Consider the following 113,527-nt stretch of genomic DNA (forward strand, 5'->3'; position numbering starts at 1 on the left):
TGGAGACTGTGAAACAAAAAGTCAGGTTATATACATCCAGGCTGGCATGGGAATGCCTATATCCTTCTCCAGGGAGGGGGTTCTTTATGCCTGATGCAACAGGATGAGGCACACGCAGCTTTCTGTGGGTGGGTTCCTGAAAAGAGTCCAGGGCTTCTTGGGGATCCTTGGTGGTGTTGCTGCCCCTCTGTTCATCCTGGCCACTCCTTGACTGCACTTCTGCACTTGTGCTATGCTGTGTGGTCACCATGGATCTGAACAGGAAAATTGGCTCCAAGCTTCTTCCCAGCCTCTGCAGGGCCCTCCTTTCCAGGCATGTCCGGTTCCAGTTGCTGGTCATCAGTGGTCTGAGGCATAACAATGCATGGACTCCATTGTACAAGCTTCTACAAAGCTGGAGGAGTGCCCAGTGCTCATCCCAGCCACCATCCTACTCCATTCCCAGCTGCTGCCATCAAAAATGAGGAGCTTTCCTTGGTATGGAATTGTCAGGGGTTTCTTAAACATGTCCATGGTGAACAGGCTCTAGAGATGCTATTTTGGCTGCCCCAGGCAGTGCCGCAGGATGCAGACAGCCAGCGTGGGTCTCTGCCAGCTGCAGGAGGCAGAGGGTGGAACTCTGGGAGCTCTGCCCAGAAAGAGGTTCCCAAAGCCCAGGGGAGGTTCCAACAGGACAGTTTTCAGGCTGTGCATGGAAACAAAGGGAGTGGTGGGTGAGAACCAAGGCTGGAGCTGTGGTGGGGGCAGTAGGGGCTGCAGTGCCTTGTGCCCACTGGGCTTGGCACTTGCTGGATACACTGTGAGGCTTCCCAGGACACAGCTGGTGCTGGGTCTGCCAACATCTCCCTCTTCCTTGGGTACATCTGTCCCCAGAAATGCTGGACAAGGGACTGAGTAGCTGTCAGGGGCAATGTTGTCACCAGCGGCTTCTCCCGCTGTCAAACTGATCACAGACTGGCACTGTCTCCAACAGCTGCTGGGCCTCCAGGGCAGGTGCCAGGCCTCAATGGCGCTTCAGGGGGCCTCAGGGCCTCAGGATTATGGGGTGATGAGGTCCTTTGAGGCTCAGGAGGTGCCTAACTCCAGTTCTTGCCCAAAGCAAGGTCACCAATGCAGTTTGGAGTGGGCTGCATATCTCCCAGGATGGAGCCTGTGCCACTGCAGGAGCGCCCTCAAGGAGACAAATCTTGGGCCTCGAGGTTTTGGAGTAGCTCTGCTGCGAGGAGGGGGCTCGCTGGGCTCCGTGGTTCCTGTGCTCCGGGCAGGCAGCCGTGTCGGGCTGGGCTGCCCCTCTGCCCGGGCTCACGCCGCTGCTCCGGTCCCGGAGGCTCCAGGCGGTGCCCGCGCTGTGCCCGGCAGCCGTGCCCGCTGAGCGGATCCCGCCGCACCCCAGCCCCGCTCCGTCCCGCTGCCCCCGGGCCCCGAATGTCCCGAGCCCCGAATGTGCCGAGCCCCTGCCCCGGGACCCCGAATGTCCCGAGCCCCTGCCCCGGGGTGTCCCGCGGTGCGGGCTCCGCGCTCGCCGTCCGTCCCTCGGTGCCCGCGGGCAGGGCCGGGGCCGGGGCTCCGCCGCTGCTCGGCCGGGGAGGAGCGGGGCCCGCTCTGCTGGGGCCCCTCTGCCCGGTGACTGCCGGGGCTGCTACACGGAGCTCGGAGACAGGGACGACACAGACTCGGAGATCCACGTTTGCTGATCCATGTAAAAACAGTGTTTTATAGCTCAGACCCTATTTATATAGGGGATTTGGATTTCCCTGGCTAAGACAAGTGACGGGTTGGAATCTTGTCTCCACTCAGCTCCTTTGACAGCTCCACATTCTGGATTGAATATGATCGGCTGAGGTCCCTGCTTGGGTTTGAATCCAACCTGTCCCTGTCTCAGCTGAGGATTTGTTTTACTTCTAGGCTGGTTGAGTTTGGAGGTCTGATATGACCAAATTTCTTTGGCAGCTCCAGGCTAGCTGCAACTGTGACACAACGCCGCCTTCACTCCATCTCTAGCAGGAGTCTCATCCACACCAGTGTGCCAGAAGAGTCCCTATGGCCGGTCCTCATCCCTGTTTGCACCTCTGGGGTATTACAGGGCCATGAAAAGCCAGCTGCCTGGAGAGTGGTCCCTTTTTACACCCTAAATTTCCCTCTGGAATAAATACAGGTGGTATCTATGAGCAAAAGGCTGGAGGGAGCAAAATCCATCCCCTGCCCACTGTGCCAGTACCAGGGAAGTGACCTGAGTGCCAGAGCCAAGCTCTGAACACCAAACTCCCAACATCCACTGCCCAGGAGCCAGTGGGAAGTTGGGAAGAAGCTCCAGGAACTCTTGACAGGCACATGAATGTGGCCTGGGCTCCCCAAACGCAGCAGCTCCTGCCTGTGGCCAGCACACAGAGCAGCCCAGCCTGCAGCCCTCAGGGAGCAATGGGGACACTCAGCGCCCTCCCTGCTGCCCTGGCTCTCAGAGCAGGAGAGCTCTGGTGGAACAAGGGGGAGGTTCCAGGGCTCCCTCTGCACCAGTGCTGCTGTCCCAGGGCCCCTGTGGCCCCGTGGCCAGAGTCTGACAGGAAGAGTTTCTGCACAGCACCACGAATGGGGCCCACCCAACCGCTCCCGGACTCCCACAAGGTGCCAGGAGCATCCACGTGCTCTGGAAGGCTGGAGCAGAGCTTGGGATCACAGGACACATCCCCAACAAGAAGAGCCCCGGGGAAGAGGAGTCTGGGGAGCAGCAGCCCTACATCACACTATCCCCCACCAGAGCCCCACAGCCTTCAGCAGGAGTCCTTGGTGCTCCTGGCCATCCCCAACCCCCTCCCACTTGCCTCTGATAGCTGCTATTAAAATAAATTGACAAAATAAACCTAATTTGGACTGTAACTCTGTTTTCTCAACCTGAAAGGCAGAGTCCTGCAGTCGATCAGCAGCAAGTCCCTACAGGCTCCTGCTGCTGGAGAAGACAGAGAAGACAGTCACTGCACTAATGAGTGAATTAGCTAATGAAAACAGTATTTAAAATAATCACAATATTTCTTTATTTGCATGTAAAGATGACATAATAAAAGATAATTAGCAGCATGTGAAACAGTTCTATTACTCAATTTTCTCAGTTTAGCTAATTAATTATCTTAGTAAAATGCATCATTATGGCTAATTTTAGAAAATCCAGCAGCTGCAAGGTCAGAGTGGGAACAATTTCAATTTGTAATTGGAAGAAACATTAAAGTGAGTCAGATAATCTTTTATTAGATAATAATAATAATAATAATGAATCACACAGGCACGTATATTAAGTACTTTAAGAGACAGAAAATGCACTGAATCATTTAATAATGTCATCAAATGGGCTTTGTTAGGGGCTGCTGCGGGAGCATGAGGGAACTGGGCCCTCAGCCCTGCCTGGAGGAACACAGAGCCCAGTGCTGGCTTGGGGATGCCTCTGTCAGGATGGGGCACCATGGAGGGTCTGCCCTGGGCCCCCCTGGCTCTCTCTGCCCTCAGCTTGTGCCAGCAGCACCCCAGGGCCTGGGCAGGAGGGTCCCAGCAGAGCCCCCTCCCTGTGGACTGGATGGGAGGGCTGGGCAGGGACCCCCAGGGCTCACCAGAGTCTGCAGGGTGGTTGGGGGAGGCTGTGGGACCCTGGCATGGCAGAAGGGCACGTTCTGGCAGACACCGGCTCCTGGTGAGAATTCCCCAGGGATGTGGGCTGTGGGCACATGGCAAGGGTGGCCTGTGCGGGGGAATTCAAACCCAGCTGGGGACAGGGCTGAGGCACAATGGGAGGGAGCCCAGGAGCACTGTGGCACTGACCACCAGCCCCCCATGCTGGCCCCACACCTCCATCCCTCCTGGGACATCCCTGCTGTGCCTGGGCTCTGCCAGAGAAGTCTTTTCCACCCTTTTCCATCCCAGGGTGGCAAAGGTGAGGATGTCAATGGCCATGGATCTTCCTGTCCCAGCAGGACCAGCTCTGGAGACAGCCAGCAATGGGTAGACTGGCCCATCTCTGCCTTTGCAGTGACACCTTTGTAAGGATCCCTGGTGTGAGCCTAGAGCTGCAGTGTCACCCCGAGTGTCACACTCTGCTGGGGTGCCAGGCCCAGCTGGGCCCTGTGTGTAGGGTGGGTGCTGTTGGTAGAGCAGAAATAGAATCAATCTATTGTTTATTAATGTTAATTATAATCTACAAAAATACATATAATAAAAAAGAAAATCTCATGGCTCTTGGAGGAAGGAGAGAACAGATCTAAACCTCACTACACCCAGGTGAGTCTCCACCCAACTCCCATGGCTGCTGCTGTGCCCTGGGTGCTGCCCAGAGGGCATAAGGGGGATCCCCAGAGCAGCATGAAAAGGCTGAAGCCAGGGCTGAGCCCCTGGGATGCTCCTGGTTGCCACAGCAACATGCTGCCTTCCTCCCTGATGCTGGGGTGTCGCCATGGGGATGACCTGGCCCACACCTCTGCCCTGGGGTGCACGGTCAGTGTGGGCAGCAGGCAGCCCATGGCATGTCCCAGTGACACCAGGGACGTGCCAGCAGCACAGGTTGGGCCAGGGACACTGGGGACACCAACATGTGCAGGGACAGCAGCACTGGGCACACCCTGCACTCATCACTGCAGCAACAGCTCACCCCAGCTCCACCTTCAGCCACTCACCTGACAGACATTTGTTCACTGCAAGCAGCCAAACGTTTTCTCAGTTTAAAGCAGTAACTAAATTACATTTCAGCCTGGAAAATTATCTGTACTGCAATTTGGCTTCATTTATGGTGAAAACCAGCTGTGCTACAGTGAGAACAGGCATCTTGGGTGTTGGTGTGCCATACTTGTGCTTCCTCAGGAAGTTTATAGGAACAGCTGATGAAAACAGAGGGCACTAGGGAGGAGTCATCTCCTCTACACTCCCAAGGCAAACCTGCCACCAGCTCCTCTGCTTGACATGGGGTGCTGCCAGCTGATGTGTGCCCCGCAGAGCAGCTCCCCTTCATTAACAAATTAGAAGTTAAATCTCTTTTCTGGCTGTGGCAGAGGGTACAGCCAGGGCTGCTTCACACTGCGGGCACTCCTGCCTCATCCCAGGATTTATTATTCCTGTTCTTGCAGCAATCACCTGGTGGTGCCAGGTCACTCCACTCCCATGGAATGGAGCACCTGAGGGGCATGGGGAACCTTTCACAGAAACCAAGGAGCTGCTTCTGGCTGGGCCCTCCTGCCCTGAGGACCTGGAGGCCACTGAAGTTGCCTCTGAGTTCCTGGGCTCAGAGAGGAAGGTTGTTCCCCACTGTGCACCTGCACAGGCCCCATCTACCAAACACCACCTGCTCCAAAACCTGGCTGATGGAGACCCACCTCCAATCCAAACCCTTAGGTGAGATTTCCAACCTCCCAAAACAGTTGGGAGTATGAATCCCTCCCCAGTAGGAAAGAAAGCATCAGGCTCCACACCAGCCCAGAACGCCCTTCCTGTGCCGGGCCCTGCAATTTGGGACTGCAGAGGCAGATACTCAACTGCTTATCACTCATGTTTGTGATTCTTCAGAGATCACTGTGGGACCTGCCTTAACCTTCTTATCCTGGTTTAGGGCAAATTTGGGAGAGAACCTCTGAAGGGTTCTCTCTGAACCCATCACACCTTCCCTGAAGTATGGTGGTGAGGAGCTTGGGTGGGTGGCACCAGCTGAAGTTACTGAAGATGAAGCCAACAGGAAAACAATATTCATATATCCCACCTTGAGGTTTATGAACAGTCACTTCAGTGTTTTTGTTCTAGTCTTCAGGTTGGGCACCTTGGGCAAAGCACCAGAGCTGCTGCAGAGGTGAAATCCCAGGGACAGCACAGGGCCCCTGCACTGCAGCATCAAAGACCAACACAAACAAGTCCTGCAGCCCTGACCCACACTGGGAACTCATCCCTCCCTTAAGGAGCTCAGAGATGGCCCATGGGGATCTGGCTGGATGGCACCACCCTCTCTCTAACCCACCCGGGTCCCCGGGGCTCGCTGGGTGCATCACCCTGGTGGGACACAGCCCCAGTGCTGCACAGCTCCTCTCCAAACCCAAAGCTGGGGAGTTCTCTCCCTTCTCCCCTCTCTGCCCAGGCAGCAGCACCCTCACAGGACTCTGCACCAGCAGCTCCTCCCTGTCTGGGTGGGTGTCCACACTAAGATGGGAAGCAGCACATGGAGTGACTGGAGAACACTGGCAGGAGCATCAGGCTCCCTTCAAAAGCCACTTTAATGCTTTCACTCCCCAGACTATCGAGATGCAACATGATTTTCTTACCAATGAGCTTCACTGTTCCCAGAGCTACTGGGGTGCAGAGGGTGTGTAATTCTGCACACTCTCTATCTCCTGTTGTCCTGGGAAACATCTCCATTGGAGAATTTCAACCAAGGTTTTGGAAAATACTAAAAATTGACCAGTGCAAAGTTACTAGATAAGAATCTTTAAAATTTATTGGACTAATTGTGTTACATTCAATATTTGATGTGTTTCTTCTGGACAAAGAATTGGCATAAATACAAACAAGCCTTTGTGTGCCTTCCCTAAACAAATAAGAGATAAAGTACTAGAGACAACAGAACATAGTTCACATCTTCATATTTACATTTTACCTTTACTTTACAACTTAGCGCCAGGAATATTTACAGAAAAATACAGTAAGAACAGAACGTTCATGTCTTGGCAACATATAGGAATTCATACAAATTGTCTATGATTGAAGCACATGATATCTGGCATTCTCACTTCTAATTGCTCCTGCTAAATCCATGGGGAAAAGGGCTGTGTTGGCCTTCAAAGGTATCACTCAATTACACAATCAGGAAAATGCATCAAATTTGTCTGAAATTTAGTTTTCTCCTCCTCCTGGGCATGCAGAACCTTGTGAAAAGAAACGCTGTGACCTACAGAGCACCCAGCAGGTATGGCCTGGGCTGCTCCTCCCTCCAGCCTTGCACACTGCTACCCACAGATGCACCAATTCCACAGGCACTGTCCCCCCCTCTCCTCCTTGCTGTAAGGTCCTAATGCCTTCCTAGAAGTACCTTTAAAAGAATGGCTTTTCTTTAAAAGTCTCTATTAAGGTACTAAAAAGTAAATTCAACACTGTGTTTAACAATGTGACAGTGGTCACCTCCTGCTCTGTTTAAACAGAATTATGAACTCAAACTGAAAGGCTGGATGAAAAGTGTCCCCAGGTTAATTACTGTGGAACACTTGCAGGTGGAGGAGTGGGGGGGGGGAAGCTCTCATCTCCTCTGATGGACAGGGATGCTGACCCAAGCCACCCAAGCATCAAGTCAGGAATTCTATGCAGCAGTTTGTGATTAAAAAAAAAAAAAAAAAAAAAAAAAAAAAAAAAATCTAGATTCTTGGATAACTCTTGCAAGTCATCATGGAAATAAACCTCATTTGCTCTGACCCTTCATGGGAAAAGCTCTCAAGACAGTACCCTGGACTAGCTAAAGCCATTGGAATTTGGTCAGATTTTGAGAGGGGATGGATATAATTATCAAACTGGTGGGGTGCATTTTGTTATGAAGCCTGAGACCTCCACACATCCTGGGGAAGGAGTGACAGTCCCTGTAGGCACCCCTGCACAGGCACAGTCTGCCCAGGGTGCCCACTGCTGTGACCAGCACCCAAGCCATGAGGGCTGGCAGCACAATTTTGCATCACATTTTTATACTGAACTGTGATTTTCCCAAAGGCTCAACTTTCCAGAGAGCCAATTCCACCACGTACAGCCATGTCACAGCACTTGTAACCTGCTCACCAGCTGGTTCTACAACTCAACTGATACATAACACATCCATCCCCTGGCACTGGGAGTAGCCACAATGTGCCCAAGTTCCCTTCTTTCCAGACTCCTGCCAAGTCATGTGGCTCTCACAGCTGTTACTGCTCCCATGGGTCTTTAGGTGAACATGGAAACAGACCCAAGACAACCTTTCAGTCAAGCACAGGTCTTTTTAAAGAAAGTAAATCTTCAGGCTGTCTCCTTGACTATCCCTGTCAGAAACCACTCAGGGTTTGCCCCAGGGCCCATCTGCATTTGTGACTACTCCTGACTAGCTGGCAGCTGTGCTGCATCAGCCAGGGCTGGAACACTGAGCCATGGTAGGTGGGGTTGCTTTTACACTATCAGTGTGCAGACACAGGGGTTGCTCAGGATGTTTACTGGTTACACATGCATTGCTCATGCCTTTTAAACCACTGGGCTCAAGTGTGTTTGGCCATTAATTATCTCTCATAGGTACAAACACAGTGAGGGTAAATTCAGTGTTCGTGCATTAAATTGCTCCTGGCAAGAGTTTGGCAGAGGAATGAGGCTGTCCAAGTTCCCTGCACAGCTTGGCCAACATGCCCAAACACTGACCTGGAGCTCCTTCTGCCACGTGCCACCTGGGCAGCACACAGGAATGGGCCAGCCAGCACACATCCTGATACAGGGGTTTTCTTTGGGTGATTTCATTTTTTCACTTTTTATTCATCTGGATCAAATTCCAGAGCTCCTGAACTGACAAGACAGTGCACTTGTTCCCTGCAACAAGCACACATCACCTTGGTTGACCACCTCAGTCCTTTCACGTGTATTTTTAGGGGCCTGTTTCCATGAACTCTGTGAAAAACCACAAGAAAAGCCAGGAGCGAGGTCTGTCCTTGGCAGATAAGCTGTAATGAAACTATTAAGACTGCTTCAGGTCAGAACTGTTGCAAAAAGTAGATCTGAAATATCAAAATCCAATGCCTGACAAGTATTACTGCAATGCAGAGCACTGTTATTAAAACCACTTTGAAAAGAATGTGAAGAGCTCCCCAAATTCCTGCTCACTCATCCTCTTCCATTACCTGGTGCTGGAAGCACGAGGATCCTGCTGCTGTCGTGCTGCAGCTTCCAGCAGTGTCAGCCACAATCACTGCAGCAGCAGCAGCTGGGATGGGCCGGGATCCAGAGGGGCTCCCAGGGCTGCCTGCGCCCACCACACCTCTGAGACCCCAACCCTGGCTGTAAACATCTTTTCCCAGCACATTCTTTGGGTCCTGAACACACCAAAGCCACAGGCTGAAAATGAAAACTCCCGACCTAGGTGGAAGGGAAGCACTGCTGCCGAACATGAGAACATACTGGAGATTCAAAACAATGTGAATTATAACTCCAAAGGGGCTTTCATGGCATTTGAATTAATAGGGAAAAGATGAATTTGTCAATTTTCTTTTTGAGTTGTTTAGTCTGTTTAACAGGAGCTTCTGAAAAGTGTTGTAGAAGCTGCAAAAACTGCTCATGCTATAAATAACAGGGAGGAGGCAGCCCCAAAATCTCAGATTTCAATCCAATGGAAGGAAGGCAAGTGATGTTTATGCTTTTTATGGAAATGGTGAGGAGGTGACACAGACACTTGAAAATAAATTAAGTAGTTGCATTTAAAAAGAGTTAAAAAATAAAAATCAAGCTACTGAAATAAAATGTGACATTTTGCAACAGATCTGAAAGTCATAACCTCGCTTTTATAGAATCAAAAGCTCTATCCAATAATAACTCTTTCTGGAAAGTCAGTTAATTTCAGGTGATGGTGGTTGTCTCGTATGCAGATGGACTCACTTGGAGCCCTGGTGGGAGTGGCCACATACAGCATCTGGGCTTTGGCTTTCAGGGCCTGCTTCTTCCAAGCCATCTTCCTCCTCTGGCTTCTGGTACACAGATGGGTTACACTCAGTGAAGGATTTTCTGTGGAGCACTGAAGGGGGACTCAAAATGTCTTTGAAGTTCTTACAGGGGAAGTTAATGCTCTGGAACAGACTCCTCCTCCAAGGAAAGATCCTGCTCTCCTGCCCTTGGACACGTGGGTGTAGCAAGGCATCTAAGGCAGGTTGGTTTGTATTCTTATTTCCATCCTCATATGCAGAGATGCCTTTACTTTGATTGTTTTCCCCTCAGAGCAAGACACCTACAGTTCCTAATTAGTCGGGAAAGGATGACTGGGTGAAGAGATTATTTTGCTAGCATCCAGGAAGACTAGAATTCAGTAATCTTCTGAGGGTAGGTGAATCAATTCAATATCCCAACTGCAATGTTTCAGATTCATTTCTCATTCCTCCCACGTGGTATCTGCTGACTTGTGCTAGAACATGATTTCCTGAATTCCGGAGGGCTGAGAAAATTTGTTGTTGTAATTTAACTGTTTTCATTCGTGTAGCCACCAACCTCTGATCCAATTGTCCTGGAAGATAATGACCTAGGGGTTGCAGTTCTTGAGCCCAACCTCCTGGAAAAGTGAAGTATAAAACTCTGGCTCCAGCTGCCTGTTCCGGTATTTATTGACAATATCTGCAATTTTCTGTTTTCGGCGGACGTGGGGGGGGTTGTATGAGTCACTTTCCAGCCTCTTTCTCCGACAAATATTTATTACTGTCTGTCTCACTAGAAAACCTGAAAAAGAAACAGCATTTGAATCAAGTTTAAATTCAGTCCTGCACGCCTCTTCTGGCCTCCCAGGCAAAGAATTTTGGGTTCTGTCCCATCTAAACCTAGGGAAGATGTTCGGCACCACCAAGTCAAGAACGTAACTCCATGAACAGTTGATAGCAGACGGCCATGGTCCCCAGGCTTGTAATGACCTTCATTGTAAAGAAGGAAGAGAGGGACTCACTCAGTGGTACCCTAAACTAACCAGAGAAGAAGGAGGAGTATCCTCAGCTTTGCCAAGCCAAGCAGCTGCCTGGAAGAAGCACCCTCGGGACAAGAGCACAAACCCAGGGCAGCCAATACAGGAGTCACAGTACCACAAACCCAGCTGTGCTGCACATCTGGACCTTAGGTGGGCCCTGAGGTAATTCCAGGGGAGCCCTGAGAATGAAAAAAGTACCTGTCAGCACCTTTTTCCAGTAGGAACTGCAGAGCCTTCCCCTTGGAAAGGAGATGAGGAAAGACCTGATGGATTGTGGCTGCAAACAAATTTCTCTTCTCCTCACTGCCTTGTCACTTTTGTCACCCCTCTGTAACTCACACTGCTGGATGCTGATGGAGGAGGAGGCAGGGAATCAAAGTAGTAGCACTCAAAAGCTGGCAGCTAGCTTTATCTTACTTTATTCTTTATCTTACTTTATTCTTTATCTTACTTTATCTTTACTTTATTCTGAAAGGAAATTTCTATGCTTCTAAGGAAGCAAGCATCCCTTACACCCCTTTGCTGTTCTTAAGCTCCTTCTCAAGCTCCTTCTTAAAGACAGAAACATGTAGAGAACCTCACTGCACACAAACTACACCTGCTGAACTTAGAGATGAGAAAAATTTCACTGTACTAACAGTCCTGATGCAGCAGAAAAACAAGCCCAACTCTAGGAAAACATACCTGATAATTTTTCAGTAAAAGCCACTGTCATCAGCTGAATTCATAAATGTTATTCAAGGGCCCAGGTCTGGCTTCAATTTGCCAATCACCGAATTAAGCATTCAAGCCCCAGAATCTGAAAGTCACCTCCAACAGCAGCTATGTACAGGTACCCTAATGTTCATGACTTCATTTGACTCTGTCCTGTGTACTGCTCTCGCTGGGTGGGACTTCCAGGTACTGAAGCTAAATAGCACCAATACCAGGACAGGTCCATGAATCTATCCAGGAACAGAGGAAAAGGCAGAGGGCACACATGGAACCTGTTAACACACACTTTCACGGTATTTTTATTGAACACAAGAAAATCCTCAGTTGCTGTGGTTTTAATCCCTGTCTGGCTTCTAAACCAGAAGGAACACACAGCATGCCAGCAAAGTAACAAATTCCATAGCACCCTCTGGTGCACCTTGGATCTCTGTGCTAAATACCAGGGTCACATTTGGGATCTCTCCTATTTAAACAGGCCCTGTTCCTACTTCCAACACTCCTTCCTGCTATTCTGGCAGCCAAGTGCTGCCCACCTGCTCCCTCTGCTGCTCCTGCTTCCACAGCTGCTGCAAAAAGCATGGCTTTCATTGGTTCAGCAATGCCTAACACTTTTTCCAAAGAAAGATTCCAGACCGTGTACTTTGCAGATATATCATTATTATTAAAAAAGCCAAAAACATGAACATCCCTAAAACCCTTTAGCTTACCAAGAGCTCTCCTACTGACTATCATTCCATCCACCAGTGGGATAACCATGTTGAATTTCCCAGTTGCTCCTTGTAGTTTTATCCTGAATAAGCCAGTGTTTAGAGGATGGATGAAGATCACAGGAACTTCCTTCTCAGGAATGGTAGATCTTAAGGAAAAACGCAATTGTTGAATCAGTTTTAAAGCACTATTTCAATTAATGACCCCTTTAAGTGTTAAAACAAAGTTTTAAAATGCCTCATGGCTAAGGCAGCAGGATCCTGGGGCATGTTCTGAACCCTCAGAAGGGCTCTGTCAGCTGTGCCATGCCTATGATGTCTGTCCCCACAGGACTGGAGAGCCCTGCAGCCAGGCTACAGTGTGTATGCAGCATTAACCACTCACAAGGGAGCCAGTCAGGAGGGAGGCTCACCACAGACTCAGATAATACTGCACATTTTCTGTTCTTTAATTTATATTTTATCTGCAGTGATATGAAGAAGTCTTTCACTTTTTCAACCAAAAACCAGTCCACTGAGAAACCAATAAAAATAATGAAAATAAGAGTGGCCTTACCTCAGGGAAGTGCTACTATTGGCTGTGGTTTCCACACCAGTGCTAGTCTCAGATAGCAGATCAGGGAGGGGGAAGTTTTCTGTAAGAACAGGATGCACCAAATAAAGTTTATCTAACACAGTTTTGCATTTGTTTTCTTTTTGTTTACAAGGTAAAATTATTTATTATCAGTCAAAACCATGCAGTCCTCAAGCATTTATAGCAGTAGTGTTCTCGCACAGCATCTTTGGCTTCCAGTTTCAGCATTCATGGAGGGTACACACACCTCAGCCATCTGCACTCAACAGATGAAGTCCCAAGCCTCAAATTCTCTCAATCCAAAGGTCTAAAATCTCTAGGGGAACCATGAAAGCAGGAAGGGGATGAACTACTTCAACCACAAAAAGATCTTTCCAATTATTGTTCACTACATCTTCACCCATTCACAAGTGACCAGCCTCCAGAATACTGCAAGGAGCATTGAACAATGCCATCCATTCACACCTATGGTTCCCTTGAGCCCTGATCCCACAAACACGATATCCTTCCTCAAATCCAAGCTCTCTGGATCTCTACCATAATCTACAACTCTGCTGCCATGCAAGTGGTAACAAAGACTGAATAATGAACATGAATGAGATAAAAGTAAGAACTTGAGTCCCTTAAGGGGATTTGGCACTTCTCACCACCTTGTTCAGGGGTTAAGAGAAGTTCAGAATTACTCACAAAAGTACAGTTCAGGCAGCAGGAGAGTGCTTCCAGCAGAAGGAGCCTAAGGCCCAAATCCAGATGAGGCCACCAAAGCTGGGATGCTAAGTGCACACAACAGCTGGAGCAAGCAGAGGGAGATCATGGCAAGCCATGGACACACTCTGAGATGGAGCAAGAGGGAGGGCAGGCAGTTGGACCCAGGGTGATAACCTTGACTACAAAGTGACAGCTTTTCAGTGTCCAGACTCAAAGATGTACCAGAAGCATAAGGCCAAAGCCAAGAACATAAGGAGCATATGGCAGAGCCTCTGGGCTAGGAGTCACTTCCAAGAGCTGCCCCCTCCTCCATCCAACTGCCAGGCTTACTGAGGCTCACAAACTCATTTCTGCAGCTTCAGGCCCAGAACTCTGGGAGATTCCTATGGCTGCTGAAAGAAACAGTCAAGCAGTTGTGCCTGTGTAGCACAGCTGGTGTCCCAGCAGTGAAGGGGGTACACTGCCAGCCAAGAACAAAGTGGGTCAAGGACATCAGCTTGGAACACACTCTGGGCCAATGTCTGGACAAAGAAATGATGATGCAGAACTTGCTGTTTGCTTCCTGATCTCAGTAAGGCTCTGAGGGACACGCTGTGGACAAGGTGGTCTTCCTGAGAATTTCTATCTACACTTAACAGGAAGCCTCCTGTTGACTGCTGCTCCCATTCCCTTAGTCTGGGAGGAGCTAAGGCCTTAATTACGGTCCACCCTTACTGCCAGACTGGGAACCAGGATTAGAAATCAAAGACAGAATAAAACAGCAGCTCCTGGCCAGTCTTGCAGACACTGGTGGGCTAGGCCAGTGCACAGAAACTCTCACATAGCACTGAGGCCAGGCCATGGCTTGGAACCAGCACACAAGAAACTCCTGGGGACAAAGAATTCCTCAACGCTGCTCACCATGGCCATGCCATGGCTGTAACAGGATAAGCAAAGCTGGGTCTCTCCCAGAGCAGCAGTAACCTGAGCCAGAGAGGAAACAGCAAACTAAGAAAGTTGCACAAGGAGCCAGAGCTTGCCTAAGCAACACAGCAGAAAGGGAGCATGGAGCAGGCACCCTGAGTGCAGAACAGAGTCCTCCCCTGACGAGAAAATATGGAGTTCCAAAGGTGCCATCACACCAAGGAGGATGATGATCCCTCCAGCACAAAAGCAGGAGGTGTCAGAAGCCATTATTTTAAAGGAAGAAAACCAGATCCACTCCTAGGAGACAACAGCCAAGGAGGACTAAAAAGCAGGGGAACACACCTGCCTTGGGTGCTGAGCTTAAGAAGGTTCATTACAGCATTTAACAGGTACTGCAGTGCTAAAGGAACCTTCAGACCTCCATATGCCACTGACTCAGGTACACCCTTACGCATCACAACTCAGATACTGAAGAACTGATTCAGAATCTTAGTGTTATAGACATTAATAAGGACTTATTTTGATTGTGAGGGTGGTGAGGGCCTGCCATAGGTTGCCCAGAGAAGCTGTGGCTGCCCCATCCCTGGAAGGGTTCAGGCTGGATGGGGCTTAGAGCAACCTGATTTAGTAGAAGGTGACCCTGCACAGGGAAGGGGTTGGGACTAGATGAGCTTTAAGGTCCCTTCCAAATCAAACCAGTCTGTGGTTCCATGGCCTAGCATTTTATTTAATTAAAAAAAAAAAGAAGGGGTTTTCCTCTGGTTCCTACCCCATTGTTACTTTAGTTAGAAGTTGTACATACCTATATCATCATAGCGCTCCACCCAGACCACATACACTTTGGTTTCAGGTCCCATTGGGGGGATGGTCCGGCCCTGAGGCATCCTCTTGGATCTAGCAGTAGGACTGAGCTGTTTCCAACATAAGGGAAGAGTGGCATTTGCAAACACCATAAATCCAATAATGCAGCTAACAAGTATTTCCCAGCTGCTCCTCAGTCATTCATATGTCAGCCAGGTACAACCTCTGCCTGCTATTGAGCAGGGGCAGCTGTGCTGGAACTACTCACTGCAATCTGGGGCACCAAGCTACTAGTATTCAACATAAACTAATATATATATATATATATATATATATATATATATATATATATATATATATATATAATCAACCTTGAATCAGTTATATGTTTTTCTTAATGCTCTTGAAGACCTTAAATGAATAACTAAATATACATTTGGAAGTGAATTCTAAACAAGTAATCAGCAGTAATAAGTCTTTTGCTTACAGCTACAACAGCTCATGGTTTTCTGCTTTGTTAGTGTAGAAAAGCAACTTCTGGTACTTCAGACACAACTGACACTGTAACTAGGTAGGTAAGAAAAGTGTTCATATCTATCCATCCCCAATTTCCAAGCATGGATTTGAGGCTGAATTACTCTGTAAATACTGCATATTCTCTTCCCTGCATGCATTTCAAGATTTCAGGATGCAGAGTATTACCACTTAGCATGTCTAGGTGTTATATTTAAGTAATGTAATCTTGCTATCTCCTACTGTAGAGGCAGGACCAAAGCAGATATCAAAGATTAATGACAAGAAACAAATAGTTCTACACACCAGGAAACCAAATCATAGACGATCAAAAATTCTAAGCATTGCCAGCATGCCTCTTGAAAGAAAAAAAAGATTTGCATTTTTTAATGCAAGTTTTGCCTTACCCGCTGGGAGGGATTAAGATTGTCTGTATGACTGGGGAAGAGTTCAAGTGTCAGAGGCTGCTGCTTCAATATTCCTGGCAGCAGATCCATGTTGGAGTCACTTTCTTGGTCAGAAACACTGCTTTCCAGTGAATCAGCTGTAAGTCAGAAGAAAAAAAGATGGGTTTTGTCTATTCTTCCACCAAAAAAATTAGGCTGCCATCATATATAAGGTTTTGATACTAAAAACTGTAAGGCTTCTGCAACTAGACATGCATAAATGTATGGTCAAGTCAATATAGTCCTCATAAGCAGGAAGATAAGTTAGGAGATAATTGCTTGTTATTCCAGAAACAGACTGCGAATAAAGCACTCCCTATGAGCTTACACACATCCCAGCAATTTCCTATAGAATAGTCTCCTCCTTCCTATGGCTACACCACATTTTATTCCAGGCAACTTTTAGCATGCCAAGAATGCTATGAAAGCTGTTGCTTTTCTACTTAGCAGTGGTACAAACACTCCTGTATGTGCGGCAGGAGCACATCACTGACAGGAAAGGAAAAAAAAATGGCATCACCAGTTAATGGCAAACCACATGTCCAACCTAAAGCACCCTGGCAACAACAGAACTGCTGTGCATACCTGGACATCTACTGAGGTTCAGAGAAAGGTACAGAGCAGATGCCACATCTGGAAGGAGTTTAAGGATTAGAATGCTGTAATTTAAACATCCACACCTTTCTGACAAGGATCTTGCTAAACACGCTACTTAGTTAATTGATTCAGGTTTTGCTTCTGAAAGAGTTCTCAAATAAAAAAAACTGTTGGTTTCATTTTTGTACAGAGCATGTACAGACAGATCTTACTCAGTGATTCCACTGGTGATGGGACAACAAAGGCGATTTCTGTCAGGGCATCTGCATAATACAGCACCTTCTTCTGCCCATTGAAGATACTTGCCCCAACATCTTCTGAGATAGTCAGATCATCTGAAATGGACAGAAAAGGAGAGTTCAGCCAGAAGGAAGCTCTACTTCTTAACACTCTGCATCAGAAATGACCTTGAAATACAAGGTGCAATCAATGAGAAGAAAGCACGCAAATCTCATTTTAAAATGAAAGGAGTCAAATCTCATGGCCAACAACCTTTCTCAGGTAAAAATTTTTACTATCTTGAAGGAAAAGGCGTTTTGGGTTGGGAATGGCTTCATTTTGAACACATTTCCAATGTACTGGATTCTTATTTCCTAGTACTCTAGTAAGCACATCTGCCACAAGAATATATCTACTGTCTATTTCTGAGCATTCCATCCAGCAACATCATGCACTCAGTCATTCAATTTTTATCACTTCAGTCTGATACTATTCTAGAATTCCAAGCCAGCTTCTACAGGCTCTTCTCAGTCTTTTCTCTGTCAAGCAGAGTTAGAAAAAGATCTGTTACCAATCAATGCAAGAAAGGTCCTCATTTTCAGTCCCCACTGATTCCCTCACCACAACTGACCAATACAGGCTGTCAGAGCAGAGAAAGAACTTCCCTCCCCTCTTTTCCTTTCCCATGTCACCTCTAGAAAGACTAGCAAGGACTTTAAAATGAATTGTTTCTCTGATCCAGGTTACAGAAGGGTTCCTGGGATAGCTGTCTCAGCAAAGCCACTGGAGCAGTGAAATTCAGCATACTAACAGAGAAGTGGCCAGAGACATGTTGAAGACTCCAAGCCATTCTTCAGCATCAGGAAAAGATTCCCACATCTCCAGTGCACAGGCTCCCAAGGAGCAGCACCACAACTTGAACCATCTCTTTAGGAATTTCTTTGGTTTTGGGGGATCTGCAGGGAAACATTCCCATGAAATTATTTTAACCACATCTCACCAGAAGCTATTTTAGACTCACAGAATCACTGAGGTTGGAGATCATTGAGGTTGGAGTCCAACTGTTAGCTCAGCACTGCCAAACTCACCACTAACCCATGTCCCCAAGTCCTACACCTGCGCAGCTTTTAAATCCCTCCAGGGATGGTGACTCCACCACTGTCCTGTGCCAGTGCCTGACTACCCCTTCCATAAAGAAATTGTCCCTAACAGCCAATTTAAACCTGCACTGAGGCTATTTCCTCTCATTGTGTCATTCATTTCCTGGGATACTGACCCTGACCTGGCTACAATGCTTGTCAGGGAGTTGTAGAGAGTGAGAAGGTCTCTCCTGAGCTTCCTTTTCTCCAGGCTGAGCCCTCCCAGCTCCCTCAGCTGCTCCTCATTGGACCTGTGCTCCAGCCCATTCACCAGCAGAACCAGATTAGAAGTAACCTACCCTTCCTCCCTTTTATTTCTGAATGCATTTTCTGTTTCCTTCTTCCCTGAGCTGGTTGAATTAATTCAGTTATTTAGTGGTCTGTGTTTTCATTCAAATGGCTGAAAAAATTCAAGCTGAAAAGTCCACATCAAACCAGGTCTCTTGCTAATGCAGGGACCTGCCTTCTGCAGTTGTTCTGACACAACCACTGCAAAGGGAGGTCAGAGGGCTCTGCCTCTGAGAAAGTATAGCCTCACTCTGTCCTTAAAGCAAAATTAAATCCAGACCTGGCCATTCTGTAATCCATCCTGACTTGCTCAGAAAAAGCAATGCCTCTGTACTCTAACCTCTCGTGAACACTTCCAGCCTTCTGTGGTTTGTACTTTTATTCCATAACTAAGGGAGAAGCCTCCAGCTGGCTGCAGATACAGGTGAAGGGCACTCCTAAGACACAGTGAATGGACAGCAGAGCAAATGCTACTTAAGCACTTGCAGCTGTAATAGTGTCACACCTGATGCCAATATCAGGTCCAGGATGGCGAACAAGCTGCACCAGCCTTGCCACTGCCTTTGGGTGCGCAACCAGAGGCTGTGGCTCTGGAGATCAACCAGAACAGGTCTGGGCCTTGGAGCAGTGACACTGAAACCAGCCCAGATACTACCAATTCCCAGAGGATCCAATCAAGTTGTCCAAGGGAGAAGCTAACCCAACCCCCAATTTCCCATCCTGGGATAGCAGCTCACAATCCTGAGGATCATTTTGGTTGACAGAATGGGGAGAGGGTGGTATATGACAAGCTCAGGGTAGGAGTTGCTCTAGTGGAAAAAAGTGGAGCCAAAAAAGCAAAACAGAGAGCCATGTGGGGGTTCCAACACCTCCAGGACCTATAAACAGCAGCTTGAGTCAATATTTCATTTTAATCTACTTAGAGAACAGACAAAAAACCCCCCCCAAAAACAACAACAACAAAAAACAAAACAAAAAACCACAAAACAAACAAACAAAAAAAACAAAAACAAAAAAACCCCACCGCACTGTATTCCAAGCCTATTTGCCAATACACAGAACAATCTGCAACAGATTTCACCTGAATACTAGTTTGGAATAATATATTAAAGACTCTTCAAATCTTAAAAAATATAGCTCAGAGGTATTTCTTTTGCTGAGGCTACTTCCTCCCAACAACATACAGACAATTAGTTTTGCTCACTCTGACTTGAAGCTTCATTTAATATTTACATGTTTCTTTCTAGCAAACATCATTAATCAAAAAAAACCAACCAAACATATACCCCAAAATCAAAGATCAAAAAAAAAAAAAACCCCAAAAAAACCCCCAAAAAACAAAAAACAAAAAAACAAAAAACAAAACAAAAAAAAAAACCAAACCCCCCCAAAAAAAAAAAAAAACCACCAAAAACAAACCAACCACCAAAAAAAAGTGTGCCAGTGTTCAGATAGGTACACAAGAACAAAAAAATTGTCTTCTAAAGGAGCCTAAACATTTTAATTTACTACAAAGGACATTTACTATGTCTTACCTTGTTCAGGTCCCTCTTCATCACTGCAGCTGTTGATTGACCAGCTTGTTGAGACATGACCAGTCCACCCAGGGTGCTTCCCAACATCAACAGACCAGCCAAGAGACAGCAAGAACTCCAGGAAGTGAGGCTGAACAATTCTGGAAGACTCCATGTTCTTCAGGATCTGAAACCACCAGCAGCACCATGTTGGTACAAAAGCAGGAAACAAGTCTCTTCCTCCCCAGCTTTTTAATTCATTTTTTGTCACCAATTTGGCTTTGCCCAAATATAGCTAGACCACAAGCCTGGAACCCCAGACTTTCTACATGGACATTACTCCCTGCTCCTCAGCATCCCCTTACTCTGCTTGGCCTTGTCCTATTCAATCAACTTGGCTTTCTGCCAGCATTTTCAAAGCCTGTAAACCAGTGAATTAAATGGCTAGAAATTTTGAGACTCAAGCACCCATCAGAAAAAACACTGAGTACTCAGTGCAGAACCTGCATTTGCACCAAAGGTAACACAAGAGTTTTCTAGACTGTTTTCACTATTAGACCAAGTTAAAATTTGAGGTGATATTTTCCTCACTACTCACCTGTACATGACACAGACTGCTCTAAAGGGCAGGTATCACAGCCCATTGAAGTATGAAACAGATTTTCCAAAACAATTTTCAGTAGCATTGAGTGTGCACGTCAATCAAACATCACACTTAAAGTTTAATTCTACTTCTGACAGAGATCTGGGATGTTTCCTTGTTAAGGCAATTTTTATCTCATTATGACCAAGTGAGAGTTGAGCCCTTCACCAAACAGCACAAGGACACATGTGATTTGGATACCAGAACCACTGGGGTTGGTGGAACAAACAATCCATTAATTCTTTCCAGGCCATGCAGGAATTTCTTTTGTGGCAGAGGCACCAATCATTTTGGCTTGTGCAGGGGCAGAACACTGGGACACAGTAAGCAGAAATTGCAGGGATGAGTGCTGAAAGGAAAGCTTTCAGGCTGGAGGCTTTGTGTAGCCACATAGTCCTGACACTCCATCCTCGTGCCTCATACAGTGTTCAGCAGTGACTAGACACACTGCATTGAAATATTATTAATCCTCATTACTGAGCACATTGAAACCATAGCTGTGCTTCAGAAAAAGTCAGGGTAAGTGTGGGCTGGAAGACATAAGAGCTCCATAAGAGCATATAAACATTCTGCTAGTTCAGCAAGTGCATGTCTCAACTCAAAGGCAGACCTAGCACATCTTGCTTCATAGCTCACTTTGCAGATGAAAAGATTCTGCACTGGCTACTCTGAATGACAATTTGAACACTCACAGACAGATGATCCTGGTTTCAAGAACTGCCCCCCACATCAAAGTAGAAGGTGCTGCAGTGTTTTGCCAACTGTGCATTCACAGTGACACAAGGAGTTGGCACAATGATTTATTATGGAGGCCACACTTCTACTCTTTACTACAAGAGTTATGAATGGAATGAGAAGGTACTAGAGAAACAGAGAAACATCCTTTCCTAATGAGCCCATTAACCCTCTTAGCATGTTTCTAGGTCATAAAGAAGTCCCAATTTAGATTTGCACAAATTAACCTGATTAACCTAATCGCCTTTGAATCTAAATATTATAGCTTAAAGACTTACAATGCAATAATACTTCCTTACTTGCAGAAAGTTTTTTATTCCTTTAATATTTGTTCAGCATTAGAATGAAACCAAACTACCTTGACACTGCTCATTGCTGGAACAAACTGCAACCTTCCCTGCAAGCTGAGCCAACAAAGCTGAAATGCCTTTCTGATCTGAATCTTTGAACTCTACAAATAAGGACAATAAGGACAGAACAGATAATAAAAATACTATTAATATTATAATACATATCTTATCTATATTTTAAAATACAGTAATTTGTTACAATAATCCTAAGTGTGAGCAACGTACTTGAACCTACAGATGAAGGGAGTATGCAGTGACTTGTAGCTCGCACTGGTTCTGACACTCCACTCTAATCACCAGCACTGATGCTTTACTCACTTGGAAACTAGTAGAAACCAGACAACATAGGCTAGTTGGCACTCTACATTTTCACTTACCTCCTGGCTAGTTTTCTGGCCTGCCTTCATGTAGAAAATGAAAACAGTATCAAAAGGACGACATGGTAACAAATCCAAGTAGCCAAGGTCATCAAAAAACCCAGGAAGAGCAGAGTCAAGTGCAATCAGGTGAGGAGGTAGACGACTGTTAGTAGGTTCCTGCCCAACAGACAGAGTTCAACAGCTTAAAAACCCATCTACTAATTGAAAGGTCTTTATGGCTTCAATGGCAATCCATTAAAATATAAAAAGACAGCCTCCCTTCTCTAAGAGCAAAATTATACAGGGACTTCTGAGGCAATATAATCTTGTCACTGTAAATGAGTAACAGCAAGCATAACAGGTTGACAATTTGTTGCATTCCACTCTCATTAAATAAAAGTGGTACTTTGCCAGTGAGAAACATAATATTTTGCTCAAGAAGAGCACACAACAAAAACAGCAGATGCTTTCTGAATATCACAGCCATGCACACAGTTGCATGTGCAGTTTCAGATTAACTTAAATACCAGTGATGTGTAATATACTGAGCATTTTCAGACATAATTTTTGCTAACGCTCTATAGTCTACTCCTCCTGACAGCTTTCTGGAAGGAAAAACAACAAATACAAGGGAGACTCCATAAGTAAGAGGCAGAATTTCAAATTAAAAATATGGATCTCCTCTAAAAATAATTATTTTAATTTTAAAAACAAACCTCGACATCTACTATGTACCAAGTGTTTATGTATGATTAAACCACCTCAGCATAACCACCTCTGAAGCAAAACTTCTATGGCAGTTACATTTCAGAGAGTCTTCAAGGACCATCCCAAAACCTAGCTCAAGTTGTAATAATGATTTTAAGTGTGAACATCTGAGCATGATGGCTTATAACAAAGATACAGACACCTATTCAGAGCATTATCAGCTTGAGGCCCAGCCTTTCACAACCTTGCTCTGAATCCTGGAATACTGGATTCTATCACTTGATTTGATTAGACTGCAGCTGAACAGCAGTTGGAAGTACATAGATCTTCCACTGACAAAACTTATTTCTCCTTTTGTCAAGCCAGACCACATGGGAACTGGAGGAGCTGCACAACACCAAGAGGTATCAGATCACCTTCAATGCCTCTAATGAGAGGAACCCGAAGTGAGAGAGGAACAGACGCGCTGTCTGGAACTCCTGCGCTGGCGGCGGGGGCTTGCACTCCGTGATGGGATCAGGAAAGCTCTTCTTCCGCCACTCCTCTTCACTCCTCTGATCTATGGAAGTCTCAAAGACAATCTGCTGAGCCATGCCATTCCTCAGCTTCTCATGGCGCTCTTCAAGCTGGAAAACATTGCATGAACTGCTGATGTCACCAAAATTACAAATGTCCAATAAGAAAACAATACATCACTTAGGAAAGCTCTACAGCAGCAGTCCACCACCAGAATGGTTACTAAAACACTTTCAAAAAGACCTTGCAACACTGCAAAGTGAGCACCTTAACACCTGTTGGCATAGGAGAGCTCTGTGAATATCCAGTATCAGCTATGGCTTCTCCTAGTCAAGAGGACAGAAACTAAAACAGATCCTGTGAAACTTTAAAATATGAGACATGCACTCTTTTCTTCCCTCAGAAAGGTCTCAAAAAAGACCCTTCCATTTCCCCAGAAGAAGCAACAAATGCAAGTCATTGTTTCCTACAGTACCAGGATATTAGGATCAGTAATAAAACATGTTGAGCAGTGTCTCCCAAATAACACAACCAAAGCACTGGCATCTTCTTGGAGAAGTGCACAGATATAACCAATTTTCAGAGGTTATTATTCCATTAATATGAAATTGGATAAGCCAAAGAGTAAAACTATTTACGCTAAGACGTAAGTGCACAACTCATGAACAGACCAAAACCCCAAGAACAAAATCAAGTCAGAGACAGTTACTTACTTCCTGATTCACAATTTCATGTAAATCTGGAATGCTCAAGTCAGCTTTCACAAATGGAATCTTGTCCACTTCTTCAGGAAAAGGGCGTTGTTTCACACTGTGTTTCAACCCAACATCATTTTTGGGAACTGGTCTAGGTTCTGGTACAAATGTCTGACAAAAAAAGGTTGTTTTTACATTCAAGGTATTGCATCAATAGACAATATCGTAACAGATGAAAAACATTTTCCCTCCCCACCAAAACTACAATAATCTACTAGTGAGCAGCATTATTAAAAAACATTAAATATTTTAAACTAATAGACTTGTATTGAAAATGTGACTGTAAATTTTAAAAAGACAAAAAGACACAACTGTCCATTTTGAAATCTATGAACTCTGCTAAGCATCTAGCCTGTAAACAGTTGCAAATCACCACCCCCCCCCCCAAAAAAAAGTAAGCTTACATAGCAACCTCTTATTTTCAGCCCATTCTAACTGTATTCAGAGAAAGCTGGCCAGTATTTGAGAAGCTCCATTTGAACCCTCCTGACTGTGATGATCACAACAAGCCAAGGCCTCAAAGACAGCAGCAATGCTGTGGGTCAGGAGATGCACTGCCAGAATAGCTAAAGGACTTGTACGATGGATCATGATGCAATTTTGACATTGCTACTACATCATGTTCTATACTGTCACTACGTAATTCCAAACTTCAAGTTACCAAAGAAAGCAACAAATGATCTAGGTGCAGGTTTAGAGGTGCATCAGCTCCAAGCAAGCAAGACCCTTATGGCATCTTCAGTGCTGTTTCCTAAGTTTACGACTGATTACATTTCAAAAGGCCAAAACCATTAACAATTATGTTATAGAATGCCTTCAAGTTGGAAAAGTTCCCTTAAAACTGGTGAGCAGGCCAGCAGTCAGATCATGGCTTGCCCTTTTAGTGAAGCAGGTAGCACACCTGGACTGAGATTATTTAGCCAAGGGTCTCAGCTCCAGAGACAGCAGAACTCCAAACACATCCTGGATGGTCTTTCCAAAGGCTGCTTTGCAGAGACATTCATCTAAATATGAACATGCCAGTTGAGACTGACAAGCTTCATTTCAGCTACATTAGTGCCTTTCTTTTACAGACGGTCATGAGAAGAGTTTAAAGATTTGGAGAAGTTCACAGACAGAAATTCTCATGACAAGAGTACATGCTCCATTAGACAACTGCAGTAAGAAATTTTACTGTAAAATAAGACAGAGGTATCTCTCCTCCACCATTTCACTCCAGAGCTGTTCCAGAGTTCCTCTAGATAATTTTTTTCACAGCAGGTTTACAGCCATGTTCGCAACATCAGGCCTTGTAGCTTGAAGACCTGTTCTCTCTGCAGCACCACATTCTACACCTCCAGACTTCACTCTGTCTGCTGCATGGGCTTTCTTTGTCTGACACCTGAAGACTAGCCCTGCCTACACAGTAAATACACTGTACCTTATCCCATCACTTCAGAAGATGCTTTCAGGCAAAAAAAAAAGAGAACTCTCTCTCCCTTAAGCAAGTCTGCAAGTCGAGAAAGCAACAGCACTTTCACAGTCTGTAGTTAATATTACTCACAAGTGGTAAAGAGTCACCAGAGATGTGGCACATTACCTACAGCTAAAGGCCCCGTGGCTCAGCCTTAATGCATAATCACCAGCTCGGGGGGCTGTCTCACATTAGTGGAATTTCTGTTGAACACCTCTAATTAAAGATTTCTTTATGGGCTTTGATAGAGACCTTTTGATTTGCTTTAGCTCCTCTTGGTAAAAGACAGAGTTGCTGGGCCCATGCAAATCTTCCAGATGTCCCACGGATCAACACCGTGACAGAGGGGAAAGAGTCATCTGCAAAGCACATGGGTAAAGAGAATAAGACATCATCATATACTGCAAACAGTTCACTGTGTAATCATTGAAGAAGAAGAAAATGCAGGCATGACAGTAGAGGTTTTTCTTTCATAGTTAACTCCTCCCTGACCCTGAAGAAAACTCCTGATGAAAATCAGGCAAATCTCTCTGCAGAAGCTAGTGCTAGTCTATGTCAGTTCAATACTTGCCAGCTCAGTTTCATCATTAAAAGCAACTTTCGTCTAAATTCATGCAGATCACAATTTCTCCAAATACCTCCAAAGAAATCAAAGAAGACACTGCCTGTTTAGGTGAGACAATGATCATATGGAGATACCATTTACATCATGCTTTCATGACCTTCTGCAAAAGTTCCTCACAAATAGCAGCAGTAAGGACAGTGGAAGGACAAAAGATAATGGCAAACAAAGACTCGGAAGATTCTGACTCCACATCACTGAGAATTTTTCCCCACAAGGAACACGGACACAGAGAAGTTGTCCTCTCAGGTTTGCAAGACCCACTTGGGCAACACCAGGTTGTGTTGTCCTGGTCCAAATCCAGTCCTGGCCTTGTCTACAGCAGAAGGTCAGACTACAGAGTCCTGAGTTGCCTTTCTACTGGCACAATGCTGGTTTTAACATTGCAGGAATTTCAGACTTCCTTCAAGATTTAAAAGTCTACCAATATTAGTCACCTTGGATGAGATCATCATACTTCATCATAAGCTTTCCTTCTTGAAGGTATTTGCATTGATCTTTTGTGCACCTAAACCGCACACTGGCACTATCAGGTAATTAGCAGAATTCTATTCCTTCCCCAGTATTCCCTGGGAAGCTCAGGGTGCAGCACAGCCTATGCACACCCTGTACATAAGCACACAAACACAGAGAGAACCCAAACCAGCTCCTCAGTCACTCACTTCTGTGATCTGCCTCAGAACTGGCCTGACGTACTTGTGCATTATTGCAATTCATCTTGTAATTCAAAGGGGATTTGTGAGCAAGTTATACACAGCAAGAAAAGATAATCTAACTTTTGATTCCAACAGCTTTGCAGGATTCCACAGTAACACATTTAGCAAAGGCAGCATGAGGATGAGAATTGCTTAGCAAGCTCTAATCCACTCCAGTCAGAAACACATTTGCTCCAGCACAGACTGGGGGTGGACATGTGGCAATGGTTCCCAACACTGCCACATGTCCACAACTCAACTTCTGGACAACAACTCAACTTCTCAGCACTAGTTCATGCAGTTCTGTGCAATATCTGCTTTCAAGATTAGTTTTTAGGCTCCATCCTATCTACAGATGAGGAAAATGTATTGGGGACAGTACATCAGCTCTAACATAAGTCTTTAACTGAGGTAACATGTTAAAGAATTTTCATCTGTTCTATTAGGCAACACCATGACACGTGAAGACTTGTGGGGGATCAGTTATTCTGTTCAAAGCATCATTTAATACCACATTTTTGTAATAGAAGTTGTTGATGGTCAAAGTCTATGAGGCTGAAATGAGTTAGGCTCAGCTGTGAAAAGCAACACCCTGTGACAAATCTCCTTTACAAGAGGTGTCATTGACAGAACAGGATCAGACACAGGAAAGTTTTAACAACTCCAGAGCAACTAAAAGCACCTCTGCTAGACGCATCCACAGAAATATGCAGTAATAGAAGGTCTAAAGCAAGCAGCAAGGAGACATGGTGCAAGCATAAAGGAGACATACTAACCATATGTTAAGCACTTTTCTCTATCAAGTTTCCTATACTCCTTAGATTTTTATTCTTGTACGAACAAGGATGTTTCAAAGCATAATGCTATTACTTCACCCATTATTTCAATGGCAGTCAGCAGCAAGTATGTGATCTAACTGGTTGAAAGACTTGGAGAGCTGCATAAACAATTTGGGTAGGTCTGTGCACATTTCATTATCACTGGCAATAAAGTTATTCCCAGCACTTCATCCCAGAGCAACACTCTGCTCTGTGTGCCCACTCACAGACAGGAAAGCCCCTGAAATGTGAGAGACACGCTTGAAGTACCTTGTTTTCCAGCTCTGTACAGAAAGTTTTAGCCAGAGAGAGAAGGAAATGGGAAATCTGAACTTACTCTGTTCATTCCCTAGAGGCTGCTCCAACATGGCCAGGATGACACTGTTGTCCAAAACAAAGTAACGGAAGCTGTGCTTGTTTATGGTAGGGAGACAGGAATATTTAATTAACGTGGTTTCATTCACTAAGCTGCAAGGAGAAGCAGGACCACTGGGAGAAGGAAATGCTCCAAGTAACTGCATAATGCTGCAAGTGAGAAAAAAGTTGAGAGTTATGTTAGATTAAGTGAACTGTTCCACCCAAACACAAACTTTCACTCAGATTCTTCATCTGTATCTTGACCTAGCAGTTACATTATCAGGGCACATTTGCCCTCACCTATCAGGTTGTTGTAAGATAACCAGCACCTTCAGAAAAACATGCATGAAAACCTACAAAGAAGGGTACTCTGCCTACAGAATGAGCTTCTTTATAACGTGGGTTATAAAGCTATTAAGACATTCTTTAAAGCATGAAAACCTTCCTTAGCTTTATGTACCCTTCCATAGCTTTATGTTCATATTTAAAACATTATTTCTCCAACCGTACATACTTTAGCCCTTTCATATCAACAAGTAGGACAGACATTGCAGTGCACTAGTTAAAATTGCCTTTGCTTTCTTCAAGTCCAGATTACAGTACTTTAAAACCCTTTAAGGGGTTGACACCCTAAAAGGTCCAGGATCACACAAGCACAACTATCACAGATTGTAATCCTCCCTGGAAGAAAGCCTCCAGGTGGGGTCCAACAGTGCCCACCTCCTTGGAGCCACAGCCTTAGGAGGCCCCTAGAAGCATCGTTTTAAATAATTTGAAGTTGTACAGGGTCTCACTAACACTATTAGAAATTGAAAATTTCTATGGCAGGAACCAGTAATGAGAGTTGTCCAGTGTCGGACTGAAGTTCACACCATCGAGGTGAGGACTTTACCACCCTTAACACCAACACCCAGAGCAAAAGTAAGTCTATTGATTGCCCTCCCCACACACTTTTCCAATGTATTGTGAAAACAGTTTCATCTCTCTATATAAAAATAAGTTTCAGGCAACAGTATGGATTTGTCCACAAATTCCAATGAGTAGTTACTTTTTCTTGGAAATTACACAGTTGTTTTTACTAACAGTAATGTTTATAACAGTTGGATTCTAAAGCAGAGCAAAAAAGAAACCAGCTATTGCTTTTGCAAAGCATATTTATCCTCCCCATCCTCAATCTGTCCTGTCTGCCACTGTGCTGTTCAGCTCATAACACAGTGCTTTCCAACTTCCCTGGAGCAAATCCCAATTTTCCTCTCTGTGTTTCCCTTCTCCAACCCACACATTATCTGTTACTGCATTTCCAGCAGAACCTCTCAAATTTCTTAATCAAGCCCAACGCTGTGGGCAAGAAGCCATCCGATCCTGCTCCAGCATACGTGTGCTGCATGTGCCATTCCCTGCTGTCACAGTGTCTACCAGTTTCCTCACCAGAGGGGGGACAGCATATGCTGTCAGGCTGAGAAGAGGAAATGGGAAGACAGGATCACTGGGGTAAGTGAAAGAGCGAAGGAATTGCTGTCTGCAGAGAGGCCTGGCCAGGAACAGAACACCAGGCTGGAGGAGGGTCTGGGTTTTGCTGTACAAGGAAGAGAAAAGGCAGGAGGGGAAAACAGTGATCAGAGGGATCTGTTTTCTGTAAACACCTGTAAAGGGAGGGGAAGAGACCTAAGGCAGAGCACAGCCCTGCCCAAAGGGCAAAGATAGGGAACTTCTGCCTAATTTCTTAAACACTTTTGTTACATCAGGGACCACCAGCTGCAAACTCCCTGTTAAACACTCTCAGACAAGGTAATACTGAACATTAAAGGTGCTCTGACAAATTACATACCATGTCAATGTAGCTTCAGCAGCATCCTTCACTCGCATGGATGCAGGGTTTGGCTCCTTATCTCCTTTGTACTTGACCTCCTGCTCACTGTTTTTGGATTTACTTCCTGAAATGCCCAGCTCCACAATCTCCAGTACCTCTTTTAAACAATCCTAAAACACAAGAACCACATTGAAGCAGAAGCACTTGTATGAATATATCCAAAACCTCAGGGAAACAGTGATATATCATTAAGTAAAAAAACCACTGCTTGTAATATGAGTTCTTTATTTAAAGGCAGAGGATTACTCCTACACTGTTAAAATATGATCACGTTTGCTATAGAACTGGTATTTTTTCTGTTTATAGATGTGTACTTATATTATCTATTTATATTCTAATGGTAAAAAGTTCTCTGAATGGATAAATACACACAATGTATTTCATTGCACGAGGACTATTATGAATGCAACAGAAAAATGAAAACACACTTTAAGAGATAATACATGTATTTCTAGGACACTCTGCAGAAGTTTTAAGTACTAAGCACATTAGGAATGAACTCATCTGGAAAGCTGCAAGAAATCCTTTTCCAAATTTTTCAATTGCCAACATCATTAGTAAAAATACATTCGTATTTCATTAGTAAAATACATCATGGTATCTAATTCACCAAGAGAAAAATAAGAACATTCTAAAAGCTTCAACAAATCTATTACAGGAGAAGCCAGCACTCAGTAGACCTACAGATATGACACACCAGTGCTGTGCAGAACAAAATCACCCGCTGAAAATATTCAGATTGCTACAACAAAGGTTTGGATATCATGGCTTGAGCTACAGAATAATAAATAAGTGATTAAAACTGAACACAATTGGTCAGATTGTACCACCAGAAACCAGACAGGTTTCTGTGTCTTGGGCTTTGTCCTTCCTTATATTCATTGTTGATACAGAATAAAAGGTGAAGAGAAAAATCAAAGTTCTCTAACACAGTAAAATTAACCAGCATTGAGCTGAAAAGACTGGCCACAAAGAATTGCAGCAGGAGTTTACAGACTAGCAATATAGCATGTGAAATTTAAAGCAACTGTCAGAGCAGGCACCTGGGAAGCTGCATTTTTAATACTTGCAAATGTAGGGAAAGGCTCTCACCTGACTGACTATCATGACTCAGGAATGAGCTACTCAGTGTCCAGTACATAATGCACACAGTATGTAACCCTATCTCCTTATAGTGGTAATTGAAATAAAAAGACCATAATGAAATGGAATAAAGCATAATGCAACTGACTAAACACAACCTATGCCACATCCAGGGAACCTATCCTATCACAGTCACCTACTGCCATGCTAGTACTCCAAAACACGTGCAGCAAGCATCTTTAAATGAAGTTCTGCTTGTGGGTTTTCAATCTTCTTTTTTTAAAATATATACATTTTTATATGTTACAGAATAAACAAAATATATAGATATGTAATGCTCTATCTAAAAAGATAATAAAATATTACATAATACATATATACCTACTATCCATAAAAACACAGAAAGACCACTAAGTTGGCTCTGAAAGAGACTAACAATGAAAATGTGCATTCAATTTTTTTCATTTTTTATTAAACAGCAGGGCAGAAGGCAATTGAAAACATGTCTCTCATTTCCTGCTCTTCTCAAGCTTCCCAAGTAAATTCCACCTTATATTGAGATATGCTTTGCTCAGTTTCCAGAAAATTGGTGAAACAAGCTCTGATTATCAAAATATTAGCATCAAAGGAATTCCATTAAGCCTAGGGGATGCTTTAGTCAGCTAAGAGCTGAGAAATGAGGAGAGTCATGGCTACCTGCAGCAGGTAGCTATGGAATACCCCATTCATTTCTATATTTCTCTTTGGTTTTCTCCAGGTTTCTTTTCTTCTCTCTTTTTCCAGTTTCACAAAGCAAGAAGAAAGACTGAGACATTCCTATAACTATAAAGGTAATTTTAAAGCCAAAAACTGCATCAGCAAATAAAGATCAGGAATTAAAGTTCAGAAGTATTTTGCACAGAAACTATTTTTGAAACTCTCTTAAGAAAGCTAAGAAAGCTAAGCAAAGCATACTGTTTTAAAGTATTGAGAACAGACAGGTTGGGCACAAAAGGCATTTCAGATGCAGCACTCCAAATCTGTCCCTGGGAGCTCTGACCTTCTCATCCAGCATGTCGGGGTGCTCGGTGAGCCAGACGCAGAGGCACTGGAAAGCCGCCACGATCATGGAGTGCAGGTCGCGCGAGTGCAGTGGGGCCGGGCGGCTGCACTGGTACACGATGTAGCTGCACACGGAGCTGATGGCGCGCTTGCGGTCCGCGGGATCCACCGCCACCTTCACCTGCGGCGGCAAGGACAGCAGCGTGAGAGCTCCTCCGCAAACGTCTCAGAGACAAAAACGGCTCTTGAAAACATTCCTAAATGCACTTTCAAGAAATAGCAATAAACTGAGCTCTTTTTGATTACAGCTTAAAACTGCAGGTAAAATTATTTAACAGTGATGGATATGGAAATTAAAAGTAAGGAAATGCTGCACTGAGGTGTGACCACATTGCATAGCTTGGTTTCAAAGAGCAGGAGTGGTACCTGCTCTTGGCTTGGTAAGAAACCAAATGTGCGCTGAATTTGCTTGGTAAGAAACCAAATGTGCGCTGAATTTGCAGTATTGAAATTTTTTCCCTACAAATGCCTCTTCTTCAGCTCTAGCAACCCATTCTGTATCTCCAAGGACCCACTCACTGCTAACTCTCCCTTCCACAGGGCTTCATTCTGCTCAAGTAACTTTCCCCTAGATATATTCCCAGGACAATAACTTTCACCATTGGTAAAAGGAACAAAAAAGCCATCCCTGGACAAGCAGACTAATAAAAACCCCATAACCTCTTCCCCAAAACTCACTGCAAACACCTCTCTCTGCTTCTTTCCCAGCTCAGGGCTGCAGAGAGCAAGGCTCCAGATGAGAAGGTCAGGAAACAGCACAATGAGCCATGAGGACATGAACTGTAAGGCTAAAGAACTTTCTCTCTTATTCATGGCTTATGACTCAGCACAGGAACAGATGGATTTTTCTACCCTGTAGCATCTGACCATGTTTATCCAAGCACAAAGGTGGATGGACTTGCTAGTGCCAGCACTGAAGCCTGGCAGCTGTATACCGCAAATGGGAGTGACAATTCAGTGCCCCAGGATTTAGCTAGGACATCCTTCAGAAGCTCATGATCTAGAGCAGAGTCCCCTCGAGGTAAGCTTATGAAAGGCAGGTTTGTGAACCAACACACCTGCAGGAAACATTTTGATTTTTGACTTTTCTAAGTCCCACTAATAGCTGCTGAACAGACACAAGACAGGGGAACAGCCCCTACCTGAGAAAGGCTTTGGGACCTGTCACCTCCAGAGACACATGCAGAACAAGTCCCCACAGTAGTTCAGTAGGAGGAAGTGATCTATTTTTTCCCACTTTGTTGTAAAGGGGAAATGTATTCCAGGGCAAGAATGACTTCAGTTGCATGAGAATTATACATTGACTACAGTATTTAACATTAACCTGGGAATACATTTGAAAAGATAATATATTTCCACATTCCCATAATCCTGGAAGAAAAAGAACAAACCAAGAAGACCCTGGCTTAACCACACAAGCTGCAGAAAGCCCTGATTCTGTATGGTCCTCTGTAAGATCCAATAACACACATTAATTCATTTCAGAACACCTTCAAGTACATTGTTCAGCTCACGCTACTGCAGTTTGAATAAACACCCAGTCCAATATGGCTCAGTGCTGAATTAATACTCTAAAAACTGCCTGAGACACACATTAAAAGAGATCTGTTGACTTCCTGAGGGACTATGACAGGAAATGCTGAATTGTCACACCAGGTTATAATGGCTGCTCTAAGTACACCTCCTATTAGCAATACACTACATTTTATCCAGCTCTAAAAACTATTTCCAAGATGAGAGGGAAGAGGAAAAATGGTGCAACAGAAGTTTCAGCTAAAAAGCATTCCCACACCACGTCCTGTAAACACAGTGTGTTTACACTGGGAGAAAATTACTTGCAATAGCAGTACTGTTTCCTTTTAATTTCCAAACAGAAGAGTTGCCAACAAACTCAGCCACAGAATCTGTTTTGTGCCATAACTTTCACCCAAGGCAGCAGGACCACAACCACCCTGTGAGAAGGGGCCAGAGCACACCCAGCTGCATGTCTCACCTTTGCCAGTCCAGAGAGCAGCTCCAGGGCAGCCAGGGAGATACTCATGTCCTGCCTCCACTGGGAGTTGAGCCTTTGGGTTACCAGGTGAATGCTGCGGATCAGCAATCCAGCAGCTGTATCTGTATGAAGAGCTAGGATATAACCCCAAAACCACACACCACAGGGAGGGAAAATAACTAAGCATTAGTGACAAAAAGCAAAGCACAGGCACAAGGCAAAGCAGACACAATACAGACATAAAATAAACCCTAACCATCTTGAAACTGGTTGATGCGTTTTGCACAGCCTAACTCGCTCACATATTCTCCAGGCATTATACAAACCCATTCGGACCAGCTAGCTAAATTTAATTTTTTAAAAGACATTTTGAATAATCCCAGAGCTCTGCTGCATTTCAGCAGCAGAACAGCCAGCTTCAGGTTTTGCTATTGTATTTAAATTGTCTGTCATGTTATGTCTTTTAGTCTCTGGAAAATACATGCTTTGGTAATGTATATTAAGCATTAGAAGTTGTACTGAGGAAGTAAGGAGAACATGTCATTTCAGATATCTGTGTCAGAAGTTAACCATTCTATCCACACCTAATGTTTAGCAAAAGCTGCACTAGTTCAATAGACACAGATAATGAAAGAATTAGTGCTAGAGAAACAATTCTTTTTAACCTTCTGTTTTCTTGAACCTTTAACTGAAAATTTATCAGTTAAAGTATCAGTTGCTCTCACTTCAAAACTATGAAACATAAATACTATCCGTATTTGTTAAAACTGAAGTATGCAAATTAATGTCAGAAATAAAAAAATGGTCAATGACTAGTTATAAAGAGACATGAGAACTATGACAGATAAGGCATATGCTTCCCAAAATTTAAATTACCTTATTTAACACTCCAGAACTATGTCCAGTGTCATACCAGGAGCAGATTCAAGAGTTTGCTATGGCTAAACAGTAACAACAGACCACCATGTTTTCAGTTTTCTCTTGTTTGGAGCATCTAGTGGAAACACTAATTCTTTTCATAAGCCCATTACAACCTTACCTTCTGGGCACAGGAAATTTTAAAAATCCAATAAAATGAAAACACTACAAAAATATATTTCAAGTTATGTCATGGTATGAAGACTGCAATTCAAATATTTAGAAGATTTTTTAAATCTTACAAATGGGTATTTTTACAAGCACTCATCAATGAAAACCCACATAAATTAAACATACAATTCAAATGGTGTGCAGAAAACTAGCACTTTGATAACTTCAAACAAGCAAATCCTTGGGAAAAGGGAAAGCACCAACATGTTTATATGAATCCCCAGAATATACTGAAGCCTTTCCTGATAATCTCCCTCCTCTTGCTATTTACAGAACTAGATAAAAAAACCACCAAACATTTTTGGTTGGTGATGATAGAACTGTCACTCTAGGCTACAATATAATAAAGGTGATTTGTTCTCACATTTAATTGGCCAACATCAGTTAAACTCAAGACCAAAGGAGCAAATGAAATTTCAGGATCTTGACAGTCAGCCAGCTTACCACACACAGATTTATAACATGGATTTTACTACAAAGAGTCAAAAATGGACAGAACAAGACATAGCAAACTAAAGTTAATTACTAAATTCTATTGTTACAGCATATGACATACCACAAGCCTCCTGATTACTTGCTCTGTAAAAGTCAGAGTCCCTGGAATGTTCTTAAAATGTGGTTTAAGAAAAGGTGTTGCAGAGGTCAGGTGAGTATTTGGAATGCTATCAAAACTAATGAAGTGATTAATTTAAACTTGATGTACATATATCTTATTCTTGTTGACAGAAATTAAGTATCCTGAAAACTTCAGTTAAAGTTTGCAAACACCTTTTTCATAAGCTTTTACATTCTGATTTTGAAAATGTTTATAGAGTCCTTCAGTAGGGTTAAAACAACCACTGGAAGGGCACATGTGAATGCAGACTTGCAGCACACAGCTGGGCTATCCCGCTGGCTCCAAACACCTGGGCACATTAATCCTTTAGCCAGACCTGTTACAGAAAAACCCAGAACACACCAAGCTGGTACACCATGCCAGGGTTTCCCAAAGAGCTCTCCTTACCATAATCCCTCAGGAGGGCCTGTGCTGGCCGCTCACTGTCGGGTGTCGTGGGCTCTGTGCTGCCACCGCTTGCAGTGCTAATGCCACTGTTGGTGCGACTGTGGCTTTTGAAGAGGTTGTTTTCACCACCATTCTGCAGAGTGAAAGGCAGTTTAGAGAGATGAGAAAACTTCTTAGTTCCCCATGTTCTCACATGCAAAAGACCAAACCTCAAGATGCTACCCGAGCCCCTTCCAGTAACAAGTGACGAATGCATTCTTTCTGAAGAAGTAACTTCATAAACAAAAATACTCACTGTTTCCATCTGACAGCCAATGGCTTCTAGCAGTGCTGAATCCTGAACAATATTTAACATTGCACCTGCAGAATCAGATAGAAGAAGGTAACTATGGACTACAGAAGAATTCACTACTAAAAGTCACCAAGCAGCACAGAAGGTCTAAAGTAGAGGTTTGCAGTCCTGTCTTCTAAAATCTCTTATTAAAACACAGGACTTGCTTTGAGCTTAGCCATTTGAAGTAGATGAAATTTGAGACAGAGTGTAGTTTCAGCTATGTTAAAAACGCCTTGAACAGAATCTAAAAAAGACTGAGAGGGGATCTCGTCATTACACATCAATATCTCAAGGTGGGTGTCCAGAGGATAGTGCCAAACTCTGTTTAGTGGTACCCAGCAACAGGACAAGGAGTAACGCACAAACTAAAATACAAGAAGTTCTACCTTGACATGAGGAAAATGTTCCATCCATGGAGGGTGGCAAAGCACTGGAAGAGGCTGCCCAGGGAGGTCATGGAGGCTCCCTCTCTGAGGACATTCAAAACCCAGCTGGACAGGTTCTTGTGTCACCAGCTCCTGCTGACTCTGCCTTGGCAGAGAGTTAGACTGAATGATATCCAGAGCTCTCCTCCAGCCCCAACTGTTCTGTGATAGGTCTGTCAAATTCCTCAGTTTGGAAGGATTTTGGCTTCACAGAAGGGCTGGAGTGGTTCCTTGTCTCATATCAGACTGTGCTCATTTAAAAACTCAGGTTACCTGCTTGGAAGCATCACCTCCAGATGATGAGGAAAGCAATAAGGACATGGACCTGAAACTGGCTGACACTGGCCCATTTAGTGGCTTCAGTTTAAATTTTCTGCCTCCTTCCCCTGTCTCATCCATCAATGAACATTTAGGAAAACACAACTTACTCTATGAAGGGAAATGACAGGACAAGGGGGAATGTTTTCACACTGAGAGAGGGCAAGGTGAAGTGGGATGATGGCCAGAAATTCTTTCCTGTGTGGGTGGGGAGGCCCTGACACAGGCTGCCCAGAGAAGCTGTAGCTGCCCCATCCCTGGAATGGTCCAAGGCCAGGCTGGACAGGGCTTGGAGCAACCTGGGCTAGTGGAAGGTATCCCTGCCCAGGGAATGAGGGTGGAATGCATGGTGGAACAACAGGAGCTTTAAGGGTTTTTCCCAACCCAAATCACTCTGTGATTCTATGAAATGCACCACTTGCTGCTAAACATTTATTGGCAGATGGAAACAAACCCTGCTTTTTTTGAGAAGCTGGTGGCACATGTGAGAATTTCTGGCTAAAGTGGAGATTCATTAATCCCCTCCAGCTAAATCCAGCAGGAAATAACTTCACATATGGAAAAAGGAGCTTCAGAGAAGGATTACAGGGCAGGTGAACTGGCAGGGACTAGCATGGGAATAATAATTCCCAGGAGAAAAGCCATTCCAGGTAGAGCAGCTATTCAGCTGGCTGCAGACCAACTCAGTGTGAGGGGCATAGGACTACAGGGGTGGGATTTAACAAAGCATCACCCTGAGGTGTCAGACATAGTACTGGAGGTGGGACAACCTCAGGGGCACCAATGCTCTGAGAGTCTCACTTGGCAACCACAGATATTCTCACCCCTTCACAAGCACTGGGTGCAAATTATTCTTTCAAATCACTCTCCTCTAGTCTTCTGCAAGAAAAGAAACTGCTTGAACTATTGGAAGATAACCTTCCAAAAATCTTTGCAGACTTGGATTTGTTTCCTTTCCTTTAGCTATACATCATTTTCTTGCCCTCCCCTGTTAAGCAGGTAAACTATCTGCCTCCCAGAACAAGGTAGACACTCCTATCACACCACAAGACTGTTGCCTTTTTAAACAGACAAAAGGAAAGTGGTAAGGGCAAGAACACCATCATGTTGAAAAAACTACTTCTAAAAAGAGAAGAATAAGGGAGGACAAGTAAGAATAATAGGCATGTACATTTGTACTTATCTGAAAACATACTTAACTTGACAGATTTGCACTATCCAAGTTTTCATCTTCTGCTTCCTTTCTGAGTATTCAGCATAATGTTAATCCACTCACTACTTTGAAGAGCAGTGTGATAAACTGTGCATAGTGCAGCTCCACACTCTATGCCAAAACTTTTGGATTTTGTCTGAGGATTTACACACCACTAAAAAAATGTCATCTGTATTTTGCCAATTTTGCTGGATGACCAGTCACCAAAATGTCAATATGTTTCTTAGGCTTAACCATGCCAAAACCTAAGGTTTTCTCTGAAATCCATTAATCAGGAATCATTCCTAAAATCACTACATTTTTACCTACTTCCATTTCCAGTTATGGCTGACTTTCTGTGCTAGAATGTGCTTCACTCTTGCTTCTACTTTTCAAGTACTACTCCACATAAAAAGGGAGAGATTAACAAAAATGAGAGGCTTTTTAAGATGTTTTCATAGTATGAGGGAGATTACACATATGACAACCTGCCAGGAATTTAAACCTTCTTCTTGCAAAGCAACACATCACTAATAACCCATATTATCCCAGGACAGATTAAGAAAGACATTTCTATAATACAGTTAATAAATCAAAAAGCTGAAATAACCTAGTATCATTTGAGTGTTGTTGGGATCAGTTTCCGTTTGCAAAGCTCCTATAAGGATATTCACAAGCCTCAGCTTCAAGGACAGGAATGTTACTGGTTTATCATATGCTGAGCTTTCATCATTGCTGAATTTCCCTTCCAGGACAACCTGAAGAAAAAATACATTTATTTCAGTATCAATTAAAGATCATGCCAGCAGGGTTTCAAAAGCCAGTGTTCACAGCACACATTGCTACTGACACACTGTAATATGTCTTACTGTTTCACATTCAGTGGAAGAGTTCCAGTGCTAAAGAAAACACTCAATACAACCCACAACCCATTCAAATCCCACTCCCAGGAAAGAAAAATGGAACACAAAACATAGTGATAAATGTCCTACCTCAGACTTTATTGTTCCAAAATGATGAGGGAGAGGCAACAGAGACAGCAAGATGTTAATAGAAGCTCTTCTTAGCTCTGTGGGGTTTACATAGATTTTAAACTTTGAGAGTTCCCTGCAAATCAAAGCATCAGACAGTTAACCAACTTTTCACAAGAATCTGGAGCCAAATGCAACTAAGTTAATATCAAATATACACCCACCCAATGGTCATAAGTAATTTGCAGTATGCAATGTAGCTGTTTCTTTCTAAGACCTATCCAAAAGAAGCAGCAGCTCAGATTTAAGCCCAGGAGATAAAGAATGCTTTTTGTCTAAATGCCTAACATCAAAATGAAACATGGTACCAAGACATAACACATACATTGAAGAAGACATGCAGAGACTACTATTAAGTGCCTAACTTAGCAAAACATTCAGAAATCTATAAAGCTCCGATAAGAACGTACTCCAACTTCATCAGTATAAATTATCAACTTTTCCATTTAATGATGCATAAGACTATTTACTTATTGAATACACTGCAACAACAGCCATTAATGAATATCTTGTGAAAGTCTACTTTAAAATCAATAGGCTTTCAATATATTTTTGACATATTTCAATATATTTTCCTATTCTTAAAGGCACTGCTTTGCATCAATATGCAGCTAACAACTCATATATTTAATTTAAGAACTGTTATGGCTTTAAAGAAAACTGCATTAAAGAAAACTGAACATTTGAGCTCACACAGTGTTGCTATTATTACCATTGAATACACACACACTGTGGGCCCAACATCGCAGAATTCCTTTGGTGAAATTATGCAGGAATGACAAAAGACAAATACCTCTCAACATCTCTGATAATGTTTATGTGGAAATGGCAATTTACCTGTCAGGTAAAATAGTCTCCAGAGCCGAAATGAAGTAGGGAACCACAACATCAATGCCTTTCAGGTCACAGCAGAACAGAGGAGGGGAGTTTAGAATAACACTGGCAAGAACCGGGTGGCAAATGAAATCTGCTATCTGCAAACCCTGAATTAAAAGCATGTAAAATCTGACAAAGAAAGATAAGATTTAATTATTTGCACATAAAATCATCAGAATCCCACATGATTCTGCAGCCACTATTTGATCTTGTCTATATAAAACAAAGTTTCAAAAACAGAGCTAGGAAACGTTCATATAAATCTTCCCCTATGTTACTTAAGCACAGGCAAGCACACCTGACCAGCTTAATAAACCCTCACAAATGACAGGTATTTCATATGAAAAGCTAGTGCAGCACAGTTTTACTGAAATCTTTGACTTGTTGCAACACCCAGACTGGGAGCTGAGGAAGCACAACCAGCTGGTTACTAAGAGTGGATCACCTGCTCTCCACTACTCCCTTCCCATGTAATGGTGGCAAGATCTTGATTTTAACTCCCCAATATAAGAAAAATACTGTGAAACCTTGGGGGAGGCAGTGGACAGAACAATGGACAGAATGTCAGGACAAGACACACTGATCAGCAATTTGGAAATCAAGACTAATCTTAACCATCATAACCACTTCAAATGAAAAAGCAAGGGCAGAAACCCAGCTACCCAGTTAGCTTCTTTTGCAGGTTCTTGTTAGAGAACATGTATGCCCTCTTAATTGTTTCAAAGGTCTTGCAGACACAGAAGAATCCCACTGACTGGCCAAGAGAAATATGAGCTATCTATACAAAAAATACAACATCAAAGAAAAAATATTGTTCAGTCTTCTGGGAAGTTTTAATGCCATCTGGGACAAATATACTTAAAAAGTTTGAGAGAATCATTATTTAAAACTGATTCTCTGCCTCTAGCATTTGCTATTTTACATAACAAAAAATTGTGAAAAAGGTATACGATGACAGGTGATACTGCTTCATTTTCTCAGAAATAAAACTGAACACAGAGGTAATTCAAACACAACTGTTTCAAATAATGGGATATCACTGCATTTCAATACTCAGAGGGTGAAAAAAAAACAACTACAAAAAACCAAACCCAGCCATGTGGGATGTGGTATTTGAAAACACAAGAACCTTTACAGTCTAATAAAGTGTACAAAGTCTTATGCCTGCACACTTATTTTTTCCATCTGATCAATATTCAGTGACAAACTCAACAAAAATAAAATACAGGAGGCAAGAAAGTGCCAAAGAAAATGTTCCTTCCAGCTTAAAGCACTTTAAGGTACTGTCCTTCAACTGAAACTTGAAGAAAACCCAGTGATAAGCAGCATCATGAAAATGTGAGAAGAAAACAGTGCTGGGCTTAGCCAGGAATCCCACCTCCAGCCCCTGTAAGCCAGCTAGATGTTTTTAGACTGGCAACACAAGATTCAGACAGCAAGTGAATGCTATTCACTGGGAATTAGTCTGCATCATAAAGGTACACCAATAAAGCAACTGGAAGATAGGTTAGTACCGGGATAGGTAAGCTGGTAATATTTCCTCCCCAGTCTTCTTGCTACAAAATATCCTACACAGTGTCCCGCATGCCTCTGCCCTTCCTGCTTCATAGTTGTCTGGGAATTCACTTGCATCAAACATGGGGTTGGAAGCCATAGTGTCAGTGGACATTTGGGATCCTTTCCGGCGGAACTCCACACTAGCCTGCGTTGCTATAGCTGGGAAGAGAAAAAACAGCATTTCACTGTGTGTGATAATGTACAGAATAGGCTCATGGGATCCTGGACACAAAGATCAAGTCCAATTTAGTAGTTAATATGAAGCTATTAGTTCACTGCATTTGAGCCAGTGCCTCTGTTTAAGAAATATTTGTGGGTGTACCTAACTTGTTTACTTCATAAGGATGACAACAACTGACCTTCATATCCTAGAGACTGTCCCAGCTTTTTGCTGGGAAGAGAGCACTTATATCCAATACTAGTTTCCTACCCTCTCTCAAAGGGCAAGGATTTGCCTCACCTGGTTCTGGTCTCCACAAAAATGAAATGCCACCTTCCCTTACTCTCTTAAAAAACAAAAAAAAAAAATTTTCAATGGTGCCATTACTGTTGACCTCCAAGGAAGTGCTTCGCTTCCAGCCAGCCAACTCATCTCATGCTGCCCTGAATACCCAGCGGCTTTCATCCAGGTTTGTTGTACAAAGATATTTATTAAAAAATAATCAAAAATTTTAATGCACCGTATGACAAAGAGAAGGTTGTGGAATCCCATTCTCCTAATTTTGTCCTTTTCCTCACATGATCACTAAAACTGCTAAATAAATTACAGAGCCTCCGTAGAGCAGCCACCATGGGCTGGCCATCTCCTGCTCCCTTACCCTACAAGAAGCTCTATGACCCTCTCAGAGGGTCCTGACCTGGTTCTGCCCAGCTCTGTGCTCCCTCCCTGCAGGCCAGTTCTGCCAGTCCACACCACTCCAATCCATGTCTTTCTGCAGAGATTTCTGGTCTCCCTTTCACACATCAGCATTGTGTGGATACAACACTACTTGCTCTGTTGCCTACATCCTGTCTTCCAGGATAGCTACCAAAACAAAATATATACTACACTCAATGTGATTTTTTTGAATTGTTTTTCCTCTTCCTTGGACAGCTTTGCTCTAGGATTACTAACATCTTAAAGCGCGTGTTCTTGTTTTCAGCTAAGACTAGATGGTTTTCCAAAACTTTTATAAACTACAAAAGCAAACAGCAGACAATGTGTATTCCTGACATAATTACACCTATGTGTTTCTACCAGCAAAAGAGAACTTCTCCTGTCTCAGCTCTGGGACACTGGGGAACAGCAGGTTCAGAGTCAGCTTTGCAAACAAAGGCATGTTAACACTTTAGCAGTTGGAATACCAATAATTTACAGATAGGGTGCTTTTTTGTTTTGTTTTAAAGGAAATGTCTTAATGACAAGTGCCTACTCCTAATTTTTTGCTCTGAAATTTATCATTTAACCTATGTTTACCTCATAGATTTTCATTGGCGTTAAGTAGAAAAATAAGTACAAATCTTTATGCATCTTCCCATGAGCCATTTTTTTCCTAAATAAGCTATCCAGCAATATACTGTAGTTGGAAAAAAACACTACATGCACAATGCATACAAATCAAACACTAGGTCTGTAAAATAAGCTTTAAGTAAAAAAAACATGGTTAGTGCAAAGTCCTGAAATTCATGACATGATCACAGACTAAAGTACAGAAAAGATGGGTCTGATTCAGGCAGATTAATTTGCTTTTGCCAACAATCCTCCCCATTCAAAAACACACACAAAAAAAATTACTTGTCTTTTTCAAGTAAAAGTGCAAAAGCTACAAGAGACAATGAGAATGAATTTACAAATAAAATATGGGATTATGGAAAAAGAAAAGCATGACCGCAATTAAGGAAAAGCTACTGGTTCCTACTTACAAGATTTATAAGAAAGAAGAATTTGGATAAAAGATGCTGCAAGATAATAGAAATAAAATGGAAACAAATCAAAGGACAGCAGTAGTTATAAAATACTTTTAAGATGGTGAAATTGTAATATAAGTTAAGAAGCTTTTAGCTTTCTAAAAAATAGATTAAAAGCTTTATGATACAGCAAGCTTGTTAAACACATAGGAAATTGGCATACAGGTCCAAAATTATGGTTTTGAAAGTATCATGCAAAACAATGAACAAAAAGTTACAAAATACTACTAATATTTAGAGCTGTTCATATCAAGATACACCAGTTCTTTAAAAGAAGGTATTAACCCTTGTCAGCTCACAGACCTGTCCCTATGCTGCAGTGCACTGGAGCATACACCAGGCTATCCTAAGGCTCCTCTGAAATGGAGTGTGTCTTGCAGAGGGAAAATTACTTACCTGCAACCTCCTCACAGCAGCACTCCTCCTTCCAAACCAGGAGTTCTCAATGGCAGTACAGCTCCTATTTCCCTAAGCCAAGAAGCTAACAACCAGAATACCTGAGCATGCCTCCCCTGACCACCAGCTTCATTAACAATCTTCCAAAGCAGAAACAAAAGGTAGAACACTCCCAGAAACATTAACATCTCAAACAACGCCCAGAGAAAGAAGAGAGTAAGAACTCCAGCAGCCAGGTACTACCCACCATCTGGGGAGAGCTACTTATTTGAACAGGTAGGGTCAGACCTGTGACCAAGCCCCTCAGCAGCACTCACTGTGATCCCACACAGGTCTGGTTAGAATTTTCTTCTAGAGCCCCAGAAACATTCTGTGGGACATTACTGACAGTAGGGCCAGAAGAGGTGAGGGTAATGATGTACCCCAAAGCTCCACAACTGCAAACAGCCCCAGGGCAATACCAGCAAGCCCTGAGGTGTGTCCTTCAGCTGCTATAAAGTGCAGAGCTGGCACCCTTTAGGTACAAGGACTGAGAATGAGCCCATCAAATTGGAAGATGCAGTTGCTGAAATGCTGGCACAAAGTGCTGGTGAGCTCTCCCCACTCTCAGAGGCTGAGGACAGTAGGGAGCAGTAGCATGCACTGTACAGTCAAGCTTGTCTGAAACACATCCTGCCATTGAACCTGCCCTGACACAGATAGACACACCAAGCTGTCATGCTTGGGTTACCCTCATAGAGGCTCTGTAGCCAATTTCTGATGAAGGTGTTATTTATCATAGGGATGTATTTATCCCACACTATCAGCTACATAAATGCCACACACCCATCTAATTCTAACAACTACACCAGCAGGACCCAGCTGCTTTCAAACCACCTAGGCGTCTTTCAACCAGCCATTTTTACTCTCTCACCACAACACAGTGATGTTTATCAGCTGCCCACCAAAAAACTTCACCAATAAAGTCTGTGCAGAAACTAAAACCTGATAAGGACACTCAAGACCCAAAAGTGTCATGCCAATCATGGCTAGATGATTGCTCTGCTTCAGAATCCAAACAATGACACAGGACTACCTTGAAGGACAGGGCTCAAAGAGCAAAGAGGACAACTGCTTTCCAGGTGATAAGCTCCACCAGCAGCAAACTGTATACAGATGACTTCCAGCTAATCTTAAGAGAGAAAAATTCTCTCTTCCCAAAGACAGACAAAATCAGAATAATCACAAATGTGGAATACCTACAGTTTTCCAGTCAAGAGTTGGTACAAGGAGTTCACCCATGAGATGACAAAAAACTGAAAATCTGTGAAGCAGCAGTTAACCTGATAGAATCAGGAGAGTTGAGGCTGAGGGGGCCTCTGGAGATAGTCAGCTCTCCCCTGCAAAGCAGGGCCAAGTACAGGAAGTTCAGTTACCCTTCTACACATCTAGACAGCTTTTTATCTCAAGACTTACAAAAAGCTTGACATTTTTTCCACCCATCATTTTTCATTACTTCCTTTCTGGAGGTTAAAGAGTTCCAGTGGGAAAAGGTGAGATCTTTGGGCAAGGGAAAAAGGAAGGGTGGAGGGGTAGTCATTCGCATCAGTCTTGATCAAGTGCACTTTATTTCCTAGAGCTCATCAAAAAGGTGTGCAGTAAGATGGGACAAGAAAAATGTTTGTCAGCAGGATTTGTTTAAAACAACCAAACTGAATTCTGAACTAGAGCTTGAGACCACAGCTCACTGACAGGGCCCCTGGAAGGCACTGCACTGAGCTCATAAATCTCTCTGGTAATCACATCACAGAGATTCTCACTGAGACTGTGCCATGTGACAGGAGAAGAGAGAGAAATTCACACTAAAAAATGCAGTGTTCCAGAAGTGCCCCAAGGCACAGAGGTCTCTAAAGGACCAAGGAGCAAGCTGTAATACTTTTTTAAAATGGCTCTCAGTCCTGCAGCCAGTAATGTAACAAAGAAGCCATATCAGTCAGCCAAAAGAGAAAGAATTCTTAACTGCATGGCATTGAAACAAAGTAAATATTAGAAGGGTTTAAAGCTGCTGAGTTCTTACACAGCTGCAGTTCCAGACTTAAAGAAAAATTGTGTGTGTGGGCCAGTGGAAGACAATACTACATGGCAAAGCTGATTTTAAGTGCAGACAATTCCCAATCGAAACATTTGAAGCACCCATAAAAAAAAACAGTGCTTCTTGAAGCTAATGCTAAGAATATCAACCGCAGTGTCAGACATGGGAAGAACATTCCAGGTAGTAGTTGAAGTGTCATGGCTACAAAGGATAGCAGATGGACCAAAACATACAGGAATAGCCAAACTGGAGCTGTAAAGCATCAGATTTATTCTGGACATCTTTCCTAAGAGTAGGGACTGTGGCAGATAACTGTCCCTTCTCTACTGGCCCTCCTCCTCCAAACTGCATCTACATTGGGCAGCAGGAGCAGAGGGATGGGCACAATGTGCAGATCTGATTGTTACTGATGAGTCCCACTTCTGCCATGGGGGGGGCCTTAATACAGACCCCAACTGGCCCACTCATCAGCCAGCACAGCACCTCTTGCCTTATGCTCTTCAGGGAGGAAAAGATTTCACTTGGAGGCATCAGGCATCACAGGTCAGATTCCCAGAATAAAAAGTTTAAGATGTGGATTTAAACCTCTTTCAAAAGACACTGATGCTTCAAGCAGAAACTCCAGGGGCCTGGCCCTTTATGCATCTTACTCATTCTCCCACCTTAAGCAGAGGCTGAGCAAAATAATAAATCAGGCAATCAGAGTTTGGGGCCTCTCTACAGCGTTTCAGAAATAGGGGTCCACACTCAGTTCTCTCTCCTTCAGCCAGCCCATCTTGGCACCACCGTGACCAGTGATCTTACCTAGCAGTAACAACACCCTGCAAGGGCAGCAGACTCTTAACTAAATTCCTGTAAGTTAATTCTGTCTTCCAAATTACTAAAAGAGCAGAACATGACACAGCTAGGTTCCTGGGAGTCCACCAACATCTTGTGTCAGAGCCACTGCTGCTAATACACAGCAGATCATGTGTAAAGATGTGCAAAGACTGGTCTCGCTACAGACAGCTTGGAAGAGCACAGAGGAGGAACAGAATTCACTCAATTCCAAACAGCTGTCTCCAGTTTTCAGAAAGTCAGTAAATATCCCTGTAAGACTAGTAACAAAACAACTTTCTGATTGCTTTTAGGTGATTTTAGACATTGCATATATGAACAGAAGGCCTTGTAACCCCTTCAAGGAAATGAAGCCTTTGGATTACAGACAACTGTGTACTTCTGCCAGCATAACAACATTTCTGTTTAAAGCTGACACTTTTGTATAAGCACCATCTAAGCTGACATCCTTCCTTTACAGGTTAAGCATTTCATTAAAATCGCTCAAAAAACAGGTTATATGTCAAATTTAAAATGATCTAATCAATCTGAAAAGCACTAAATGTAGTAATACATTAAATGCATCTGTAACCCAACACACCCTCAAAGGATGCCTTGCTCCCTCCTAAGCTCAGCTGCTTCCCCAGTCATGAATCACAGGCCTTTTACAAAGAGATTCCGAACTCCTACCACATACACCCACAAAGAACACTTTCAAAAAATGATGTGCTACACACCTAAAAACACCTTTAGAAGGTCCCAAAACCTAAGTATTCACACAGGAATTTGACACAATAAACAAGGAAGATCACCAGTTTAACTGCTGTTGTCAAGTCCCACTACATATCCAACTTGCTATAACAAATGGTTTTCCCCTCTTTTCCTTAGGCCAGTGAGTTACTGACAGATTAATTAAAACATCTCTCAGAAAAGTTAGCAGACATTCAAAATACACAAGGAACAGGAAAACTGCAGCGAGTGAGAAAGATTATTCTTTTCTGAATATTATCACCAAAAGTAAGATAAGAGCTAAAAAGCCTCTCTGAGCAGAGCACTAATTCTGTTATGATATCCCAAAACATCTAACCTCTGCAGCTGAGCAAAGCTGAGAGACAAAAGTTTGGCAGTTAAGGGCTGAAGACAACAAAGATATGAAGACATTAAGGGAAGCACACAGCAATCATAACTGATAGGCAGCAAGTTCACTAGCTATTTTAAGGACTTCTGTTTCCATAACACTCTACAAAACCAAGAAGTACTGCTTTGTGCACTATGTGGAGTAATATAGGACAATTTTTCAAATATTAAAGAGTTGATGTAAATAATTGCTATTAATCATAGATAATCAAGCAGATTTCAAACTAAGAAGTGGACTCCTACCATATGATTTCCTTCACTTAACAGCATTTTCCCCAATATCATAATTGCAAGTGCCATGCTTGTTAGAGCAAAGGAGTATTTCATAGTAAAAAAGTGGACTTTTTTAAACTTTGAAATCCCCAAACAGCTGCTCAGCTGATAGCAGATGCTGGCTCAGCTCAAGGGATTAATTACAACAGAGCACTTCAGATTTTACTTTTTTTTGGATTATGCATGTGTTAATCTTGAAGGTAGGAAATGTCAAGGAAACAAGGAAAAAAGTATACATATATTTTTTTAATATTTACCAGTCATGCTGCTGTCTCTGTTTATTCCATTATGAAGTTTACAGTGAACAAATGCTGCATCAAACAACCATGATCCAAAGAGGTTCAAGATGCTGTTAACCTTTGGCCTGCGAGGAGCTGGCAGCGGCCGAGGCTCAGAGCTTGTCTGGTTTGGGCTAGAGAGTGGAGAAGTAGAAGAGGGTTGGTGCTGCACTTTTGAAGCATGTGCAGTAGTTACCTGTTTGAACAGAAGAACAGATCAGCTCCTAGAATCAAGGAAAGAATCCAAAGGGTCAGCTATTCCAACACAGAGTATGAAATCTTACAGTGCTGGTTTTCATGGTCACTTTGTTGACGGTCACTGCCCGGTGCCGCCGGTTGTGGGGCGGAGTGGTGTTGGTAGCGGTGCTTTGGGGCATGCTCAGCCTGTTCACTGGCGTGGGCGGTGCGCTGTCTGCCCGGGGTCGGGAAATGCCTGCAAGGCCAGGAATAAAGCAGGCTTTCAGCAACAACTCCATGGGCTCACACACAGCAGGCCTTAGTAGGCACAGGAGCCTCTGGTCAATAGCCATGCCTCCCATGTTCCCCAAAACTGCAGCAGCAACAAAACCCCTCTCCCTATTTTACTGTTAGCAGAAATAAATGCATAAGCAAATGGAAACAGTAATTACATCAGATAAGCAATTGATTAAAAAACACCAAAGGACCCATCTGCACCAATGACACATGGGAAGAATCAGACTAGAAAGAGGGAAAGGAGCAAGGTTCATTTGCAAAAGACAATTTCACAGCTCACTTCTGCCAAAATTCAGGTGCCTCTCACCTTTGCCTTTCTTTCCCAATCATAACTCCCACACCTTTTTCTGAGACATCTCTAAGATGTCTGGCCCTTAAAGCCATCTTAGCTCACTAAATTAAGATGAAACCCATCCACCACACAGCTTTCTGCTCAGTTTGAGCTGGACTGGCGGCTGAACAGTCAAATACCAAGGCAGTACACAAGACAGAGTAAGAAAGCACAGCAAACTATAATTTTTCTGGCAGCAGCAGGACATGAGATCAGTTTTTAATCCAGCTTCAGGGAAATTCATGGTGTACAGAGCTCATCCTCATCATAATCAGAAGCAACTCAACATCTTGAAAACTTGAAGTGACAAACACCGTTTTTGCCCATTTTAATGAATTCCAACAACCTTGTGCCCCATTTGAAAAATGAAGTGGGGAACCACAGTGTGCTTGGGAATTTGACACAGATTTTTTTTGACCCTGCTAATTAAAGCACCCAAGTACTTCTCATAACACATTTCAGAACAATTTGCTCCTGCAAAATCATCAGTGTTACAGCCCAGGCAGAGTATGCAATATGAAAACTATTGTTTTGATACATTTGGCTGAAAAAGAGGACGTACTATTTTGCCAAACACATCATGTAGGTACCAGGGAGAGCAAGATAAAACCCAATGTTTTAGCACTTGTGACAGAAGGTAATGAGCTCTCCCATCAGCCTTCTCTGAAGATCTTTCTGCAGCTCTCAAGTCTGCCTGAGCACACCCTCCCAATCCATACCTACAGCCTGAATTTAATTTTCTAAAAGAAATCTCCTGTGCCCCAATGCATTGCAGTCTCCATCTCTGCACTCCAGATAGGCTATTATCACTCTGGGTGCTTTATCTTGCTACAAGATCTTCAGAAGTCTTAAGTGTCTGATTCATAAAACTACAGATTAGTTTGGGTTCAAAGGGACCTTAAAGACCCTCCATTCCATCCCAGTCACAGGCATGGACACCTCCACTAGACCACCTTCTTCCGAGTCCAGTCCAGCCTGGCCTTGGGCACTGCCAGGGATCCAGGGGCAGCCACAGCTCCTCTGGGCAACCTGTGCCAGGGCCTCATGAACCCTCACAGGGAAGAATTTCTTCCCAACATCCAGTCTAACCCTACGCTCTGTGCCCCCAGAGCCTGCTCTTCTCCAGGCTGACAGTCTCATTCCACCAGCAGGTTTTTAATAAAACACATCTTTTCTACTCAGCAGCAGTAGTAAGCCACCAACCGTACACTACGGGGAACTTCAAAAGATCTGAAGATGACAGTCCAAATTCAACACCTTATAAAACAGGCACACAGCAGTTGCCACAAAGATTAGAAACACGGTGGTGAGTGCTCACAACATGCTAAAGCATAGCACTTGCACTTGGTGATTAGATGGAAAGAGAAAAGAAGCCTTGTTTGGGAAAGAGATCCCTGGTTTTATTTTATATTTCTGATTTATTTGTTTTGCATTTGAAACTAAGGCTATCTACAACTTCATGCATTCAAATGTTACTGTTGTGCATACAGATTTTTTTAGAGGTGATCTCAAGTCTCCTCCTCATCAATTCCAGGATATACTTGCAAAAGATTAATTGTTATTCATGTATTTACAGAGAAAACAGATTTAAAGATACTAAAATAATTATTAAATTAATATTTCTAGCAATCCATGGGCAAGACAAAAGCATTACCTAGGAATGCATCCACTAAACAGCTGATTCCACGCATGGCACGAAAGAATATTTGAGGCAGATGTTTAAGGCAGGGGTACTGATTCAGTTCTTGAGTCATCCCACTCACATTCAGAAACTGTTCCTGAAATCTGGGGGTAGAGCTAATAATGGCTGGGTTACTCAAATCCACAGGATTACTGCACAGAAAAAGAGCAAAATATATGTTAGTCAGTTTAAGAACAGCTGTTAAGATTTAAAACCACTTGAAGATGCAGTAGTTTAAGGCATTCAAGTAACACCACAAACCAGCATCCAATATCAGTATGTTTTAGCCTCTCATCACAGGAAGGCAATTGTCTCTTCCTGGGTTGGCAGTATACAGCTGTCTTAATGTCAAACATTACCCAAACATATTGAACAATTATAGTAAAATAAAACAAACCAGACCACACACTTGCCAGACTAATTATTGCAGAAAGAATAATTACTTATGAGGTTTTTTGAGCTCAGTGAAGAGTTGCTTATATTGTTAAAGTTATAAGTGTAAGCAACAAATCAAATACTGTCAAACAGTGACAAGAAGGGAAGTAAATTGTAAAAGTTTGAGCAATTTTTCCTGACTGACTCAAAATCCTGAAACAGCAAATTTGCAAACACCAAATTTGAAGAGTACAGTACTTGTGACATTTGTATTATAAATGAAGAAAGAGGGCTTTTTAGTCAGTTAAGATGTAAATTTCAAACAGCCTAATGTTTATCTAGCTTTAACTACTAAATAGTATTTAGCATAAATTTTTTAATATTCGGGCCATTGAGAGCATTAATGTAATGCTATGTCCAAAAGTCTGTAAAACAAAACACAGCATTTGGTTCAGCTGTGCATTTAAAATTAACATGTATGGTAAATTAAGTGTATAGATTTCTCCATAAAAATAAATATATAAACACTCATTTTAAAAATAAATTGTAAGTTAAATTTAACCTGGAGAATAAATGAAAGTCGTAAGCATCTCCCAGATCTATTGTTCAGCTTTTCCTGTTTGTTATCTCAGAGAAACAAAATTCTATTGAACTCCTGTTTTTCAGATCCTCCAAAATGCCAAATAGCTAAAATAGATTTTAATTAGCTGAACCAGTTTACATTTTGAAAGAGTCAGAATTCAAACCTGAACACCACTCAAGCCTGCCCTGAGCTGCTTCATGGGCACTGGCACAAGTCTCTCATTTAATTCCATTTAGGTGCTTCATCTTGGCAATCTCCAGAGAAATGTTTTGTTTATCATGCAAATGTATGGAGTTGATTCAAGACCAGGAACAATGGATGGCTGTAATTGCAATACCTCAGCATATGTAAAAAGCGAAACCACGTTTGTGCAACGCACTCATTATCCATTTCAAGGGGAATCAGACCAGCATCTTCATCGGGAATTTTGAACGGAGGAAATGAAGGTCCATATGTAAAACGCAGCAACCTAGAACGCAAGTCAGACAGACCTGGCTCAAAAATTGAACATTGCCTTTGCACCCCAAAGGTATCAGCAGCCCACAGGTGAGTCCACAGGCAACAATGCAACACCCCAGGTTTCAAGTTTTCCTAGAGATCCCATTTTATACAATCTCTCAGCCTTGGATAGTGGATAGGAACCTGCCTAAAACTCCAGCCAAACCCAAAAGCTATTAAGGCACAAGACCCCTCAGCAGCTCTCCCATAACTTAGCCAGAGGGGTCATCAGTTGTCACACCCACATGTACATCCGACAGGATGCTACATGTGAAGGAAGAAGGAATTTTTTTTAAAATAAGGAATTGAAGCCCTTATCCTCACATCTCTTTAGCTCAAGCTTTCAATGACACCAGCAAGTCATATTAGGCTGCAGCTCTAAATTCCAGCTCATGACTGATGACCTACACTGTACCTCAGCACCAGGAGCAGTACTCACTGTTGACCTACAAGCAGCACAGGACTTGCAAGCCACAGTTTAGTGAGTTCTTCAAAACAGATGGCACCACATCTGCCAGAGGCTAGGATCTACAGACCAGCAAAGAGCAAAACAGTGATCCAGTACCATAAGGACAATGCTTAGAAGAGCTGTAACTACCCGAAGAATCACCAGTGACCTTCACTGAGGTCCTGCTTCTAATCTGACCCCTGCTTCATACCCAGCTTCACCAAATTACAGTTCAATTTCCCTGATAAACACAATCTTGATGTTTTCTAAAGGAATGGAAGAGATCTGCACTGCACCTTCTCAATATCACAGCATTCCCAGAAACCAGTTTGTCTTTCCCTAAGCTAACTTCCTTGCAATAGTCAGGAAATGTCCCACTCGTCCTTACTTATAAAGTCATATAGCTTTCTAAAGTCATTACAACTAGGAGAAGAGAAGGAGAAAAGCAGTTATGACTGACTCCTAAACCAAGAGTCAAACAGGCTGAACTTCCATCTGCCACTTCTCCCAGCAGTGGGTACTACAGTAACCAGCAGCCAGTTAACACAAGTGTCTGAAATCAGAGCCTATTTACAGTACCTAACCTGGACAGAACAGCAAAAGAGCTTTAGGACATGAGGCCTTCTCCAGATGCAAGGATGATGAGGAATCCATTCAGTGCCAGAGCTGGTGGTGCAGCTGCAGTGACAGCTGCAGACTGAACTCCCTCAAGGGAGGCTGGGAAATGCCAACCCTGTGCATAATAAAGGGCGCTGGATTTGTGGCCCAGCCAGGTGCTCAGACAATGCAAGAGCTGAGGACTAGGGAGGAAGAGCCAAGACTTGCATAAGCTTGGACTGTGAGGGGATAAAAGCCCAGGAGTCCTTTGTTGGGCTGCTCCTTGGAGGCACCAGCTCAAGCTGTTTTTCTGTTACTGTGCTAGGAAAAGGGTTTTATGGAACAAGACATCTGAGACTCCCATGGGAAACCTGGGGTTGAACTGGTGAGAAAGCTGGTGTGCCTGTGAGAGTGGGGAGTGCAGGGCGTCAAGCAGGGCACGCCTCAGCTCACTGGAGCTGCTGCTGCTGCTGCAAAGGGGCTTCAGTGCCAGCAGTTAAAGTCAGTGGTGGTGGAGGAGTGACTGCCAGAGAGTCTTGGGAATGGGTCAGACTGGAAAGTTCCCTTCAAACCAGAAATTCACACATCTATACCAGGCAGGAAATGCTCTCCAGCCCTGTGTCCACCTGTATTTAGTACCCAGAGGCATGACCTCATGGTATAGTTTTGCTGAGGAATTACCTGGCTCTAAAAGACCCAAAAGACCCTGGCCCAATCCCATGCACCATCATGCCTCACACCACTGCCTGGCAACACAGTGCACTGCTTCTTTTCTCCCTATGACTGCAAGAAACCAGTTTTTCAAAGAGCATGACCAAATCTTTAATAACATATGGGACATTTTCAAGAACGATTGAAGACAGAAATAAATTTTAAGTCACACATCCAAGACAGTTAAAATATATTTAAAGCAATCTAGATGGGGTAGAGGTAGTATCTATTAGCATGGCAATACAATTGAAACTCCAGTTTCATCCTGCTAAAAATCATAGCCAGGGACACAAATTAACACTGCTTATGTGTACATATTTTCAAATATAATTTTCCATACGGTTTTAATTTGAAACATTTACTCTCAGCTTATCACTAATAACCTGATTCACAGAACTGTTTACTAAAACATTTTAACTGTTTGAAGCTGGAGCTTCATTGAAAGATTAAAAATTCAGCTAAAAGTACCACTGAACTTAAAGCCAGCCTCAGAAGAGCCTGGGCTTCCATGTATCAGGCATAAACCAACATTACTGAACACAAACATTCCAGAAACCCTGCATACTCCTGTGCACCAACAGAACCAAGACTGTTAGTCAACAGTGGGAGAGGAAGTGTAGGCACAGTGTGTGGTGCAGAACACCAACACATGTTTTGAGACAGAGCTGTTCTTTTCAGATCATTGAATCATAAAGTATTTTCCATTATGTAATGCTACATCTAACAAGCTAAAAATAGCTGAAGAAATAGCGTGGGAAATACACAGAACTTGTATTGCAGCTTTATTTCCCAGGGGTTTAACAAATAGCTGCATAACCTGGAAAAATCTATCCACACTTCACATTTTGACAGGTAATTCAAAGGAAAAGTTTTCAAAGTTATAATAAACCCTTGCAGAAAAAGACATTATTGAATATTTCACAATGCAGCAATTTTAACACATCTTTGAACTTTCACAGAAATAAGTTACTGATATTTCAGGAGAGCTGGAAGGAGACCCAGATGACTCTTACAAGCAATTAATTCAGTTCTTTCCTCCAAGAGTCTGAGATTTGTCCCACAAAGACTTCACACCAAAAAGACCTCAATAGTAAGGGTACTGAAACTCTCCTCACTGTTCAGAACCTTCTATTATAGCCAAAACTCTCCTGCAACCCCCAGATGTGAGCGTTCCTTTGGTCAGTTTGCAGGTGACACTGATGTGGGCAGGAGCCGACCTACTGAAGGACAGGAAGGATCTCTAGAGGGATTTGGGCAGGCTGGATCAAGGGGCTGAAGCCACTCCATAATGTTCAACAAGGCAAAGTGACAGGCCCTTGGGTCACAACAACCCCAAAGCTACAGGTTTATGGCAGAGTGGCTGCAAAATGCACAGCAGGAAAGGCCCTGGGGGTGCTGCTCAACAGCAGCTAAACAAGAGCCTGGTGTGCCCAGGTGGGCAAGGGGCCAATGATACCTGGCCTGCACCAGCCATGGGGTGGCAGCAGGACCAGGGCAGTGACTGTCCCCTGTGCTGGGCACTGCTGAGGCACCTCCAGTCCTGGGGACAGTTTTGGGCCCCTCATGGCAAGAAAGGCACTGAGGGACTGGAGCATTATCTAGAGAAGGGAACAGGGCAGGGGAAGGGGCTGGAGCACCAGGAGCAGCTGAGAGAGCTGGGAGGGCTCAGCCTGGAAAAAAGGAGACTCAGAGGCGACCTTCTCCTTCTCTACAACTACATGAAAGGAGACCAGAGCCACCAAAGGGTTGGTCTTCTCACAGGTAACAAGGGCCAGGACATAGGGAAGTGGCCTCAAGTTGTGCCAGGGGAAGTTCAGATGGGATGGAAAATTTGTCAGGCACTGGCACAGGTTACCCAGGGCAGTGGTGGAGTCACCAAAGGGTTTTAAAAGACCTGTGGATGTGACAATTGGGAACATGGGTTAGTGGTGGGCTTTACAGTGCTGGGTGCATGGTTGGATTTGATGATCTTAGAGGTCATTTTCACCCTAAACAATTCTATCATACATGATCCTCACCGTTCCCATACCCAGCAAGACTCAGGACAGCTCTTCTCCCCTGCTCTCTAGAGCAGAGAGCCTGTGGTCTGCCTCTGGCCCATCACATCCTCACTGCCAGGGAACAAGTGCCAGGCAGCTGTAACACAGTTTCAGCTCCACAGGGTCAAAGCAGAGTCCAAGAGTGACCTCAAACCCAGCAGCATGAGCACTAACAGTCACCTAATAATTTTGATGGTGACACACACACATAATGCCATACTAATACTCTTGAGTCACTCCTCCGGGGATATGATGAAGAGTCACAATCATGAAGACTAATACACACACACGCTGTAAGGTGCCAAATATCACAGAGGTGCTATGCTTACACAAAAACAGAGAATCCAACTCAGATCTCCCCTTGCAGAACAAAGGAACACCCACACAATCCAAGGATACAGCAAGATCTCTCACTTTGTGTTGCTTATTCACTTTTGGATTGCTGCACATTCCACAAATAAGCAACTCCAAAATATGTATAACCATGATTATCCCCATACATGCATTTATTTCCATGGGATTTCTCCTACCTGGAAGTAAGGGCACAAATGACCTTGCTCCACTGCTCAACTACTGCAGGATGATGTCGCCAGTTGGCCACCATCTCTTTGGCAGTTTTCCAGTACGGAGGTGTTGGAAAGCACCGCGTACAAGCCAGTAACCAGACCTCAAACAGCACGCCAATTAATTTTTCAGCCAGATTCTCAGCAATGCCACCTTGCAACAGAAACCAAGCACAACTTCAGTTAGTGTTCCATCTAAACTCCAAATATCTCCCCAAAGAGGTTGTAGTTAAAGTGCATAAAGATTAAGCCCTTTCTTTCATAACTTTTAAGAATGATTCTTGTTTGCTTCCTACAGCAAATTAGCCTTTTTGCAAGACCAAGTACAATAGATAAAGCCCAGCCACATGTGTGTAATAAGGGACTGAAGGAATCCACCAATCTTAGGCAGTCTTCTATTGCATTGTGTCTATACTGAAGTCTTTTTTTAAAATAACTAACACTATTTTTTTGCACCAGGCAGGCTGAACAGCAAAACAAAGGAGGTTCAGTGAAACAAACAGGAAACAACAGTGTCTTAAACTGTTCATGTATAAAGTCACTATCTTTAAATACTTAAAGCAAAAATACTTTCAGGAAAACTCAGCTCCAAATCATTCAGTCTTTTCTGGCAATGCTTTATTTTGGAGTAATGGAGCAGAATTAGGAGTGAGCTATTGCAATTTGGTAGCTCCTAAGAGCTTTTAATAGGTTCCCTCATCCTGCTCACAGATGAATGCGAAGAAGAGACAGAAGTTTTTTAATAATTGAACCAAATGGAAGATGATCATGAACCTTGCACAGTTGGAGCTGCTAGAAGAGTGTCATTGATCTGAAGAAGAAATAATAACAAAACCTCCCAGGTTTCTCTTGCCATAATTGTTGACTCATGCGCCAGCTTCTGGACAGCTTTCAAAACCTGCAAGCACAGTCTGATCTGACTGGATCCCGGGTCTGGCCTGCAAGAGAAGAAAACAATGCCTCAGAAATAGAACTGTTAAGTGATGTATTCAGTAACATGAAATTTCAGCATGTTCAACTTACAAAAGGAAACAACTATTATTGAGTGAAACCCAAGACCATGAGCCAATATGCTTCTGTGCACCCCAACTCTGTCTCTAGGCATCCTAACTCTGCCTTAATGAGCACAAGATGCACCGTAATGCTCTTTTCCACGTGAGACTCAACAGATAGAACAAGCACAATCCATCATCTCATATTTATCTTGGGCCAAACAATGACAATCTAGTTGCAACATCATGAATTATTACATACATAATTCAGAAGTGGCAAATTAGGAGAACATATTGTTAGCAAAATAATTTGAATTCTTCCTAGTTCTCCTGTTGTTTCCAAATCAACTCTTATCGCTTCTACCTTTAGTCTGATGTTCCTATTTAAAGACCCCCTTCTAGATCTTCTGTAAGCAGTCAGAAGTCAGGAAGGAAGAAAGGAAACAGTTTCATATTTCCTAGGTTTTTCCTGTAGTAATAATCAGATCCACACTGGCACTGCCGAATCACTCAACGCAAAGTTGCTCAGAAGGAGCACAAAGCAGCATCACCTCCTCCCATCAGTTGGTCTGGACAATGCAGAACAGGTACAAAACAGCAATGTGACACATTCTGGACAGTATCTGAGGACACTGGTAAAAAACCTTAGGAAGCCCAAATTTTAAAGGGTGAAAGAGGAGATTAGAAATTAGAGTGTGCAGTAAGGCATATTTCAACCTGTGCATCATTTCATGATCCCTCCTACCACCACTGAAGAGATGACAAAAAAACCCATACAAGTATTATGTTCCACTGGACTAGTAAGTAGTATTACCAGATTCCTTCCAAATATTTTCAATGTGGTATAACCCACAAGTCATGTTGCATAGCAAGCACCTCAAAATGTGCTGGTCCGCTAAATACTATCAGCTTTTATCTTGATAGCATAATGTTGTATTACAGTACTGGAGAAAAAGATAATGCCTAATGCATAATTGCACATTACTAGCCACAGTTGAGGACCTCAGTGAGTTGCTTGATATTAGTGCTAGATCATAACCCAGAGTCTCTGTAGAATAACAAACTTTGGGATAAGGGAACCCTGCCTTGCTTACAGCACTATTTTTGCCTGAGCAATAATAGAGCAGATTGCTTCAGTTGAAAGGTATCCTTAAACAATATAGGCTTGAAGCTTCTAAGGCTGCTTCAAGACTTGTCTACCTAATGATTTAGAGAAACTGTAAAAAACCAGGGCTTATATGCAAGCTAACGGGATCCTTCTGTGCTGATCTTGTAAAGGCAACTCAAACATTCCTGTCCATCTATGACTTCCTCTTGTTTACAAAGTTGACCCAGTGGCTTGCACTATTTCTAGACTTCTAGATGTCTAGATTTATACAGACTGTGGCCTTTTGGCCATACTCCTTCAGAAGTACTGTTCCCATGACTTCATATGAGAAGCATATGAAGTTATTACAAAGAAAAGTACTTTGGCAGTCACATGTCTGCTTTTCCCCTTGCCCTCCAGTCATTCAATAGAGATAAATCTTGAACCTCTTGCAACAGTAAACATTAAAGTATATTAACTATATGTCATTCTAACCACAGCAGCAAAAACTCAATTTGCTAGTGAAAAATTACAAGACATTTGGAGAAACACCTTCCTCCTAAGTTTGCAGCACTAGCAGTCCTTTTTGACTTAAGAGTCTCCACACATCATGAGTCCTCTGACAGGTTACCTGCTGAGCATAGCCTGGAATCCCGAACACTCACCTTGGTACAAAGAGATTTTGGAGATGTTTGAGGATGCTTTGAACATAAAGGTTTGGTTCCTTAATAACAGGTAAAGGAATAGAGTCCTTAGGTAACACAAGAGCCATAATCCAATCTGTATACACATCCACACAGTATTTCACAGTATCGCCGTCCAAAGGGAGGGTCAGTCCATAACAAACCACCTCCATAGTCCATTTTACCTAACAAACATAAAGCAAAAGTTATTAAAAATAAATATTGGTAAGTAAGTGCTGGTCAGAGCACATTAGTTCTAACTCAAAAAAAAGAAAGCAACAGTAGTTATGTTGTATGGGCAATTCTGTCCAACATATCCTGCGAGAAAACACCAAATCATTAACTCATATATCATGATATTATGAAGAATATGAATAAATGACAAAACATTCTCTAAATTCTGAATCTCTTAAATCCAAACTGTAGAGATCACTCTTGGGAACACACAAAAGTTGTTAGTGAAAGATTTTCAAATTCTAACAAATACTTGTACTATACAAAGACTTGTTTTTGAAGTCACATACTGTTGCTTCAAAACTGAAGGTAAGTAAAAAGGTTTTGTGTTAAATGCTAAATTCTTTGGGTTTGTTTTGAGGTTTTTTTTTTGTTGGTTTTCTTTAGCCTAAATTTTGTGGTATAGTAGCTCAGGCAAACATTTACTATTAAGACATGAAGTACACTGTTGCGATAATCTAGCTGCTAATAAAAACCCTATGGAGATCACTAAACTAAAAATGTAACACACTTCATAAAACTTGGGACAATAAAGAGAGTAATATAAAAGAGGCCATAAAAACTACTAAACTGTCACTCCAGCATAAAGGAAACTATCATCTCCAAGGAAAGGCACTTACTTCTTTGTCTGTTTTTAGTAAACTCTCACTTCCAACAGATGATGTAATTAAAGCTTGTCCAAGAGGACGCACCACTGCATTTGCCACTTCTCTCCCCACATTCTCAGGATAGCTGTGAAGTACACTGGTATTCCCCTGATCATTTTGAATTACAAGATGCAAGGATCTCCACTCTGAGTACATAGTGCCTCTATGCTACAATCCAAACAACACCTGGGGGGGCAAGGAAGAAAAAGAGACAATTAGTTTAAATGTCTATGACATGAGTTAGCAAAACTGAGGCTATGTATCACAATCCAGACCATTGCAAATTCAAGATGCACATATACATTTCATACATTTCACAATCCAGAAGAGATTCCAACAGCTGTTCTTCAGCCTTAGGATGTTTTTTACACACACAAGCTTTAACATAGGTTGATTACAGAGATTACAGCAAGTTTCAGTTCAGGACTAAATACCTATTTTAGACACTTAAACCTGAGAAGTGACTTGACCTCACACTTCTGCTTACACCATTTTTGCAGGAGAGCTGCTTCCATTCACACAACATCTTCAGGTAAGTAGAAAACAGTTCTACAAGTATTTTGCTCATGAAGCAATGGCTGCAATTCACCCTGTTCCCTTTTTCACCTCAACAGCAGTTAAAAAGAGACCCCAGGAGACTTCCACGAAAACCTTAGTCATCTGAGAAGACAAAAATTCAGCCTCTTTCATATTCATAAGGTATTTCTACTGCAGGTACTACTAAAAACTAGTAGCTGAAAGATGCAATTCAGTGATAATGAAGAGTGCCCTTTATTTGCAGCGAGTTCAGGACTGGCTGAGCCTTCATGCATCACTAGCTTAAACACAGCATCACTTTACAGTTCATTACAGCACATATAGGTTCCAAATCAATGGCATTGGGGTGCGTTTCAAATCCTTGTAAAGTCAATACACACAGAGAGTCACTCCATAAAAATCTACATTTGTCCCACAGATTCCAGAGAGAAAAGCCACTAGGAAATTTCCCAGGCAGTGCTCTCAGAACTAGACACAGCTCTCCTTTCAGTAACAATCCCAGCACAACTGCAGTTACATATATCCCCTCACTGCCATTTGAGATCAGGAAGCCAAGCTGACCATGAACTAACCAGATTTTTGCAGTGAGAGGAGCTTGGGATGGGTATTTTGGCATTGCTGTGAAACCTCAACCAAGAGAGGCAATTAGAAGCAGCAGAGGTTAAGCTGTGCTCCCACAGTCCATCTGCAGTCAGCAGCACTCTTGTGTCCTGAGCAGTGGCTGATGCTGCACCAGCAGCACCACCAACACCTCTGTGCTGGGAGCCCCGGGAACGGGTGAAGAGAGGCAGCACCAGTCATGGGACTGCACTGGGCAGCTCAGAGACACCCACCATGCACAGCCAACTTTGATTCACACATCAAGCACATCCAGAGATCTGATCTGACTCAGATGAGAAACATCTGTGCCAACACAGTTGTTTTGTGAGGAGAGCAGTGAGGACACAGGGCCAGAGGAGTGGCAGGAACATCCCTCTGACAGCAGAGTGCTTTGTACAGGCTCACAACGTTAAACCACTGCTCAAGCAGGTGATACCACAGCAGCCTGTGAGAGCCACCAGAACTGTGACTGCACCAGCTCCTTTTCCTCCTCTCCCACCAGAAGTGACAGCCTTTTATCCATTATCTGAGCCAGGTGACCACATGAACAAGGAACAGGGTTGGCACAGGAGAAAAGCAAGGAGTGTTCAAAAGACACAGCTCAGAGCAGCCCAAGCTGGCATGGATGGCACTCCAAGATCCGTTTGCCAACTGCACTTACCTGGCACAATTTGGAAGCCAGTTTGTTATACAGGGAATATTTTGAACACCTCCCTTAGACATTTGTTGGCCCAAAACCAAACAAGAAACCAGGCCTGGAAATACACATTCCTAGGGAAAGACCTATTTAAACAATCTGCCTACTTAGCTGACTGCCCAGATGTTTATACCCAAGGCCTGATGATTCCCTTCAAGGGAGACAGAAAAGCGAGGCAGCAAGATCTTGTCTTCCAAACTACATCCTTTGTGGTTTGAGACACAATCATGTGTGCTTATCTGTTAGTGAGTTAACCAGAGCAGCAGCAGCCTGCAGGATGTCCAATCCCTATTTCCTTCAGGTATCTTCCCTCCTCTGGGGACTGAAGCAGGGGGAATGCTCATGTCACTGTGGTCAAAACCCTTAGGCTTAGAGAAAAATGGCAATTACAATACACAGAAAAGTCACACACACACAAACCCCCCAAAATCAAACTCAAAACCCCAAAGAAAATACCCTCAAAAAATGAAATACCAAACAAAACCTACAAAATCCCAATCCTCAGTGATGGCTTTGATCACTGCTTAGCTCCACTATCTAGGTTTCCATACTCCTATCTTTTCCTTTCATATCCTATAGCCACAGACATGCTTCATCTTCTACCTGACCAGCATCTTAGTCTCCAGTGTTTGAAGTCAAAGCAGAAGGGACAGAAGTGAGATATAATCCACTTTCCAAGACTTCCCCCTCCTTTCTCATCCTCACAGCACTTTGTCTCCATTCCCAGAGCAGAATCCCTACCGCCTGTCCCGCAAGGGAAGAGGGGAAGCACTCCCCATTCCTCTCCCATGACACAAGTTCATTAGAAGCATGTAACCCTGTAACAGTATTTGAGGAACACTGGTTTAAATAAGCTGATTTGAGCTGCTAAAACAGCATGTCCTTTCCATGCCTGCCCTCCAGCTGGCAGTGAACAGCTCATGGCAGGATCTTCTCAGTGTGTGATAAGCACAGCACACTCACTGTGGCCCCCTCAGCCCAGAGCAGAGTGCCCAGGTGTGTGGAACTGCTGTACAACACAAGCAAAAGGCAGGCAATGCCTATGTGGGAGCTTTCTCGTCTAGAAGAATCCTGCTGCAGCTTAGAAAACCTTAATTGCACTAAGGCAGGGGAACACGAGAACACATTCACTCGTCCTCATGCAGCTCCTTGCCACAATGAAGAAAAGATGCAAAGCTCTTCTGGGTGACCCTTCCACACTTCTGAGGAGTAACACTTTTAACAGATACAGAATATATACAATACGCCATGCTGAAGAGGTTTAGCGACAGGACAGCCAAAACTTCTCATACCACACACTCCCAGCCTGCTGCCTGACATTGTTACATAAATTTGATCATCAGCCTGTATCTTGTTAATATTTGAGACTTCCTTTCATCTTGCTGTAAAAGAAACCTGTTCATTTTAGCAATACCCAGGGAATACTGAGAAAAGTAATTGATCCAGATGCAAAATCCTTATGAGGGGATTTATCAGGGTATCAATCTATCCACCCCTCCTATATTTAGCAGTTAAAAGTTTTTATTTGGAAGGACTAGAAGTTACTTTTTATTTAAGACTCCAGTTCAACTGCCACTTGAATTGGAAATGGCTGCAATCTGTTAGGACTGGACTATCTCTAAATCTGTCTAGCACACAGCTGCTTCTGACTGGACAGGAACTAAAAAAGGCTGGAAAGTCTCCACACAATGATATCCAAAACAATGTTCCTGACAGATTCCACACTGACAGACAGTTTTCCAACTTTCCTCAAAGAGCACCAACTGCTGTGCAGCAGCACGACTCCCTCCCTTCCAAGACACTGTATTTATCAGCAACTACTGAAACACCAACAGCAAACTGAAGACCAAGAAAGCAACTGTCACACCACCCCTAATTTTGACTCCTGTTTTTGCAATACTTCTGTATTTCAGAAGCACCCTCACTAGCCCAGCTTTGCACAAGTTTCATGAAGCTGAATATTCACATTTCACATACACATACGTCTATGGGAGTTCAAATCACTAAGGACTCTCAGAAAGCTGATTCAGAGAAGGGGTGAGTAGAATAATAAATAAACTCCTGTTGTTCACCAAGCAGTTTTAAACACTCTTGTATGCTCTATGTTCACTGTATGTTCCTGGAGACTGCACTAAATAAAACATCCTCACACTCTCACAGACAAACCTGGAAAGAAATCACCAGCACTAAAACTAGCAAAGGCAATGAGACATTATGAAACTGAGCACTAATTCAAATAATCCCTAGCGTGGTAAATAATCTGGATTTCAATGTATTTCCTCCCAATCTGTTTCATCTTAGGAACTTCAGTTGTTATTACCATATAAACCACAGAAACTGGATGTCTCAGCATTGAGGATCCAAGATCCTCAGTTCTCAAACAATGCAGAAGCCAGTGAGCACAAAAGAATTACAAGTCCATAAAACTCAAACAATAAAGTTCTACTTCCAGAGACCTAATATGAACAGCTGCAGCCAAAATATTTAAACTCCTGGATTACTAAAGTTAGACAGCAAGAACTAAACAGAGCCACATTCTGCAGTTACGTGAAGGAATGCACAGAAGGTGCAAGGCTGAAGTTGAGGTGCTCGGAGCATGTGCAGGGAGAGGTCAGGGAATCACTACTCAGGTACAGAGCAATTCTTCAGAAAATGTGCACTAAGGGAGGGAAGTGCTGGCAGCAAACATGAACATTTGGTAGTGTTCAGCAGCTTCAGATGTAAAATGAAGTATTTTCCTACGATGCAAAAGAACTTCAAGCACAAAGACACGCTGTCCCAAAAGTGGACCCTTCTTGGCTTTTACTAGAACCAACAAAGCAGAGCAGACACAATGGATTACTACTGTACAAGAGATGCAAAGAACATCAGCAGAGAGATGCCCAAGGAAGGCTGAAGGCCTAATTGAGCCTAAACCGGAGAAGCAGCCACAAAAAAAAGTCTACATCAAAGTTCTGGGATATCAGATATGCTTTATGAGTATTCCCTGGAAAAAAAGAAAGTCCTCTCATTTAACGTGACCTCTGCTACCTAACAGTACTAACATTTGCTCTCCAAAGGAAACAATTCTTGCCAGAAAGCCATCCTCCCACAACCCACCTTCCCCCAAAGCACAAACCAGACAATTATGAGCAATTTTTCTCATTGTCTGACATTCTAAACATGAACAGCTGCTATATACCCACTTGTCCCACTGCCCTCCAAGATCATGTTGGAGAAGGCGAGTTACATCTAGCTGAGACTAACTGCAGCTCTGGTATTAACCCTACCAGGCCTGAGGAAGCACAGCCCTCCTGGCAGCTCACCTCTGGAGCCACCTAATATATTAGCTCTGCCTAAGGCATGCACTGTGTGTGAAGAACAGCCAGAACAGAGAGCAGGGAAAAATTACAAGAACCAAATAGAAGACCTATCTGAGAGAAAGACCAGCAGAAAGTTGGTATTTTAAGTATTTTGTTAAAGAAATTTTAAAAAATGCATGTCAGGGTTACTATTATTTTTTTTTAAAGTCGATATTCAATGCAAGAAGAGAAAAGTCAAACAAAAAACCAAACTCCTGTCATCCTTTCCCAAGCCATTCAGCCACAGCACTACCAAGGGTAAGAGAAGAGAATCCCAGGTGCCCTTGCCCCGAGAAGACAAATTTGTCAGATTTTATTGCATTACTGTAGCAGAAATTAATACATGAATGTGCCAAAGGAAAGACTGGGTCTCAAAGGATCCCACAGGATTCCGGCCTCACTATCTCCAGCACCCCCAGTTCATGGACCCCATTGCCTCTGGCTCCTGGGAACACTGCTGGACACAGCCTGGCCAAAGCAGGAGGCAGGGCACTTGCTAGAGAGAAGGCCACTGCCTACAAGTTGCATACTGTTACATGTGAAGCTGAGCAGAGCCATAGGAAAGCAAAAACAGTTTTGTATGTTTTGGCTATTATTCTGCTTTCAAGCATCATTACTCAGACATCAGTACTACTCTGCTTCGCACTTTCACTCTAATTTTAAATACTAGATTTGAGAAAAATTATCTTCCAGGCAAGTCACCTGAGAATTTAGTAAGTTTTCAAACCCCTCATTTATGCAAAAAACTATTTAATGAACTTGACCACAAAACAGTGCACTCGACTGAACAAAATTTTTACTCAACAGTTTCTTTTACATTGGCACTCATTCGTCGGTCCGGTTTCTGGTGAAGTCTCCAAACTGCTCAAGCAGGAAGGACTCTCTTGCAGGCACAACCCCCTCACTCCGGGGAGAAGCCACGCTGCTGAGTTTGCCAAATAAACAGGATCAACTATCCACGGGGCACGGAGACCGAATGAGACAGGGAAAAGCAGAATCCCGACAGACCCCAGAGGCCTGAGCCGGGCACGCTCGGCACCAGCGGGCTGTTGGTCGGACTCTGCGGGGAAACAGCGACACAAACTTTTTCCTCCCTCAGGTCCAGCTCCCGTTCGCAGGATCCACACGGGAGGAAGGGTGCGGGTACCACCTCACGCTCCTCCCAGGGACCCGGAACGCGGTTCGACCCCTGGGCCGGAGCAGGGGCCGAGAGGGGCCCTGGGCCGCGAGGGGTCATCGAGAGTCGCTCCCGCCCGCCCTGAGGTGGCTCCGCGGCACCAACCAGGGACGAGGCGCTGGGGGAGCCCTGGGGACGGGCTCGCCCATCGCCCGCCCCGCTCGGGCCCCGCCGCGGCAGCGCAGAGGTCAGCGCGGTGGAGGCTCCGGGCGGCGCCCGCGCCACAGGCCCCGCGGGTGGCGAAGCGGGCCGAGCCCGACAATGCCGTGGCAGGAAGCCTGGCCGTCTTACCTGCGCCGAGAGCCCGGCAGACATGTCGGGGAGCGCCACTCCCTCAGGCCGCCGGCGCCACGGGGCCGCGGCCACACGGGACCGGGAGCGCCGCTCGCTAAGCTCGGCCCGCACCCGCTTCCGGCAGCGCCACAAAGCGCACGGCAGGGTCGTGCTCTGCGCATGCGCGAGCCCACTACAACGCCATTCCCCGCCCCTGCACCCTACTCCTGTGCCGGAGGCACCGAATAAGTCGCAGGGACAGGCTGTGCGCATGCGTACAGCGGCCGCCGCCGTGCCTGGCGCCGCTCTGATGCTGTCACTCTTAAAGGGGCCGCGCACACCGGCCCCGCCCGTGGCCCGCGCTGCCCGCGGATCCCGGAGGCTCCGCCATCCCACCGTTCCCCGGGCGCTGCACCCAGGCCTGGGGAGGGCCTGTGCAGCGCACCGGGACTGAGCGCCCCCGGGCCCTTGGGTGGAAAGAGCTTTTGCCGGGCAGCTCCAGCTCGAGCTGCAGCGACCGGGAGTCGCCGGCGCCGTTCCGCTGGCCTGGCTCCGGCTCCGCTTCCACTGCCGCCGCGGGTCTGCTGCTGCCCGGCCCGGCCTTGCCCTGCCCTCAGGCTCCGCTGCTGCTGCGCCCCGGCAGCCGCAGTTCAGCCTGGCTGTGGTTGGGAAGGCACAGTGACAGCACCAGCTCTGCTTCCCCAGGCCGTGTCTCGCTCTTCCCGCGATCTTTATTCCCATTCCGCGTTCATTTGCTGCTCCCCTGGCCCACAGTATTGACCAGTCTGCGGGTGCTGATAGCACTTAGCTACAGCGACATAGGTTACTTGGGTTCAAACAGTGTGGGCAGCATGTGAGGGGGGGATTCTGCCCCTCTGCCCACTCAGGTGAGACCCCACCTGCAGAGCTGCCCCAGCCCTGGGGACCCAGCACCAGAAGGATGTGGAGCTGTTGCAGCAAGTGCAGAAGTCGTCATGGAGATGGTCCCAGGACTGGAGCCCCTCTGCTCTGAAGCCAGGCTGGGAGAGCTGAGGGTGCTCACCTGGGGGAGAGGAGGCTCCAGAGACACCTCGGACCCTGTTTCAGTGCCTAAAGGGACTGCAGGAAAGCTGAGGAGGGATTTTGGGACGAGGGATGGAGGGACAGGACAAGGTGGAATGGCTTCTCACTGCCAAAGGTCAGGCTTAGAATAGGTTTCTTATGTGTTTCTTTAGTATTTCTTTACTGTGAGGGTACTAAAACAATTTTTCCAGAGAAGCTTTGGCAGCCCACCTGTGGAAATAATCAAGACCAAATTGGACAGGGCTTGGAGCAATTTGTCTAGTGGAAGGTATCCCTATTTATTGCAGGGGGCTTGGAATAGATGGCCTTTAAAAAGTCCAACTACTTCCTGATTCTGTGAAACACAGCCAATGGAGAAGGCAGCACAGGGCACTCTGCAGGGAGCAGTGCCTTGCTCCACAGCCCAGCGATGTTTAGGGATGGTTCGAGGGCCTGGTGTCCTGAGAGGCCCTGGCAATGGACCCATTTACCTCACTCCCTGCTGCAGCTGGGAGTGGCACCATCTGCCTGCCTGTATCACCCCTCTGTTCACCTCTCTGCAGTGTTCTCTGCTTTCTGCAAGCAGTCCAGCTGGTGCACTGCTGATAAAGTCAGCCCGGTCTCACAGATTCATTATGGCCTGCTCAACAGGGGCCAGGTATCCAGGTCCTTTCTTCAGCACTTGCCTGCACTGTTTCTTGTTCAGTGCAGCACTAAGATGTTAACCTAAACAAACAGGAGCCTGCAAAGTGATTTTTAACCTCTTGTATTGCTATCCACTGAAGGAACACCAGATATCACAGTGCAAACTCTATTCCTGTTCCCCTTGCTGGCAGGAAGACTTCTAGTCTTCACATTCTCTGCATGGAGGCTGCTGACAGCAAGAGATGTGAGTTTCATAATAAAGACTTGCTTAGTGCTTTTAATGTAAATCTTTTCCTCCTCTTTGTTCTGCCCCCAAGGGGAGAGCAGGGCCTTGCAGGACACATCCCTTCACAATACCATGAATCTTTGGTCCCTAATTAAAAAAAAAAAAAAAAAAGAGAGAGATTTGGGTTAGTCAGGCTGCTGGGGTAGACAGAATGCAGCACAGATGGAGAGGACTGAGGAAAGGGCATTTGTGTCTTGGTTTGAAAGACAGATGTCTGCCAAGGAAGGCGGGAACCTCCCTTGGAATGGAAAATATGACCCCCTTCCCTCTGAATTCTTATAACTTTGAAATGACAGGGCTTTCAGGCAAAGATACCAGAAGAGGAATAGCAGTTCCTTGCTAGAGTGTGTGTGTGTATAACGTGGCAAACCAACCCCAAGGCGGCAGCACCGACGAGCAGACGCAGAGCCCCAGGGCCGGCCTTGTCCCGGCTGCAGGCCCCTTCCCCTGCGGTGCAGTTCCGGGCACAGCCAGCAGGGGCGCTGCTGGCTCCCAGCCGGGCAGGGTGGGGCAATGATTCCCCCGGGGCTGCAGGGGGCGCTGTGGCGCGAGCTCGGCCGCCTCTCTGCGCACGGCAATGGCGGCCGGGCTGGCGGAAGGGATGCACAAGGGGCTGCCTTTGGAACCCTCAGGGACGGCCGGGCCCGCTGCACCTCCGGCTGGGGAAATGGACTGCAGCAGGAACCTTGGCAGCAGCTGGAACAGCAGAGGCGAGCAGATCCTGTTGTAATAAATGAGATGTAGCAGAAATTCTGCAGCCTGAGCGGGAACCGCAGGGCATCTCGGCAGGCCGGGGCATGGGGCTACAGTGTAGTGAAAACTCAGAGCAGCGGCAAAAAGCAGCCTGGCTCCCAAACACGGCTGGGAGACTCTCCCTCTGAGAGGGAAGGGGCTCGGGGTCCCAGGGCTTCCCCTGAGGCACCAGAGCAGATGGTGAAGGTCCTTTTTTAGTGAGGTGGGGTGTTAACAAAGTCCCAGTGCAACAGCCACTCCCACAAACAGAGCTTCACTCGTGGTAGGAGAAGACAGAAGGAGACAGAGCCTCACAGTGCTGGAGAATTCTCCCTACTGCAGCCACAGCCTGTCTCCCTTCTGATGCCAAGAGAGCCAGAGAGAGCCAGGAGCTCTACTCAGCCCCTTCCCCCTGCCCAAATCTCCCAGTGTCTCTGCCCTATCTAGGTGAGAAACCCCTCACCTAAGAGAGTAGACAGCCCTACCCTTCCTCTGCACCGCGGCAACTTCTTTTTTCGCTCTTAAGTACCAGTCAGTTTTGTCTCCTAGCAACATATGGGAAAAAATTCCCTGAGAGAAAGCAAACAAAAGGAGCAATCCTAACCTCTAACAATTTGTTACACAAGAGAGTCTCAGAGCCAACAGGCACATGTGCGGAGGTGAAACTGCAAAGCTGGGTCATGGACTCCCGTTCCCCAAATCACAGTCTGCTTGCTGTGCCCATCTTCCTCTCGGCCCCTTACCTGCTAGATCAGAGGAGCAAAAACTTCTTCCCTTCTCGTACATTTTGCTTGACAGTGGCAGAGCAAGAGAAGTTGAAGTTCACCTGCAGCAGCCCATAGAGAGCCACCTTTCCCTATGTGCTCACTATGTGCGACTTCAAAATCACTGAAGTCACACATAGTGGGCACAGAGGGAAAGGTGGCTCCCGTGGTCCCCTTGCACAGTGGCCTCAGGGCTGCCAGCCGCGGCTGTGCTGCCTCCCAGCTCTTTGCAGTCCACCCTGTGTGGATTCTCCCTGAAAGGAATGAGAACAAGGTGGTATTACAAAAATCCTGTGTGCCTGATGGTAGATAAGGCTAGATACAGAGAGATGAAAAAAGCAGTGGGGAGAACCATAAATAACATAGGAATTCCACTATTTGACACAGACTATTACTCACCCAAGACTGTGCTACATCTCGGGATTTAGAAAGAAAGAACAGAGACACGAGGAAAAAGAAAAACGGGGAGGGGGTGAAATAAACAGGGCCAGGAGACTTCTTCTCCTTTTAATACCTTTATTAATAGCGATCAGCTCAGGATTGGGCAGCTCGGCAGGGCTGCAGTCCCCGTCGTGTCTCCCAGGACAACTCAGAGGAGGAGGATAAGTGCAGCTCTGTCCACTAGGGGCAGGGCTGGGGGATCCGGTCACTCGTGGGAGCCTTTAGGACGTGGTGTCCCCGTCAGATGTTAGTCCGGTCTGACTCTCGCTTCCTCCCAGACCTGACTCGGGGGCTCTCGAAGACAGGGTGAGGAACAATGAAGGTTTCCAGCATCTCTGCAGGCCCAGCACTCCGCTCATCACATCCAGACATCACTCCAAGTCTCTCAACTCTTATTTGGCTCGTTGTTTTTGGGGTCTTCTCAGTACATTCGGAGCGGGGGACCCACACAGCATTCTGGTCTTGGAGTCACTTTGCATAACCCCCCCCCACCCTCTCAGGTGTCTTCACTATTCTGGGAAAGGTACAACTTAGCCTCGGGCGAGGCTCTGCTAATACAAAAGGAGCAATTAGTCACAACGACCCGTGATTACAATAACAAAACACGCAGAACTTGGGTAGGGACAGTGATCTGGCTGCCTTTTTGTAACTTTTTCTCACAAAAAAAATATTAACCGAAGTTTTGTTCATAACAGTCCCCCCTCTTTTTCTTTGACCGAGCTTAAATTTTAAGCTCGCATCAACTCACAATTTTTTTTTTGAATCTACTATAAATTTCTTGTGCACTTTGGTAATCATGGTTACTTAACCTTGTTACTTTTCTTGGTTTCTTCAGGTTGGTCTGCACGGCCAGTACTATTTTACTAAAACAGATAAATAAGCATAGTAAAAAGAGCAATCCTCCAAGTACACACACAGCGAGAAAAACTACCTTTTCCCATACATCCTTTTTGAAAATCTTCAGGTTCTCCCACCCACTGGGATCAAGTGTAGGAGTTTGATCTCGATTATTTACACATGCTAATCTTTTTATTTCGTTTGAAATGTTCCTAATAATTGAATTCTTTATTTTTAATACTGCCTGGAGCCGGATAACTTTGTTTAACATAGATATTGGGATCCGAACTTGGCTTTTACAATTTTGGATTTTCTCCATTTCTATTTCACTTTGCCTGTTTTGTTTCATTCCCAAATCATTATGTATAGGAACTCCCAAACTTGATCCAGTTTCTTTGGGTAATAAGAAAATTGGTTTTATCACTCTAGCAATGCAGCTGCCAGGCCAGTCTCCCGACAATTTGGTGTGTGTTGTGGTATCAGAGATCAAACCTAGGTGAAATAAACAAGGGCCAGGAGACTTCTTCTCCTGTTTAATGCCTTCATTAAAAGTGATCAGCTCAGGATTGGGTAGCTCGGCGGGGCTGCAGTCTCCCGTCGTCTCTCCCAAGGCGACTCAGAGGAGGAGGATATGCACAGCTCTGTCCACCAGGGGCAGAGCCGGGGATCAGATCCTCTTGGGAGCCTTTAAGGCCTGCTGATCCCCTCAGATGATACCCCTCCCAATCCGTCAGCTTGGTCTCACCGCCGGGGTCAATTCCCATGGTCAGGGTGAGAGGGTCCGAAGGTGTTCCGCGTCTCTGCAGGCTCAGCACTCGGCTCCTCACGTCCAGACATCACTCCAGTCTCTCAACTCTTATTTGGCTCGTTGTTTTTGGGGTTTCTCCGTGGGTTTGGAGTCGGGGGTTCCACAAAGTATTCTGGTCTTGGGAGTCACTTTGCATAACCCCCCCCACCCTCTCAGGTGTCTTCACTATTCTGGGAAAGGTACAACTTAGCCTTGGGAAGGTCCCCACCCGTTACAGTCTCAGGAGAAGGGCCATTAACTCGCCCCAGCCAGGGCTTTTACTAATACAAAAACAACTATTAACGACAACGACCCGTGATTACAATAACAAAGGCAGCAGCCCAGCAGTAGTGGTAACTTTTTCTCACAGAAAAAAATATTAACTGAATTTTTGTTCATAACATAGGGGTTTAGAGCTCCCCTGAAATGTGTTCCAAAAGGGGTTTATCTCTTTTCCAGTACACTCATATAAATACTTGTAACAAACAATTTTTCTTACCATTTTCACCATTTCTTTGCTTTTTACTAGATCTGCTGAGCTTGTTTCAGCAGCATCACATTCAAAGCACAACCAGGCTTCCCCTATAGGGCACTCTCCTAGGAGTGACTGCCTAAAAGTGGCCGTATTGTATGCTATCCAATACACTCTCTTATTTTTCTGATGAAGGACCAGTTGGGAGGGGTTAACACAATCAGGGTTAGAACTGATGTGGACTCTCAACAAGGAGCTCACTTCCTCCTCATAGAGGGGTTGGTAGTGTTCACTGCACGGCTCAGCTGGGCTCCCCAGAGCACCACCAGCAATCAGAGCCATCATTACTGCCCTTCCCAAGAGTCCGGTATGGGTCATCTTGCACAGCCTGCCCACCCGGCCTTGCCTCTTGGGGAATTTTACTGAGAAGAAGCTTCCAAGCTCTTTAGAGTCCCTTCCACCCGCTTCTCTGGTTAAACCTCTCTTGGTCTGTTCCCTACCAATTTTGGTTTCTCCCCCAGGGGAGTGCTCTGTAGAGGATTAACCTGGAGTCTTTAGAATTAAATTGGGGAACTTAACCAGAATTACTTATTTACAGCCTTAAACTTTTTACCAACATAGTTTACACAGAACAGTCTTGAAACATTTTAAGCAATATTAGAACTCTTGATACCATTTTTTTTCCCACACAGTTCAGTCTTTTTGACTCTTCCTTCTGAGAGTCAACTTTAAATCACAGTATACTCAGGTGAATTAACTTGTGATGTGCATGAATCCTTATCCAGTGCCCGGAGGTGAATGGTGTGCACTCTGGCCCAATGCCAGAGGGAAAAACTGGGAGTCTGGCCCAATGCCAGAAGGAGAATGGGGTGCAGTCCGGTCCAATGCCAGTATGCCAGAGGGAAAAAAAACCTGATGTTGAATCCTGGTCCAATGCCAAGGGGGTGAGAGTGATGTGAGTCCAACCTTTGTCTTTTGGTCTGCACAGTCGAATTAGTAATGAAGAGTACCTGAAACGGGCTTTTAGACACAGGCATTAATGGTCTGCTCTTTAATGATTTTATCAAAACTCAGTTTCTCTGTTTAATTTTATTGGTTAATTTCTCTTTTTCCATAGCTTGCATGTTTCTCTCATCAACTTCTACATACTCTGTACTTTGCAAGGAGTTGTATTTCTCAGCTAACTTAACTCCGAAAGTACTTTTATTCCCCTATATTTCTGTGTATTTAATTCACTGGTTTTCTGTTCTATTTTTCAAGATCTTATCTATTTATCTCTTGCTTCTGTTTCTTACTTTCACTTAGAGCCTAAATACTTCTTTCAACCCCTTACACTTAATTTTTTTTTTTTCTTACTCCATTCTTCTACACAATACACTTCCCTCTAAGGAGATGTGGTAAAACTTGTAATGCACAATCTACATTACCTCTGTTCTAATTTGTCTATATTCACACTCTCACATTCCTTCACACCCTCAAGTCACAAACTGGATCCTTATTGCTAGAAAATCACGGGTATCTCTGGGCCTCTTGGAAGGGCCCTGACTCTGGTTGCCTCTGGTGCCCGTTCACCTGTGAGGCTGTCTGCGTGTCACTCACACTCTTACAGCTACGGATCCCTCACACATCTGGGGAGCACTAGTCTGGTTTGCAGGTCACACACACACACACTTTGGCCACAGCCCCCACCCGCCCGGGGTACACAGGCCTGGTTTGCAGGTCACACATACACACACTTCCACTGCCCCCCTTCCCACCTGCCCGGGAAGTTGAGGCTGACTTTGTGACTCACTCCCACACACACAACAAGACAACAAAAAGGTACCTTTTAATTTCACATCACTTATTACAAGTTAAGTATTACTGGCCAGTTTTGGTGCTATTTGATATCCTTTCTACCTAGCTGTTTTTGTCTAACTTCAGATGTTTTTTCACTACTACTATACTTCTTAGTACTTTGTTGAGACAGGACTTATCTGTTCCTGTATCTACTCAAAAATTCAAATTCTTCATTTAGGGGTCCCACTTCAAAGTTTACCAAGGGCTCTTCTAGATGTTGCATCGGGTCCCCTATAGTAAAAAGCCCCTGACCCTCTAATCATCACCTTTAAGGATCTTCCCTAAATTATCTTGTTCCCTGGCTATTGCCTCATCGAGACTGAGCTTTCTACAAAACCTCCTGACGTGTCCTGCCTCTCCACAGTAATAGCAATGTCGTTCTCTCAAAGGGACTTGAGGTGTCTCCATCCCTCTTGTACCTGACAGTACTGGCCTACCTCTGCCTCCTCCTGGTGGTGGACCCACCCCCCCTGCACTTTCTCTAGCTACAGCAACCATGATCTTAGCCTTGGCCTTTGCTTTTTCTTCCTCCCTCCTTAAATACACCTTCAATGCCTCTCTTAATAACTCATTAATGTCCTTCTCTTGCCAATCTTCCATCTTTTCCAGTTTTCTCCTTATATCAGGCCAAGATTTGGTAACAAATTGGACTTTTAGTAGCATTTGACCTTCTGGGGTGTCTGAGTCTATTCTAGAGTACAACTGGAAGTTCCACCTTAGGCGATTAAGCCAGGCAGCAGGAGCTTCATCTTTCTCCTGTGTACCCTCAAATGCCAATTGGGTATTAGTTCCTTTGGGAACTGACTCTTTGATCCCCCGTATTATCAAAGACCTATATTCCCTCATGGCCTTCCTCCCCTCCTCCTGGTTAGGGTTCCAGCTGGCAATTTCTGTTCACCTGTTGGCACCTGGGGTCCTGGACTGTTATCTTTCTCCCAAATTCTTATGCCAGCCGCCCTAATCATCTGGACCTCTTCTGGGGAGAATAATATACTCAGGATGGAATTAATCTCCCCCCAAGTGTAGATATTTGGACCTAGAAATTGATCCACTTGGTTGGCTATGCCCACTGGGTCCTCAACTAAATGCCCCAACTCTTTCTTGAATCCTCTCACCTCAGAAGCAGTTAGGGGAGCATTCACAAAGCCAACACCTCCCGCTACTCCTCCCATAGGAACCTCTCTGAGGGGAAAGAGTCTCTCTGCCTTGGAGGTCTTGGATCTGGTGCTACAGTACGGCCCATCTTCAGATGCCAAACTACTTTGAGGGATATCTGGGTTACCCTGAACGTTCTGCCCATCAGCAGGTGTATTTGCTGATAGCCGTTTACTGGGCAAGGAGGCATTTGTGTCCCAACTAGGAGGAGGTAAAGGGACAGCAACAGGAGGGGGAGAAGAGCCTGAGTGGATATTAAGCGGAGCTGGAGAAGGGGTGGAGAATGCAGCTGGTGGACTAGGTGCTTGTGGTGATGCACAAGGAACTGGAGGAGCTGAAGGGGGTTGTGAGGAAGTGGTTACCGGAGGAGATACTGGGTTTACCATAGGGGAAGCTGAAGAGGTAGAAGGAGGAGTTTGAGCAGGTGGTAATGAGATGGCAGCCGGGGGAAGAACCGGACCTGCCATTTGAGGTGGTTGAAGAAGAGGATTATAAGGTGGAGGGGCAGAAGGAGGTAAATAATCCAGGGGGTCCCATCTTTTACTAGTTCTATCATCCCCTCCTTCATTCCCCTCTTTCTTCCTCTGTACCTTACAAATTCGCACCCCTTCATCCTCAACAGCGCTCTTTACCCAACAAGATAGATACAATAATTGCTCAGGATCAGTATCTCTTCGAGCTGTCAGATAATTATTTAATAGTTGGCACATCCACTTATCCTTTTTCCCACACCAAGGCCATCCTCCTTGCAACTCTAATTCTGGCCACACTTCCATACAATAATGGATCATTTTCACTTTATCTAATCCCTCCGTGGCCGCTATAGAATCTGATTTTACTAACAGTTCTCCTAAGGGACTACTGGGAGGTATATCACTCAGTCTCTTGCCGGTCTTTTTACTATTACAACCTCCCATTTTTCAGGTCTCAATAAAAAGGTCCCAAAGGTGCCTCTACTGACTGGGAATTTCAAAAAAAACCTTGTTTGAGGAGCTTCAGCCTCCTCCACTGAACTTCAAATTTCTGCCTGATGCTCAGGACTTTATACTGAAACAACTGCCCGATCTCTTGATTGCCCAACTTTCCCAACGTCAGGTCTTACATCTATTGGGACTTGAACACACGAAGCCTCAGCCTAAGAATCCGGGTCGTGCCTGACTCCCTCAGTCAGGAAAAACAACTGCCTGATTTTTAGTTTGCCTAACCCACCAATTTTTAGGCTTCACCGTATCAGGACTTAAAAGCAAACCAGAGCCTCCTTTGCTGGGGTTTGTGCCTGACTCCTTTGTCAGGACTTACTTTGCCTGCAGGGCTTGTGAGCTACCCAAATCCTTCTCGGGACTGACAAATCTTACTCGAATCCTTCTCGAGACTTACAAATGCTACCCGAATCCTTCTCGGGACTTACAAATCTGCCTGACTTCCCTCTGTCAGGACTTACTTTAGGTGCGTGCCATTCATACACAGTAATTCCCTCCGCACGCCCGGAGGGGGGGGGGCCCTTTATTCCCCCTTGGGAGACGACTCACTCACACTAATTCCACGTGCTTCCCCCTGTTCCCGGCCTGTCCCTTCGCAGGAGTCCGGAAACGCGGTACTAAGGGGTCCACTCTCAGGTCGAGGGTCCGGCTGCCGGCCCTCGTCTCACTCACACACACATGCACATGTCTCCCACTCCCGCCACTGGATTTCTCACCAGTCCAGTGCTCCGGTGCTCCTCTGCATCACTGGTCCTCAGCCGATTCCTCTGGTCCTGGTAGCCAGCTGTCCTGGAGATCCAAGATGGCCAGTCCTGGGTCATCTCTTGGCGTGGCTATCCCGGACGAGCGCCCCAGCTGAAATAAACAGGGCCAGGAGGCTTCTTCTCCTTTTAATACCTTTATTAAAAGTGATCAGCTCAGGATTGGGCAGCTCGGCAGGGCTGCAGTCCCCGTCGTGTCTCCCAGGACAACTCAGAGGAGGAGGATAAGTGCAGCTCTGTCCACTAGGGGCAGGGCTGGGGGATCCGGTCACTCGTGGGAGCCTTTAGGACGTGGTGTCCCCGTCAGATGTTAGTCCGGTCTGACTCTCGCTTCCTCCCAGACCTGACTCGGGGGCTCTCGAAGACAGGGTGAGGAACAATGAAGGTTTCCAGCATCTCTGCAGGCCCAGCACTCCGCTCATCACATCCAGACATCACTCCAAGTCTCTCAACTCTTATTTGGCTCGTTGTTTTTGGGGTCTTCTCAGTACATTCGGAGCGGGGGACCCACACAGCATTCTGGTCTTGGAGTCACTTTGCATAACCCCCCCCCACCCTCTCAGGTGTCTTCACTATTCTGGGAAAGGTACAACTTAGCCTCGGGCGAGGCTCTGCTAATACAAAAGGAGCAATTAGTCACAACGACCCGTGATTACAATAACAAAACACGCAGAACTTGGGTAGGGACAGTGATCTGGCTGCCTTTTTGTAACTTTTTCTCACAAAAAAAATATTAACCGAAGTTTTGTTCATTACAGGGGGGTACATTAGAAGGGAGTATTAAGCATTTTGGGAAGTCTGTACCTCTGAAGTACCTCAGCCAATGGGAAAAGAGAGAAGGGAAATGTGGCTGGGAAATTAGGATAAAAAGGAGGCTCTATCCTCTAACAATTTTAAGAGACCTCATGGTGTATGCCCCATGGCCTCTGCCTTTATTCGCATACTGTGAAAGGACTCCTCTGTCTCCTTTTTGGACATAAACCTCTGGTGTTTGTAGATTCATTTTTCTGATATCCTTGTGAAAAACACCAATCACTTGTTTTTAAAATTTTAAAAGTTTAAAAGTAATAAAATGGTTATAAAGATAGTAATAATATTATAGTAATAAAAATTTTGGCAAGCAGGATTAGGACAATACAAGACAATAAAAACAAAGAGTTATGGACAATCTTGGTACCTCTTTCTGGGCAAAATAAGCCTTAAAAACGACCCCCGTTAACAGAGAATTAACCCTTAAAAGCAACAGCCTGTTGCATATTCATACGCCTCATACATGATGCATAAATTCCATTCAAACACAGCATTCTGTCTGGTCAGTGTCAGCTTCTTCCTCTGAATCCTAACGGAATCTTCATGGCTGAGCAAGGCGGGAAGAAGTTCATTTCTTCTGATAAGGGAGCAATAAAGTTTTTTCTCTGAAAGATTCAGGTGTCCTGTGGCTGCTATCTCAGCACGAGTACCTCATTCTTCTCTTTAAAAAAAGTATCTTACATAGCATAGTTTCTATTTTAACATTATGTTATACCCTAAACCTCTATTTAACACACTACTTAAGAAAATTAATACAGCATAACTTTCTAACATAACACATATAATATTCATTTTAATATTTGCAAAAAGCCAATAATAAAATATGCATTGTTCACATCCATGCATTATCACAAGGCTCACGTACCTTACAATTGTCATGTAACCTTTATTTATGTATAAAAAAGTTAAGATTACTGTCTCTTTTTTCCCTGTTCACTCAGGGTTCTCTCTTCAAACCAAGCTGCAGCAGGACATCCCATCTTGACAGTCAACTACAAGGCCCACCTTCCCAATTAGAGGGAGGGAGGGAGGGAGGGAGGGAGGGAGGGAGGGAGGGAGGGAGGGAGGGAGGGAAGGAAGGAAGGAAGGAAGGAAGGAAGGAAGGAAGGAAGGAAGGAAGGAAGGAAGGAAGGAAGGAAGGAAGGAAGGAAGGAAGGAAGGAAGGAAGGAAGGAAGGAAGGAAGGAAGGAAGGAAGGAAGGAAGGAAGGAAGGAAGGAAGGAAGGAAGGAAGGAAGGAAGGAAGGAAGGAAGGAAGGAAGGAAGGAAGGAAGGAAGGAAGGAAGGAAGGAAGGAAGGAAGGAAGGAAGGAAGGAAGGAAGGAAGGAAGGAAGGAAGGAAGGAAGGAAGGAAGGAAGGAAGGAAGGAAGGAAGGAAGGAAGGAAGGAAGGAAGGAAGGAAGGAAGGAAGGAAGGAAGGAAGGAAGGAAGGAAGGAAGGAAGGAAGGAAGGAAGGAAGGAAGGAAGGAAGGAAGGAAGGAAGGAAGGAAGGAAGGAAGGAAGGAAGGAAGGAAGGAAGGAAGGAAAAGAAAGAAGCTTTACTTTCTTCTTGAAAACAAAAGCAAATGACCTGCGTATGGTTCAGGGACCCCTGTGCCACTGGGTCAGTTCTGCCACTCCTCTCCCACCTGGGCTTGGCATCCCGGACCCTTGGCACAGCAGTGCAAGCAGCTGCCGAGCCGCTCCCGTGGTCCCTGCTCGTGCGGCTTCATGCTGACAGGTCGTGGGGAAGCTTCCACGTCTCAGCACCCCCAGCCCCCGTTCCCAGCACACCAGTGCAAGCAATCGCCAAGCTGACCACATGGTCCACTGCACTCGCGTGGCTCCACCCCAGTGGACATTGAAAAGAAGTGTCTGCAGCCTGCTGCTCCCGGGCCAGCCCTGCTGGATGCCACTGCTCCCAGCACACTCAAGTTGCTGTGTGCAGCCCTGTACAGGTGAGCCCACAGCGCTGAGGTCCCAGCTAAGCGGCCCTGATCACCAGTTGTGCCATATGCAACCATTCCCTGCACCCCCAAGCCACCACCCCCTCCCCGCCAAACTGGCCATGCCAGGGACAACACTGCTGGGCTTCAGTGCCCCGGCCCCATGGCTTTATGCTGCTGGATGCCGCAGGGAAGCCAGCATGGCCAAGCACCCTCCCTGCGTCCGCTCAGCTTTATTCTGGTGAGTCACTGAGAAGCCCCCACACCAGCAACCTCCGCAGTTTCCAAGACCCTGGTATAACCAAGCCACTTCCTGACCCCAGTGGTCACACCTGTGCCACCAAGCCAGCGAGCTCCGCACTCTCTGAGACCCCAGGACAACCAGGCTAGCTTCTGACACCCCCAGCAATTGTGCTGCTGCCACTGAGCTAGCAAAGCCTGTGGTTTATAAGACCCTCGCACAACCTGACCCTCAGACTGGGTTGGCGAAAACTGGAAGTTACTGTGCTGGGTCCCCGCTGGGGCCCCTCAATGGACCTGGTGCCACTGGTGTTTCTCCAGTCGGGAAACACCGATCTGCTGTTCCCGCTTGGGAAAGCCTGCAGGACCCTCCAAGCGATAGTTTTCCTGACACTGGGTCAGCCTCCAATCTTCAGCAGTGCCACACATGAACCACGCCTAGCACCACCACCATCGCCTCCACGCCCACTGGGTTAGTGTCAGGGTTTGACCCTGGCACAATGCCAGTGCCCCCATGAGAATACCCTCTCCCTGGTGTCTGCTGTGAGATGTGACCAGGAATAAGCAAAGCAGGCTCCTGCTTAGAAATAAAGAAAACTTTATTAACTAAACTATAAGAAAAGAAGAAAAAAAAACCATAAGGAAAAAATGAAAACCTTACAAAAGCATTTTCCTCCTCCCCCACCACCAAATTTCCCAATGCAATACATTTCCCCAAATAACCAACTCTCAGTCCAGCACCACCCTTTAGAATACTCAATCTTCAGTTCATGAAGAGGAGAGGAGTCCTTCTTGCACCATAGGCATCCCCTGGAAACACGTTGAAACCTCGTGTGTTTCCATGTCACTCAGCACTGCCCGGAAATCCTTTGCCATTGTGACACCTTCCTTCCATGCCCAGTGCTCTCACCACTGTGCATGGACCAGAGCTGCTTCTAGGGTTGTTTTTCAAGGATGCCTTGTCTCACTCCAAAGAAAGGCACAGTCTCTCCTTCGGGACATCTGTCCCCCCCAAATTTTCCACCCCCTGGGGCCGAGGGGTACCCACACTGAACCCTCCTGGTTCTTAGGCACTGCTCCCCCTAAATGCAGTCTCTGTGTCACAGGAAAAAAAAAATGGCCACACAAGAAAAGTCCAGCCAAAAGGCCACTCCATCATCTCTCCTCCCACTCAAGAGTCTTCTCCACTTCCCTCGTGGCCTATCCCTTCTTATCTCATCTCTTATCTCTCTTCTCATTCAGCTCCAGGAGAATCAGCATTTGCAAGGTCTCTGTTGGAGAATTTTGCTCAGACATGGCTTATAGAGTTTTGTTCGGACATGCCATAATCATATACAGCTGATTGAAAAGTAAAAGGCAGCTGTAAGCAGCAAATTCTCAAGCACGTTCCTGTAAACAGCAGAGTTCTCAGGCTTGTTTTTTAATAACAAGTAAATACCTTGTCCTTGGATAGTATGGGAAAGCAAAGTGACAAACATGGAGGCCTTGAGAACCGTTCACAACAGGATGAGAAAAACAAGTCTTGGTCTCAATAACAAACCACAGGTATTGAAAACAAAAGGAGGGGTTGGTGTGTAATCTGTAGCCAATGATGAGCTCGGGTTTTGCAATATGTATGAACTTAATTAACTGTTATGGTTTTGGCCTGGCAAAGCCAGAGCCCTCATGAGTACACCTTCTCCCCGGTGTCTGCTGTGAGATGTGACCAGGAATAAGCAAAGCAGGCTCCAACTTAAACATAAAGAAAAGTTTATTAACTAAGCTACACACAAACAATTACTAAACTACACACAAAAGAAGAAAGAAAGAAAAAAAAAAACACGAGGAAAATGAAAACCTCACAAAAAACACTCTCCCCCTCCTCCCCCCTAAATTCCCAATACAATACATCCTCCAAAATCACCAGTTCTGGGTCCAACACCACCCTTTAGATTGCTCAAACTTTCAGTTCCTCAAGAGGAAAGGGAGTCCTTCCATGTGTCGTGGTGGCCTTTTCCGTCCTTGTTCCGGTGCTCTCACCACCAAACAGGGATCAGGGCTGCTTCCAGGGTTGTCTTTTTAAGGATGCTTTGTCCAGTTCCAGAAAAGCACAGTATCTCACCACCTCACCTATGGGACATCTATCCCCCCCATATTTTATATACCCCCTGGGGCCGAGGGGTACCCACACTGAATCTTCTTTGGCACTGGGACATTTCTCCCCCTGGACTCAGTCTCTGTATCACACGGAAACATGGCTCTGTCCATGGCTACACAAAAGAGTCCAGCATAAAATGCCACTCCATCTTCTCCATTCTTTCAATATCTCTCACTCTCTCTCTGATCCAGACCTCCATCACTCGTTCATTTCCTTCATCCTCCTCCACTCTTATCACTCGTCTAGGAAGGGTTAATGTTCTGTAAGGTTTTCATTGTCCAAAAAGGGTTAAAAACTCCTCCAGGCGGCTGGACTCCTGGCTGCACCCCCCCCCCCCATCTCCTCAGCCAGGCTGCCTGCTGCCAGCACATGTTTACTGAGTTTCAAGATAACGACACAGGCTGCACTCTCTCTCTCTCTCTCTCTCTCTGTCTCCAAGGGGCGGGGGGGGGGGGGAATGGCTGCCCGATGTCTCTTGGGGCTCTCCACCCTTCCATCCTCCAGGGCCTCCTCACCCCCATCTCTGTCCAGGCCCAGGCCTACCACATGGTTGCCCCTCCCCCGCCCAGCAGCAGCAGCGGCTGGACGGGGGAAGGGAGATCCGACCTCCGTCCCTCAAAGTCCCAAGAGAGCCTCCCAGGGCCGAAGCTCTGCTTTTAACCCCTGGGTGTTCTCAGAGGTGTGTCCTAAAACCCACTGGCTACACCAGGTGCCAATATCAAAATCCAAGCACCCATTGGTTTGACCACAACATCCCAGAATTCCCACTTCTTCCTGGTCAAATCACCACATTAACACGGTTATAAAATGTGCATGTTGGATCAATAAATCGTAGTTCGATGCTGATCAAAGGATGGGTCGTCTCCCTTCACCTCGTCAGGTTTCAATCACACAAGAAAAGGGTTAAAAATTTCAGTCTCTGCCTGTCCAAGAGCTCCGGCACTCCCACGCTGCCCTGCCGGGCACCTTCTCGCCACACTCCCCCCCCTTCTCCTCCTGGGCCGGCCGCTATCAAATTCAGATGCTGGCTCTCCCTCTCTCTCTCCAGGGGGGGTGGGTGGCTGCCTGATGCTCCTCCACCCTTCCATCCTCAAGGGCCTCCTCACCCCCCATCTCTGTCCAGGCCCAGGCCTAGCACATGGCTGCCCCTCCTCTGCCCAGCAGCAGCAGCTGAACGGGGGAGGGAGATCCGACCTCTTTCCCTCGAAGTCCCACGAGAGCCTCTGAGGGCTGCAGGTCTGGTTTTTAACCTCTGTGTGTTCTCAGAGGTGTGTCTGAACCTCACTGGCTACATCAGGTGCCAATATTAAAATCTGAGCACCCATTGGTTTGGCTACAGCATCCCAGAATTCCCATTTCCTGGTCAAACCAGCACAGTTAGTAGTTGCCTACAGCTGCTGTGCTGGGTCCCCACTGGCCATCACCCACACGGCTCTCACCTAAGGCCTCCGAGACCCTGCACAGCCCAGCCTGTCTCTGACCTTCGGCAGCGCCGCCACTGCTTCCTCTGGGCCGGTGAGTGTTGGGAGTTATTGGGCCAGGTCCCAGCTTGCTGCTACCCACATGGCCTCCTGACACTGTTTCTGAGACCCGGCCGCTCACGCAAGCACAGTCAAACACCCCCTTTAATTCAATAACCCTCAACCTGGTGCTCCCAGGTATTCTTGAGCCCCCCAAAATCCGGTGACCCTCGGCCTGGCACCCCCAGGTATTCTTGAGCCCCTCAAAATCCGGTGACCCTCAACCTGGTGTCCCCAGGTGTTCTTGAGCACCCCCAAATCCAGTAACTGTACACCTGGCATCCTCAGGTGTTCTTGAGCCCCTCTGTATCTGGTAACTCTCTCAAGTCTCACACACACTCTAAGCATACTCTTGGACTCTCACACACATGTGCAATTTTTTAATCACAATTTTCGTCTGCAGATTTTTCCATGGGGAATTTTTTTTCCCCCTCTTCTTTTTCGTTATTTAGTCCTCTGCTGTCCCTGGGGTGTTGACCTGCAATCGCCCCAATGGTCCCAGGAGAACTGATTTGAGCTGCTGAACTTCTATCAGAGCACGTTTCTCTATCACAATCTCCTAGGGTCACTGAGACGAGGTTTTCTCCCAGACGACTCCCCAAAATCATCTGGGAGAAAATACCAATCCACAAACATCAGAGGTTTATGTCCAAAAAGGAGACAGAGGAGTCTTTTTTACTTTATTCAAATAAAGAGAGAGGCCATGGGTCATCCCCCTGGGGTTTCTCAACTTTTGGAGGACTCAGACTCCTTTTTATCTCAATTTCCCAGCTGCATTTCCCTTCTCTCTTTCTCCTGTGGCTGAGGTACTTGGGAGGTACAGACTTCCCAGAATGCCTCATACCGAAGATTTTCCTCTAATGTACACCCCCTCCTTTTTAATTTTTAATTTTTATGTAATTTAGGGGTTTTCCCCATTGTTTCTTTCATCTTTCATTATCCAATTGTATTTATCAGTAATCCTACAGTTTGTAAAGGCAAATATCTTTTTCTGTTCATCAATCAGTGGAATCCTTCCCATTGTTTCTTTTATCTCTCAGTGCTAGTTTTATCTACCAGCAGATCCACAGATTGATTGTAAAGACAAATCCGTCATTCCTCTCAATGAGAAACAATGCTCATTTTTAAAATTTTAAAGATTTATTAAACCTTAACAAAAATACAGCAGAAGACTGAATAAGGAAAAATTACAGTGCTGGGAGCATGGAGCTAAACCGCCACATGCTCCTCTGAAAAATGGATGTGGATGTTCCGCCTTTTATATTGTTAGCCCCTCCCAAAGTCTTGTCTGTCGACTCCTTCCTCCCCTTCCAGTCATGGAGATCATTTTCTTACATCTTGATATGAGGTCAGGTGTCACCATAGCACCATAGTAACAAGCTGACCCTCTCCAAATGTCCCAAATACTGAGGCCATCCTGTGACAACAATACAAGGGGGAGGAGAAAGAGGACTGTGGGAGGACATATTACAGTACCATAACTATACATCTACAAGACTTCTCTTAACCTATGTGTAATATTCACACCTTAATTGTGAGAGCCAACCAGCACATTACTCATCTATAACACTGACATGACACTGCTGGGCATCAAGGGGCTGGGCCCATGCAAGCACTGCCCCAAAGGGTGAAGGCCTTGTATCCTGATGGCATTAGGGCATATTCTATATCCCTGCAGCCCTGTACTCCATGGATCTGATTGGCAAACAATTGAATCCACATGGTGCAGTAACTGCAGTCATCCTTTCACCCTCCTAGCCAGATTCAGGGACTCTCTGCTCCTGGTCAGTGTATTCAGTGTTGGATTCCTGTGGTTTCAAATCCCAAGTCCCCTCATCAAGGTCTGGAGGAGAACTGGTCTCAGCCCCTGTTCTGCATCTGTAATGATGAAGTTATCAGCATGATACAGACATTCAGGAGCATCAACCAGTTCCAGTGCAGCCTGAATAAGTCCATGACAAATGGTAAGGCTGTGCTTCTACCCCTAGGACAGTCAATTCCAGATGTGTTGGATACCCCTTCACATAACAGCAAACTGTGGCTTGCTCTCTGCTGCCCCAAGGACTGAGATAGACAGAGGGGCAATATCAATTGTGGCATTCCATTGGGCTGCTTGGACTCTAGTTGGTACTGGAGCTCCAGCACATCTGGGACAGCAACACATGGTAGTGTTGCAACTGTCGAGGTGATGAGAGCCCACTTCTATCTTCCCACTCCACCAAATTTTAACAGTGGCCATAGGCAGTGGTTAAAGAGTGAGTGGGTTCTGCTGATCACTCCTTTTCTCTCCAGCTGACAGCCAGCTCATTGCTGGGAACCAGGGAGTGTCAGACTGTGGGTTATTGCCACCATCATCAGCTGCTCTTCTTCAACCTCACAGCAACCCCACAACAGAGGCATCCTCCAAGAGGCCAGGCAAGAGAGACCACAACAGAGGCATCCTCCAAGAGGCCAGGCAAGAGAGACAGCTGCCTAATTTTCTCTGTACCAACAGCAGCTACATCAAAGACCCAGCAGTACTGTAGCCACAGCTCTCTTAAGAGAGAGCAAGCAGGCACAACTTCCCAAGGATATTTCCTGGGAATCGCAGCGAGGAACCTCAGAGAAAGAAAAAACAATTCTTATCTCATTTGCTGCTCCTGTTGTTTTGCGCATGTGGAATGTGTTGGAAGATTATTTACCTGAATGAATTTGGTAATTGGATTCTGCTGAGGATTGTTTTGTTTCCTTGGCCAATCACAAAAAGCTGTGTCCTGACTCTCGGGCAGAGAGTCATGAGTTTTCTTTAGTATTCTTCAGTAGTTAGTAGTAAGTATGATATAGTATATATCATATAGTATATATCATATAGTATCGTACTATATAGTATAGTATGTATCTCTTTAATATAGTTGTAATGTAATATAATATAGTTTTAATAAAGCGAGTGTTCAGCATTCAAAAGCCTTGGAGTCGGATGCCAATGATTCCCAGATGTTGGTGTTGCCTGATTTTACTATACAGTACCCCATTGGGTCCTTGAATTACCATCCCTTGACATACTCTGTGCCAAGGATACACAGGCCTTTGGACTGGTTTTGGCACTTGTGCCATATTAAGTTCACTTCACCCTGCAATACAGACAACAGTTGGGCTTCACTGGCTTGTTTCCTTTAGCTTTTATTGCTGAGCTTGATGCCATTTGGCCAGTCAGGGTCAGCAGTCCTGGCTGTGTCCCCTCCCAGCTGCCTGCTTACCTGCAGTCTTCCAGCACCTGGTAGGGAAGATCCATCTCTGCAGAAATTTTGGTACATGGGTCAGGAGTGATGTATTTCATCTTGGAACGACAAGGAGACACCCCTCACATTCCCCAGGGTTTGCAATGTGTAAAATAATTTCTTTGCCTCACACAACTATGTGGGGCTTACCCAGGTTTCACCACAGCTTTTGTTTGCTGAATGCTAAGTATTAGCCCATGTGAAGTTTTGGCCTATGGCCCCTCTAAAGGTCCTCCATGGCTGCTGGACCATAAGACAACTGTGTGGTGGGGTTTGCACACCACTGAGCTGGGGCACAGAACTCGGAGGGGAGCCTGATGGCTCACAGGGCCATAACCTCAGGCTGCACTGAGCAGGAAAGGGGGCTTGGTAATAGTTCTGTGCATACCAAGAGCCTTTGGTGTAGGATGATAATGAGTCAGAAGAGTATATTTAGGCACAGGTAAACCTATGAACTGATAACTCTACATTTCTTTTATGTGGACCACACATTTTATAACACAACCACCAGGTATGTTGGAATCTAGTCTATGTGAATTTTTTCCTTTCCCAGGTGAAGGCAAAAATATACTGAGATTCCAGATGCGCAGAAATAGGACAAAGGCTTCACACAACTCAATTGCTGTAAACCATTTGGCACTAGCCAAAGCAACAGGGTTATCATTGCTGAAGGATCAGGAACTACTGACTATGGTACAGTCACCCATTCATTGCTCACAAGTCCTGGACAAATCTATAAACTATTTTTTCATCCAAGACTAGACTAGGGTTTTTACAGGCAAGATTGGAATATTACAGGGATACTTATGGGGAATTGAAGGAAAAGACCACATGTGTTGGGAGAAAAGAGGCCAGGGAATTAGAAAACTGGGGTTGGTACTGGGTGGCAGCTCCCTTTGCCCACAGCTGTGCCCACCAGATCTTAAAACTGCTCATAGTTACCACTTTGCAGTAGTAACCTGTGCGAGCTGTTTTCCCATCCTGTGACTCAAGAGGATTTCATGGTGTGCTGGGAAACTGTCGTGGGGTGATTTTATAATGCTGCTTTATTTCCTAACTTCCTGCTTTATGCCCAGAAAACGACTGCTGTAGCTTTCCCTTGGAGCTGGTGGGTTGGGCTGGGAGCCTTGGGCTCCTGTGGGCCCTGTTCAAGCTCTGTCTGGCATGGCTGGGGACTACAATGATTGTTACTTCGTTGCCCTTTTTTGGCTTTTTTTTCTGGATTAATTTTCACCAATTTAGGCAAGAAGCTTCTGGGTTTTTTTGTTTGTTTAATTTCCCTTCCCCTGGCCTGGAGGCTTTTCCCTGGTAAATCTTTTCGGCAGCTTTTTTTGTTGTTTTTGTCTTGTTTTGGTTTTTGGGTTTTCAGTTTTGATTTTTTTGTGTTTTTGTTGGTTTTGTTTGTTTGTTTTGTTTTGGTTCTTGTTTTGGTTTTGCTTTTTTTGTTTTGGTTTAGTTTGGGGCGTGGGTTTTTTGTTTGTTTTTTTTTCTTCAGCCAGGGGAGCCTGCAGGGCAGCTCTGGCCTCTCAGAAAGACCAAGCCAGAAAAAGGACATTGAACTCCACCAACTTCGCCTGCTGCGAGGAGAACACTCATGCCAGAAACCCAACAGGTTCTCAGCTGCTGTGAGCTCTGTTCTCCTCCCCTCACAAAGACAGGCAGCGAGGTGAGGGCGGGGTGTAAGGTTCCATTTCCTTTTTTCCTGTGCTTTTTGGGTATCTTGATTTGTTAATAAACAGTTTTACTTTTCTTTTTTTTTTAACACTTTCATCCCCTGGTATCCATTTCTCTCGTTGGCAGAAGGGAATTATTAAAGCCCACTCTCTTTAGAGAAAAACACTAACTTTAGAGCGTTTTTCTCCTAGAGTTTGTCTCCAAACACAAGCCTGACTGGCAAGGTAGAAGGCAGCCGTGCTCAGCCAACTCTCTTAATCCAAGGTTGGAACTACAGCTTTAAAAAACCAAAAAGAACAACAACAGAGGGAAGACCATTAGCATTAAAAGAAGCAAAGGAAAATATTTGTTTTGTTGTAAGGCCTTTTTGCAATCTAGAGACTGTCACCCATTCACTAATCATATTATTAATGCTGCTCTACTAGTTACACTCTCTGACAAGTCTTGTTGTGGTTTACACTGCTGGCAGCAGCATCTGGGACAAAATATTGCATAAACCAAATGGAGATTGGGAAAGTAAAAGGAAGTGTTATAAATTATCGAATCTGTAGCCAAATTTATGAAAAAATTAACAAAGATTTATTAGATCGATAACAAAAATATAGGATTTTGGAAAAACCACCACAGCCAAGGCAGCATCTGTCCCAGGCACAGGCGCTGGGTGAACTCGGGTCCAGTGACAGAGTGACAGCGTTTCCCCAGGAGTTCACCCCGAGTGCTTCCAGCAGGCAGCTTATATAGAGCTTATTCTGCCTGGGGCAGGGATGACCGCATATTTCTTTGTGTTCTTTCGCATGTGAAGTTGAATCCATACAGATGTAGAAACAGACAAAGGTGAACTCAGAGATGAAGCCAAATGTCTGAGTGTCCAGGCAGAGGCTGTATTCACATGTACCAATTTCTGAGTACCGCGATGAAGTTCCAGGTGCAAGTCATGTTGCAGGTGCATGTCTCGTGTCTCCTGTGCTCCTCCAGACATTCCATTCCAGGAAAGTCCCAATGGTATCTCCCAAATGCAGGAACTGGAGGAAATCCCCCATAATAGCTGGGGACTAATTCATTCATATGGTAACAGATCTGATATCATCTTAACGCTGTCCAGGAACTGGTTACAATAGGAATAAGACATCGCTCCCAGCCAGAATGGTTAGAAACATAACTTTTGGACCTTTGCAATATTTTACACACATACATATCTACTTCTATAGCATGAATTATCTCTACTGTATATAACAGAAGTTTCCAACTTTCTCTGGAAATCTCCTTTCAAAATTCAGGGTTCATTTTCAAATCTCATTTGAGTTGCTTTGGTCAGGAGTCACTGGTTTCTCCCTGGTGTGAGAAACGACTGCTCACTTTACATTTTAAAAGGTTTATTAAACCTTAACAAATACAACAAAGGACTGAATAAGGAAACACAGCAGAGCACTGAGAGCCTGTGACCGCCTGCCATGTGCTCACCCACAAAATAGCTGCTCTGCTTTTTATACCCCTGGGGGTTGCCCTAGGCAACCCTGGCCCCTCCCAAAGTTTGTCAATTAACTATTCTTCACCGTCCATTGGTGGAAACTAATTTCTTGCAACTTGATTGGAGGCCGGGTGCTGTCATGCCACGCCACCCTAGCAACAAGTGTCCCCTATTCACAAATGGCCCGAGCAAGGGGCACGAGTACCTGCCCTCCCTCTACACCCTGATGACCTGGGCTGATCAGTGGCAACAATACAGAGGGGGAAAAGGGGACTATGGGGAGAACAGAGGACATCCAAAAAACAGATCACAATAACATAACCATCCATCAATAAAACTTCTCTTAACATACAGACAGTATTTGTGAAAAACGCCAATCACTTGTTTTTAAAATTTTTAAAAGTTTATTAGTAATAAAATGGTTAAAAAGAATAGTAACACAATTAGAGAAATAACAATCTGGACAAATTGAATTAGGACAATATGAGATAATAAAAACAAAGAGTTACGGACATCCGGGTGCCTTTTTCTGGGCATCACAAGCCTGAAAAAGGACCCCTGCTAACAAACGATTAACCCTTAAGAACAATAGTCCATTGCATATTCATACACTTCATACATGATGCATAAATTCCATTCAAATACAGGATTCTGTCTAGTCATTGTCATCTTCTTCCTTCTAATCCTAACAGTGCCTCCAAGCCGGGAAGAAGTTCGCTTCTTCTGATAAGAAGGCAATAAATTCCCTTTCTCTGAAAGATTAAGGTGTCCTGTGGCTGCTATCTCGCTGCAAGCCCTTTCTGTTAAACAAAGCATCTTACATAGCATAGTTTCTATTTTAACAATTTTTATAACCTAAAACTATATTAAACACAGTACTTAAGAGAATTAATACAGCATTACTTTCTAACACAACACATATAATATTCATTTTAATATTTGCGAAAAGCCCAATCATAAAATACATGCATTTTTCACAGTGTTCATCCCCTAACTGTGAGAGCGAGTCATCGTATTACTCATCTATAACACTGGCCAGTGAGTCCGTACTGACAGCTGCAGGTAAGGGGACATCACTCCATGCCCCACCTCTGCCCACTCACAATTCTCCCGAGCAGCACATGGGGCCCCCCAGGATGCCACCACCCATTGCTTTTGTGGAGCAGGCAGTGGGAACAGCTGCCAGGGAGCAGCAGCCTGGCATGATGGAGGGGACAGGACTCTGTGCCAGGCACTCCGCTGTCTCCTGGCACCCAGATGGAGCCCTGCCCTCACTTACTGGGGACCTCCAGTCTCTCTGCTTCAACACTGAAGCACTTCCCCCTCTATAAAATCATAATGATTCATCACTATTTCTACCAGATTTTTTTTCCATCTTTCTATCAATCACATTCTCTGGAATAGCTTCCATATGTTTGCCTGACAGAGGCGGTAAAATCAGTGATTCCTCAAATCCCTTTTGAAAAGTGGAATGGCATTTGCCATGTCCCTGTCCCCTCCTATCAAGGGCATTTTATCCTGTGGTTGCATAAGCAGGTAGATGACTAATGGTTGTTTAGTCTTCAACACAGGAGTATGATCTAGTGCAAGCAATTTCTTCTTATAAGCAATTTGTCTCAAGATTTCTTCTACTAACTTCAGTTTGAAACAGATTTTATGGCTGACTCATTCCACATAAAGAAAAATCTCAGCCAATGAATTGCCTGAAGCTGTTTTGGAGTAAACAGCATTGCAAAGGCTTCATCTGTCTTCTTGAAAACCTTACGGATTTTTTCTAGTCATGAACCTCAGTGCTGTTGGATAATTAGCAGACAGAGATGGAGTTTATCTTGACTTTGCACCTCAGAGAAATTTTTCATCACATCCTTGTCCAGCGGCTCATCTTGGGGTGTGGCTGTCCCCCTGCCCACATTTGGCACCCAGCTGGGCAGAGGGCTGGGAGTTTCATCCCAACCTTCCTGCCCAGAAAGACACCACTGCTCACAACTGCCTGCTTCAGAGCCTGCTCTGAGCCCTGTGAGAAACAGGAGGTTTCCTGCCCAGCTGCATCAGGGACAAAATTTGTGACACAGGTCTGCTGTAGAGAAGCAAGTGCTCAGGTGTGACTGAACTTCAGAAAATTGTATCTAAAGTAAATTTCTTTTTAGTAAGCATTTAATCAGTTTTTTTATTACACTGTACCGTGTATAGAAGAGGATGTCTTCTATCATTAATGTTTTAATTCACTAATTATTTTACAAACATCGAGTATATTTCCAATCCAAAACTCCAACCCAAACTACTCAGTTTCAAGGACTATGCACTGAGTTAATTCTATATCCATTTACATCAGTTTGATATATATTTTACATATAACATATATAAGTCATATATCATTAACATATCATAGATAACATATGTATAATCTTAGCCATTCATTTACATACATACACATTTATATGTATATCTTTAATCTGGATGTTTTGGCTGCTTCCTCAGCCTGCTCTTCTGAACCTGACAATACCACAGGTGTCTTATGAAGATTTTCTTCCCCTTTATTGTAACCCTGGTGGCATTGTCCCACTTCGAGATTTTTCAGAAAAAGATATGTGAAAAAATATATTCCATCAGTCACATTCCCACATTTTCCATTGCTTCCACTGCACATCTCTAACATGGAGATGTACTTTCAGGCATGCTGAGCTTTCACTGCTTTAGTTTCCATTAATACTTACAAGGAAGTGAACACCAAAAGAAATCACTAAACAAGTAAATGCTTACTGATGGAAAGGCATGGATTTGTAATGGAAAAAAGGAATCTGATGTCTATTTTCTAGGCTGAAAGACAGGGAACTACTCCTATTTTCACACACAGAGCCAGTGTTCCCAGCTGCTGTGTCTGGAGCAGGGTCTAGCTCAGGCAGAAATGAAGTTTTGCTGAAAAGAAGCCGAAGTATCTTTTGTGTTTGGCTTCTGGACAGGTGTGTGGTTCCTTCAAAGATGGTCTGTGTCAAACCAGCCAGCCTACACAGAGTTGTCTGCCTTGAGAGCACTGAGCAGTCAGCCTCAGCCTGGCCCGACTTACACCATGAGCTGCACTGCCCCTCAAGTGTCCTCAGTAAATGGTCAACATGACAGATGTGCAGTGATGGTGTGGAAGGTGTTTTCAACATGCCAATGAAACAAGAAGAGTGCTCCTTTCAACTCTTCTGCTTTCATGAAAGACTCAGAAAGACACAAGTGAACCACGGGCCATGATACAAAGCAATGAGGTTTGTGGAGAGCAGCATTGCCTCCTGCTCTCAGCATTACAGTCTCTGTCTTGGGGGAGGAGCAGCCTTTTGTAGCAGTTCTTTGAGCAGCTGGTATGAGCCAAGGCACAGCATTCAGGGAGCTTTCTGGATGGTGTAGCATGCTGCTCCATATCGTGGCTGGGACTGAAAGTGAGGAGTCATCACCTGTGTAGCCTGGAGATATGCTGGACAGATGGAGCCAGCAGGAGAAATCCATCCTGGCAAAGCAGAGCTGCAGGCAGCCCCTGCAGGAGTACAGGCTCCAGCCAGGAGCTGCCAGGCAAGCTTTGCTCTCTGCATCAAAGTGGAAAGGCATGGAAAATGAATCTCACTGGCCAGTAGATCTGAACAAACCTGGTGAGGCCTGGGGATGCAGGGATGGCATAGCTATGCTTGTACCCCACTCTTCCCACGACTACTGCAACAGAAGGCAGAGGTGTCTTCTCAGAATCATCCCCAAGTTCTTCACTGCCTGTCACCTGAGCCCTATTGGCCCTTCCTGGTGCTCAGTGGAAACAAGGCATCCATCAACTGGGAAAGCCCTCAACAATCAAATTAGTCTCCTGTGGGAACATCAATGGAATAGGCTCCCTTCACTGTGCACTGAAGCAGCATATACATGGCATGCTTCTTTCTGTGCTGTCACAAGAACTGTCAGAGAGGAAAAGGTGAGATTTTAAACTCCTTGCAGAATCAGACCAATCCCAGCAGCCTTCCGGCTCTGTTAGATGCTTTGATGGGGACTCAGTTTTGTCAAAGTTGTATCTCTGGCAGATATTCCCTCCTCAGAGAGGGCTGAAGGCAAATATGCAGAGATGTTCCAACATCTCTGATTGCAACAAAAACCAATAGTGTTTTGGAAAATCTGACTTGGATTAGTTAGTAGAGAGGCTGGCAGAGATAGACTGAATTCTAGCTGTTATTTTCCAAATCCAACTTTCCTCTGAATGCAAACACTCAATTTAGCTGCACTAAATGTGCACATTATGCAAGTGATGGGTAAGAGTTATGTTGGCTTAAGACAGTTTTATCACTTTGTAGTGAACAATTAATTTTTCTATAAATCTTGAAAGATAATTAATTGAATTAAAATACAATACTGTTTCAATACTGTCTTAGTATTTCTAACTACAGACCTGAATGGAGGGAGTAGTTGCCTCATTACTACTATCTCCTGCATCAACTCACATAAACTGCAGATTTTGAAATGAAAGAATATTCAGCCAAAGCTTTGTCAGGGATTTAGGCTGGCACAAGAACTTTCACAGCTATATCTTGCTTGTTCAGAAATGAACAGAAACTTGTGCTCTCCTGATGTTGATAAGGGCAGTAGAACAGAACAGCATTTACTCTTATCAAGGACAGTGGAACACAACAGCACAGCTTTGGAGAAACAAATAAAGGATGTAAGTCAGGCAAACAGAAGTCAAGCAGGCAACAAATTGCAAGCAGGATGCCAGCTCAGCTCTGCAAGGCTGACAAAACAGAAGTTAGGCAAAACAACAACATTGCATTTACCCAAAAGCCGGGGTTGAAGAATAGCCACCTAAAATGGACACCAGAAGTTGAAGACTGTTATAAATGATCAGACAGAAATCCAAATTAATAAATGTGAATGATTTTATTTCCGTGATCAAAATAGGGTCCTCAAAAACCACAGTCAGAGACAGCATTGAGCCCGGGATCGGCACTGGGTGAACCTGGATCCGACCTCTGTCACAGGGGATCTCCCTCTGTTCATGAATGCCACTTCCAACGGGGCTGTTTTATTCAGTTTTTATGCCTGAGGCAGAGATGCCCCGATTTCCTTTGTAACCTCACATATGTATGATAGTTTCTTTCACTGTGCAGGGCTGGACAATTGCTGTTTCCTGAGTAGTGGCAGGCGCTGACGTGTCAGGGGAAGTTGCATATTCAGATATAAGTTCCTTGGTGACTTTGGTTATCTTGATTGATGGTATCTACCAAGCGATGATCACCCTTGGGTGTTTCCTGGTGGCTCCAGAGGAAGCCCATCTCTGCACTGGTCACATTCTTTCATTGGTAAACGAAGCATTGTTCTCCTGCTGCTTCCAGGAGTTTTGAAATTCCATAGTTATTTGTCTCTGGGCTGCTTGTGGTCAGAGACTCTGATTTTACAATTTTTATAGTATACATTCTCCCCTAAGCATGAATTATTTTATAACATATATTACAAAGATGGACCCCAAAGAACCATGTAAGGGATCCTGGTAAGATGTGTGACTGTGTAAAATAAAGCCAAGGAAGCGGGGATAGCTAATTTCTGGCCAATTTCAGTATCAGTGTGAAGTCAGCTGGCCCATCCAGGGCCTCAGCTGCTCCATCATCCTCTTGGAGCCTTGGCCCAGAGCCACACTGAGCATACTTGGCTCGACTGAACAACTCCAAAAGCACTGAGGAACTCCAGCCCTGACTGCCTGTACAGCCAAAGAGCCATCTGCTTCCCAGCCCTCACCTATGCCCACATGGGGATTATTGCTACATTGGATGTTCAACATCTCAGTGTATAATTTTGCATGACATTGCCAGCAGCACCTCTTTTCTTCAATGTCTTCCAGGAGAAAAATAGAAACTAACACTGTCTGGGAGAACTGCAGAAAAAAACCCCACAGGTCAGTCAAAAACATATGGGGAGGAGGTGGTATTAGGGCAAATGCAGCTGCCTTTTGTGGGGTCCTGAACTGCTGTTCTGCAGCACAGGCACAGATGAGATAATAATGGAATTATCACAGAATCACTGAGGTTTGAAAAGCCTTCTGGCACCATCAAGTCTGGTTGTTAACTCACCACTGTCTGGGCCACCAATAAACCACATCCCCCTCTCGATGAATCCATTCAGTGCCAGAGCTGGTGGTGCAGCTGCAGTGACAGCTGCAGACTGAACTCCCTCAAGGGAGGCTGGGAAATGCCAACCCTGTGCATAATAAAGGGCGCTGGATTTGTGGCCCAGCCAGGTGCTCAGACAATGCAAGAGCTGAGGACTAGGGAGGAAGAGCCAAGACTTGCATAAGCTTGGACTGTGAGGGGATAAAAGCCCAGGAGTCCTTTGTTGGGCTGCTCCTTGGAGGCACCAGCTTGTTATAAATGATCAATCGAAAGCTAATGTAATATATGGTAGGGATAATTCATGCTATTAATGTATGGTATAAAATATTGTGAAATCCAAACCATGTCTTTTGACCACCCCGGCTGGGAGCAGCTGTGTTATTTAGATTCAACTAGTTCCCAGACACAAGTTAAGATACTGATCTATGCCTTAAGGTAAGAGTAGAAGATACCAGGGCGATATTAGCTGGTTTGCTGGGTTGCCCAGAGCCACCCAAGAGTGATTATCACCCTGCCGATTGCATCTATCGAGATAGTCAGCCAGGCAACCTGATACATCTGAATACACGGCTCCTCCTAAGCTGATGGCACACCTGGACTCAGCCTTTGTCCACCTCTGCACATGGAAAGCAACAGCGATGCATGTGAAGAGACACAAAGGAAATTTGGCCATCTTTGCCTCGGGCAGAATAAACTGTATAAAATCTCACTGTGCGAAGCAGCAAGCGTGAACAGGGAGACTCTGACACTCGAGGGGTCAGATCCGTGTTCACCCGGCGCCGATCACGGGCTCGACGCTGTCTCTTTGGCTGTGGTGGTTTCAATGATCGAACTTCGGTCTCGCAGACAAATCAATAAATCTTTCTGTAGTATTTGTTATGAACAAAAATTCAGTTGATTTTTTTCTGTGAGAAAAAAAGTTACCACTACTGCTGGGCTGCTGCCTGTATTATGGTAATTATGGGTCGTTGTTGTTAATGGTTGTTTTTGTATTAGTAAAAGCCCTGGCTAGGGCGAGGTAATGGCCCTGCTCCGAGACAGTAATGGGTGGAGACCTTCCCGAACAGTGAGGAGAAGAGACCTGCAGAGGGAGGGGTTATGCAAAGTGACTCCAGGACCAGCATGCTGTGTGGGTCCCCCGCTCCGAATGTACTGAGAAAACCCCAAAAACAACAAGCCAAATAAGAGTTGAGAGACTGGAGTGATGTCTGGACGTGAGGAGCTGAGTGCTGAGCCTGCAGAGATGCGGAACACCTTCGGAGCCCCTCTCGCCCTGACTATGGGAGTCGTCCCAAAACCGGGAGCAGGCAGAAGAGAACAGAGGGAACTAACATCTGACGGGGACACCACGCCCTAAAGGCTTCCACGAGGACTGGATCCCCCAGCCCTGCCCCAAGCGGACAGAGCTGCACTTATCCTTCTCCTCTGAGTCGCCGTGGGAGACAGGACGGGGACTGCAGCCCTGCTGAGCTGCCCAATCCTGAGCTGATCACTTTTAATAAAGACATTAAAAGGAGAAGAAGTCTCCTGGCCCTGTTTATTTCAGCTGGGGCCCTCGTCCGGGATAGCCACGCCAAGAGATGACCCAGGACTGGCCATCTTGGATCTCCAGGACAGCTGGCTACCAGGACCAGAGGAATCGGCTGAGGACCAGTGATGCAGAGGAGCACCGGAGCACTGGACTGGTGAGAAATCCAGTGGCGGGAGTGGGAGACATGTGCATGTGTGTGTGAGTGAGACGAGGGCCGGCAGCCGGACCCTCGACCTGAGAGTGGACCCCTTAGTACCGCGTTTCCGGACTCCTGCGAAGGGACCGGCCGGGAACAGGGGGAAGCACGTGGAATTAGTGTGAGTGAGTCGTCTCCCAAGGGGGAATAAAGGGCCCCCCCCCCCTCCGGGCGTGCGGAGGGAATTACTGTGTATGAATGGCACGCACCTAAAGTAAGTCCTGACAGAGGGAAGTCAGGCAGATTTGTAAGTCCCGAGAAGGATTCGGGTAGCATTTGTAAGTCTCGAGAAGGATTCGAGTAAGATTTGTCAGTCCCGAGAAGGATTTGGGTAGCTCACAAGCCCTGCAGGCAAAGTAAGTCCTGACAAAGGAGTCAGGCACAAACCCCAGCAAAGGAGGCTCTGGTTTGCTTTTAAGTCCTGATACGGTGAAGCCTAAAAATTGGTGGGTTAGGCAAACTAAAAATCAGGCAGTTGTTTTTCCTGACTGAGGGAGTCAGGCACGACCCGGATTCTTAGGCTGAGGCTTCGTGTGTTCAAGTCCCAATAGATGTAAGACCTGACGTTGGGAAAGTTGGGCAATCAAGAGATCGGGCAGTTGTTTCAGTATAAAGTCCTGAGCATCAGGCAGAAATTTGAAGTTCAGTGGAGGAGGCTGAAGCTCCTCAAACAAGGTTTTTTTTGAAATTCCCAGTCAGTAGAGGCACCTTTGGGACCTTTTTATTGAGACCTGAAAAATGGGAGGTTGTAATAGTAAAAAGACCGGCAAGAGACTGAGTGATATACCTCCCAGTAGTCCCTTAGGAGAACTGTTAGTAAAATGGGATTCTATAGAGGCCACGGAAGGATTAGATAAAGTGAAAATTGTCGGGAGTTTAGTTCAAACATGGCTTAAAGAAAAAGGCCATGAAGCCATGCAATTGAGAGAAAAGTAAAAGGTAGTTGCAAAGCAGTCCCAAAAGCAGTTCCCAGTCTGACTTCTATAAACAATTAGACTCTCTCAGGCATCATTGTATAAACAATAAGGTTCTCAGGCAGTCTTCCCATAACAAGTGAAACACCCTCTCTGGGAAAAAATGCCACCCTGGGAACAGATGTGGAAGTTTTGGGAACCTTTCATATCACAGTGGGAACACTGGTTTTATTTTGTGTAAACAATTGTCGGTATTGTAAAACAAAAGGAGTGGTTAGAGTTTTCTCTGTTAGCCTATCATAAACCTGGATTTTGGAATATGCATGAAGTTAATTAACACTGTTATTTAAAGTGACTGATCAATCAATAAATTGGAGTTCGATGCATTAAAGGATGGTCGTTCTCCCCCTCACTTCAACAAATGGTGACACCCAGACGTGATAGCGGACACCACGACGATCGCGAACACCACGGGGATTGCGAACACCACGAGAAGTGAGGACTGGTTCGGGCTCCGAAGCAGCCGGAGCTGCAAATAAGCGCGAAACCAAAGCGGAGGAAAAAAAGCCGCCGATACGTGCCGTGCCCTGGCGCCATATAGATGAGACCAGCCGACACGTGCGGCCGAGGCCTGGAAAAAAGCTGCTAAGTGAAAGTGCTCACTTAAAAGAGGTATGGAAAGGCAAGCTGCATATGAACTTTTTATTACGTTTTTGCAAAAAAGGCAAATTAAGGGAATAGACTTATGGAAGGAATTGCAAGGTCTTTTGGCTTATGGTTTGGAACGGGGAATCTTTGTGAATCCCCACACAGTTTACGAGTTAACGGAATTGCGTGAATTCGGTGATTTATTGTCAGAGGCTGTTTTAGAGAGTGGTAGAACTGCCAAGAAGCTAAGCAGGCCATGGCGAGTGATATATGGTGCACTATTTTGCTATCTCTCTGAGTGCAAGACAGCGGCCGAGCTCGTGGCGCTTCCGAGTCTGTGCTACTCCGAACTCGGCACGGGCACTCCACCATGGGGAGCAGCCGCGGCGAGCGACCGCCTGAAATGCTGCGCTGTAGCGGCGGGGAGAGCGGAGGCAGTGGTGGGGAGAGCGGAGCTGCCGCGCGGGAGCCGAGGCGCGCCGCCCCGGGAGAGAGCGAAGCTGCCGTGGGGGGAGCCGCCACGGGTGCAGTGGTGCCTGCAGCGGAGTCAGCCTGCCGGCGAGTAAACAAAGAGCCCAGCACAGGGGGGGGTTTTTGCCCGCTCCGACACACGTGCCGCGGGACTGGAGCGCTTTTTGCAGCGGGAGCATTTCTCCCTCCCCCCACAGCCGGCAAAAGCTTCAGTTTATGACCTAACAGCCTAATGGATGCTTCGGTCTAGGACCTAACAGCCTAATGGATGTAACTTTTGTCAACAAAAGGAAAAGATCCCTGTTGAAATTAAGAAACAAGTGACGGTAAACAAGGAAAGTTAAAGGCACTTTTGTTCTTCCTGGCAGAGACTGAAACAGGAATCAGCGTACTGTATGCATGGGCCAAATTTCGGCCGGTTTGGCTCAGCATTGGTTGTGCTGTCTTGAAATCACCTGTATTGGCAGAGACTTTAACATCAGAAGCCCAGATGGCTCAGTCAGTGGAACATCAGACTCTAGAATTATATTTTGAAAAGTTTAAAAATGTTAAGATATGTTAGACTGATTGTATGAGTGAGATGTTGTGAGTGTGCTTTTTGATATAGAAATGCTATAGCAAACACGTGAACAAAGTTATTTTAGCTTAATATTTTAGAATCAGGCCTGTAAGCAAGTTATAGTAAATGCTATATTTTATGTCTATAGTAAGTTTTATCTGTTATTAAGTAGTTTAAGTTAAATTAAATGCTAAATACTATTAAGGTTAAGTTTGTTAAGTTTATTTTCTGTTAAGTTCGAGGTGTGTTAAGGTTAAATCATATTAGGTTTAAGATAAGTTAGATTCTGTTAAGTTTGATCTTACATTATTTACAAATAAGTCTGTTATTTAAAATCAGTTAAGTTTTGTTATAGTTAAGTTTTGTTAGAATTAAGAGATTTTACATGTAAGTTCTGTTGATTTAAAAATCTATTAAGTTTAAGTAAAGATAAGTTTAAGTAATGTTAAGTTCTATTAAGTTTAAATATTTTAAGTATTTTAAGTATAAGTGCTATTAAGTTTAAGTGACGTTAGATAGATTTATGCTTTTACGATAGGCGTTTGTTTTATGACTTGTGTTCAAAGTGTTGTTGTGAACATCAGAGAAACCTTGCTAGCTGAAAATACTATTTAGTTATTAGAATTGCCTATTCTTATGTTGCAAAGAGTGTAGCACAGTTAGCCCATAGAATTTTGAAGCCAGTTAAGTTCTGTTAATTTGGAAATAAGTCTGCCAAGTTAAGTATTTTAAGTGCTTCAAGTGCATACTACTTTCTCACCACTCCAAATCAACAAAGGACTGAGAATCGCCCAGCTGATGCCATTTCAGCCAAATGACTAAAGGATTACAGACTGTAAAACTGATTTTGAACTTTTCTGAGAAACCCAAGGAAAAGGTGGATGTGAAAATCTCAAGGACAGAAAGGATCGTTTTCAGACTTGCCATTCACCTCCTCTCCAGGTTCACATGAAAGAAAACAGCTTACAGCTTTCTTTTCTTAGTCCAATTACCACCTACTGTGCAATGCCTGATAAGGCCGGACATTGTGGCTCAGCTGGGGGTGGTTTTAACCCTTTGGGATAAAACGCAGTTGCCAGACGACAGGGAACTGATTGACATTCTTGAATCATTATCATCTTTCCATATAAAAGGACCGGCAAAAGAGAGCTGCCTTGAATGTCACAGCCCAAATTGTGCTGCTTGGGTACACTGTGTTGTGGAGGCTGTGATGAGACCTTTTGGGTGGATCAGTTGTCACTTTTTCATTTATGGTGTAATACCTGTAATTATAGACATACTTTGGAACATAATTGGGAGTGGGCACTGTTTTGCGGAGAAAAGAAGAAACCTCACAACTTTATAAAAGTTGTAAAGCCCGGTATGTTTATTTTACGACGCGTGCCGGACGCAAGTCCCCCAACAAGGCATGCACAAGGCATGCGTGCCTCTGAAGACCTCGGGTCTTCTTTTATCCCCCTTCCAAATGCATATGCATACAGTTTCACAATAAGTTCATACATATTCATTCCGTGTGACATTTAGCACCAGTTCTTCTTTATCAAAGGAATTTCTAAGTCGGGGGCAAATCCGACCTCGTGGTCTTTTCTGTTTTTCTTTCTCTGTCTCCTTGCTGTCTCGGCATGCGAGTTTTTCCTTCAGCTTTGGCCTCACAGACTTTTCACCTCTCTTAGACACTTCACCTAATTCAGAATGGATCTTTATCTTTACTCTGTCTCAGCACTACGAAATGAAACAGGACTAAACACTGCCCCAGCTTTAGATCTTTATGAATCACATGAGCAGAAAATCTTGGCTTATTATCGGTGGGAGGTACAGTGTATTTTGAAAAGGGTTAAAGGTTAAAAACTGATAAGAAAAAGAAGGTCAAAGTAAAAACAGAAAAATGAGGTTTACTTTTGTTATATTGCTAGGTGTAGTAGTAGCTGAAGAATTAAGGGTAATACAGTTTAATCAACCTAGAGATAATGTATGAATAACACTTGCTAGACAGATTAATCGGTCGTCGCTTTGTCTCAGCATTGCCAGTATGGTCTCCTCAAGAATTCTGCAGTCTTATTAATAATCGTGCCTTATGTATGCACAATATGGTAAATATTAAATTGCCTGCACAAAAAGGGTATACTGCCAGTCAGAGTGACGGCTACCGCCAATGTCTGCTAATTCAATCACTTAATACTCCTTTGCATTCTCCACCTGAGGAGTTGGAGCTTTTTGGAAGTGCAAATGCTAGCATGACTAGCACTTCCAACGGTGGATGGTTCAGCTTTGATTACTCTAATTCTCAAAAGATGAATCAGCATAAACAAACATGGGCAACTCTGGATTCATCTCTAAGCCCAGACATAGTGTCCAAACAGCTTTATAATCAATGTAAAGGCTCTAATATCATGACACCTAAGAAATTACCTACAGGAATATTTCTAATTTGTGGAGATAGAGCCTGGAATGGAATACCAGCCCAACCTCAGGGTGGACCTTGTTATTTAGGCAAGTTATCACTATTCCACCCTAATATATCTGTGTTAACGCAACTAAGTCATAAGACAAGCAGGCAAAGGCGCAGCTTACATAACTTAGACTGTAGTCAAATAGGAGATCTGTTGTTCTGGAGTAGATTTAAACAAGTGATGGTTTCAGCTCTCCTACCATGGGGTGCTGCAAGCAAAGCAATGACTCTAACAAAACAAATAGGGTGTTGGGCTAAGGGTGAATTGAATAAGACATCACAGATGTTGGATGTGTTAACTGCAGATGTGCAGAGTGTTGGTTACACTGTTTTGCAAAATGGAGCTGCCATAGATTTCTTACTACTAGCGCGGGGCCATGGGTGTGAGGAGTTTGAAGGGATGTGTTGCATGAACTTGTCTGATCATTCTGTATCTATTCATGCTAAGTTAAAAAAACTACGATTAGGGCTTAACAGCCTTAAGAAGAAGAAGGATTGGGAATTGATGAGTGGCTTAAAAGTTTAGGATTGGGACCATGGGTAAGAAACCTTGTAAAATATGCTATAGGGATATTAGGTGTACTCTTATTGCTTTTACTTATCTTACCTTGTTTCTGTAGCTGTATCCAGAAGATGGTTAGTAGGATGATAGAGAAAATGTGGCAAACTAACCTCCTTTCTCAAAAAGAAAAAGACGGGGGGAAATGTCGGGAGTTTAGTTCAAGCATGGCTTAAAGAAAAAGGCCATGAAGCCATGCAATTGAGAGAAAAGTAAAAGGTAGTTGCAAAGCAGTTCCAAAAGCAGTTCCCAGCCTGATTACTATAAACAATTAGACTCTCTCAGGCATCATTGTATAAACAATAAGGTTCTCAGGCAGTCTTCCCATAACAAGTGTAACACCCTCTCTGGGAAAAAATGCCACCCTGGGAACAGATGTGGAAGTTTTGGGACCTTTCATATCACAGTGGGAACGCTGGTTTTGTTTTGTGTAAACAATTGTTGGTATTGTAAAACAAAAGGAGTGGTTAGAGTTTTCTCTGTTAGCCTATCATAAACCTGGATTTTGGAATATGCATGAAGTTAATTAACACTGTTATTTAAAGTGACTGATCAATCAATAAATTGGAGTTCGATGCATTAAAGGATGGTCGTCTCCCCCTCACTTCAACAGAAAATGATCCATTATTGTATGGAAGTGTGGCCAGAATTAGAGTTGCAAGGAGGATGGCCTTGGTGTGGGAAAAAGGATAAGTGGATGTGCCAACTATTAAATAATTATCTGACAGCTCGAAGAGATACTGATCCTGAGAAATTACTCTATGTATCTTGTTGGGTAAAGAGTGCTGTTGAGGATGAAGGGGTGTGAATTTGTAAGGTACAGAGGAAGAAAGAGGGGAATGAAGGAGGGGATGATAGAACTAGTAAAAGATGGGACCCCCTGGATTATTTGCCTCCTTCTGCCCCTCCACCTTATAATCCTCTTCTTCAACCACCTCAAATGGCAGGTCCGGTTCTTCCCCCGGCTGCCATCTCATTATCACCTGCTCAAACTCCTCCTTCTACCTCTTCAGCTTCCCCTATGGTAAACCCAGTATCTCCTCCGGTAACCACTTCCTCACAACCCCCTTCAGCTCCTCCAGTTCCTTGTGCATCACCACAAGCACCTAGTCCACCAGCTGCATTCTCCACCCCTTCTCCAGCTCCGCTTAATATCCACTCAGGCTCTTCTCCCCCTCCTGTTGCTGTCCCTTTACCTCCTCCTAGTTGGGACACAAATGCCTCCTTGCCCAGTAAACGGCTATCAGCAAATACACCTGCTGATGGGCAGAACGTTCAGGGTAACCCAGATATCCCTCAAAGTAGTTTGGCATCTGAAGATGGGCCGTACTGTAGCACCAGATCCAAGACCTCCAAGGCAGAGAGACTCTTTCCCCTCAGAGAGGTTCCTATGGGAGGAGTAGCGGGAGGTGTTGGCTTTGTGAATGCTCCCCTAACTGCTTCTGAGGTGAGAGGATTCAAGAAAGAGTTGGGGCATTTAGTTGAGGACCCAGTGGGCATAGCCAACCAAGTGGATCAATTTCTAGGTCCAAATATCTACACTTGGGGGGAGATTAATTCCATCCTGAGTATATTATTCTCCCCAGAAGAGGTCCAGATGATTAGGGCGGCTGGCATAAGAATTTGGGAGAAAGATAACAGTCCAGGACCCCAGGTGCCAACAGGTGAACAGAAATTGCCAGCTGGAACCCTAACCAGGAGGAGGGGAGGAAGGCCATGAGGGAATATAGGTCTTTGATAATACGGGGGATCAAAGAGTCAGTTCCCAAAGGAACTAATACCCAATTGGCATTTGAGGGTACACAGGAGAAAGATGAAGCTCCTGCTGCCTGGCTTAATCGCCTAAGGTGGAACTTCCAGTTGTACTCTAGAATAGACTCAGACACCCCAGAAGGTCAAATGCTACTAAAAGTCCAATTTGTTACCAAATCTTGGCCTGATATAAGGAGAAAACTGGAAAAGATGGAAGATTGGCAAGAGAAGGACATTAATGAGTTATTAAGAGAGGCATTGAAGGTGTATTTAAGGAGGGAGGAAGAAAAAGCAAAGGCCAAGGCTAAGATCATGGTTGCTGTAGCTAGAGAAAGTGCAGGGGGGGTGGGTCCACCACCAGGAGGAGGCAGAGGTAGGCCAGTACTGACAGGTGCACGAAGGACTGAGAGACCTCAAGTCCCTTTGAGAGGATGACAGTGTTATTGCTGTGGGGAGGCAGGACACGTCAGGAGGTTTTGTAGAAAGCTCAGTCTCGATGAGGCAATAGCCAAGGAACAGGATAATTTAGGAAGGATTCTTAAGGGGGATAACTAGGGGTGTCAGGGGCTTTTTACTACAGGGGACCCGATGCAACATCTAGAAGAGCCCTTGGTAAACTTTGAAGTGGGACCCCTAAATGAGGAATTTGAATTTTTGGTTGATACAGGGGCAGATAAGTCCTGTCTCAACAAAATACCAAAAGGTATGGAAATTGGGAGAAAATTTTGTGAAGTATTTGGTGCGGAGGGGAAACCATTTAGAGCATCAGTGATTGAAGAAGTGATAATAATTGGAAACTCAAGGCAATGTAAAGCTAATTTTCTTTATCTGCCTAAGTTAGAAAAAAGTTTGTTAGGAAGGGATCTGCAAGTTCATTTGGGGGTTGGGATTGTTCCGAGGGAAGGGAGGATGGTAGTACAAGTGATGAAGCTATCTCAAGGAGATGTTGCAGCGATAAACCCTGAGGTATGGGCTGAGGGGGGAAAGAGAGGCTTATTAGACATTCCACCGATAACAATAAAAATGCAGGATGATACCTCACCCATACGGGTTAAACAGTATCCGATTTCCCTAGAAGGAAAGAAGGGGCTTGCTATAGTAATTGAACAACTGTTGCAAGAGGGAATTTTAGAACCCTGCATGTCACCACATAATACCCCTATACTGGCAGTTTAAAGAGCTGAAGGGAAATATAGGCTTGGTACAAGATTTGAGGGAAGCCAACAAAAGAACCATTGCCAGACATCCAGTTGTGCCCAACCCATATAGTCTCCTAAGCAGAATTCCAAGAGAACATGCTTGGTTCACTGTCATAGATTTGAAGGATGCTTTCTGGGCATGTCCTCTGGCAACAGAATGTAGGGATTGGTTTGCCTTTGAATGGGAGGACCCGAGTACAAAAAGGAGACAACAGTTAAGGTGGACCCGATTGCCACATGGGTTCACTGAATCCCCCAATCTCTTTGGACAAGCTTTAGAGAGTTTGTTGGAACAATTTGTCCCTAAAAAAGAAGTGCAGATCCTGCAGTATGTTGATGACCTGATGGTATCAGGAAAGGAAAAAGATCAGGTCGGACAAACTAGTATTAAGCTTTTGAATTTTCTGGGGGAGAAAGGACTAAAGGTTTCCTGAGGGAAACTACAATTTGTGCAATCAGAAGTAACATACTTGGGGCACATAATAGGGGGAGGGTATAAGAAATTAAGCCCTGACAGAATTTCAGGTATTTTAGCTCTCCCGGCCCCAAAAACGAAAAGAGATGTGAGAAAACTCCTGGGCTTGTTCGGGTATTGTAAGTTATGGTTAGATCAATACACACAGAGTGTGAAATTTCTGTACAATAAACTAGTGGATCCAGAACCCCTAATTTGGACAGCTGAAGATGATCAACAATTGGAAAACTTAAAAAACAAATTGTCTTCTGCCCCAGTCCTAAGCTTACCAGACCTCAGGAAGGGCTTTGACCTGTTTGTGAGTGCAGAAGGAGATATAGCCTATGGAGTATTAACTCAAGAGTGGGGAGGGTGCAGGAAACCTGTGGCGTACATATCCAAATTGTTAGATCCAGTGGCTAGAGGCTGGCCAGTTTGTATACAAGCAGTAGCAGCAACCGCAATCCTGATAGAGGAGACTCAAAAGCTGACCTTACAAGGAAAAATTATAGTGCATACTCTTCATGATCTTAAGGCAGTACTGAGACAGAGGGCTCCGCAGTGGTTAACCGATGCTAGAATATTAAAATATGAGATAATACTAATGAATACAGAGGACTTAGAAGTTATCACATCAAATGCCCTCAATCCAGCACAATTCCTAATGGGAGAGCCTGTAGAGAATTTAGAACATGATTGTCTTGAATTGGTTTATCTCCAAACAAAAGAGAAGATTTGGAAGATCAGCCTCTAGCAACTGGAAGAAGCTTATTTATAGATGGCTCTTCGAGGTAGTAAATGGAAAAAGAGCTTCAGGTTATGCCATTATAGATGGAGAAACATTACAAATTGCAGAAAAAGGGAAACTATCCCCAAACTGGTCAGCCCAAAGTTGCGAAATATATGCCCTGAAGAGGGGACTGCACTTACTGGAGGGGGACCGGGGAACCATTTATACGGACTCCCAATATGTGTATGGGACAGTTCACACATTTGGGAAAATATAGGAGGAACATGGATATTTAGGTTCAAAGGGAAAAAGCCTAGCCCATGAGAACCTAGTTAGATCAGTATTAGAAGCTCTACAGAAACCTACAGAAATAGCAGTGGTCCATATAAAGGGGCACCAAAGAGGAGACAGTTTTGAAGTTAGAGGAAACAGACTGGCTGATCAGATAGCCAAAGAAGCAGCTTTAGAACCAGGGGATCCAGTAAAGATTTTAAAGGCAAAAATGACACCTGAAAAAGGGGAAGAACCTGTATTTAGTGAAGAAGAATTAGAAGCTATAAAAGATTTAAAGTTACATGAAGGACAACAGGGAGAGTAGTTAACCTCAGATGGACAGGTGTTTTTGAATAAAGCACTGGCTTGGACAGTGCTAACAGAACTACATAAATTAACTCACTGGGGAGTCCAAGGACTATGTGATCATTTCTTAAGAAATAACCTATGCATCGGGGTATATAGCCTGGCTAAAGCTGTTACAAGAGGGTGTGTCATTTGTCAAAAAGCGAACCAGAAAGTTATGAGAAAAGTAGCACCTGGAGGAAGGGAGTTAGCCTTGAGACCCTTCCAAAGCATACAGATAGATTTCACTGAGATGCCCCCAGTGCAAAGGTAGAGATATTTACTGGTTACAGTTGATCATCTCACACACTGGGTAGAAGCCTTCCTGACCAGAAGGGAAACAGCTCAAGTCGTAGCAAAAGCAATCCTAGAGAACATTATCCCCAGATATGGAATGGTGAACACCATAGACTCAGACCGAGGTCCACATTTTGTGTCCCAAACATTACAAAATATAATTGGGGCTTTAGGAATGAAATGGAGGTTGCATACTCCATGGCACCCCCAGAGTTCTGGGAGGGTGGAGCGAATGAACAAAACTATCAAAAATGTGTTAACCAAATTGATTGAAGAAACAAAAATGACTTGGCTGAAGTGTTTGCCCCTAGCGCTATTGCGCATCAGAACAAGACCTCGGGCTGACATAAGAATTTCACCTTATGAAATGATGTTTGGGCTGCCATTCTTGTTAACACCTTATAGCACAGGAGACTATCTGGAAAGGGAAGAAGCTACCAGAAAGTATTTAGAAATAATTGGAAGAACTCTGGAAGGACTTAGAAAGAAAGGATACCTTCCTCAAACTTTCCCTCTCGACACAAAAGTTCACAACATTAGCCCAGGAGATTGGGTTTTGATAAAATAATGGAATACGGGAACATTAATGCCTAAATTTGAAGGCCCCTTCCAGGTGCTCCTGATCACAAATTCAGCTGTGCGGACCAAAGAAAAAGGTTGGACTCATATTACAAGAATAAAAGGGCCGGTCTCACCCCCAGGTACGGGACCAGATCCACCATCAGCTTCTCCCTCTGGCATTGGACCAGAGTCCACACCACTCTCACCCCCCGGCGCTGGACAAGATTCATCTACTTCACAAGCTAAATCACCTGAGTATACTGTGATAAAAGAACCAAAGGATTTAAAGTTGACTCTCAGAAGGAAGAGTCAAAAAGACTGAACTGTGTGGGAAAAAATTGATATCAAGAGTTCTAATATTGCTTAAAATGTTTCAAAACTGTTCTGTGTAAACTATGTTGGTAAAAAGTTTAAGGCTGTAAATAAGTAATTCTGGTTAAGTTCCCCAATTTAATTCTAAAGACTCCAGGTTAATCCTCTACAGAGCACTCCCCTGGGGGAGAAACCAAAATTGGTAGGGAACAGACCAAGAGAGGTTTAACCAGAGAAGCGGGTGGAAGGGACTCTAAAGAGCTTGGAAGCTTCTTCTCAGTAAAATTCCCCAAGAGGCAAGGCCGGGTGGGCAGGCTGTGCAAGATGACCCATACCGGACTCTTGGGAAGGGCAGTAATGATGGCTCTGATTGCTGGTGGTGCTCTGGGGAGCCCAGCTGAGCCGTGCAGTGAACACTACCAACCCCTCTATGAGGAGGAAGTGAGCTCCTTGTTGAGAGTCCACATCAGTTCTAACCCTGATTGTGTTAACCCCTCCCAACTGGTCCTTCATCAGAAAAATAAGAGAGTGTATTGGATAGCATACAATACGGCCACTTTTAGGCAGTCACTCCTAGGAGAGTGCCCTATAGGGGAAGCCTGGTTGTGCTTTGAATGTGATGCTGCTGAAACAAGCTCAGCAGATCTAGTAAAAAGCAAAGAAATGGTGAAAATGGTAAGAAAAATTGTTTGTTACAAGTATTTATATGAGTGTACTGGAAAAGAGATAAACCCCTTTTGGAACACATTTCAGGGGAGCTCTAAACCCCTAGGTTTGATCTCTGATACCACAACACACACCAAATTGTCAGGAGGCTGGCCTGGCAGCTGCATTGCTAGAGTGATAAAACCAATTTTCTTATTACCCAAAGAAACTGGATCAAGTTTGGGAGTTCCTATACATAATGATTTGGGAATGAAACAAAACAGGCAAAGTGAAATAGAAATGGAGAAAATCCAAAATTGTAAAAGCCAAGTTCGGATCCCAATATCTATGTTAAACAAAGTTATCCGGCTCCAGGCAGTATTAAAAATAAAGAATTCAATTATTAGGAACATTTCAAACGAAATAAAAAGATTAGCATGTGTAAATAATCGAGATCAAACTCCTACACTTGATCCCAGTGGGTGGGAGAACCTGGAGATTTGCAGAAAAGATGTATGGGAAAAAGTAGTTTTTCCCGCTGTGTGTGTACTTGGAGGATTGCTCTTTTTACTATGCTTATTTATCTGTTTCAGTAAAATAGTATTTGCCATGCAGACCAACCTGAAGAAACTAAAGAAAGTAACAAAGTTAAGTAACCATGATTACCAAAGTTCACAAGAAATTTATAGTAGGTTCAAAACAAAATTTGTGAGTTCATGCGAGCTTAAAATTTAAGCTCGATCAAAGAAAAAGAGGGGGGACTGTTATGAACAAAAATTCAGTTGATTTTTTTCTGTGAGAAAAAAAGTTACCACTACTGCTGGGCTGCTGCCGGTATTATGGTGATTATGGGTCGTTGTTGTTAATGGTTGTTTTTGTATTAGTAAAAGCCCTGGCTAGGGCGAGGTAATGGCCCTGCTCCGAGACAGTAATGGGTGGAGACCTTCCCGAACAGTGAGGAGAAGAGACCTGGGGGGGGGGGGGTGTTCTGCAAAGTGACTCCAGGACCAGCATGCTGTGTGGGTCCCCCGCTCCGAATGTACTGAGAAAACCCCAAAAACAACGAGCCAAATAAGAGTTGAGAGACTGGAGTGATGTCTGGACGTGAGGAGCTGAGTGCTGAGCCTGCAGAGATGCGGAACACCTTCGGAGCCCCTCTCACCCTGACCATGGGAGTCGTCCTCGGAGATGAGGGGCTGCTAAGACAGCCAGCAAAACCAACAACTGGAAGGGATCACCACACTCTAAAGGCTCCCATGAAGACCTAATCCCCAGCTCTGCTCCTAGTGGACAAAGCTGTGAATATTCTCCTCTTCTGAGTTGTCCTGGGAGACAGGACGGGGACTGCAGTCCTGCCGAGCTGCCCAATCCTGAGCTGATCACTTTTATTAAAGGCATTAAAAAGGAGAAGAAGTCTCCTGGCCCTGTTTATTTCAATTTCCTCTTATCCTGTCACTTGTTGCCAGAAAAAAGAGCCTGGCTCCACCCTCCTGTCAGGGAGTTGCAGAGTTTCACCTGAGCCTCCTTTTCTCCAGGCTGACTCCCTCCAGCTCCCTCGGCCACTCATCGTGATCTTGTGCTGCAAACCCTTTTCCAGCTGTGTTGCCCTTCTCTGTATGAACTCCAGCACCTAATCCGTGTGGACAACATTAAGGACTGTATTGACCAGCCACACTAGAGAGCCTAAAAGCAGCTTCCTGGGTGAGAGAGCCAGGACAATGATTTACAGTTGTGTGACAGGAAATTCCCCTCTTTCTACCTCTGTTCAAACTAGCTCGTCTAGTTTACATAACCCCTAAAAATGTAAACAGCAGTATTGATATTTCTGCTTATAGTGCCTGCACAAGTCCACGCTTATCTCCTCTTCCTTCCTCTCTAGCTCTTGGTAGCCCAAGCAAGTTCAAAGGTATTACAAAGAGCTAGAATTATGCTTGGTATTTGTGCAAGAAGGGGCAGAATTACTTGTCATGGTACTATTTAATGGCTTTTATATGAAAAAGTATCTTTACGAAACAAAAGTTAAATATATGTAATTAAAAAATTGTCCAATTAGAATGAGGTTGGTGGGGTGTAATACACATTGTAGGGGTGTGCCCAAGGGACAAGTTACTTAAAAGCCAAGGTCCATTCAGAGCCCAGTTGAGAAGGCAGAGCTGGAGACAGGCACCTTCCTGTAAGTGAGGCAAGGAGGAGGGCACTGGGCTGAGGGGCAATGACACTTCCCAAGGCTGGGCTGGGGCTCCCAGGTGAGGCTGGCCTGGCCATTCGGTCCTCCCTGGGTACGCTCAGCTCCACCACGGGGACATCTCAGCCAGGCTGGCTTGAACCCAGTGATCGCTGAGTGCACAGTTCTGAAGAGGGATCTCAAAGAAAATCCCGATCCTCGTAGGGAGGCACAGTCAATACAGCTGGTGTGGTCTGCCTGAACTGCTGTTTGCTCCAAGACTTGTTCTAGGGCAAAGACCACAGGATAGCACCAGAAACCAGGGCACAGGCTAGGTTGGGGAAATACCTCGATCTTAAATGTTTAGGGTAAAGCCCTACCGAGGGTAAGGTGAGAGGCCCTGGAAATGCCACACTACTC

At 44.7% G+C, this 113,527-nt stretch overlaps 1 protein-coding gene across 1 annotated transcript; it reads right to left on the reverse strand.

Moving 5' to 3' along the window:
* Positions 1 to 6,429: 6,429 nt before the first annotated feature.
* RALGAPB (Ral GTPase activating protein non-catalytic subunit beta) lies at positions 6,430 to 67,312 on the reverse strand. Its single transcript, XM_059480559.1, has 31 exons — positions 67,180 to 67,312; positions 60,510 to 60,722; positions 59,638 to 59,840; positions 57,668 to 57,831; positions 56,861 to 57,047; positions 52,375 to 52,506; positions 51,053 to 51,231; positions 48,878 to 49,026; positions 48,573 to 48,789; positions 43,578 to 43,613; positions 41,633 to 41,834; positions 40,080 to 40,247; positions 39,204 to 39,318; positions 38,822 to 38,969; positions 36,238 to 36,302; positions 35,943 to 36,075; positions 33,851 to 33,984; positions 31,796 to 31,978; positions 29,632 to 29,783; positions 27,784 to 27,971; positions 25,564 to 25,670; positions 23,817 to 23,969; positions 23,004 to 23,213; positions 21,898 to 22,056; positions 19,814 to 19,979; positions 16,845 to 16,967; positions 15,997 to 16,133; positions 15,078 to 15,186; positions 12,644 to 12,722; positions 12,088 to 12,236; positions 6,430 to 10,428 (listed from the first exon to the last, which is right to left on the reverse strand). Exons 2-31 carry the CDS (start codon positions 60,690 to 60,692, stop codon positions 10,235 to 10,237), a joined length of 4,524 nt encoding a protein of 1,507 aa, XP_059336542.1. The 5' UTR covers positions 60,693 to 60,722; positions 67,180 to 67,312; the 3' UTR covers positions 6,430 to 10,234.
* Between the last annotated feature and the right edge of the window lie 46,215 nt (positions 67,313 to 113,527).

The sequence above is a fragment of the Ammospiza nelsoni genome, chromosome 12 (genome assembly GCF_027579445.1).
Source record: "Ammospiza nelsoni isolate bAmmNel1 chromosome 12, bAmmNel1.pri, whole genome shotgun sequence".
NCBI lineage: Eukaryota > Metazoa > Chordata > Aves > Passeriformes > Passerellidae > Ammospiza > Ammospiza nelsoni.

Bases quoted from the DNA above. Each gene is read 5' to 3' on its own strand.
- RALGAPB (XM_059480559.1), bottom strand. From the start codon at position 60,692: ATGTACTCAGAGTGGAGATCCTTGCATCTTGTAATTCAAAATGATCAG. The intron at 29,784-31,795 runs GTCAGAGCTCCC...CTTGTGTTTTAG, and splicing joins CCGACATGCTGGATGAGAAG to GATTGTTTAAAAGAGGTACT. The intron at 23,214-23,816 runs GTAAGTAACTGT...AATGTTTTCCAG, and splicing joins ATGAAATTGTGAATCAGGAA to CTTGAAGAGCGCCATGAGAA.